Source organism: Mustela lutreola, chromosome 17, assembly GCF_030435805.1.
Source record: "Mustela lutreola isolate mMusLut2 chromosome 17, mMusLut2.pri, whole genome shotgun sequence".
NCBI classification, from domain to species: Eukaryota; Metazoa; Chordata; class Mammalia; order Carnivora; family Mustelidae; genus Mustela; species Mustela lutreola.
The window spans coordinates 44,061,364-44,199,275 of NC_081306.1; the positions used below are offsets into that span (position 1 = coordinate 44,061,364).

A 137,912-nucleotide genomic window follows, 5' to 3' on the forward strand; every position below is an offset into this window, starting at 1 on the left:
CCATCTGTTCCCCGATCCCCTCGAGCCTTACCTCCAAGGAGCAAGAAGCCAGGAGAAGTGGAATCAGAATCACGGAGAAGGAAATGATGCACTCGGGAGGTCAGGGACCCAGGGCGGGGTCCCAACCCCAGGGGGACATGGGGGCTGAGTCCCTGTGGGCAGCTCTCCCTGCTGGCCGGTGTGCTGGTTGGAGACAGTGGAACACACGCACTGGACCAGGAGGGAGAGACCAGCTCCTGCCAGGGAGTCTCTGGATGGATGGGGATACAGGATGCCCCAGGGCATACTTACTTCCACAAATCCCTGGCATTCTTGATCCCCATCTGTGAAATGGGGATTGGCAGACCACCTGCCCGGAGGGTCCTCGGGAAGACGGCAGGCATGGAAGAGGCTTTGTGATGGAGGGAGTCCTCTGGCTTCCAGGTTGATAAGGGGAGGCGGTGAGCAGAGGCTGTTTCCAGCTCTGTGCAACATGCGGGTTGCAGTCAGGCCTCAGGGAGGGTGCGGGAAGAGGGAAGGCCTGTGCAAACGTGCTTTTTTTTTTTTTTATGATCTCATTTATTTATTTGAGAGAGAGACAGAAAGAGCACACAAGTGGAGGTGCAGAGGGAGAGGGGGAAGCAGACTCCCGGCTGAGCAGGGAGCCTGACTCAGGGCTCGATCCCAGGACCCCAGGATCACGACCTGAGCCGAAAGCAGACGCTTGACCGACTGAGTCACCCAGGCACCTGCAAATGGTAGAAGCCCCAGCAGGTAGGGAGCAGCCGCCAGCCAGGACTCCTCCTCCAAACTCCCCCCCCAGCTGAGGGAGCTTCTGCTGCCCTTCCCAGGGGAAGGAATTGAACTTGACGACAACGGAATGCCCATGACCTTGTGCTTAGAATTCTCACCTCCTCAGGAGGGTCAGTTCCAGCAAAGACGGTGACTGGGACTGTGCCCCTAGATGAAGCCGACAGGTTAAGAAATTGAGCACTACCCTTCGTCGCCAGGCACTACACCAAGCATTTCTCCGGTGCCACAGGTCCTTCGGCCCCCACAGCCATCCTACAGAGAAAGGACTCTCTTGTCTCCCTATTATGGATGAGGAAGCTCAGGCCCAGAGAGGTCAGTCCACTGGCCGGGAAGATACCGTGAAGGCCAAACTCGGGTGTCTTAGCTTCGTCCCACATAGTGGGGCGGGGCCTAGGCACGCCGGGCCAATCCCTTCTACTGCACCACACTGTCCCCAGTCTGCCTGGGCGAGGTGGGGTTCAGGCTGGCTGTTCTGGACTAGAAGAGCATCCCAGAGGCTGGAAGGGAGCTCCGACCCCCAGCACTCTTCTCGCTTTATGGCTGCTCTGGATTCTGCCTGCAGAGGGCAGTACTGAGCACACAAAGGTGCTCCCACCCTGCCAGGGCTCAGATCCAGGGGGAAGGGGGTGGTGGCCCTGGGCTGCTGAGGCTTTGGGTTCTCTGCCCCAGGACTTGGGGTCTGGAAAGCATTCTCCCTAGAAACCAACAGCCCAACGAGCTGGCCCTTCCGGGGACCAGCGTGCCCCAGCTGGGCCTACAGAGGCCACGCCTTACCTCCCCAGATGGGCGGCGGCCCGTGGGATGGAGGGAGGCGCAGTAGGCCAGTGGGATGAACCAGGGCTACGGAGGCAGGGCCAGCCATGTCATGCCCATGATGTATGTCCCTAAGCAAGTCAATTCCTTTCATCGTCTAAGGCCAGTGCAAGACACCCCCACAGGCTCAGTGAAGTCATCCACTGAGGGGCCACGCTGTGGTTTACTGAGAGGCTGCAAAAAAAAGCGGGAAACAGAGGTGCAGGGAGGTGAAGTACCTCGCCCAAGGACACATGGCGCCAAGAAGAGCCAGGATTTGAACCCACAGTCTCTAGGTCCTAGCTCCTCCCCCTCGGTGATGCTGCCGCACCGCACCAAGGCCAGGAGAGGGCAGGTGGGGGTGTGGGTCTCAGGCCGGCTGCACAGCGCTCGGTCAAGGCGTCCGCAGGCCTCCTTGGTGATGGTGGGGTGGGGGAGGCACGCCCAAGAGGGCAAAGGATGGTGTGGGGTAGGGGTTGGGGGATCTTGGCCTCACTCCCAGTCCCCACTGCTCTGGCCAGTGCTGTGGGCAAGGCATTCGGGGGCCACCCGAGCCCCTCTGGGCTTGGCTTCGGGCTGTGCACTGTGGACCTGCCCTGCCCGGAAGGAGCTCGGTCTGATGGGCTTGTGGGCTAGACCTGGTCCCCTTCACCCAGTGCCCGCTGTGTGCCCAGCAGGGTCGCAGGAGGCTGGGCAAGGACCTCGTGGGCTTTGCTGGGACCTGGAAGATGCTCAGTCTCTGTTCGGCTCTCTCCATCTAGGCCAGGAGCTCCCTGGGGTTGGGGCCTGCCTGGCTTCTGTCCCTCCCAGGAGTGCCCAGCATGGCAGGGGCCCAGCGCAGGACTCCTTGTGCCGAGTTCAGATGCCTGGCTCCGGAGAGGATGGGGAATGCGCTCCCGGATTCCAGAGGACTGGCCGGTATGGTAGGGAGGCGGGTGGCAGAAGCCTGAGTCCCGCGATCAGCAGGAGGGCTGCCCAGCCGAGATGGGCCTGGGAGCCTCCGGCCGGGTCTGCGGCGACCTTGGGCATGCCCCTGCCTTCCGTCCCATCTCCGGGGACAAAGGCTGGGAGAGGTGCGTGGACCAGCCACCGGAAGCCAACCTGGGCAAGGTGGGAGTGACCAGCCCCCCGCCTTCAGTCCTCCAGCCGCCGCCGTCGCCGCGCCGGGCGCCGGCCTCCGCTGCGGGGTGTGGGGGGGGCCCTCCCCGCGCCCTGCCGGGTGACCTTGACCCCGCGCCCGGGGGTGGGGGGGCCACTCCCGCGCCCCGGCTTCCTAATCCGGCCCCCCGAAGGGCGCTGGGGAGACCGAGGGGCGTCGCCCGGCAGCCAGGGGGCGCCGAGGCCGCGGGCGCCCCTCCCGCAGGCCCCCCTGGCGGCGGGCGCTGGGGCGGCGGCGCGCGCTCGGGGCGCCGGGGGCGGGGCGGGGGGCGCGGCGCTCCCCCCGCGGTGCCCAGGCCGGGGCGCGGGGCGGGCCGGGCGGGCTAATCCCGTATGTAAATGGCAGCCAATGGAGGGTGGTGTTGCGCGGGGCTGGGATTAGGGCCGGGGCGAATGGCTGGCAATCTTACTGGGATTACAGAACAAAGAGCCTCCCTGCGCTCCCGCTCGCGGCTCCGCTCCCCGCGCCGCGCCCCGCCCTCCGCCGCAGCCCGCGCCGGGGGTGGGGGCCGCCGAGCGCCAGCCCCCCGGCCGGCCCGAGAGCCCCCGCCGCGGCCCCTCCCCGGCCGGCGCCCCGCGCCCCGCGCCCCCCCGCCGCGCCGCCCGCCCGCCCGCCAGCCCTCCGCCGCGCCTTCCCCCATTCTCCCGGATTAATTAAGGCGGCAGCGGCAGGAGGCTGAGTCCTGGCCGCGGGCCGGGGGCCGGGGCGCCGCTGGCAGGAGCGCTTGGGGATCCTCCAAGGTAGGAGAAACTTTTGCGGGGGGCGGGCGCCCGGGCCCTTCTCCCCTTCCCCTCCCACCCCCAGCCCCCGTGGCCCCCGCCCCTCCCCCTCAAGGTGCTCCAGAATCCGGGTCCGGCTTTTGGGTGCCCGGGGAGGCACGTGACTGGGATTATAATTCGGGCCGGGGAGGTCGGGGGTGGGGGGTGGTGGGGGTGGGGGTGGGAGGGAAGGGCCGGCCGCCCCCACCTGCCGGGAGGGGGTGGGAGCCGGGAGCTGTCACCCCCCCCCCCACGAACTCCCGGCCCTCCGGGAGGTGGGGGGCGCCCCGGGGCGGGCGGCGGGCGCCCGCAGGCTGCTGCAGTTGGCGAATGAGGTCAGTCGTGCTGCCCGCGGCGGCGGGTGCCAGTGTGGGAGCGGAGGGGGGCTGGGAAGGCCGCGGGTCCCCGCCCCCCCAACCTCTGCCTCCCTCGGGCTGGGCCTTCCCCTGGCCGGCGCCCCCCCCCCCCCCGTCCCCCCACCCCCCGCAAGCAGGCTGAGTCCAACACTGCGCGGACTGCCCCGGCACGGTGGTTTCTGGCGGGGGTCTCCTGGGAGGGGGCCGGCCTGAGTGGGGGGCCGCTGAACCTCTGGAGGAGGGTGTTGAGGAGTCTCAGGGGGCGGCCGTGGGGGGCCCCCCCGAAGCTTCCAGGAGAGCAAGTTGGGGGTGCCCCGCATGTGGGTGGTCTCTGAGTTCCTGCACTTGGGCAGGGAGGCCTGTGGAGCGCCCCAGGGTGCTTGATGCCCACCCACCCCCACCCCCATCCTGAGTCCCTGGAAAGGATGGGCTTGATGCCTGTCCTGGGCTCCAGCCCCGGCCTGCCGCCAGCCAGAGGAACGATGCCCTGGCCTGGGCCCAGGGCAGAGGGGGGACCTTGCAGCCCAGAGTTCTGCCCTCCTGGCAGTGCTGGAGCCCTGGACATCTGGCCGTGTGACCCAACCTCCCAGGACACCAGGCCTGGAGTGGGAGGCTCCTGTGTCCCCACCACAGCCCGAGTGAGGGGGTCTTGGTGCAGGCCCGCGCGGGAAGCGTCTGCCTCGGATGGAGCGTGGTCCTGGGGGTGTGGGGTGTGGGACTGCCCTGGGATTGCCCCGGCCTGGGAGCAGCGGGGAGGGGCAGGCATGGACATCTAGAGGAGTGGGTGTTTGTGCGCAGGAGGAGGAAGGGGCGGCCAGACGCTGCTCCGACTTCCTCCTGTGGGATTTAGTTGCCCCGTGGCTGGGACTGTGTGCTTCTTGGCACTGCCCCGGTCCTCGGGGCTTGGGAGGTGCCTTTCCAAGCAGCCATTTATTTCAGCAGCGTCATTCCCAAAGGGAAAGGGCATGGTCATCGATTATTTATTCGGAGCAGGAGGTGGCAGCGACTAGGATGCTGGTGGCTGCTGCTGGCGGCTGGCGGGGAAGGTCTGGGTACAGAGGTGGCAGCGACGGGGGTGGTCCGGTGCCCATCCCGAGCCCCCCATGACGGGAAGGGGTTCAGGAGGCTGCGAGGTAGTCGCTGACCTCTTCTGAACAGGGACTGCTGGACCAAGGGACAGACAGGGCTCCGAGGTGACAGGATGTCGGAATCCCTGGCCTGCTTTTGGGATATGAGAGGCGTCAGACCACACCCCATTCCCTCGCCTGCTCTGCCAGTGACCTAGAAAGTTGAGGCTCTGACTCAGAGGGTCCCAGAGGACCCCTGCAGAGGAACCAAGCAAAGGTGGGAACTCTGTGGCCACTCGCTGCCCCGCGCATTGAAAATGCGGGAGACCTGGGGCGGGAGGTCCGGCGGCGGGGTCTCGGAAGACGGCGTTGTAGGGGCCGGCTTAACCCACTTCCTTAGGGCACTGTTCTCTAGGTGCTGGAGGAGGGGTCATTTCCCGTGCAGCAGCGCGTTAATGGCAAATACTTCTTATCTGTTCTGTGAAGGCAGGCTCCGGGAGCCGGGCTAGCGGCCCACACGGCGGCGGTCGTTAGCATTGGATGCTTGGAAGTAGTCGGGAAGGCAGGCATAGTGATAGGGGTCTCGGAGGCAGCTGTTCTAGAAGCCTGTCTCCAGCAGCCGGGGCCTGCACAGTTTGGTGGCAGTCGGATGGTTGGAAGCCCCAGGTGAGGACCTCACGGCCCTGGGGTGGGTGACGACACCCTGGAGCGTTTGTATCCCAAGGGTGACCTTGGAGGCACAGAACGCATCTCCCCGGGCCGTCCCCGTCCTGGGTTGGGGGGTTCCTCGTCTCCAGCTCTCCCCGCTCCTCGACTGGCGCCTTGAATCCCGCAGTTTTCCTGAATGGCCTTTGCACGGGGAAGGCTTCTCTGGCTGTCGTGTCCTCGGGCTGGAATCCCGGGGCCGGCCACGGTGCTACCTCTGTGTCCCCCCCCCCCCGCCATGATGTCCTGTCCTTCCTCTGTCCCAATGGGGATCTCGCTCAAAAGTTCCACATCTGTCCCCCAAGTGCACTAGGGCCAGGGCAGAGATCAAGGCTTGCTTTGGATTCTGTGGTGTCCTGGGGCTGGTCCCCAAGTACTTGTTGAGTGGCTGCTTGAGGGAATGAATGGAATCTGACTTCGGGGCCTTGGCCCACACGGCTGAGCAGTTCCTCCCGTGATCCTCAATCCCTGTCTCCGGGGAAGGCCCCCCCCCCCCATGCAGTGAGGAGAACGCCGGGGTCTTCCCCTGAGCTTCCGGCTCCCCACCCTCCCGGGGCCCCCTCTCCCCATGACCCCAGCCTGTGTCTTCCGTTCACACCACGAGCCTGAGGCTCTGCTCCCTTGATGTCCTCTGTCCTGCGGCTCTCGGCCCTCCGTCCCTACGCTGTCTGTGGGCACCTCTGTGTTGCCTCGACGCCAGGTTCTATGAGACAAGCAGGAGGCCCAGCTCCCCTCAAGGGGCCCCCCGGGAAAGAGACCTGCAGGGTTCATTCACAAACACTGGCAAGCAGGGCAGGACTCGGGGCCAGGGGCTCACGGAACCTTCCGGAAGCGTGTGGGGTCCGGGAGACGTGGACCCTTGGGGCAGCTGCAAGGGCATTCCCAGCAGGAAGAGATGAAGATGGTTGAAGGCAGTGAGATGCCCCCCGTTCTGCGGCGACTTCTGTGTGTGGGTGGTGGGGGTGTCCAGGCGGGGGCCCCAGGGGCCAGGGGGCCGGCTCCCCCTCTCAGCTCCCTGTTGGCAGGCGTGTCTAGCTGGGACTCTGTGATTCTGGTGCTCAGCAGGGAGCTTGCTCTGTCATTTCACACCCAGTGTGGTCCTGGTTGGTGATGGGCAAGGGGCGCAGAGCCCCTGGGGAGAGGGTTGGGGCGGGGTGGGGGCTGACCCCTCCTTCACCGTGACTTGCTACGTGAGCTGTGAGCTGAGTGAGGTTGTACTTCGTCCCTTCCCGGGCTGGGGAGGACGGGTCGGGGTGGGGTGTGTGTCTCAGGCAGAGCTCTTGCTCCTGACCCCCTTCCTCTGGGTCCAGAGCTGGGCCCAGGCCAACCCAGAGCTATGCGTGCCCCCACCTGTCTCCCTCCCTCAGGACCACCTGCTTCTGGTCGCCAGATCTGGCTAATAAAAATAGGGATGCCCGGTTAAATTTGGATTTCGGGTAAGCCACGGATAATGCGGGATTGAGGATGTAACTTACACTGAAGACTGACTTGTTTGTTTCTCTGAAGCTGAACCGGGGTCTGGTATTTTATCTGGCAACCCTACAGCCGTGACCTGCGGGGCCATGGGACCCTTGCGGGCTGCGGAGAGGCTCAGGGCGGGGTTGGGCCTAGAGCTGGGGGGGTCAGGGCTCGACCTAAAGCTTCAGGGATGATCTGGGTGAGTTCGAATCAGGTAGCGCCGCATCTAGTTTCCTTGGCCGGGCTTTCTCTAGTCCGGATCCCCGGTTAGGCTTGGGTGCTGTGGGGGGGATTCAGAGATTCCCCAGTCTGGGAAGTGCTGGTTTTCAGAGATTTCTCTGCCACTGTGGCAGGAGGAGGAGGCAGGGAAGTTGTGGAGTACACTGCATCAGACACCCAAGTTAGGATTTGCAATCCAGATATGCCGAGCCGGCCCTGAGCACCGGGAGGCCGTTGGTGTGATGTCCCCGCTGCAAGGCTTGGAGATCCTGCCTCGGGCGGTAGGGGGGCTGGCGGGGGAGGGTCTCTGCTGGGTTGCATCACAGGCAAGCGGGCCTATCCCCTTGGGGGGGTTGCCTCATTGGTGTGACATCAGCCTCCGGACCATGCTGAGGCCCCGGGAGTGTGGACTGACTGTGGCCAGGAAGTAAGGGGCAGGGTCTTGTGGGCCATGTCCCCTGCCCCCAAGTCCAGGATATGTGCTCACACGTAAAATGAGGAGGATATCCCCATCATCCTGTCTGAGCCTCAGGGGTTATGATTGGGGAGGGGCCTCCAGAACGTGGAAATGTGGGTCACCCCAGTGCAGGGGTGCAGAGATGGTGCGGGAAGCCAGAGAGGTGAGTGGTCCTGGCTCAGGGGCTTAGGGTCCTGGGCAGCCCCTGCAGGTGCCCAGCAGGGCTGTGTAGTTGGAGATGGAGGGCCTGAGCTCATCGCTGGAGGCCAGAACTGGAGATAGTCCTCAGGTGGCCTCTTTCCTGGACCGGGCCAGGCCTGTTTGCCGATTAGGGTCTAAGGCGAGGGCAGGGTGGGGAGTGGTTCAAGGTATATTTTCTGGCTTCTGACAGAAGCAGTATAGAGGGGAGTCCCTCTCTGTCCATCTGTCTGTCTGTCACTCCACTAGCCAGTGGGAAACTTACAGATGCCCCCCTGCCCTCCAGCTCTGCGGGGTCTCAGGTCCTGGCATCTGGCCTGCACGTAGGAGGGGCTCACCCCGCACATTGTTCTGTGTTTCGTCGAGGGATGAGGGAGAGCCAGGGAAAAACCCAAGTTTTAATCCGTGTGCTTTCCAAGGGGTTTGACCATTGTCCACATTCAGGCAGCTCGGCCCCGTCAGGACATGGAACATTCCATCACTCCTGAAAGTTCCCTCGAGCTCCTCTGCAGCCAGCCTCCTACCCTTCCCCAGCCCCTGGCAACCACTGTGTGTTTTCTATTTTCTTTTTCTCTCTCTCTTTTTTTTTTTTTTTTTGCGATTTATTTATTTATTTGAAACAGAGAGAGTACCAGCAGCGGGAGAGGCAGAGGGATAGGGAGAAGCCGGCTCCCCACTGAGCCGGGAGCCCAAGGCGGGGCTCGATCCCAGGGCCCTGGGATCGTGACCTGAGCCGAAGACCGCGGCTTTAACCCACGGAGCCACCCAGGCGCTCGTCTTTCTCTCTTCTTTTTAAGCCACTGTGCATATCTGTCCCTGCAGTGTTTGCTGTTTCCAGAATGTCACCTAAATGCAGTCACACAGAACGTAGCCTGCGTCTGGCTTCATCAACCTTTCGGTGGCTGAGTAAGGTGCCACCGTTGGGTCGTGCCTCATAGCTCTGCCCGCCCTGCGGTGGCAGCGGTGGCGGGGGTCGGGGATACCCGGTTGGCAAAACCCCACCGGGGACCAACCGAGAGGCAGGGGTACCTTTGGCTCATTCATGTTCGCAAAGGCACGGCCTGTGCCCCGTCCCCACCCCCACTGAGTGCTAACCCGGAGCCAGGAGAGGTGCACCCCTCCGTCCGCCGAGCTAGAATTTCATCCTCCGGGTCTGGTGACGCAGCCGGCCCGCGAGCCCCCGATGAAATTACAGCCTGCCCGCGGCCGCGCTCCCATCCACGCAGCCCTCCGCCGTGCAGGTGGGCTCCCGGGACATTGATGCCCTGAGGCCGGGGACAGCTGGGGGGCGGGCGGGGGCAGCCGTCTGGGCCCGGGTGGTGTCTCCCCCATCTCCGGGCGTCCGGGTTTCCTGGCCGTGTGTCCCTGATCTCCACTCCTGCGTTCTTTTAGCTCGGGGTCGAACGTCTCTGTTTGTCTAAAACAAGGCCAGGGCATGTTCGGGGAGGGGGGGTGGGCAGGAGGGGCCACTGAGGCCGGCGTCCCGGTCAGGAGCGTGATTAGGGCCCCCTAGGAGGGGGCTGTGTGACATCGGGCAAGTGACGTCTGATCTCTGTGCTTGGGTTTGGTCATCTGCAGACGGGACAGTGGGGCCAGCGAGGGGCTCAGCTGTGGTCACACAGGCCGGTGGGCCTCCACGGAGCCTGCAGGGTATGGGGGGGGGGCTGCTGACTGGGAGGGGGTGGGGACAGGCAGGCCTCCACTTGAGTAGGGCCACTTGTAGCCACTTTACCTGTTAGGGTTCTAAGGAAAGACATTTGCCGCCCACCTTTGCCCGTGGTCCGCGCGGCATGGACAGCGGCCGTTCTGAACACTTCCGCGGGCATCACTGAGATTTCGGTTCGTCACAGAAGCTTCTAGTCCAGCCGATTCCCGCTCTGCGGCGTGCCCACTGTCCACCGTGTGAGGTGGACGGCTGCCGAGTCGGCTGAGCCTCGGTTTGACCATCTGAGAAGGGGGAAGACAGCAGTACCTTGCGGGGTCGTGGCTAGGTGGCCTGAACGGCGGCGTCTCCCACCAGGAGGTTGGCGGCCCCCCAGGGCACGTGCACCCCGCAGGAGAGGGAGCCCCTGGGGTGCGAACGTGGCCCGCGTGGCTGTCTGGAGAGACGGGAGGGGTATTAACTTTGTTTTTGGTAAATGAGTCATTTGTTTTTCCTGGGGAGCTCGACAGCCCCCAGGAACCCCTCCCCTGGCCTGGTCTAGAGGCCTGCACCCCTCAGTCCGACCCTTGGGCTGTCCTTGGTGGGAGCCTGGAGCAGGCGAGGCCCAGATGTGGGTGCTCCTGGGTGGCTCTCTGGCGCTGCCCGCCCACCCACCCAGCTCCAAGGTGGTCCCAGCGGGCTCCAGGGGAGTCTTATGACTGGGCCGGTCTGGTGTCTCTCTCGTGTTTATCCAGGAGCTGGTTTTTCAGGTGTGCCGGCTTTTGGCAGAGGCCCAGGTGGGGGGAACTAGGGCCTTTGGGAAGGGGGGTGTGTGCGCCTGGCTTCCGGCTAGGGGTTCAGGCCTCTGGGCTGGGGAGTGACCACCTCCTCTATCTGGTCTGGTCCATGGTCCTGCACATCCCAGGGACGGATGCCCTTCCTCGCCCCGGGTCAGAGGCCAGTGCCCCGCCTTGGGGCTCCTTTACCTGCCTCAAGGCTTCTCCACTTGCCACCAGGGACGCCAGGGAACTGGCAGGGCCTTTGAAACCAGACAGACATGGGTTCAAGTCCCAGTCTGATTGCCTTCGTGCTGTGTGATCTCAGGCAAGTGACTTGACCTCTCTGAGCCTCACCAGAACAAACGAGGGGGCTTCTCCCTGCGTTGCGGTGCTCCGGGGGAAGCTGGGTGCCCTTCCGTTCAGGCGTGTTTCCTCACCTAGTCTCAGGATGACCCCAGGGTCTCGCTGTCTGGGGGCCCCGGCCCTGCCCGGAGACCAGCCGGATGCTGTCCTTCCGTGCCGTGCTCTTCCCTCCTCTGCCCGTGGAGCCTGGAGCATGCCGTGCCTCGGTTTCTGTTTTTGCGAGCTGGGAAAACCCCAGGGTGGACCTGGTTCGATCCCTGGGGCTGGGGCTCTGCAGGGTCAGGGGCCCTGTGGCGGGTTTGTGGAGATCCCTCTTCCCTTTGGGATATGCCTGAGGGCAGCCTGTGAGAGGTGACTTTTCACTGGCCCCTGGAGGATGGGTCGGGGTTTGGACCCAAGAGTAGTCTGGGACGAGCATCGCAAGTGCAGGTGTGGAGGGGGCGGAAGCGGGGAGTTTGGGGGGCGCAGCAGCGTACGGGTCTCGAGGCAGGAGGGTCAGGGATGGCGCTGTGGCCCGGTGCCCGTTTCCCGGCGGGGCCCCGCTCGGGGCATTGTGTGGGGTCCCGGCAAAGACCTTCCTCTGGCTACCCCACTCCAAGACTGGGCACGGCCAGGCCCTGGCCTGTTTCCGTGCCAGCCCAGTGAGCTTCCCTGGGTGTCTAGAACATACGGCGCTTCCGTCTGGCCTGCCTGTGTGCTGGTGCTCCTCCCGGGAACGGACGTGGTGCTCCCTGTGCGTTTCACCAGGCTGCGTGTTACTTGCGGGTCTCGGCCCGGGTGGCCCTTTTCTCTGGGAGCCTTCCCTGTGCTCCCTTCCAGGGCTGTGCCAGGCGCCCCTCCTCTGGGTTCCTGCAGTCCCCGAATGTCCCCCAGCATGGCCCTGTGTTCCGGCCGTTCTTGGACTTTCCTGTCACCCTCCGTTGGGTCCGTGCCTTGATGCCTTGTCCGTCCACCTCCCTGGCAGGGGGGGGGGGGGACGACACTGTGTCTCCCGGGGCCTGGGTGCAGCCCAGTCTTGCGGGGGGAGGGTCCCTTCTGCAAAGGGCAGCTGGTGTGTGCGTGTGTGTGTGTGGAGGGAGCACAAGTGTGTAGCGTCAGGACAGTTAATCCCCTGGGCTATTTAGACACACACGCTTGTGTGCGTGCACGTGGGTGTGTATGTGCCTGTGCACGTGGGTGTGGCATTCCAGGGGCCGCCGGGGGTGACCGGCTGGAATAACCTGGCGTTTCGCTGAGTCCCGACCCCCAGCCTGGCACCGGTGCTGCCCGTGTGCAAAGCCCCTCGAGTCCCGGCAGGTGGCACTGGGGAACGAGGCTGCTGGTTAGGGGCACGCTTGGCTCCAGGGGATCCAAAACCTCACCCGACCAGCTTTGATGGGGGCTCAGAAATGAGCCTCTAGCTTGTCGGATTGTCAAAGCGCCTTTAAAAATTATTTTCTAGGAAGCATGCGCTGAAGTGCACTTTCCAAGTCGTATGCTCTCCATCGCTCATTTCAGGGCATTTCATCACCCGGGAAAGAAATCCCGACCCGCGGAGGAGTCGGCCCTCCACTCCCCTCGCCCCCCCCAGCCCCTGGCAACCACCGACTCACGTTCTGTCCCTGCAGACTTGCCTCTTCTGGATGTTTCACGTCCATGGAATACCATGACCCGTGGCTTCCGTGCCCGGCTCCTTTCCCTCTGCATCGCGTTTTTGAGGTTCATCCGTGCTGTGGCCGGTGTCAGAGGTCTATTCCTTTTTTTGGCTGAATAATATTCCCTTGTGAGACTGGACCACCTCTTGCTTCTCCATTCATTGGTTGAGGGACATCGGGGTTGTTTCCCTTTCTGGCTGTTGTGAATAGCGCCGCTGCCAGCGGTTGTGTACGAGCTTTTGTGTGAACTGTCCTCTCTGTTCCCCTGGCTAATCTCCTGTGAGTGGGCTCGCTGGGTTATGATGGCAGTGTCGTGTTCAGCATACCGAGGAACTGCGTGGCTGCTTTCTGACGTGGCTGCACCGTTTTTCATTCCCACTGGCAGTGAATGCGAATGCGGGTTCCAGTTCCTCTGCCTCTTTATCACAGAATGGCTGCATCCCTTCCAGCGGTCACACCCATGGTCCAGATGGAGAGAAGGAGTGAGGGCAGAGTGCTTCTCTCAAAGCTTTGCCTTCACGCATGCTCTCCTCGGGAGCGTCTCCAGTTTCGCACAGGTCAGACTCTGGTCCTGCGGTGCCGCCTAACTACAAGGGAACTGGGAAGATAGAGACGTGCCTATTGGGGAGGAAGGGGATTGGGAATGCCGGTGGGCAGGCATTGCTCCTCTTTGCCCCTCATGGCCCAGACCGATGTGGACATCTGCATTTCTCCAGGAACGTGAAGAGGGATATGGAGCACCCTCTGCCCCCAACAATCAGGGCAGGGACTTAGATCATGGGCACTTGGCTCTTACGCGGCCCAGAGTTACCACAGCCCATCTGGGGGCTTGTGGGGATCCCACTTTGTGGAGGGCGGTGGGTGCCCTCACCCCAGAGACCTCCTTTCTGCTTAGCCCAGGAGGCCTGTAGCCCAGGGCTCACGCGAATCTGCCTCAGGGCCTTTGCTCCTCCCCTCTGTGCATCCAGCTATGGAACGTCTGGCCTGGACTAGACCCCAGACACGGCTGGTGGGAGTAAGGTGGCATGGCCATTTTTGGAAAACGGTCTATTTATTATTTGCGTGGACATATAATCACATCGTGAAATTCACCGTCTTAAAGTATTCTGCCCAGTGGCTTTTCGTGCAGTCACAAGTTGTACGACCGTCACCGCTGTCTCATTCCAGAAGAACTTTTATCACCCCCGAAAGAAACCCCCGACCCATTAGCAGTTCCTCCCCACTTTCCCCCACACTCCCAGCCCCTTAGCAACCGCTGCTCGTGTCTCTGTGGATTTGGGGGCACCTATTGGTGAAATTAAAACATACGACTCGCCACGGGACCCGGCAGTTCTGGTCCTTGGGATTTACCCAAGGGAAACGAAAACTAAGGTTTACATAAGAACCTGAAGAAGAGAAATGTATCGGAAGCGCCTTTCTTCATCATTGCCTCACGTGGGGGACAATCTCAGTGTCCGGCCGGGGCGGGGGTGTGTGTGGCTAAGCAAACCCCGACGTCAGCCTGTGGGGTACGAGTCAGCGTTAAAAAGCAACACACAGCACGGGTGCTGGCAGGTAGCAGACCCAGAAAGCCAGGCCCCGTGGTGTTTGCGTGACAGCTGGGAAGATGCAAAACGAAGGGACCCGGAGTTGCATGGGGGGGGGGGGTTGACGGGGGGCGTGGAGGAACTTGAGGCGCTGATGGGGCTGCCCTGTGTCTTGATTGTGGTGGCCGTTATAAGAGGTAGCATCCTTAAAAACTCACCCAGCTCTGCCAGAGTGTGAATTTCCACGGGTGCATGTTGCCCCTCAGTTTCAGAAAGCCAGCCTGAACCTGCTCTGGCCTTTCCCCGTTAACCGCTGTGCAGGGTGAGCCCGTCCATCTACGTTAGCGGGTGCCGGTCCTCCGTAGACACAGGACTGTTGGGTCTGGGGCTTTCAGATTGGCTCATGGAACGCATGTCAGCGCCCCCTCCCGCCGCTGTCCTCGGGCCCCCTTCTACCTCTGCTGCTTGCGAGCCCCCTGGATGGCCTCTGCCGTGCCCTGTGCCTTAGATCCACGAACCATTAGAACTGGAAGGGACCTCAGAATAGGTGAACGACCTTTCCTTTTCGGGTGGCGGAGCGGAGGCCAGGGCTGGGAAGGCATTGGGCCGATTCCAGGATTACGAGAGTCAGGATCCAAAACCACATCTCATGACTCCTGGGCTGGGACTCCTTGCCTTCCTGGGGCGCGCGCCTGGAGCCTCCCTTGTCTGCCGGTTCCTGGAGACTGGGCGGGCACATCGAGGCCAGACGGCTGGCGGGAGGCTTTGGGGCAGCGCGTGGCTGAAGGCAGGGCTTGGGGGGTGGGTCAGGGCCTCTAAGACACCCCAGATGAGGAGAGAAGGGAGTGTCGCGCAGGGTGGCTGGAGGTGGAACATGACGCGTAGGACTGGCCGGTGGCCCCCAGGGACAGGCAACAGACAGGGGTGCTGGCTTCTGCCCTGGAAACCTGTGGCATCGGGGTAACCCCGAAGCCCCATTATGGGTCCAGGTAAATCCAGCAGCCCTGGTCCCAGGGGCTGGCAGGGTGAGGCTGACAGTGGAGAGAGCCCAGGAGACCTGACCGGGAGCAGGTGGGGTGTCGTGGGTGGTGGCCCTCCTCCGAGGGGTGGGTCTGGTCTCAGAGAGGCAGGCCCCGGGTTTCTCCTGGTGTTGATGTAGAGTCACTGCTGTGTGGGCTGTGTCCCCCCCTCGACGCACGGCTGAGAGGTCTGGAGGCTATTGGGAGGGTGGGCCCGGGGGAGGGGACAGGCAGGTCGGTCTGCCGCACGGAGCTGGAGCTGGCTCCCAGCCAGGTTCGTGTCAGCCGCCTCAGAGAGCCAGCTCAGAGCTGTGTCCGCCCCACGAGGTGGGTTCTCACGCTGCAGTCCTTGGAAAGCCAGCGGCTGCCTTGGAGGGGGACATGAGGATGCCAGGAGTAAGGCCCCAGACCCCTCCCCACCCAGCTGCACCTCTGCGGGGGCCACAGCTTTGGAAGAGGACTGGCTCTCTGATCCCAGGCTTCGATGGGGGTCCTTTCGGGGCAGGAAACCAGGGACCCCCTGCTCCCAGGCGTGGGGGCTCTGTGCTGCTGTAGATGGGTGGCGGGTGACCTGAGGGTCTGGGGTCTGTTGCGGGCAGGCAGTTCCTGGAATCCTGCCCTCCTTGGTCTGTAACTACCCCCACCGTCTTGGCCCATGATCTTGGCAGCACAGGACCCTTTCCTGGGGCCTCAGCCCTGTTTGTGGCTCGGAAAATGAGGTCTCCATACTTTGGGGTCCCTTCTGGTTTAGGACTCCCAGGGCCTCCCGGAAGGCCTCTACCCCCAGACAGGAAGCCTGGCCCCTTTCCTGAAGCTCCTCACCCTCTGGGGGAGGCAGAAAAGGAGTTTGTGTTAAGTAGGCCTTCTGAGAGTATCTGCGTGCTGTTGTGGGGCAGCGAGGGGGGTCTGGGGGTGCTGCTTTGCGGGTGTTGTCTTGGGTTGGGTGCGATGTTGCTTCTCTAGCAGACTTGGCTTTGACTCTACTGGCTGTGTGACCTTGGGCAAGTTACTCAGCCTCTCTGAGCATCCCCATTCTCACCTGTCAAACGGCAAGAAAGCCACTGGGCTCTAGGTTTGCTGCGGAGGCCTGAAAGGGTGCCCACAGCACAGCCCTGGCCAGGCGTGTGGCTGCCAGTGGTGATGAGAGCCTAACGTGCCGTGGCGCCTCAGCTTCGCCCGAGGCCAAGGTAGGACTTGGATAGAAAGTCTCTGCTGGGCCTTGCCTTCACCTCCTACTGCTGCTCTGTGAGGGAGGAAGCCGCAGGGAGCTGTGGATGTCCGTCCTTGTTGGAGGCAGAGACTGAGGCCCAGGGAGGGGAGGCAGGTTGCCCAGCATCACACAGCCCCTGGGTCGGCTGAGCCTTGACTGGACCCACATCTCACAAGGACTGGCCTGCACCCTTGGGCTTTGGTGAGGGGCTGCTGTGTCCTGGGTCTCCGGGTCCTAGGGAGGAGATGGCGCGGCCTGGGCTGGGCTCCTCCAGATTTTCCCGTCCCCGGGAGGGCTCTGCAGAATCCCACCACCTGGCCAGAGCTCCAGGCGGGCCTGGCTTGCCGCCGTGGCTCAGATCGAGGTGGTCAGGCTCTCCTCGCCCGCGTGAGGGAGTGGTGAGCACAGAGCAGGGCCGTCGTGAGTGTTGACACATGAGCACGTAGGCTTTGGGGTCGCAGGCCGGGGAGACGGCGTGAACATGGCCACGGCGCCTGCTCCCCCACTGGGGTTCTTGTATAATCACGGGAAGGTCACCGCACCTCCAACGTCCAGCGCAGGAGGGATGGTCCCTGCCCCCGTCCTGCCTCTCTCCTGGGGGTCCTAGGGCCACCGATGCGATGGAGTGTCAAAGCTGTGATGGAAGCCGGGGGTGCCCTTGCGTGTCTTTGTCTGTGTCCGAGACCCTCCAGCCACAACATAAAGTGTGTCATCCCCCAGGGACCAGGTCATTACCGGGAGCCAGCCCCCGACCCAGCAGGTGGCGGCAGGGACTTAAGTAGGATGCCCTGGGACAGTCCCGGGTGGATGCTGAAGTATTTGTGGAAGGGGAGGGGCGGGGCGCAGGTGGGCAGGAGCTCTGACGCATGCGCACACCCGCCCGCGGGCCTGGAGGGCGTCCAGGCAGCAGGTACATCTGACAAATACCTCCAAACGGGGACAGCCTCCTCGCTCCAAGGCCCCCACCACTTACAACTTCCAGACTCTGGGAGCTCCAGGGCCGGGATCCGGCCTGGGGCATACAGGTGCCCGATGGGGCCCCTGTGATGAGTGGGTGCCCTCGCGGCCGAGAGATGGGTATGCCGCCCTCGCCCCCGGGGACGCATGGGCCCCGGACTGGCACCGGCAGGGGAGCTCCTGGAATGGGGAGCGTGGGGGGAAGGGGTCCTGCAGGCTCTGGTGCTGGGATTTAAAGGAGCCAGCAGCAAGAGGTGTGGGGTCGGAGGGCATGGGGGCTGGGAGCATTGGAGGTGGGGGCAGGGCGGCTGTGATGACTGCCGTGGGCTGCCCAGGTGTGGGGGCCAGATGCCCGGGGAGGGGGCGGGGTGGTCCCTTCACCTGCGGTGGAGGATAAGAAGGTCCTCGGAGAAATTGCCAAAGGGCCAGTTGAGCCCTGTTTTGGGGTGGTGTCTGGAGTTAGAAGCTGCCCCCCTGCCAGCCTTCCCTGGGACCCCTGGGAACCCGCACCCCCAGCCGCCTGGGCTGAGGGGCTGGCCAGCCGCAGGAGGGGGGAGGGAGCTAGCTGGCTGGGGTGGGAACCTGGGAGCCAGAGCCCTGGGATTAGATCACCCACCGTGATTAGCTTTTTCCCGTCCAGCCTTTTCCCGACAAGAAAGGGCCTGATGCTCCGCATCCCCATTGCTCATCCTTCTCAGAAGGCCTGTTTACGTCTGGCAAAGGGGGCTCTGGGGAGACGCGATCGCCCCAGGGGCTGGCACCACCCCAGTGCTGGCTCCTTCCCACCGTCTCCTGACGCCCAGCCCCCAAGCGCTCGGGGCGCTTAAGAACCCAAACACACTTTCACTGTGTGCACGGCCAAGGGTCAGCCCAAATGGAGCAGGGCGGGGGTGGGGGGGACAGGTGCCGGGGTCCCCTGATTCCCAGCCGGCTGCCGGGCCTGCGTTCCCCGCCCCCGGGGCCCTCTCACGCCCGGGAACAGACGCACCCCTGTGCTGCCTGAGCTCACCCAGAGTGCACGGGACCCAGTGATGTCAGGGCCGGACAGCAGCGCCGCCGCCGCGCCTTTAATGAGCGCCTGTGGTCTCCGGGCTCCATGCCAGACGCTCCTCTCGCTTCAGCGCGCCGTCCTCGAAATGCTGAGGGCAGCAGAGTTGGTGGCACAGGTTCGCTCACAAGGAAACTGAGGCATGACGCGTCGGCCTCCCTTGACGACACAAGCCGCTGGTCAGCCTGGGGCAGACGGGGCGGCAGGGGGACCCCACGTAGCGGGGCTGGAAGTGCCTGGGGAGGGCCGTGGAGGCCCAGGATGGTCTGGTTCGGCGCGGCTTCATTTTGCGGTCCCCACACTGACCTCCTCTGAGCCCCTTGTTCGCCTCCCGAGCAAGGGTGTGTGGCGGGTGCTGTGGTCCTGGAGCCCAGCCCGTGTGGGCATGTCCTGCGGGTGAGACCACCCCCTCCCTCGGCTGGCTTGTGGTTTCCCTCTCCTGTCCTGTGCACACCTCCCTGTCCAGGGGAAGGAAGCCACCGTGGGGCGGGGACCCTCCATCGTCCTAGACCACCAGAGGGCCTGGGCGGAGAGGCCCAGATCTTTGACCTTCCCATGTCCTCGCTTGCCCTCTGACTTCTCCGCTGCGCTGCGTTGTTCCGGGGCCTCTGCTGCTCCTGCATCTCTCAGATTTCAAGCCTTGAGCCCGGAGCCCCCCACCTCGCCCCCAGCCCCGATCAGGTTACAGGTGGCCCTCCTGACCGAGACGCTGCCTCTTGGGGCCCCCCCCCCCGCCTTTTTGTCCCCTGCTGAGCCAGGGGCACCGTCACCCACCCCATCATCAGAACCAGAAACGTCATTTCAGGTGGCCCCTCCTGGGAGCTCCCCTGTCCACGCTGACACAAACCTCTGCCCTTTCCTGGGTCGCAGACCCGCTCTCCTCCGTCCTCCTGCTGCCCTCGGCCTCAGACCTGCCCATCTCTGGCCCGGACCACTGCAGAAGCTTCAGAACTACCCGCTCCCCGGGTGTGGAGCCCTGTCTGCCCAGTCCTGCCGGGACCCCCCCCCCCCCAAAAAAAAACCTGACCACATCTTGCCCTTGCTCCAAACTCCGCAGTGATTCCCGCCCCCTCGGTGACAACCTTTTGAAGTCCCTGACCTGGCGTCCATGGCAGAGGCCGGCTCTCTGCCCACCACTTCCTGCTCCTTCCCGGCCCTTCCAGCCACATGGGGCCAGCCCCCCCCCCAGCCCCCCACCCCCGGTCTGGCCTAGCCGAGACACAACGTGGGTGGCTGGGCTGCTGCTTGGGCTTCCCGGGCAGCCGGTAATTTGGCAGCCTTCAGACGGGTCTCGCCGTGTTTGCTCAGCATCTCTTGGCTGGGCGGGGGCGCCAGGGTGCGGGGCGGGCAGCGTGGTCATCCTCCCTGGGCCCGGCTCCCCTGTGGCGTGACGTCCTGCTCGGCTCAGGTGTCACCTCTTCCAAGGAGCCTCCCCTGACTTCCTCACCTGCTAGCCTGGGCTTCTTGCAAGTTCCTTATTTTTACCTTTAACTGACGCGTAACTTACCGTAAAACGTGGACATTGCAAGTGTCTAGCGTGACGAGTTTCTACCTGCGTCGGCATCCCCCAACCGCCATTTCAATTAAGATGTATCACAGTGTTTTAATCTTTTTTTCTTAATAGCCTATTTTATTGTCATTGTCCAAGCCCCCCCCCTTCCCCCACCTGGGACTCTCAGGGGCAGGAGCGCCTGCCGTGGGTGTCGTGGGGTGTCCAACGAAGTGTGTGGTGGCCACATCCCATGTGTGTGGCCACGAGGGGGCTTGTGGCCGGGGCTGTGGGCCTGTAAGGTCAGACACCCCGTCCTCTGCTGGGACAGGCTTGGTCCCCTCCTTCCCAGCCAAGGGCCTCTGCAGGGAGCTGGGGCCCCACCCGGGGAGGCCCCTGCGGCCTGGCAGCCTGGAGATTAGTCTCCAAGGCCACCACGGCAGTTGCCATAGGCGCACGGCCCCAGTCAGGATCGCGATTTCTCATCCTAGTCACGCAGGCGGCGGCTGCCCCTGCCCGCCCGCCAGGAGCCAGGAGCCGGGCTTTAAATAACAGGGCAGAAACCTGACCCCAGAGAGCCATCTGTCCGTTGGAGCCCGGGCTCCCCTCCTGGCAAGGCAGGCACAGGGCCACCGGCCACCCCGTCTCCCCCCGCCGCACCCCGTCTTCTGCAGGGGCGCAGACACACGGCTGACGCACAGGGGCTCCCCTTGTCTTGTGCCCAGAACGCAGGCCTGGCCCCAGCCTGGCCCTGGGGAGCCCCGTCCGGGAGGCGTCCGCTTCCCGAACCGCTCTCTACCCCGGAGACATGAAGCGGTACCTTCTGGAACCCTTGGACTGAGAGGAGGTGGCTTCCCACGGCCCCGGCCACTGAGCTGCCCCTTCCCCCAGCTCCCCCTCCGCAGAGAAGGCCGGAGGTCTCCCTCCTTTTCCAGGAAAGCGGCAGGAGGCATGTGCTTCCCTGGGCCTGCCCTTTGCCCAGCCCCTGGGCCTGCTTTCCTGCCCCGGGGGTGGGGAGGCCGTTAAGGAGGGAGTTTTCTGTTCTTTCTTTCCCAGTTGCAACGGGGCAAAGGACCAAAAAGCAGCGGGAAGGTGGGTCACTCATGGAGGTCCCCCTCCACCTCCCCCCAGCGAGGTGAAGGACCTGGGCGGAGTCCGTTGCTGGCTTTGTCCATGTGGCCCCGGGGGCTGGTCTGTGACTCCCACCACGTGGCTTCCAGCCCCTGGGGGGCTCTTGGATGGTCTCCTGCTTCCCTTTGGTGTGTTGGGCGCTGTGTGTTCTTGTGGATGTGTGACACGCTTTGGCGAGATGCCTTTGCCCATAAATCACCGTGTTGCGGAGAATTTTCTCAGGTTTATAAAGTGATGGGACTGAAAGGGCTGGTCCCAGGGTGGGACCCTGGTTCCCCCCTCCGGAGGTCTGTTGCGGCCAGCTCTGCTGGTGTCTGCTGCCTGCCCCGGGGCATCTGAGGTCTTTTTAAAACTTTTTTATTGAGGTGGGCGGGGGAGGGAAAGCTAGTCATTGTAAGTCAGCAGCTCGGTAAGTTTTCAGAAAGCGAATTACCCAAGTTGCAACCCAGATGGAGAACAGAACGTTCGCAGCCCCCAGAAGCCCCACGCACGCCCTTCCAGCCGGAGGACCAGCATCCTGACTTCGAACGTCGGAGTTCAGATGTGTTTGAGCCTCACATCAATGGAATCCTATGGTGTGACCTTGGGCTTCTGGGTGCTTTCATCACGCTGGAGAGACTCGGCCGCGTTGCTCTGTGTATTGTGGTGTGTTCGTGTCTGATGTCTTTTTCAATGGACCAGGGGCCGGGGAGAAGGCCCAGGAAGCCAAGTGCATGTGGGCACGATGCTAAAACCAGGATGCCTGCCGTTGCAACGGTTGCCCAGGTACAGAGAACTCAAATTTGTTTCTGGAAGGCCCGTGCTAGTGAATCGGAGAGAATTTACAGTGGCATAGCAGTTACGCACAGTTGTGGGGGGTGGCATTGTGTCGCATTATGGCATGAACGTGCACCGGGTGTCTGGAGATCTGGGGCGCGGGCCGGCCTCTCTGGGCCTCAGTTTCCCCACATGCATAGGGAAGTGGTTGGGCAAGCGGCCCGTCCGGCTCTGCACACCCTGACCTTGTATCTTTAGAAGCAGCCAGAGCTTATTATCTGAAGTGGTTGGGGCTTCCTCTTGCTGTGTCCTCTTCTTGTCTGGCCTCAGTTTCTACCCGAAGCAAAGGTGAGCTGTCCTGGACCTCCGTCCCCGTGACTCCCTGCCAGGTGACTTGTGGAAGTCTCTGCTTCAAGAAACGTGCACACTCCTTCTTCAAAAGGTCTTGATAAATGGGCAGTTTCCCCTTGCAGACCTCCAGGGACGGGCAGCTCAGTGCCCACATGGCCGTCTGTTCTGCCCTCCCCGGGGACAGCCCTCCCCGCTGGGAAGTGTTTCCTTGGGTCGAACCAAAGCCCGTATCCCTGTGACTCCTGTCCTGTGACGCCAGTGAGCCTGGGGCTAGTGTGGGACTTCAGAGCCTGTTGCGGGCTCCAGTCTTGGGGAGGCCATGCACATCACCAGACCTAGTGTTGGGGGGTCCCAGGATAACAGTCAGTGGCTGTTATTACTTAGTTGGGGTAAAACACCCATACCATCGGACTGACCATCACAACAGCCCTTACGTGCCCAGGAGCATTAGATACATTGACGTTGCAATGCAACCCATTTCCAGAACTTTCTCACTGCCTGCACTGAGACTCTCTCCCCAGAAAGCGCAAAGTCCTCCTTGCCCAACCCCGGAGCCCCCGGCTCCCACCATGCTCCTTCCTGTCCGTGTGCCTACGGCTGCTCTAGGGACCTCCTGTAAGTGGAAGTACACGCTAGCTGCCTTTTTGCCGTCGGCTCATCTTACTCAGCATGGTGTCCTTAAGGTTCACCCATGTTGTAGAATATTCCAGAATTCTCTTCCTGCTTAAAAGTGATACTGTTCTTGGGGGGCGTCTCAGGGGTTCCGTCGGTTGAGCATCTGACTCTTGATTTCGGCTCAGGTCCTGATCTCAGGGCCGTGGGATCGAGCCCCGTGTTGGGTTCCACACTCAGCGTGGTATCTGCTTGTTCCTCTCTCTGCTCCTCACCCTCCCTGGAATAAATAAATAAAATAAATATTCTGAATAATATTCTGTTGTATGTCTAGACCACATCTTCTTTTTCTTTTTTTTTTTAAGATTTTATCTATTTATTTGACAGACAGACATCACAAGTAGGCAGAGAGGCAGGCAGAGAGAGGAGGAAGCAGGCTCCCCGCTGAGCAGAGAGCCCGATGCGGGGCTCGATCCCAGGACCCTGAGATCACGACCTGAGCCGAAGGTGGAGGCTTAACCCCCTGAGGCACCCAGGCATCCCAAGGCCACATCTTCTGTATCCGTTCCTCCATCAGCGGACGCTGGGTGATCTCCCACCTTCTGGCTATTGCAAACGACGCTGCCGTGAAGGTTGGATATAGAAATCTCTCTTTGAGACTATTATTTTATTACCACCGACACTGCTATAAGATCTCCAGCTGGTGGGGGGGGGCGCCTGAGTGGCTCAGTGGGTTAAAGCCTCTGCCTTCTGCTCAGGTCATGATTCCAGGGTCCTGGGATGGAGCCCCGCATCGGGCTCTCTGCTCCGCGGAGAGCCTGCTTCCCTCTCTCTCTCTCTGCCTGCCTCTCTGCCTACTTGTGATCTCTGTCTGTCAAATAAATAAATAAATAAATAAATAATCTTAAAAAAAAAAAAAACTTATTAAAAAAGAAAAAAAAGATCTCCCACTGGGAACGCTTCCAATAGGTCACCTCTTCTAGTCCTTACCTAGGGCCTGAGTCTGTTCATTCGGCCGCCAGCTGAGACTTCTGGCCTCGAACAGTCTGTTTCAACTAATGTTATTCACTCCCCCCTACTGCACTGTGGTAGGTCTGTACTGTTGCCCCATTTTATAGATGACAAGAGCAGGGTTCAGGGAAATTTAATAACAAGATATCTGGATGTGGGTGGCCCCGCTCTGGGCACCTGCTGAGCCCTTCAGAGGGACCGACACCTGTCCTCTGGAGCCTTGTCCTTGGTGGTGACTTTGGTCCCTTCGGCCTAAAGGGACAGCGGGCACTTGCTCCATGGGCAGGGGAGAAGAGGGTCACATGGGGGTCTGCTACAGACGCCTAGATCTTGCCGTGGGAACCAAACAGGACCTGCGCTCTCTACCCATCAACTGGAAAGGGAATCCTTTTTTTTTTTTTAAGTTATCACTTATTTGTCAGGGAGAGAGCATGAGCAGGGGGAGTGGCAGGCAGAGGGAGAGGGAGAAGCCAACTCCCCGCTAAGCAGAGAGCCCGATGCGGGGCTCCATCCCAGGACCCTGCGATCATGACCTGAGCTGAAGGCAGACGCTTAATGGAACCACGCAGGTGCCCCTGGAAAGGGAATCCTGGTCTGTTATAAAATAGACCAGGCCACAAAAGCAAAATAGGTGACTTTATAACCAGTAAATGCTGACTTCCTGGGATGCTTCGTTTTTAACCTTTAAAAAAGTGCAGTGTCCGATGTGGTGAGTTTCCATCTGTGTGGACAGCCACCGGGAAAAGAAACCTCCGTTAAATGTCGCTTAAGTGGGCCTGTCGCTTAAGTGGGCCTGGCTCCGTCGGTGGAACAAACGGCTCTTGATCTCGGGTTGTGAGTTCGAGCCCCACGTTGGGTTCAGAGATTACTTACAATCTTAAAAGAAAAAGAAGTAAAAAAGGCGGCTTAAGCAATGTGGACATTGACTATCTGACCCGAAGCCCAGAGGTGGGCTTGGAAGCCCAGATTCCAAGCCACGAAGGGCCAGGTTCCTCCACGGGGTGTCCTCCACGTCACCTCCTGGGTGGGCTCCCCTTGTGGTCCCCACGTGGCTGCTATGGTTGCGGGAGCCCATGTATAAGAAGGAGGACATCCCTGGTTTCAGTCACATTTGAAGACCAAGGAGAACTTCCCTAGGAGCCCCTCGAGTCGGAGTAGCCAGGATTGGGTCATATGGTTCTCTTGAAAGCAGCCCCAGATAAGGGACCAGGATTGCCTGGATCTAAGCAGTAGAGAATCACCAAGATTCGCTGCCCCAGGCACCTGCCGTGAGATGCCAGGACACAGAGAGGGCTCTGTTAGCAGGGAGAAGGGACCAGGGCTGGGGATGGCACTCAGGGTCCAGACTGTGGCTAGTGTAAGGACCCCCCTGCCCAGCTACCCTGCCTGGATCCTTCCCAGGCAGACAGAAGTGGAACTCAGGGCTTCGGGCTGGTGTCTTCTCTGCCTGCCGCCGTGATGGTGAACAGTGGGAGGGGGCAGGAATTCAGGGCCCCGGGTGTCTCCATCCCCACTGGGGAGTCCCCGGGAGAGAAGAGAAAGTATCCAGTGGGGGGAGGGACTGCTGGGGAGGAGAAAATTCTCCCACGGGGGAGAATTTTGTTTGTTCTCTCAAGCTTCTTTTTCCAGAAACACAAGCATATGGCGGCGGATGGTGCGGGGGCCGTGTTTGGGTGGTGTGTGCTTTTGCCTTTGCCTTTTGCGTGGTTGAGTGCATTTTTTTTTTTTTTTAAAAAAACGAGCTCTTGAGCCCAGCTGGTTCTTAGGGCACGGAGACTTGAATCAGAGGCGTTCCCCCTGGCATCCGGAGAAACCCAGCCATTTCCAGGGATGGTTCTGGGGTTTCCGATGAGGAGGGGGTCGGAGAACATCCCGGCAGACCCAGGCCTGAGCTCTTGCGAGGTCTGAGCTGAGGAATGTGGGTCCAGGAGATTGAGGACGTGGACCGCGACTCGGGAGTGGGGGTGTGAGGCGCGACGGTGTCCAGGATTCATTTTCTGTAACAAATTGCAGAAACGTGGTGCTTTAAAGCCACCGAAACTTATTCCCTCCGGTTCTGGAGGCTGGAACCCAGATCAGGGCCACCAGCTCGAAATCCAGGAGTCAGCAGAGCCGGCCGCCCTCCAGGGGCTGCCGGGGAGAATCCGTCTCCTCTTGCCTCTTCCGGCTCCTGTGGCTGCCGGCATCCTTTGGCTTGCGGCCGCGCCGCTCTGCTCCCCAAGGCCGGCAGATTCTCTGTGCTCTGCTTCACGCCACCTTCTCCCTCCGGCGTGTCAAACCTGTCTCCTTACGAGGATCCGTGTGATGGCATTCAGGGCCCCCTTGATAGTCCAGGATAATCTCTCCGTCTCATGGTCATTCATTCAGTCACCGCCTCTGTGAAAGGGATTCTTTCCCATATAAGGTGACGTTTACAGGCTGCAGCGGTTAGGGCAGGAGTGTCTTCCGGGGGCCACTTGGGGGCCTCCCACGAGTCTCTAAGGGCAATTAGAGCAGTTGTTCTCAAACACGGGCTCGTATAGTATGTGCCGTCTAGGAAGAGGCAGACGCATGGGGGTTCCGCTCTTCTGCCCGACCCAGTTATGTCTGTGCTGGGGGACCCTCGAGTGCATGGATGGGACACCCCAAACATCTTTCCAGGCTCTAGCCCCCCTCCCAAACAGCTGCCCATTGGAGGTGCACCTGCTCTGCACGATCTGCCCCGGGGGTGTATCGGTCACCGATCGCTGTGTAACAAGTAGCCCCAGACTCAGAACTATGCAACAGCAGTCATTTCCTGCTTTAATCTCTCAGTTTGGGGCTTGGCTGGCCTCGGCCTGATGGTTCTTGCTCAGGATCTCCTGCATGGGCAGTCAGAAGATGGCTGGGGTTGGGGCTGTCTCAGAGACTTCTTCCTTGCTGGCTGCTGGCCCGGGAAAGAGCTGGGGCTCCCCAGGCATCCATAGATTCCTGCCCCCTGCCCCGTCTATCACTGCGGCTTGCGGATAGCCGGACCGCTGACGTGTCTGCTCAGAGCTCCCATGCCGAGTGTCTCGGGGAGGGAATGAGAGGCTGGGAGGAGCCCAGTGCCTTTTGGGGACCAGGCCTCGGAGGTCATGTGGTGGCGATGCCAGCGCCATGTGTGGGTTTGAAGTGGGTTATGAAGGCCCGTGTTCAAGAGGAGGGCAACTGGAAGCCTCCACTTGTGGGGAGATGTGTCCAATAATTTGTTGTCATACTGAGAGCCACAGGGGAGGGCACACCAGAGAAGGGGACCCTGGGGGCCCAGAATGGGGATTTCTTTGCCCGTGGACCCCAGGGCCCTGAGCACCCAGGAGGTATTCTGGGGGCAGATTCATGCTCTGAGTGGAATGTGTCCTCGTGGGCCTGCAAACTCCTGCCCCTTGGAGGGGGGCTGGAGTGGGGGCCCCCTGAAGTGAGGCCCAGGCTCCAGGGCTGAGGGTGGGGTGGAGCACGGACGGTCTCAGAATCTGACCTCGGTCTCTGTTGTCAGGGCTCAGGGATCTGCCCCAGCTCCCCTTCTAGCCTCTACAAGGACCCCATACCGCTGGTGCCTCAGGGCCTTTGCTAGTGCTGCTCCCTGTCCAGAATACCCCCTCCACCTCCCCCACCTCCTTTCTTCTTGCCTCCCGATTCCTTCAAACCTGCATAAGCGGCCCCTCTCCACTGAACACCTTTGCTGGCCCGGCTCTGTGTACCAGACTGGTTCTTGGCAGGTCTGGGGGCACACAAGAGCTGGTACTTTCATGGGGGCCCAGATCCCTCTGCGTCCTGGCAGAGGGAGAGTCGCAGAGCAGGAGGAAGGAGCTGTGGGTGTCTAGCCAGGGGGCAGCGGGCTGGCCAGGGGGGTCAGGATCAGAGGCACCAACGTGCCTGGCAGGTTGACTCCAAGAGCAAGCCTGGGAAGGGGGAGGGTGTCTCTTACAATGGACATGGAGGTGCCGGCTTCCAGAAGCCAGAGGACAGGTATGTCCAGAGCCCTGCAGGCTGGCGTGGGGGGCCCTGGAGGGAACCAGCAGCGGAGGCAGGTCGTCTGGACAGGACTGTGGCATGTTTCCTGTTCATCTGTGTGCCAACAGGTTGTCCTGTCTGGGCTTGGGCTGGCATCTTCTCTGTGAGAAGTCTCTGTGAGGGTCCCCCCACACTCACGAGTGACCGTGCCTGGGGTCTGGCCTCGGGAAGACTTCACTGACCACAGTTGTGTATACACCTGTGCATGTGTGTGAACGTGTAAGCATGTTTGCGTTCTAATGCTCACATTCCTCTCTGGGTCAGAGATAGGGCTTGTCAGGTACTCCCCTCCCCCACCTCTGTCCCTTGCTTCATTCCGCAGAGGCCACCAAGCATCCATTCTAACTCTAGGACTGACACTCCAGGGTGAACACTGGGCGAGTACCACCAAGCGCTTCCCTTTGCTTACAGAGGGAAGGTTGTGTATCCGCAAGCCAAGCGTCTCCGCTGTCCCCCAGAAGCCACCTTTCCATGTGTGCCCCCCAGAGAACTCCTCTTCACCCTTCAAAGCCCATCTCCATATCCGTCAGCTCCGGGAAACCTGGTTTGGAGACCCCTGCTCCCCCAGAGCTAAAGAAACAGAAGATGCGAGGAACCCCTTTCCCTGGTGTCCGGCTCTGTCACTTGGGCACACTTCCCCGCTTAGCCTGATTTCACTTTCCGATCATTCTGTGGACCGGCGGGGTCATCCGAGTCCTTTCAAGTCTGCCTGGCCCGGGACAGGCTCCCCAGGAGGATTGGATACACAGATTGGGGTGAAGGGAGCCCCGGGAAGCCTCCTGCCTGAGACCTGAGAGGTACCCCGGCCTCCGCTTCTGTGGAGCTCCCGGCCTGGGGACCGGGACCTGGCCGACGGCCAGGTGGAGGTCTGCTGTCTCCCAGCGCAGCCCAGCTGGGTGGCCGATGAACACCCAGTGTAGCCCTCGGGGATCAACAAGTGTGTGGAAGGAAGCACGGAGTGGGGGGTGTCCCCGCCCCTGCTACGGAGGGGGCGGAGCAGACCTAGCTCGTGGGTGGCCCCCAGCTCGCCCTTCCCTAGCATGCTGGTCCTCGGAGAGCTGGCAACCTTGGGTTCATGGTTCAGTCCCAAAGCCACGGGGACAGGGGACCCTTCCCAGCCTGGTGGCCCAGGCCACGCACTGTCATTGTGGCGGGGGAGGGGCTGCTCTTATTCTTTGTGGGTCGTGCACACACTCTCCTGTTCCTTACCATCCCATGCCTTCTGCCACGGCGCTTGCCGTCTCAGACGCACGTACGGTCCCATCTGCACACTCAGTGGACACACGCACAGATGCCCTGACACGCCCCCCTCCTTAAGCACGTACGTGTCAGGCTTTAGTAGGCGTGCAGGGAACAGGAGGGGCGGGCCCTGGATTCCCAGGGAGGCCCCTGGCCAGGAAAGGCACCTGCCAGCAGTGGCCCCAGGCTCGGGGGACAGGCCCACTGCCTGCAGGGCCTCCTGGGGTCTCCTTACCTGCACCCGCCTGGGCCCCATGGGCGAGGAAGCCGAGTGCTGGGTGGGCTCCCCTTTCCCTGCCGGCCAGGCCAGGCCTGCCCATCGGTTGGCATCCCAGAGGGACGTAGTTGAAGGCCGCATCAGGAGGGACCCCGGTTCCGTCGGGGTGATCTGGGCCAAGATCCCACCTCTTCCTCAGGCTGGTTCTAGCATTTACGGTTAAGGTGCTCGAGGCTCGAAGTCCTGCTCTGGAAAATGAGGGTGGTTGGGGGAATTCGCCAGACATCGGGGTTCACCAGGCCTGGGTCCTTGGGAAACGGCCATGTCGCTCCCTGCTTCACTCCCCTCCGCTGAGCCCCTGGCAGGGAGAGGGGCAACCAGGTCCCTGGACGGCTGCCTGAGCCCACCTCCTTGGCACTTGCTGTTTGAGGCCTGGGCCCTTTAGGGTGTCCGCGTCACCCTGAGGCCCGGGGCCCACGGTGTGGAGGACTGGCTCCTGGACTCCTGCCATCAAATGTCCAAGCTCTGCCTCAGTCTCTCTGCTGGCCTCCGGGGGTGTCCCCACGCCCGGCCTTCGGCCATGAGCCCCGGGCCTTAGAATGAGGAGTCTTGCCCCAAGTGGGAGCAGAAAGGCCTGGTTGTATCAGATGTCCCACAGGTCATCCTGCCTTTGTCACTCCCTTTGAGCAGGAAGGTCCTGTGGGTCTTGGTTTCTTCACCCTTGAAATGGACGAAGCCCCCTCCATCCTGCCCGCTCCCTGGACAGAGGTCCCAGACGTCAGGGTGCTTGTGAATGGGACAGTAGTGTCCAAGGGGACCCCGGTGGACAGCCATAGTTGGTGGCCCGCTCTTCAGCCTGGGAGAGGAGGAAGGAGCCGCCCGTAGAAGCAGGGCAAGGAGGGGAGGAGAGGAGGTTGAACCCTTGGATGACGGACCAAGATGCTGGGGGGAAGGGGAGTCTGAGACGGTCTGGGCCGAGAGGTTCCTCTGCAGCTCCGACGTTTTTGCTTGCACACCTGTCTCCCACCTCTGATCCCATCAGCTCCGTTCCCGTGTCCTGCTGCACCACACGTCACTGGTAGGGATCAAGGACCCGCCAGGGCCAGCACCTGTCTGCCCAGGCATGCAGCCCACGGGCGGCAGAGAGGACAGGAATGGGGACACCCCCCGCTGAGCCTCCCAGCTGGCCTGGAGTGCCCGGTGTACGGCGTTTGGGATTCGAGACCCCTGCTGAGGTGCTGTCTGCTGGTGGGCTGGCCGCAGGGCCGCTGGAGAGTGGGCTTTCTGGGCCTGGCCCCCATGGGTGCCTTCCCACTGGGGACAGGTCCGCCCTGGGTCGGGGCCCTGGTGGCTCAGACGGGCACACAAGCCCTTGACTAATCTTTGGCTCAGATACCGGGCTGGCCTCCAACTCTCGGCGGCCAGCGAGGCTGCCGCTGTCTGGGCAAGGAGTCCCCAGCCGGGTCGGGGGAGATGGGCCGCGCGGGCAGAGCTGCTCGGAAACGGGAGTCGGGATGCTGGGGCTGGACCCGTGCCCAGAGATCCTCCGGCTGTGTCTGGCTGTGTGTCAGGCTCCCCCTGGGAACTTAGAGATACAGTGTCCTGGATCCTGCTGCGACTTGTCCCCTCCGGGCTTCTAGGGGGCAGGACCCAGGAGGCCGGGAGTTGGCGGCCAGCAGCGGTACCTGCCTTCTTGCTCCCAGGTACAGAGGGGCGGGGCCGTCACACAGGAGGGCTCCCGCAGACTGGGGACCGGCGTCTCCACCCACCCCAGCTCTGCCTTTCAGTGCTTCATGAAACCAGACCCTGGCCCACGTCTGGTCTCCAGACAGGTCAAGAGAGCGGCGTCCCCCCTTCCTTGAGATCTCTGTGGCGAAGGAAGTCCTGTGCCCTCCCCCGGGAGCCAACTGGCCCCATCTCACACGCTGGTGACCCACCCCAGACAGGTGTCCGCGGGCTCTGGTGCGGGGGTCCTGGGCCGTACACAGGGGCGCCCGTCCAGGACCCCTGACCCAGCAGCCTCCGTCGCTTTCAGTTCCTGGACTCTTCCTCCGTGATCCAAAAGCAGCCACACTTGCCGTGTCGCACACTGCCTCTCTTTTTTAAAACATTTTTATTTTTTGAGAGCCTTCCAAGCCCAAACCTGGCGCTCTGCATATAGCTTGTGGCCCTCCTGGTTCCTGCCCCACATCGCACTGGCGGGTTCCCCGAATATTCGTCGTCGCGCACCCGTGAAAACCCAAGCAGGCGTTCAAGGCAGCGGGTGTCCCGTGACCCTGGCAGGCAGCCCAGCCCCGGCCCCGGCCTCCCCAGGGCTCCCATTCCTGCTGGGGAAGTCGGGTGAGAAGCCCACGAACAGGTCCCTTTCGAATGGCAGCAGGTTCTGTGCGGAAGAGATGGGAAGCCGGCATGCGGGTGGCCCTGCCCCGCGGACAGGGGTGGGGTGATGGGGGCCGGGAGGGCGGCAGGAGGGGCAGGCCTGGGAGAGCCTGCTGCATGGGGGCCCAGAGAGGGGAGTCCGGGTGGCACGTGAGGGACAAGAGGGGGATGGAGCCAGAGCCCGGCGCACGGGGGAGAAGGCCGGTGGGCCCGGCTCGCACAGCACCTATGCTCGGGGAGAGCTGTTGTCTGGACTCTTGCAGGTAAGGGGCGTGAGGCTGATGAGGCTGCTCTCGGCAGGAGAGAGGGCAGGGAGGCCCGGCCGTGGCGTGAGCGAGCACGGATGGTGGCCTGGCCGGGGAGGTGGCCCTGGCGGTGACGAGCGGTGGGCAGATCCGGCTGCTTTCTGGAGCCGCACGAGCTGCGTTCTCCCCACGGCGTTCTCGAAGCAAGGGAGGAGGGAGCCGGGTCGAGGCGCCGGTTGGAGCCCGAGCACCCAAGTGGCTGGCCGGGGAGGAGCCGGCCTGAGCGGGAAATAGGGGGGCCTGCCCTGGTCGAGTGGCCTCTTAGACGTTGAAGACGAGGAGGGGGTGGTGGTCAAGGACGGGGGGGGGGGGGGAGAGACCTAGAGTCGTCAGCCTCCTGGTGACGTGAAGCCAAGAACTGCACGGGGAAGAGGAGGGGCCGGGATGGAACCGCAGCCAGCCGGCGGTCGGGTTGGCGGTCAGTGCCAGTGGTGGGGCGATCAGTGCCGGCGGTTGGATGAGAGGTCGGTATTGGCGGTCAGTGCCGGCGGTTGGGTTGGCGGTCAATGCCAGAGGTTGGGTTAGCGGTCAGTGTTGGCGGTCGTGTTGGCGGTCAGTGCCGGCGGTGGGGTTAGCGGTCAGTGGCGGCGGTTGGATGAGAGGTCGGTGTCGGCGGTCAGATTGGCGGTCAGTGCCGGCAGTTGGGTTGGCGGTCAATGCCAGAGGTTGCGTTAGCGGTCAGCGCTGGCGGTGGGGTTGGCGGTCAGTGCCAGCAGGGCGAGTGGCCGGGAGGTGGGAGGTAAAGCAGGTGGGCGGCCCCCTGGCAGCCTCAGGAGAAGCATCTGTCGGGGAGGAGAGGTCGCGTGCTTCTTGCTTCGCTACCCTTGCAGGCCTGTCCACCTAGAAGCCCGAGGGCAGCTGGCAGTCCCTCCCCACCTGTCCCCTGCTTCAGGAGCCAGCTGCCTGTCCCCTGACGGGACGCTTCTGGTGTCCTCCCCTGGGGGCCCCAGAGCAGGGCTTGGGTGCCCCCGGCCTTGCCCAGCCCTGGCCTCTGGGCTGCGGTGCACGGGGGCTCCAGCCGTGGCTCCTGTCCTCACCGCCCTCCCCCTGCACACACCTCCCCTCCACGCTGGCCCCCGGGACGCTGTCCTGTTAGTGCTGTCCCCTCGCCTCCTGATTTACTGCTTTTGTCTTCCCGTTCTCTATGCTGAATCGTTTGTTGGCTTTATCGGGGGGTTTTCTCCCCGGGCCCCGTGCTCTCGTGCCTCCGGCCACATGAGGCCGGCGCCTCTCCCAGAGGCCCAGGGCATTCGCAGGAGGGTCTGCTCCCTCCCGACCCCCAGAGCGCACCCACCTTCCCTCCCTCCGTCCGTCCCTGCCCGCGTCACTCGTTCCTTCCTAAGTGGATTAGGACTCTGCAGGAAGGAGCCACCAGCTGTCTGGGGTGACCCGGAGGCCAGGGCTGTCTGGTGCCTGCAGCTTTGCCCTGATTCAATTTGGGCTGGGAGGCTGGTGGGCTGAGGTCTTTCTGGGAATGGCTCGAGGCGGGAGGAGCCTTCCCGCGCCCCGGGCGGGCCAACGTCGCAGCGGGTCGCACGGCGGACCCTCCAGTGGGCTTCGAACCGCACAAGGCCTCAGGCTCTGGCCAGCGGCTGCCCGCGGCTCTCATGAGGGTGTCCCCGACGGGGCCTGTCATGCCCTCCGCGTCCCCTAATACCGTGGACGTCAGACATGATAAAGTCGCAGCCCGGTTGAAGAAATACATTTTGTAACATTTCGGAGTGAACCCAATTCCCACGCTGGCCGACTGCTGACCGACCAGCTGTTAAAATCGATATTTACTCACAGCCAAATAGCAGACGCGGGCCAGACGAGAGGTGGGAGCCAGGCCCGACCGCGCTCCTGATGCCTCCGCAGGTGCCCACAGCTGTAGCTGGGACACGCCTTACCTTGTCGTGTGTGATGCTCTGTGACACACACTCCGGACGGCCGGTTTCGTGACTCACGGGTGGTCATGCGCGGCGGGCCCTGAGCGGGACCCAGGGGTGTGGCAGTGACAGGCAAGCTGGTCTCTGCCCTCAGAGAGCTTATGGTGCAGGCCGGGGGGTGCGGGCAGCTGCAGGGCAGAAGATGCTCCGGCTTGGGCGCTGTCAGCCTGCCCGGTGACCCCGTCTACAGGAAGCCGGGAGGCCAGGACCCCCAGGCTCCCTCTGAGGCCTGCAGCCCTGCTCCCTGCTTGTGCCTCTGACCTGGCCTGGGGTCCATACACAGAGCATTAGGGAAACCAAACCCCGAGAGGAAAACTGAGGGTCCCTGCCTCCACCTTCTGCCTTCTCCTTTGCTTGGGATTGGCAAGGGGAAAGCTCTGGCCCTGGTGCAGCCCCTGGGACCTGACTCCTGGGGTTCTGCTGGGGAGGGGCAGGACGGGACTGGACGCGGGGGAGGTGACCTTTGTGTCTCATCTCCTGGGTGCGTGGCCTGGGCCAGGGGGTGCACGGGCAGTAAGTAGGCCTGTCCCCTGCCTGGGGGAGCCCTGACGTTGGGCCCCAGTCTGCGGGCATTCCAGCAAGGGGAGGGCGCACCTCTGTCCTCCAGGAGCCTCGTGACAAGGGGACAAAGTCCTGTCTTGGGGAAACCCTGTCCTGAGATGAAGTGGCCTCCATTGTCTTTCTGAACCTCTGAGACGGGCTCCCGGGCCTCAGGGCAGTGGCCTTGCCCAGCGTAGCCTGTTTGAAAGCTGTGACCGGGGAGGCCTGACGACAGGTGGGAAACCAGCCAGGACCCTTGGCCCAGGCAGGGCGGGAAAGGGGCAGGAAGAGGTGGGGCCGTTGAGGGCACCCTCCTAGCAGAGGCGAGTGGGCGGTCGGCACACCACAGAGGGGCCAGCAGGCCACTCGGGTCAGGGAGGGTGGAACCCGCCACAGCTGGGGAGCCGTGAAGGACATGGGGGACCCGGAGTGTGGGCCGCGACGGGGTGTGGGCCGCGACGGGGTGTGGGCCGCGACGGGGGAGTTAGACGAGGGGCAGGAGTCCAGAGCTCACCTGGGGAGTAGGGAGCCACGGAGGGTGTGTGAGCAGGGGCGGAGGGAGAGCCGTGGCCAGAGCGACGCGCAGGGGGAGTTGGCAGTCGAGGTAGGCCAGGCAGACTGGCCGTGGAACTGGGCTCAGCCCTGGAGTTGCAGATCTGGGGGGACACGCCATGGACCACATTCCCCGCTGCCTGGCCGCGTGCGCCCGTGCTTGTCTGCAGCTGTGTGCAGGCTTCTCCCGGTCTAGGCCTGCGGGGGGTCTAACGCCTGCGTGCACGTGACCCCTCGGGGAAAGGGGGGGCCAGCCCCCGCTTCGTCCCACCTGGGAAGTAGAGGCGGCCCTAGGGCTCTGGCGGGGTTGGGGGGAGCACCCGCCCACCTCCGCGTTCCCCTCCCATCCAGGTGACCATGGCCTTGTTGGGGAAGCGCTGCGACATTCCCGCCAACGGCTGCGGGCCCGACCGCTGGAGCTCGGCCTTCACCCACAAGGACGAGATCATCACCAGCCTCGTGTCTGCGCTAGATTCCATGGTGAGTGCCCCGGTCCGCCCCGGACGGGGAGCGGGGAGCACCAACCTTTGCCAGCAGGTGCAGGAGCTCGAGTCCCACCTCCGCCACCCTGGGGGGGCCTTCACTGTCCCCATCTGCCAACATCGGGGGCGGGGTAGGGGAGCGAGAGGCTTGGGTGCGGCCAAGGATGTGAAAATGTAGCCCTGGAGTCAGCGCTGGCCCTGGTCCCCTGGTCCCCTGACCCCTGGTCCCCTGGTCCCCTGACCCCTGGTCCCCTGGTTCCCTGGTCCCCTAGTCCCCTGGTCCCCTGGTCCCCTGACTCCTGGTCCCCTGGTCCCCTGGTCTCCTGGTCCCCTGACTCCTGGTCCCCTGGTCCCCTGGTCTCCTGGTCCCCTGACCCCTGGTCCCCTGGTCCCCTGGTCCCCTAGTCCCCTGACTCCTGGTCCCCTAGTCCCCTGGTCCCCTGGTCCCCTGACTCCTGGTCCCCTGGTCCCCTGGTCCCCTGACTCCTGGTCCCCTGGTCCCCTGGTCTCCTGGTCCCCTGACCCCTGGTCCCCTGGTCCCCTGACCCCTGGTCCTCATTTCATCACCTTTGGCCATTCCGGTCTCGTCGCTGGGAAGGTCCCAGGTCTCCGACCCCCAGCAGGGCCCCCCGAGGACAGGATCTGTGTGGTCAGTGACTCCTGAGGAAGCTGTCACCCCCGATGTGACAACATCTCAGGGCCAGGAGAGAGGAATGGGGCCTCGTAATCCCTTTGGCACCATTGCCTACGTGCTGACGCTGGTAGTGGTTTCTCCCGGATCAGGAAACGATAATGTCATTTCTACTGGAGCCTTTCCCTGGGGGGAGGTTCTGGGACAGTGGGTAGGCGGGTGTTGGAAGCTGTCTGGCGTCCGTTAGCTGCACCCCTGCCCGATAGGATGGTGAAGTTGAATTCAGAGAGGGCAGCACCTTGCCTGGAGTCACACAGCAGGACCAGTTTTTTGTTTTGTTTTGTTTTTTAAGAGAAAAAGAAGGAGAGACAGAGGGCACGAGCAGGGGGGAGGGGCAGAGGGAGAAGCAGGCCCCCCATCTAGGGGGAAGCCCTCCAGCTCTGATGGGCCCTCCTGTGTGGTTAGCGAGTGACTCTGTCTCCTTTGCTTGTGACGATCTGTGGGGCACTGCCACGGGGGAAGCGAGCGGCAGGTTTTTATTTTAATCTTAGCGGGAAATCACACACCCCCTCACTGTAGGAGATCCCAGGGGACAGGCCGGTCGGCTCTACGATGTCCCCGGCTTCTTCGGCACAGGGGCTCTGGGCTGGAGCCAGGGAGCATGATTATGGCCCAGAGAGGTTGAGGAACCTGTTCTAGGTCACACAGCAGCGGAACTAGGGTGAGAAACCAGACTTCGTGCCTGCCAGTTGAACGCTACCAGACTCACACAAAACCCATCATTTATGGGGCGCTGAGTGCAGGCTGGGAGCCTGGCAGGCAGAGAGCTTCCGCCGACAGGTCTGGAGGGCTGAAATGCTGGTGGGCTTGGTTGCAAGGCCCCCGTGTTCAGGCTTCCCGTGCCGCAGGCCTGCCAACCCCTCACCTCAGGCTGCCGGAATGACCTCTCTGTGGGCCCACATGTGATACCCCGGGTTAAAGATCCTTCCTGCCTGCCGGGCCTCGCTGAATCCCCACAACCAAGCCCACTGAAAGGGAGCTGCACTGCTGGTCCCCGTTCTGCAGATCGGGCCCAGAGGGGGACAGACCTGCGTCAGTCCCATAGCAAGAAGCGGCTGATGGGGGATTGAAACCTGTATCTGCCCGAGCCTTGGTTCTCCTGCCCTCCCCCATCTCTTCTCATTTAGGACTTTATAAAAACCGAAGACAGGATTGTGCCTGGGGCTGGATCCCAATCCCAAGCAGGAAGCCCCATTTAGAGCTAGGAGGACCAGGAGGACGGAGGGAAAAGCAGAGGCTCCGTGTCTTTGTTCTTCTCGGGGCTCCCTGACGTGGCTTCTCCCTTGACCGTGGCCAAGCTTTGGGGGGTGGGGGGCATTCAGTCCTTCCTCCGCAGGCTCCAACTGAGAACCGTGGCAGGGGGACCTCCCCCAAGCTCACACACCCTGCTCCTTCCCCCAGTGCTCAGCACTGTCCAAGCTGAACGCAGAGGTGGCCTGTGTCGCCGTGCACGATGAGAGCGCCTTCGTGGTGGGCACCGAGAAGGGGAGAATGTTCCTGAACGCACGGAAGGAGCTACAGTCCGATTTCCTCAGGTTCTGCCGTGAGTACCCCGGGGCTCCCGTGGGTGGGGCCTACGGTCCCCGAGGGCGGGAGCTCCGGTGTGTCTCTGGGTCTCCAGAGCAATGCCAGGGCGCCCTGTGTCCGCGGCCGTGCAGGCTTCCCAACGGGGCATCATCGGGGCGTGACTCTTCCCGCAGCCCCTCGGTCCCCAGAGACCGGGTGACTCCACCACAGGGCGGGCCAGACCCAGACACGTCCATCTGCTCGTTGACAGAAGGGGACCCCGAGGCCCAGTGTTGCCCAGTTCCCGTGCGCCTCTGACGCAGCGCCCAGGTGGCCTTGTTCAACCGACACTGGTTGAGCCCGGACTGTGTGCGGCCCGTGGTGGCTCTTGGGGACGAAGGGACTGAGGACACCGGCAGCACGAGCCGTTAGTGGTGATCAGTAGTGCTTTGGGCGAGGCCGCGTGCTCTGTTCGCTTCCCCAGCAGGTTCCGGAAGCCGCACTAGTGTACGAGGGAGAAACTGAGGCACGGTGAGCATAAGCCGCGTGCCCAGGGAGACAGAGCCCCCAGGTGACGGAGGCCAGGCTTCTGTTCTGAAACCCGTGCTCCTCCTGCCGCACTCCTTCAGAATTGGGGGGGCGGGGGGGGCGGGTGCTGCAGGATCCTTCCTGCCCCCCCCACCTGCCGGGAGCCCTGCCGGGGATGGGCTGTTTGGGGGGGTCCTGGTCACTTGAAGAGGAGAGCAGCTCTCAGAGTGCTGGGAGCCCCGAAGCCGGGGGGTCGTTCCGAAGCCCCCAACTCCATAGCACTCTGCCGGGGCCTATAGACCCCCGAAACCCAGCCCCTCCGTCTGCGTCACCCCTCCGGCACCCCTCCCCCTGACCGCAGGCGGCACCGGGCTGAGCGCCAGCTCCCGGGCTCTCTACACGTCCTCCCCTCGGCCTCTGTGCCCGCTGTCCCCCTCCCTCCTTTCCTCGGCCGCAGACGGCTCCCCAGCCTCCGTGTCCACATTCCTCCTGCCTGGGGCCCTATCTGCACCCCCCCCACCCCTAGACGCCAACCCTCTCCCCGCACCGCCCCAGCGCAGCCCCTGTGGTTACTCCCCACACTGTGCAGCTTCACGTTTTCCGTGGGTTAGGTCCTCTAGGGTTCGGGGCTGTCCCCCGGGCTCTGTCCTGGCTCTGCCACCTGCCGGCTACTGGGCCTCAACCTCCTTGTCAGTGAAAGGGGAGGGCCCCCTGGGGTCCGGAGCCTAGATCAGGCATTTCGGGGAAGGCTGGCCCCCCGGCGCCGGGCAGGTCATCCCTGGGGCCCAGAGGCTTCCCCAGCCGCCCCAGCCCCACCCCCACTCAGCTCTCAGAGCTCTCCACGGTTGGGTGGGGACTGGCCCAGGGTAGAACAGACAGTGGCAGGGTTCTGTGGCCCCCAGTTTGCCAGGCAGGGGCCGGGGACGGTGCACCTGCCTTCCCAAGCCCGGCAGAGCTACTATTTTTAGCCCCGGGAGCTCGGCTGGTTTATTTCAGGCTCCGCAGATCCCGGGAGGGAATCAGGCTCCCCGGCTGTGAGGGGGCCTCCAGGCCCCCGTCTTGTCCCCTTTCCCATGAAGTTTCCAGCATCTCCCTATCCGGGGGTCCACGGACGCTCCCTGGCCCAGCCTGGCACGAACCTGCCTCTTTGTAGCCCCCTTGGCCTCCTGGTGGGGTCCCCATCATCTCCTCACGGGGCAGAGCAGCAGACCAGGGCCTCCACTAAGACAGCGTCAGTGTCCGAGGACAGAGAGGGGTGCGTGGAACTGGCAGTGGTTGAACCCCAGTTCTGAGCCGGCCCAGCTGGTCTGCGAGAGCTGATACCCCGAGGCCCAGAGAGGGGAGGGACTTGCCCAAGGTCACACAGCGAGTTGGAGGTGACCAGGCTGAGACCCAAGCCCCGTGTCAGGCTCCGGGAACTCCCAGAGGAGCAGCCTGGGCCGTGGGCAGGGGGTTGGGGCCGGGCCGGGCCCGCTCACTCGTCCGTCCTTCCTTCCCTCAGTTCCACTCCCTGTTGCGTGTCCGCCACAGGGTTCCGCGCGGGGCACGGACACCTCAGCTTGCCGGGCGGGGGGGAAGAACAGGTGCTCATCCTGGCCCGGCTGCTCTGTGTCCCACAGGCGGGGCCCCCTGGAAGGAGCCGGAGGCAGAGCAGCCCAAGAAGGTGTCGCGGGGCGACGGTGGCGGCCGGAGCGTCCCTCGGGCTTCCCTGGAGCATGGCTCGGACGTGTACCTTCTGCGCAAGATGGTAGAGGAGGTGTTTGATGTTCTTTATAGTAAGATCCTTCCTCATTCCATTTGGGGCCCCCAGGCGGGTGGGAGCCCCCGTCCCCATCCTGCGGAGCAGGCCCCCCCGGCCCCCTGCCGTCCACACCTCCGAGGGCCCACCTGCGCCTGCTCTCGCCAGCTCCCTGCTGTGCCCACCTGTCCTGTGACCTGTGACCAAGGGCATCTTATGACCATGGCCTCGGGGGCTCCCCGTCACCCTCCCTGCCGCCGCTGGAATCTGCCCCACCCCCCCAGCCCAGCTGCCCTGTCACCCTGCCTCGGAAGCCACTTCCCCTTCCCCAGTCCACTCCCGCGCCATCTCACACCTCGCCTCCGCGCCGCTGTGCCTCCCGGGACTGCCTTCCCCTTGGTCCGGCGGACCCCGCCTTGTTCCCTAAGGCTCAGCTCTGGGAAGCTGCTGCTGCTGGCTTCGCGCCCCCTTTGGGGACCCACTGTGTTCTGACCCCTCACCAGCCCAGTGCCCTCTGGGGCCGGGGTCTGTGCCTGCCCCCTCCGCAGCTCCGGCGACACGGGCTGAGGCCCGCGGGGGTGTTTGTTGAATGACTGAGTGAGCGCTAACTTAACCAGTTAGCCAAGTCCTCCCTCTGGGGCTTGGGGGAGGTGGGCAGGCCTGGCCTCCCTCTGGCCCAGTGGTAGCCGTCACGGCCTCCCGGTGACCTTGGGCAGGTCCCAGCTCTGTGTGGAGCACAGGTCTGAGCGATCGCGTGCTGTCAGGAGGAAGGGGAGACCCAGGTGGGGTGGGAGGCCCCGAGGCGCTGGGCGGGCACGCCGGCCACCCCAGCATGGGAGGACTTGGCACCCGGGGTTGGCTTTGCCAGCTACAGGGTTCGTGCCCTCAACCCTCGCCCTCCCCACGCCCCAGCCCGCTCTGCCCTGCCCCTGCCCCCCAGTTGCCCACCTCGGGCAGGCATCTGAGGTGAACGGCCTCTTTCTGGCTCCGGGAGGGCTGCAGTGTGGGAGTGACAGCGGGTGTTTCTGAGCCCAGCCCCTGGGCTGTCCCGCCCCCTCTGTCCCAGGGAGTCCCCCCTCCCCTCGGCCCTTCCTCAGCCCCTCCACCTTCTGTCCGCGCCCCCTTTCTCCGGTTTTCTCTCCTCTCTCTCCTCCCTCCTCCCCGTGGCTTTCTCCCCTGCGGTCTCTCTCTGCCGGGTCTGCTCCTGCCGGGTCTGCTCCTGCGCGCCCGCCTGCGGCTCTGAGCCCCGCTCTCCCCCGCCCCGGGTGCCCAGAGAGGACAGCATGGCGACAGAAGCCGGGAACCCGGGCCATGGCAGGGGTGGGGAGGAGCCCCGGGCCTCAGGGCACACAGAGGGGCCCGTCCCCAGCACCCGCCTGCCCTACTTGCTGTGCAGAGCCTTCCTTGCTCTGTGTGAGGTCCACAGGGAGGGACCCAGCTCCAGGGCACGCCTGGCCCCCGCACCAGCCTGGCTGCCCTCTCATACTAGACCTTCTCCTCGACCCCCTCCCCCACAGGCGAGGCCCTGGGAAGGGCCAGCGTGGTGCCCCTGCCCTATGAGAGGCTGCTCAGGGAGCCGGGGCTGCTGGCCGTGCAGGGGCTGCCCGAGGGCCTGGCCTTCCGGAGGCCCGCCGACTACGACCCCAAGGCCCTCATGGCCATCCTGGAGCACAGCCACCGGATCCGCTTCAAGCTCAAGAGGTGAGTGAGCGGTCAGCCCGGGAGTGGGCCCAGAGCCAGGTTGCTGGACCGTGAGGGCCGGGCCAGGGCGGGCCGGCGTGGGCGGTGGGGTGGGGGTGGTGACCTGTTTCCGTGCTGGCTTAACCACCTGAGTGAGGCCACTTACCCCGTCATGGGAGGGAACTTCAGACACCCATGAGGGACCCTGCTTGGCAAACTCCCAGGCTGGCGATGGAGGTGAGGCCTATGCCCCGGGTGGGGGATGGGGGAAGGTAGGGGCCGAGGGGCAGGGCCCAGCGCCTCCTGTGGCCCGGCCTTGTGCCCCTGGCCACATCACATCCCTGCCCCGGGTCTGCACCCCGCCTGTAGGATGGGGACCGGCTCCCCCCGGTGTACCTCGCAGGCCGTCCTGTTGCTCAGAGGGCCAGGCGTGGGAAGCTGACCCGTGTCCTCTCCATCCCCCAGGCCGCTCGAGGATGGCGGACGGGACTCGAAGGCCCTCGTGGAGCTGAACGGTGTCTCCCTGATAGCCAAGGGCTCTCGGGACTGCGGCCTGCATGGCCAAGCCCCCAAGGGGCCACCCCAGGACCTTCCCCCCACCGCCACCTCCTCCGTGGCCAGCTTCCTGTACAGCCCCGCACTCCCTAACCACACCCCCAGAGAGCTCAAGCAGGAGGCGCCCGCCTGCCCACTTGTCCCCAGCGACCTGGGCCTTGGCCGGCCTGGGCCTGACCCCAAGGCCTCTGGGGCCCAGGACTTCCCTGACTGCTGTGGTAAGCTGCTGCTGGGACCCTGAGTCTGGGAGGTGGGACAGAGGTCACTCCTGCGGGGGGCGGCGGGGAGACACTCTCCCTGGGCAGATGGGGGTGCTCAGGCCCACCCCAGGAGGAAGGAGGCATGTCGGGACAAGCAAATCTCTACCTCCCTGAGCCTCTGTTTCCTTGGCATTCAAGTCGAGTCGCCAGCAGGACCCCTCCCAAGGTTATTATCGTGGTCAAATGACAGGGCAAGTGCGAAATGCACATTCCCAGGCCCTGCCGGCGTCCTGCTAGATCTGAAGCTTTGGGGGTCGCTGGGGGCCTAAGCGTCTGTGTATTTAAATCTGCCGAGTGGCTCCAACGGGTGCTCGGGCTTGATGGCTGCTGTGTTAAGGCACAGCCCAGTGCTTGGTACACAGTAGGTGCTTATAGGTTGCACTTACTATTAGGAGAAGGAGAAAAAAGGACTCCCCTTCCCTCCTCCCCACCCCCGGCCAAACGGTGGGTTGAGCAGCGGGATGGACTCACACGCCTAAACTGGGGTCCCCACCCGTCGTCGGGCATCCTGACTCTGGCCTCCCTGATCTGCCGTCCAGACCGCAAACTCTGCTGAAGAATGTCTCAGGCCTCCGGGCAGGGAACTTGCCCTGAGCTTGCGACCCTAGGTCAGAGCTCTGAGTTCCCCTTGATAGATGAGACTGTTACCCCGGAGCCGGCATCTTTGCATCCAGGCCAGATCGGGGTGGGCGGCGGGGGGGGGCCTCGAACGTGCGCCTTTCCTCTCCCTTGTCCAGGACAGAAGCCCCCCGGGCCCGGCGGTCCCCTCATCCAGAACGTCCATGCCTCGAAGCGTATCCTCTTCTCCATCGTCCACGACAAGTCAGGTAGGGCGGTACCCACAGTGGCGCCGTGACCCCAGTCGGGGTCCGGGGCTGAGGGCGCTGCTTCCCGAAATGGAGGTGTGTCCGCTGGGCCTTTGGGAGAGCAGGGAGGGACGGCTCTGCGCCAGGGGCGTGGGAGTGAAACGCGGTGTAACAGTTAGGTGTTGCTGTGTAACAAACTGCCCCAGGACTTAGCTTAAACCAGCAAGCGTTTACACGTTGTAGTTCGGGCAGGTCTGGAATTTGGAAAACAGCTTAGCCGGGTGCTTCTGGCTCAGGATTTCTGTGTCACGAGGTTGGACTTGGGGTGCCGGCAGTGGCTGCTGAAGGCCGTCTGAACTCCACCTCCTGAAGACGGGAGGACCACAGAACTACGTGGATGGGTTTTATAAGTACCATGCGGTTATTTGGGATTCGTGGCTGGGGGTGAAGCGAGATTGCCTGGCAGTGACACACGGTGGGGGTCTCGGCCTCACCTTCCGTGAGAGGCTCTTTGAGAAGACGTCACCCCCTGAGATCAGAATGCAGACCCCCACGGCCCCGCACGGGGTCCATCCCTGGTACGGTAGCATCACAGGAGGCCGTGGTGGGCAAGGGGGAACCAGCCGCGTGCTGGGTGCTTGCTGGGTGATCTCCGGCAAAACTCTCAGCCTCTCTGAGCCTAGTTTTCCAGCCTCAGAAGTGGGAATATCGTCTGTGCTTCAGAGCTGCCATGAGGGACGAACTGAGATGTAATATATAAAATATTCAACACAGATAAGCCCTTCATAAATTAAAGATGGGGGACGCCTGGGTGGCTCGGTCAGTGAAACATCTGCCTTCAGCTCAGGTCATGATCCCAGGGTCCTGGGGTCGAGCCCCGCATCGGGCTCCCTGCTCAGCGGGGAGCCTGCTTCCCCCCCTCTGCCTGCCTCTCCCCTTGTTAGTGCTCGCTCTCTGACCGATAAACAAAATCTCTTAAAAAGCAAAAATAACAAATAAATGAAAGGCGGCATTTATAATGGTGTTACCGTGATCCAAATGGTGGCTCTAGTTATTAATAGTAAGTGGAGGCAGAGGCTTTGTTTCCGGGGAAGAGACCAGCAGAGCCGAGGGTTGAGGGAGGCCACGGGGCCAAGGCCGGGGAAGACCCGGGATGTGCAAAGCCTCAGGGTTAGTGCCTCCGAGGGCAGGACTCGGCGACTCCTCTCAGGGAGCGCCCCCGCAGACCCCCTGCCTGTGTGGGGCAGGAGACACACGGGAGGGACAGGCTGAGCCCGCATTGTGCACACCGACCCCGGGGGCCGACAGAGGCAAGAGAAGAGCCGGGGAGTGTGGGGGAGGCCCTCCGAGCACCCTGGATCTGGGCAGGGTCGCCTGCCGGAGGAGGCGGCGTGTCCGAGGCGGCAGTGAACAGAGAGCTCAGCCCCTCTGTGGGACTCTGGGGGCCTGTAGTGTGGCCGTCTCGGGGGCCCAGGCCCCCACGGGGGGGAGGGTCGCATGGGGGAGGTGAAGGGGGAGCCGCGGGGCCGTGGCGTCCCTGCCCGGACCCACGCTCCCTCGTCCCTCCGGTGTTTTGATAGAGAAGTGGGACACCTTCATAAAGGAAACCGAGGACATCAACACGCTGCGGGAGTGCGTGCAGATCCTGTTCAACAGCAGATATGGTGAGTGGGCGGCGCGGCCCGCCGCGTGGCCCCCGGCAGCGTGTGGAGCATCTCATTACGTGGCAATCACTCGTGTTCCCTAACATGACAGCGGGAGCCATATGCTGGTACCGGCGTCTGGGGAGGGGGCGGTTGTGTCAATATTTCCCTTCCAGACTTTTCCAGGGGGCGGGACCGTTGGCAGAGCCCCAAGCTGGACTCCCCTGCAGGGTCGCGGGCCGGGGGGTTGGGGGAGGATGACACCCCCCGCAGGGGAGACCCAGGAGAGTGGCCGTGGCCTCACGCTCGCAGGTCCCCCGCAGACTGCGCCGTTCCCTAACCCCCTTACTTTTGTGCCGGGCCCCCCTTGCCTGGCGTGCCCTTGGGGTGTTTGGGGAACAGACTGCCACTGGTTCCTCGAGGCTCAGCCCGGGCCATGGGGCTCCCAGAGTCCCGATGGGCCCTTCCCTGTACGCGTCCCGCGTTTGACGTGCCTTGTCTGTGTCTGCGCCGGCCCCTCCGAATGTCCCCAGCACCCAGGACAGCGCCAGGCTCAGAGCGCACGTCAGCGCCCTCTGCCCCGTGGGGCGAAGGGAGGGCAGGGACGGATGCCACCCAGGCCTGCCAACGGAGAGGAGGGGCAGGGACCCTGGGAGCCTCCTGAACACGCATGGTCTGGGAGGAGCACTGTGCTGGGAGTCCACAGCCGCTTGCCCCCGGGGACCAAGAGAGGAGTCGGCTGCCTGCCTCTCTCGCCTTGGCCTTCTCACCTTAAGCAGAAAGGACAGGGTGGGGCTTTTGCCTCTTTCTCTCCTCTCTTCCTCTTCCTCCCTCCCCTCCTGCCTTGCTAAAGGAAAACCCTCCCTCTGACGCTTCTGACACCCAAAGGGGGTTTTCCACGGCAAGCAGTGCTCTGTCTGGGTGGCCTCTACAGTTCAGTCACGACACGGACCTCCCGGAGTGACGCAGAGCCTGCAGGTGAAGGACTCAGTCCCATAAGGTGGCCCCAGGACATTTGCACTGCTGTCCCATTTGGCTCCACATCCATGGTTCCCGCGACAGCCCCCCTCCCCCACCCAGGTTCGGACGGTCTGCTGGAACAGCAGCTAGAACCCGGACACGCTTTATCTGTCTTTAGCGGTTTATTATAAAGGATACAGATGAGCAGGGAGATGACGGGACACCTAGGGTGAGGTCCAGAAGGGTCTTGAGCACCGGAGCTTCTGTCCTGGGGGGTTTTGGGGTGCACCCCCCTGGCACAGGGGCCGACCAACCCAGAAGCTCTCTGAAGCCTCTCGTTTAGGGTTTTTACAGAGGTCCCATGAAATAGGCAGCGTTGATTAAAATACCACCCCCTCCATGATTAGCTCAGTCTTCGCCCCTCCCAGGAGGTAGGGGATGAGGCGGGTAGTGCCCACCCTCTCATCAGGTGGTTGGTTGCCCCGGCAACTGTCCCCATCCTGAGGGCGCTGGGGGCCCGCCCCTCCTTATCATAAATTCTGATGGGCTGAAGGGGGCTTATTGGGAAAAACAAAGACTCTCTCCTCAGCCCTGTCACTCAAGGAAATAACTGGGGGTTTGGGAACACTGAAGACCAGGCGACTTCTTAGGTCACCCGTCACCCTTCTTAGGTCACCTGTCACCCTCGCCCCTCCTCTCTTTTCTCTTCTCACGCATCTACTGGTTCACTCACTTACGGGTCACGAATTTTAAGCGCCCCACTCCCTACCTCGTGCCAGGCCCGGAGGCCGCCGCGGATCTCAAGGTGCTTGGCAGGTGTCGGGAGAGGTGTCTACGGGTGTGTGCAACCGCGTGCAGTAGGACGGAGTAGTGTATGGTAATACGCAGGGGTGGGGGCCCTCAGAAAGACAGGGCAGCTCAGAAGAAAGCGAGGTCTCCCCAGGCTTGAGGAGTCAGGGATGGCTTCCTGGAGGAGGTGCCCTTTGATCCGCCGTGAGGCTTTGGCAAGCTGCGCCTTCTGGGTTGGGGTGGGGCTGAGCAGGAGGTAGGCTCCGGAGGCCTAGTGAGGAGTCTGGGATGGGCTGAGCACCTTTGATGACCTTTGATGTGGTCTCTCCGGGGACCCACTCCTCCTAACCCCTCCTCTTATCAAGGCACGTGCGAGCTGGATGGCAATCTGGGGAGGGCTGCCTTGGGAGCGTTCTGCCCCAGCCAGATTGGCCCAGCAGCTGCCCGTCTTCCTGCCTATTGTGTACTCTGGAGGCGTCCAGAACGCTGAGCCTTCCGCCATGCCAGCCCAGCTCTGGCCTCGCCCCGTCCAAAGCCAGGGAGGAGCACTGGACTCGGAGTGGCTGAGGCCTTGCCCCTTCTCAGGCCAGAGCTTCCCCTGCAGCTGCGCTGGGGAGAAGGAAGTTCCCCGGAGGCCTGGGGACGTCCCCGGGGGTGAGGATCTCGAGTGGCAGCCTGTGGCATCCCGCACACCCTAGACTAACGGATCCTGCTCCCGGGTCTGCCCTTCTGGTCACCAGCTCTGGGCGAAGGGGCCAGCCGTGGGGCTGGGGGTGCAGCGGCGGGGCTGGGGATCGAACAGGGAAGCAACGAAGGATCCGCCGCCTCCGGGAGGCTTCCGGGACCCTGTCACCTGGGAGGAGGTTGAGACTACGAGGGACAGAGGCTCCCGCCTGGCGGCTGCGACTTCACCTTCCCAGGGAGCAGAGGCTGGCGGCCAGGCGGGGTCACCTTCTGTCCACCGGGCGTCCTCGCGGCCGAAGAGACCGGCCCAGCAAGTGACATGAACCCGAGTGGAGATGGGTGCACGCAGACTCACCGGAGCCGGCGCTCGCCGGCTGGGGCTGGGGCTGGGGCTGGGGCTGGGGGTGGGGGGAGGAGATGTGGTTTGACAGCTGTTGAGATTTCGAGGGTTTAATTTGACAACGAGCTAAGTGTGGCTTCACAGTAGGATCTGGCTGCCAAAGCCGCCGACGCAGACCTGGCTGCATCAACAGGAAAACAGTCTTGACGGCGCGCCAGGGAGGGCCCTGGGCAGCTCTGCCCCGTCCCGGCCAGTTGTGTGGCCGCGGGGGAGGCCAGCTCGGGGCTGGCACTTGCCGGGACACAGGCAAAGTGCCGTGTGGACAGAGGAGCGAGGCCAGGATGGGGAGGGGCCCGAGGAAGGGCCCCGGGGACGCAGGACCCTCGCGGGAATCAGGAGGGACGGGGCAGGGGGGAACCTGGCCAGGTCTGGAAGGAAGAAAGGAACGAGTCACCACTTCCTAAGCCCGGATTCTGTCTACACTGCCGTTGGCAAAGTTGTCAGTGTCTCGTTTCTGTCCGTGATGAGTGAGAGGAAAGCCAGACGCCCCCCTGGAGGAAAGAGCATATCTGGGGGGCTGGAGGGGTCCTGCTGAGAAGCTTGCTTTAGCCTTTTTTCCACTCATGGGGTGCAGGGAGCAGCTAGCCTGTGTCCCATCCTGTCTGGATCCCAGGCGTGGAGCAGCGACTGCCCCCTGCTCCCGTGGAGCTGACCTTCCGGACAGTGGACGAGCACACAGATGAATATGCTTATGGTGTCGGGTCACAGTAAAAGGGGGGTAGAAAACAGAGCAGGGTGTGCCAGAGAGATGGAAGGGGCTGTTGTCGGCCGATGAGGGGACACTGGAGGAGACGCTTGAGTGGGGAAAGGGAGGAAGAGAAGTGAATGGTGATCTGGGAGGAGAGCGTCTCAGTAGCCGGAAAAGCATGTGCAAAGGCCCTGGGACAGGTGTGTGTCTGGCCTGTTAGGGAAGCAACAAGGAGGCTGGAGAGACCAGGGTGAGCTGAGGGGTGAAAGGAGGGGCCTCATATCAGCGGTGATGGCGTCCCGGTCACATGGGGCCTCATAAGCCCAGCGACTCTGGCTGTCGCTGAGGGGGATGGGAGCCTGTGGGCAGTTTCCAAGAGGAAGCGACATGCTGCTGCATGGCCGGCTCGGCGCAGGGGAGGAGGCGGGGGAAGGTCCCGGCGCCCGCGGCCCTGGGGCCCCGCATGTCCCGCCGCTCCCGTCCGTGCTCAGCCTTGCCGTTGTCTTCCAGCGGAAGCCCTGGGCCTGGACCACATGGTCCCCGTCCCCTACAGGAAGATTGCTTGCGACCCGGAGGCTGTGGAGATCGTGGGCATCCCGGACAAGATCCCTTTTAAGCGCCCCTGCACCTACGGGGTCCCCAAGCTGAAGCGGATCCTGGAGGAGCGACACAGCATCCACTTCGTCATTAAGAGGTACGGGGTGGGGGGCGGGGCCCGAGCTTGGGGTGCCGGGGTGTCTGGGCGGGGGGAACAACGGGGTGAGGAGGGGGCGGGGGCCCCCAGGAGGCGATGACGGCACAGGGCTGGAGTGAAGGGGTTCGGACGCAGCCAACAGAACAGGCAGGTGTCTGGGAGGGGGTGTCCGGCTCCTTAACCTGGCAGCTGTGCGGGGGCCCCCCACTGCCTGGCCCCTTCTGAGGCCTGAACGGGAAACAGAGGCACAGAGCCCGGCCCAAGCCTGGCCCGATCGGTTCTTTGTAAGAGGTGTTTTCCTCCCACTAATGAAGACCTGAGGCCTTTGAACTTACTGCCTTGGGAAAGGAGCTCACCTGAGCTCAGGTGGGACGGGCGGTCTCTCCCCTTCACACCCACATGGGGCTGCCCTACCTGCTGGGGGCTGGACGCCCTCCCCGCCCTCCCAGGCAGCCGGCTCCTCTGGTGCGGGGGTGGGTGGGTGAGCAGACAGGATGCTCTCCGGAGCAGCAGCCCCCCCAGGGTAGCTGAGTTTGGTTGCGGGGGGCGGGGGGGGGGGAGTGTGGGGGAGGGAGACCGCTACCGCCCATCCCCCAGCCTCTGCTCCCGACTCCAGGGGAGTTTGCTGGTTGGACCCACCTCCCAGGAAGCATCAGGGTCTCCAGGGAATGCCCAGACTGCCCGGGACACTTCCTCCTAATTGCTTAGAGACGGAGGGGTGGCCAGCCCCCTGCCTCCGGGCAGCACCGTGCGTCCGGAGCTCTGTGAGGGCTCGCTTCTGGCGTGTGCCTGTGCTCACGCGTGTGCCCGTTAGACTGACGCCGGGACCGAGGGCAAGGATTGTGTTGGTCTCATCGCTGAATCCCCAGTGCCCAGAGCGGCCCCCCGGGACACGGCAGCTGCCCAGGGTGTGCGTGCGGGGCGAACGCGGGGAGGCCGGGCGGGGGCTGGGGGTCTGCTCCGAGAGCACAGCGCTGTTCTCCAGCCGTGGGAAGGACCTCTGCGGGGTTGCTGGAGGCCAGAGCGGGGTTGCGGAGGTTGGGGGGTGAGCAGCAAGCCGCAGGGGTGGGGAGACTCAGGAGGAGGCCTGGTGTGGTGGGCGGAGGGAACGAGGGGCTGCTTTTGGGCTAGAATCGTGCCGGCTGGATGTGGGGGCACGGAGGGGAGCGCGGAGGCCGGGATCACCCCGTGTGTCTGAGCGTACGATCGGGGGAAGCAGGGGTGCGGTGGGAAGTCCACGCGGGATGTGCTGACTTGGAGATGCTCCGGAGACGGGATCTGAGCGTTGTCAGCCTGGGCCGGGGAGGGCTCGCCAGGGCTCCCACGGCGGTGGGAAAGGGGGTCCCCTCTGATAGGAGGAGGAGCGTCTCGCCTGCTCCCTTGTGGCGGCGGGGCCGCCTCTGCGCCGTCTCCTGTGCCCTCACGACCCTGACTGTGGGGTCCCACTTGACAGATCATTCTGGAGTGTGTTGGAGTCAGTAGTCAGGCAGTGCCCACTGGCGTCTAGTGTAACTCTCTCCTGCTGCTGCCCAAGTGTTGACTCTTGCGAGGGGGACGGGGCCTAGGTGAGAAGAAGGTTGCGGGGACGCCTCGGTGTCCCCGTATGTGCCGGACCCTGGTATTTGGGTCCTCACCGTGGCTGACCTTGACCGCCCTCAGTCTAAACCGTACCGTATTCGATTCTTCGCTAGTATTTGCCGCGTGGCTCCTATAGGCCCCGCTCTTCACTGGGCTCCCCTGAGGACCTCACACACAGCGGGCAGAGTCCCCACCGGTCCCCAGAGGCCACTACCAGTCATTGGTTGGGGGTGGGGGGAAGCGAGGGTTTCCCTCCTGTGATGAGTCCAGGGCATGAGAGGACAGCAGATTTCCGGTTGTCGAGTCAGTGGGCATCTGAGCAGCAAGCCTGTGGGGCTTCCTGGAGGAGGCGGCCTTGGCATCAAGCAGATTGGGCCTAAAGTCACTCGCAGCGTGATAACCTTGAATAGCGCCTCTCTTCTGAGCCTGTGCCCTTTTTTGTAAAAATAAGGACAATGATGTATTCACACCCGCGGCTGCCCCTCCCCCACCCCCCAGTTTTTCTCGACATAAAATGAGGCAGACAACACGCCTGATGCTCAGGAAACCTGAGTCCTTTCCCTTGATTTCCTCCTCTCGTGGATAAAAGACGGGTAAAGTGCTGACAGCCCAGGTTCGATTCCTGGCCCTCCCTTTCCCAGCTGTGTGTCCTCGGGCAAGTTACTTAACTGCTCTGTGCCTCCCTTTCCGCCTCCGTGAAACGGGGCTCGTGGTTGTCCACGCCTCACACCGCTGACGGGAGACCCGAGGACTGGACGTGACTGACGCGCACGGAACAGCGGCTGCTCCGTCCCGGGCCCTCCAGACGTTTTGGGCTGTTACTCGGCCCGGCCGGTCAGCCGAGCCTGTGAGGTGGTCCAGGCAGAAATGAGTCGGGAGAAGGGCTTAGGAGCTGCCAGCGGGTGGAGTCTCTGCCCCGACCCATGTGTCTGGGGGGTGGCGGGAGGTCAAGGGGAGAAGATACTCGATGAGGCCTGAGGGTATCAGCGGTGGCCGGCGAGCTGCCCGGACCCCAAAACCCCAGTTTCTGCCAGGACACCAGCCCCCGGCGAGAGGATCCAAGTTTCCACCTGAGGAGTGGACACGCAGCTTCTAGCTAAAGCAGGACTTAAGGGGGACAAGTGTCCGGAAGGGATTCTAGAAGCCTGGGGCGGGTTTGGGAGAGGGACAGCAGACCCCCGTCTGCGCCCGTCAAATGGGCCTTCCGGGCCGGGCAGCCCGTAAGGGCGTCTGCCTGGAGCCACATCAGACCTCCGTGTCCCCCAGGAACCCGGGCAGACCATGCACTCTCTCGAGCCCCTGGCCCTCGGGCTCGGCGATACGTAGGTGACTTGATCATAAAACCAGAGTTGAGGCCTGCAGTTCCTCGTCCCCCGCAGGGGAAGTGGGCCTCAGAGAGAAAGTCGGTTTTGCCCAGAGTTGGTCCTGTGACTGCTGTTCAGCCTCAGGGGCCCCCAGGAGCAGCAGGGGACCCCGCCTCTGCCTCCCACGCTGACTCTTTGGCTCCTGTTTACATTTCCTGCTGGACCTGCCTTGGGCGCCATTTGGTTCTTGAGTCCAGGCCGGTCCAGGGGCCTGTCGCAGAGCCGTTCCCAGAGGTGGGGGTGTGGGTGACCCCAGCTTCCTCGCCAACCTTCCCTCTGCCGCCATTACTGGCCCAGACTTGCAGGCATCTTGGCAGGGCGATGCAGGGGTCCCGAATGGCCACAGGCCCCCACCCGTCCCTCCAGTGCACGGTCTGCGCGCCGACGGCATGGCCCTGTTGTGCACGGTCTGCGCGCTGATGGCATGGCCCTGTTGTGCACGGTCTGCGCGCAGACGGCATGGCCCTGTTGTGCACTTGCCCGACGGCCTCCCTGCCTGGGCTCCGTTGGCTTCCAAGACATGTGTAAGGGGTCCCGTGCATTAGCCCCCAGTGGCTGTGATCTGGTGACAGGCCTGGCTTGCACAGAACACAGAGAGCTTCTTGGGAGGGAGGTCGGCCCCCGGGCCATCTTCCAGCGGTGGCCTTAGAGAGCTCAGGGTGGGAGGAAGCCCCTGGGGCGCCACGATGAACAGGTTGGAGCCTCCAGAACCAGGTGGGGACTGCAGAGAAGGGGTTTGGGGTGCCTGGCTATTCTGGAACATGCCGTCTCCTGCCCCCACGTGTGACCAGCCTGGGACCCAGCTCTGTAGCGGTAGTCGTGTGTGTGGGACTCAAGTGAGCGTCTCAGAGGGGCATGGGGGCCTGTTCCCGAGCCTGGGGGGGCGCCCAGGCCTGCATTGCCCTCACGATGTCTCTCCTTTCTCCCCAGGATGTTTGATGAGCGAATTTTCACAGGTACGTGGGGAGCAGCCAGCCCTTTCTGAAGTGGCCGAGTAAGTCGTACTGTCAGACCGGGAGCCTGGGGTGGGGCGGGCGCCTGAGCCTCCCCGATGCAGACAGCCCCTCGGGAATAACGAAGCTAACATGTGCTATACCATGAAGTGGGTTCTGCTTTTTGCCCTGAAGCTCAGCTAGTTGGGGGTGAGCCTGGCCGCACACGCAGGGCTCGGGGGCCCCCACCATGGGCAGCACATCCCCGGCCAGGAGGAAGTGTCGGGCTCTGCCTGGTGCAGCAAAGGGAGCCCAGGTCTTGGGGTGGGACGTGCCTGGGTCGCGGTTCCGGCCCTCCATGCCCCCAGCTTTGTGACCTCGGCCAGGGTCCCCCGGGCCTCAGTTTCCGCATCTGTGAAGTGGGGATGGTAATAAGACGCGTCTCCCTCCGAGTTCCTGGGGTAGAGGGCGGCTTTGCAGTTCGGCCTCAGGGGGCAACTTGGCCTCTTTTCCGAGGGAGCCCTCAGCGTTCTAGTGAACGTGAGGTCAGGACAGTCATTTCTGGCTGCTGCTTTGTCCTGCAGTCCTCCGAGATCCCTGGCCTTCTCTGGCACTGGGGCCTGCATTCCTCCTCTGCCCAGGACCCATTCCTGGCTTGGCAGAGCCCAGACCAGACCCCAAGAGCCTCCCACAGGCCCCTGTCCGGGTGCCCTGCAGGCGGATGGAGGCTGGAGGCCCTTGGCCCTGACCTTCCCCTCCCCCACATCTCTACCCAGGGAACAAGTTTACCAAAGACCCCACGAAGCTGGAGCCAGCCAGCCCCCCGGAGGATACCTCTGCCGAGATCTCGCGCGCTGCTGTCCTCGAGCTGCCCGGGACTGCTCGGTGAGGCCCCCCACCGCCCCAGCCCCTGGCCTACAGCCTCCGCCACTCGGGGCTGGTGGTGTGACCCCTGCGGGGAGGAGCAAGGCCTGGGGCTGGCGAGAGGATGCCGTGCCTAGAGGCTGCGGACACCCACTCGCCGTGTGTAAGCACAGGGTCATTCCGCACAGACACCCCCGCCCCCGACATACACACCCTTGTGTCCTCCCCGGCTGCGGGCCGAGGAGAACCCGAAGGGACAGGAGAACAGAGTCTCTGCCGACTTTTTTTCCACCTGGAGAGCTCTGTCCCTGCTCAGGATCTCGCCAGATGTTGCCTCGTGTCTCGGAGGCCTTCCCTGGCCCCCGGACTAGGTCGGGCGTCTGCCCTGCGAGTGGACAAGGCTTTTGCACTCCGCTCATGGCCTGGTCACCACTGTCCGCCAGTGTCCCCCCACCCAGGCTCTGGGCTCCTGGGGGCTGGGCACGGCCCATTTATTCCAGAAGCCCCAAGCCCAGCCCGGGGCTCCCCAGCAGTGCTCTGTGAATTCACTGGATCATCCGTCCGGGGCCCTGCCTCCTTTGCTACCTACCCCTCCTCCCAGGCTTCGGTAGCGCCTCCAGGCTGTACCCCCTCCGCTCTCAATCCGCCCCCTGCAAGCACCGATCGACCCGCACTGTGCTCAGCTGTGGGGCTCCCGCTCTGGCCCAAGCCGGGCCGCAGGCGCTCCCAGCTGGTGGGGAAGGTGGACACCCAGACCGTGTACCCCAGGATACGGAGCATCTCGGCTGGGGCAGCGGGTGACTGCTGGCCTGGGAGACCCCCACCCTGGGCATCTTTCCTGTAGGGAGGACTGTCTTGTGGACCCCAGGGGGGTGAATATGGTCCAGGGCGGGGGCTGTGGAGCTGGCAGCCCCCGTGGGCTCCCGGCTGCCTGGAGGAGGGGGCTGGGGCTGATGCACGGTCTCCTTCCTTCCCACAGGTCAGACAAGAACGGTGTCTCTGAAGACTGTGGGCCAGGTGAGGAGGAGCAGGACCCCGCTCTGTGTGTCCTGCGGTGAGAGGGCATCCTCCAGCACCCGCTGTCTCCCCTCCCCACAGCCTTGGGGAGGAGGGAGCCAAGCTCAGACCATGCGCCCGCAGTACCGATGAGTTACACTGTCCGTCCCTGCCCCCCGCGCCCCAGGCCTCTGAGCATCCTGGGAGCTCACTGCGGGGCTGGAGGGCCAGGCAGGGTGTGGGTGGCATTGTGGGGGAGTCGGGGCACCTGGATTCCGGTGTCACCCCTGTTTGCCAGTGGGTCTCAGAGCTTGCCTGATGACCCTCCACTCCTGGGCTGGGCAGGAACTCGGGGCCAGCATGACTTCCTGGGGCGTTATGAATAAGTTGTGGATGGAAGAATGTTCTAGAATGGTTTGCTTTGCCCAGCCAAGCGTATGCCTGCACCTAACTGGATCCCTCATTCCCGCCTCGCAGGAACTTCTGGGGAGCTGAGTGGGCTGAGGCCCATTAAAATTGAGCCAGAGGATCTAGATATTATTCAGGTCACCGTCCCAGGTAAGGGACCGGTGTCTGAAGGGTGCCCTGCGTGGACCTCCAGGAACCAAGCACCTCCCGCCCCCGGGCTGACCGGAACCACCATGTCCCCTCCTGGGCTATCACCTCTGTCTCCCCGGGGCCAAGAAGGGGTCTCTAGTCAGTCCCGAGAGCGGTGGGGTCCGGCATACCCTCTTTGCAGCTGTGTCTCCCCTCTGTGCTGACGGTCCCGTCTGTTGGCTCCAGCCTTCTTAAAGGTGCCCCCTACACGCACAGCCTGCCCTCTCAGGCCTGGCTCCCCTGGGATTTAGAAGGCAGGGGGAGGAGAAGAGGTATGGGAATAGGAGGGTCAGACTTGAAGGCCCGGGAGCCTCGGTGTCCACGTCTGTGAAAAACAGGGTGGACGTGGTCCCCGGAGGCTCAGTGTGGGGTCCCACACCCCCTCGGGCCCCCGCCAGGCCTCTGACACAGCTGGTCACTAAAGCTGCCCTCCCAGAGTTCCAGGGGCACGGCTTCCTGAAGGGTCCCCCTCCGCGGGCACGTGGGGCTGGGGGTCCCCAAGGGACCATGACGGGGTGGGACAGGCAGAAGATGCTGGGGTCATTTTTGTCTCCAGACCCTTCGCCCACCTCTGAGGAGATGACAGACTCAATGCCTGGGCATCTGCCCTCAGAAGATTCTGGTTACGGGATGGAGATGCTGACTGGTAAGAAATGGGCTGGGGGCCCACCTCCCGGGGGTATCACAGGGAGACGGGGTGGGCCAGGACACCCCCAGGGAAAACCCAGTGTGTGCCTGACTCCCCGCGCAGGCTGGGTTCCTCTCTGGAAACTTGCAGTCGGCTTGGTTTATATAAAGTCTGGCTTCTGCATCTTGCCCAGGAATCCCCATGTGAATTAACTTGTTCTATTATTCAGTGACTGTTTACTGAGCACCTACTGTGTTCCAGGAGGTCCTGTCTGAGGTGCCGGGGCCAGAGCAGTATACCAGACAACCAAGGTCCATGTGCTTCTAGTGCAGGGAGACAGAGTAAGCAAATCAAGAGGTGAAAGAGAAAAGTCAGGGTGGTAAGTGCAGTGGGGGGCACAAAGCCAGAAGGGGGAGGCGTGAGGGCCGGGGGTACAGTTGTTATTATAGGACTTAGGGAGTCAGAGAGGACCTCACTGAGAAAGTGACTTTGGAGCAAAGACCTGAAGGTGGTGGGAGCCATTGGATGTCAGGAAAGAGCTTTGCAGGCGGCAGGAATAGCGTGTGCAAAGGCCCTGTGGTCAGTTGTGCCCGGCATGTCCGAAGAGAAGCAAGGTGGCCGGGGTGGCTAGCGCAGAGTGAGGTGGGGAAAGCGAGGTCGGGGAGGCAGGTGGGTGATGGTGTGGGTTATGCAGGGCAAGCATGTCAAAGGAAAGAATGGGAGCATGACTCCGTGGAGACAGAAGCCTCCTCACGGGGTGGATGGTGGTTGGAGCTAATGAGTGACATTTTAACCATGTTTACTCCGATCATGGGGTTCAGGATAAACCGCAGGGGACAGAGGACAAAGACAGGAACAGACTATTGCAGTATCCTAGCCAAGAGGACTGGCCCAGCAGGTAGATAGCGGCAGGGGAGGTGTGGGCTTCTCTAGGTCTTGTGTTTTTAAATTCATTTTGGAAATGTTCAAAAACACGTAGAATTGAAACCAGTAGCTTTCAGGTGCCCAGCTCCCATCTCCAGCCATTGTCAACAGATGTTCTGTATTTATCATGGATAATAAAAGAATTATAGGTAAAGGTCTTTTTTTTTTTTTAAGATTATTTCTTTGAGCAGCACCTGGGTGGCTCCGTCAGGATCCTGGGATTGAGCCCGATGTCGGGCTCCCTGCTCAGCGAGAATTCTGCTTCTCCTTCTCCCACTCCCTCTGCTTGTGTTCCCTCTCTCTCTTTCAAACAAATAAGTAAAATCTTAAAAAAAAAAAAATAGATTATTTGAGAGAGAGTGTGAACCACCATGTAGGGAGGGGCAGAGGGAGAAAGAGAATCTCGAGCAGACGCCATGCTGAGCGCAGAGCCCGACGTGGGGCTCGATCCTGAGATCCTGATCTGAACCGAAAATCAAAAAGTTGGACACACAATTGATCGAGCCGCTCGGTCAATATCACTAGGTGATATTTCTTAGAAGTTGGTTATCCTGAAGACGGATGCTATGTTACGTATGGGACATAAGGTTCACAGAGAGGCTAGAAAATGACGTTAGTATTCAAATAATTAAAACTTGTAAAGCTTTGTAAATACAGGATGCCAGCAGGGCCAGGCCACGAAACTCAAAGATGGGGACTGGACTGGCTTCTGTTTGTTTCCCGTGTGCGCGATATTCGACGTGGGCTCGATTGGGAGCAGAAAACGGGGGTGCCCGGGGATAGCATTCAGAAGCATACAGCAGGCGGCGTTTAAATGACCAGCGCAGGGGCGCCTGGCTGGCTCAGTTCATGGAGCGTGGGACTCCTGATCTCGGGGCCATGCGTTCGAGCCCCACGTGGGCGAAGAGATTATTCTGAAAACAGTAAAATTAAACAAACAGGGCCAAGAGGTCTCAGAAACAGGAGGCAGGAATGACAGCATTGATGGAAGTTTGGAAACATCAAAACAGTATTGTTGCATGTTTCATTAAAAAATCAGGTGCCAAAAAAAAAAAAAAATCAGATGCAGAAATGACCAGACGCTAATAACACACTCCTTCCGGCCGGTGGGCTCCTGGGTGTTTATTATGATAGTCTTCTGCGTGCTTTGCTGCACTTGAGAAATCCATACCCCCCCACACACACACCAAAAATAGACTCACGACTGGAAAAATGGAAGGTTTTCCACCGGCCCAGCCCAGTGGCGCCGTGTTTGCTGGTGGCGGAGTGAAAGCAGAACGTCTCTGCTCCTCGTCTGCTCCCGTCTAGTGGGGAAATGTTCCGGAAACAAGAGCAGGAAGAGGACCCGGGAGTCCCGCCCAGTGAGGTGATGTGTGGGGGTCCGCGGGCTGTGGTCCCCCACCTACAGCACCGGAGAGGTCGCAGGGGACAGAGTCTGAGCCGACGCCCGTGGAAAACTGACTTCCGGAGGAGGGTCTGTCCAATCTGCAGACGGCCAGAGCCCGTGCCCGTTCCGGGTTTGGTTCTGGATTCAGTGTCCACACGGACGGCCAAACCGTGAGAAGAGACTCATTCATCGTCGGCTCATGGGACCCCAGGATCTGGGGCCGATCACAGGCCAGCTGGAGAAGCGGGGACCACGGGGACCCCAGCCTCCTCTGGGGAGCTTTGCAACGGTGTCCCAGGAGGGGACTCGGTCCTTCCTGTTTTATGGATCAGTCAGTCGGGGAAAGGTAGTTCAGGCGGCAAGATTCTGCCCTGGCAGGTGCCTCACGAGAGGACAGGCGGTGCACCCAAGAATAACGTTACCGTGGCCTTCAGAGACCAGAACGCTGGCCTGGAACCCGCAGGAAAAATTCACAGCCCGAGGACACATGTCGTATAGGTAGAGCTCCCCAGGGAACAGGCTCGGAGCTGGCGTTTAACAGGTGGGGGGGTTCCCAGGGGCTGCCCTTAAGCTCAGCATCTACGTAATAGAGGATGGGTGCGTGGGGAGCTGAGAGGGAGGCGGAGGCATGTCCCGGCCCCACCGACAGCCTCTGCCGACCCCGTGGGAAGCTCCGCGGCCAGATCGGGCCCTTGGCGTTGTTCGGAGTTGACCTGGGATATCCTCGATCTGTTGTGGGACAGGAGTCGCCCCAGAAGGGGACCCGAGTGGGGTAACCCGGGGTCCGTGGCAACACGGATGGACAGTCTCGCGCAGAAGAGACCGCCGGGCCTCGTGACGACGCACAGCCTCGGGAACAGGAAGGGGACACCTCTTCTGAACCCCTGAATGGGGAGGGACCTCTGCTGTGCGTGTTGGGAAAGGGATGCCCTCCTGGTGCTGGTGAGGAGGCAGTGCGCCCAGTTGCTTTTTCCAGAAATGGGTCAACGTGACAAGGGGTCAGAACGAGCACCCCTGGGAGTCCCCGGGGTCTGGTCCTTGGAAATGACCTGAAACCTGGACAGCGTCTTCTGCACGGAGGACTTTGCGACCACGTCACTGGTAACAAGGGACGGGGACCTGTTGGTGGCATCCCCCTGACGGACTGCCGGCAGCCCCCCAAAATCGGCAGCGAGTGGGGAGCCGGTGAAGGCGCTGGGCTGCTCTGTTGGCAGCTGTGGAAAGCACAGGAAGACGGAAGAAAGTGCTGGAACCGTCGCTCTGGGAGGTGAAGGGGCGTGTCTCTTCGTCTGCTCCGTGGGTCAGGATGGGCTTCTGATACCGTGGTCGTGAAGAAAGACTGTTCTCGTTGGGCTGGACGGGACCGGACTTGATGACAGTCTGTGGAGCGGTGGGGTGACCCGAGGCTCGGGATGAGCTGACAGAGGGGCCTGGCCGCCCAGGTCGCAGTGCCCCTTAGAGAGGATCACGTGTGTCCGTCTCCGTCCGGATCGCAGGGGGCTGGGCGGCCACAGACCAGCAGACCTACGGGAATGGCTTCTCCTCTTTGGCGGGACAGAGAGTGGGAACCTGAGGTCCCGTCTGGCCCGTCCACCTCCCCAGTGGCACCCAGCCTTGGGCTGGAGCTCGGGTTTGCTGACGGCCCGACTGAGGTGCCTTTCCCAGCACCGCACTCGAAACCGACGGAGTAGGAAGATGCTGAACCACCGTGGATTAGAACGGGGGGTGTGTGTGCATGTGCTGACACGTGTGCATTATAAAATAAATGATGCAGGGCCCGGCGACCCAGCCAGGAGGCGCTCCCCGCCCCCTCCTGGAGCCGCTGCCCGGTTCGCGTCCTTTGGCCTTCCAGTGTCCTTTTTCTGCACGTGTGCGGATGCATGTGGCTACGGTCGGGCACACATTGTCCCTCCTTCCCTTCCCAGAGGCCGTGGGCATCTCTAGAGCACAGGGGTCCTTGGCGTGCCCTCGGTCGTGTCTGGAGGGTGTCGCCACTTACGCAACAGTGGAAAATGGGGGGCGTGGCGAGCCGGTGAATAGCCCAGCCCCCCGCGTCTGGGTGGAGAATCTGGCAGGTTCCCCACGTTTGGAATTTGGGACCCCAAAGCACATGGGGCACAGCCCCCCACTCAGCAGTGGTCCCAGCCCTACAGAAGCCCCTCCTTTGTGGGGCGGAGGATACCTGGATTTGGAGGGAATGGAGGGGACGGGTCCTCTCCTGCCCTCCAGAACCTTCCAGCGCCTTCTACGTTGTGCCCCAAGCCTCAGGCTTGTCTGGGGATCCCAGGTACAGGCTCATTTTTCCCTCCGTCCTGAGTGATTGTGGACTCCCGGCAGCTCACCCGGGATCAGCGCCTTTCCTTCCGGCTCACCATCCCGCCTGGGACAGGGGACCGTGCCTCGTCTCCCTTGTCCCCACGTGCGCCCTCCAGGAGGTGGCAGGAGAGCACATGGGCGCGGGCCGGCGGCCGGGAGTCTGGCAGACCTGGGCTCTGCCTGACCTGCTGCCCTCTAGCTCGGCTGCCCGTCCTGGGCTGAAACAGGCCCTCGGAGGCGCTTAGACACAGTGGCAGCGAGCTTCCCCGGTTAGAGCCCCTCCCGGTGGTTTCAAGTGCTGACCAGCCCTCGAGGCCTTCCTGGGCCCAGCCCTGGCCATAAAGGGCTGCTGCGGAGGGAGGCTGTGTAGCGTGGCTGTTGCCACGGCCCCCCCACGTTACGCCTCCCTCCCTGCCTGAGTCCCTCTCCCCCACTGCTTTTCTAGACCCTCATCTCCAGCCCAGGTGCTCACCTCCTCCAGGAAGCCTTCCCTCCTCTCCCTCAACAACAGGCTAGCACAGGTCCCCACCCCCATATAACTTCAGTACTCCCCTTCCTTGTGGACGTGCCATGTCCTAGCTGTCTGCGGACAAGGATGGGTCTGTTGCTCGGAGCTCAGGCGAAAGTCCGTGCCATCGCATCAGAGAGCCCCGCGGACGCCCTGACCTGGGGTAGCTCCGTGCGCCTGCGCCCAATTGCTCTCCCCTTACCGAACCGTCTTTGTTCGCGGCATCCCTGCTGACCGGCCGTCCGGGACCGATCTGGTGTCACAGCAGGAGGAGAGGGCTTTGCCTTGTCTCCCTGCATGTCCTCGTGTCGAGGGCAGAGCCTTGCACGCGGCAAGAAGCCCCGACCGACACGGGTCTGGTCTCCAGAGGGTATGAACCCAACGTGCTTGGACACGTGGCTCTGAACTTGGCCTCTCTGTGTGAAGACAGGGGTGGGGGTGCCCGTACAGCATCAAGGTCCCTGACCCCATCCGGGGGGGCCCGCTGTGCTCTGCCCCAGAGTCAGCCTGCCGCACCCCACGGTTCGGCCTGACCTTTGCGGCACAGGGCCCGGAGACCATGCCCGTGGCTTCCTGGCATCCTCTGTTCTCTTTCAGAGAAAGGCCCCAGCGAGGACCCGCGGCCCGAGGAGCGGCCTGTGGAGGGTGAGGCGCCGTCCATTTCCTTCCATCCTATCACCCCATCTGTCCTCCCCCCCAAACTCTTCCTCTCCCCGGTGTTTCTGGTTCTGTCCACGCCATCACTCCCCAGCCCCCCGTTTGCAGGTGGGCGTCCTGTGGGCTGCCCAGAGTGGGAGGAAGCTGACAGACCCGTGTTCTAGAACGAGGAGACGCCTGACAGACCCGTGTTCTAGAACGAGGAGACGCCTGACAGACCCGTGTTCTAGAACGAGGAGACGCCTGACAGACCCGTGTTCTAGAACGAGGAGACGCCTGACAGACCCGTGTTCTAGAACGAGGAGACGCCTGACAGACCCGTGTTCTAGAACGAGGAGACGCCTGGTCAGAGGCACACGCAGCTCGTTCTGGTTAAGGGAAATCCAGGGCATTTCCCATCTTTATTTTTAGACACGCACCCGCTGCACAAAGGTTTTAAGTCTGGAGTCCGAGCAAGTTGCATTGAGGCCGGGAAGCGCAAAATTAGCTTTGTGTCCAACAGCCCTGCTCCTTCTCAGGAACAGCGCTCCTTCCCTTCCCGCTGAGCGAGAGTTGTGCAGGAGGAGAGATCAAAGCGGGGATGGGTCTCTTTCCTCTTGGGAGTACCTGCCCCTGGGACGGAATGGGAGTGGGTGTGCAAGGAGAGAAGGTCCTTTCCCTAAACCCCGGCCCCACCTCCGTGTGGGGGAGGTTGAAACGTCCCACCGCCACCTGGGGGCAGCGTACTCTGTGCCGGCGTGCTGTTCGCCCACTAGCCGAGTCACTCCCTGAGCCGGTCTAGAATGACTTACGCGCTTCGAAAGATGTGTGGTTCTGCTTAGGCAGCAGAATCTTCCACATCTTTACACCATAGACCTGGCTTTAGAAGCAGACAGTTGAGTTCAGAAATTGTGGACCCGTCCGGGGGTGCCGTTTCTGAGGAAGTAGCTTTCCTGCTATCACCACGGCCCCGGCCTTCCCGCATTCCAAGGTCCCAATGCAGGGTCATTCTTGGTGCCGGCAGAGCTGGGACATGAGCTGCGAAGCGGGGTCCCGCTGCCCCCGGGGAGGCCCAGCAGGCTGCCTTTTGCCTTCCAGACAGCCACGGAGACGTGATCCGGCCCTTACGGAAGCAGGTGGAACTGCTTTTCAACACGCGATACGGTGAGCCAGGAGCCGGCCGGGGCCCCGGGCAGCGCACCCTCCCTGCAGCGGCCCCGTGTGCCGAGGGACTTTGGGTCCCTCCTGTTCCCTGCCCTCGAGGCAGGGAGGAGACGGAGGGGCCAGGGCGCACCGGGAAGGGGATGGGGACTCCCGGGGAAACCATTCCTCCTGCCACGCGGCCCCTGGCCTTTGCCACCTGTGCGCTCCCAATCGGCCTTGGCCTCGGGTTGCAGAACCTGTTCTGTCCACTGCCGTAGCTGCCCCTCCGTCCTCACGGACACTCTCCTTCGGGGTCCTCAGGAGGACACCTACCCAGCAAGACCTTTCCCACTCGAGAGTCCGGGAACGAGGGTGGGGGTGGGGCAGGCAGGGGAGGCTGTTCTTTTATTAGGCCCCAGTGGTTTGCTGGGCACTGGCCGGAGGCTTCACGCCCGTTCTCCCGTCTCGCGAAACCCCTGCGTCCTCGTGTCCCATGCCCTCTGAACTCCCGGTCTCTTGCCCGCAGGCTGGGGTCACGGTACCCACCTCTCAGGGTTTGGGGGGTGGTCAACTCAGCACTGACTCTCGAGGGAGCCCTGCCACCTGCTTCCCCACCCCCACCCCCACCCCCGCCGACGCGGGAGGCTGGAGCCGGGGCTCGTGGCCCCCGTGGTCCCAGATGGCCCTACAGCAGCCGTGTCTCCGCAGCCAAGGCCATTGGCATCTCGGAGCCCGTCAAGGTGCCCTACTCCAAGTTCCTGATGTACCCAGAGGAGCTGTTTGTGGTGGGGCTGCCTGAAGGCATCTCCCTCCGCAGGCCCAACTGCTTTGGGATCGCCAAGCTCCGGAAGATCCTGGAGGCGAGCAACAGCATCCAGTTTGTCATCAAGAGGTGAGGCCTGGCTGTGTCCGCGGTGGGGGACAGGTCCAGTGCCGGGGGTGGGGAGAGCGCCAGAGCTCCATCTTGGTCTTCACATCGGGGCAGGCTCTTACGGTGTTTCGGAACAGTGGGGTGTTAGGGAGGGTTTGGCCCCAGTTGGGCCAGCGGGAGGTTGCCCGGACCCTGCCTGGGCCTGCCAGACCCAAAGCAACCTGCCCGTGTGTCTCCACGTGGAATTGGTATCTGCCAGCCAGCTACCTCTCCTGGACCGTTCTGCACGTTCTCTGGGCGTGTGTGGGTATCCAGGGCGGGGGGCACCGGGGTGCTGCTGACGGCGATGGCCCCCAAATTGGGAGATTTGTGGCATACCTTCATGGCGGGTGATGGGGCGTGGGGCAGAGTGCTGTCCCCCGAGGCCCTGGTTTGCACCAGGAGGAACAAGAATGAGGGTGCTCCAGAAGACTCAAATAATGCACGTCTTGAGTTGGCCCGTTTTGTGGGCTAAGACTACCATATAATGTCAGGGAGAGAGAAATGCTAGAACCTGGGGTCTGGGGGCAGAGAGGGGCAGGAGGAACCTATCTAAGGTTGCAAGGCATGCCGATATCTGGTGAGAGAGCATTTAGGCAGCGGGAAGAGCAGGTGCAAAGGCCCTGGGGCAGGGGACATGGTTGCGTGTTTGAAGGCCCGTGATACACTGGTATGGCTGTGCCCAGTGAGTGAGGGCAGGGCGGTAAAGCCCAGGAGGGAGCAGGGTTGCGATCACGGAGGGTCTCGGCCTGGCTGAAAGACTTTGGATTTTATTTTCCATTTAATGAGAACTCACTGAAAGATTCCAAAGAGACTATGACATGATCTGGTCTCTTTTTTTTTTTTCCTCTTGCTGTGAGATAGAAGGGGACCTTGGGGTTGTGGGCAGGGCGGAAGCAAGGACCAAGGAGGAGGCTTTGCGCTGGCCCCAGGGATAGGCCGGCGGCTCGGTGAGAAGTCACTTTCAGGCCGTGTTCTGAAGATGGGCTGTCAGGATGCGCTGATGCATCGGACATGGGGTGTGCAAGAATGGGGGGTCCGAATGGCTCGGGGTCGAGGCTGAGCACCCGGGGCGGCAGTGATGCCATTCTCTGAGATGGGGGTTGCAGGAGAAGGCCGCGATCCCGAGTGGGGTCAGATGTCTGTTGTGCCCGCGGCGCTCGGGGCCTTCCGGGGGTGGCAGGAGATAGCAGGTGGATAATGGGACTCACCTCCTCACCCCCCGCTCAGGGGAGAGGCTGGGGCGGGGACAGGACGTTGGGAGCGGAATGTCCTGAACATCCAGATTCAGGGGGGACATGCCACATGGGGGCCGCCTGCCTCATCTGTCCTCCAGACCAAGAATCAGGAGCTCTCGGGCGGCTTGGCGGCAGGAGCCAAGCTCACGCATAGCCTCATGGGCTGACCTTTCTCTCATCAGTCAGTGAAGACGCAGCTTCCCTCTCCTGTGCTCACGAGCATTTTTCACACCGCTTTATACTAAGAAAGGGAGGAGGGTCAGCCCGGTGACTCTCTGGTGGACTCGAGAGGCCACCTCCTGGGTCCGAGTCCGGACCTCCCGCTCTTCCCCGTGACCTTGGGCAGCTTGCTCTCAGGGGCTGTTAACTGGGGAGCACCGTAGCACGTCCCGGATTGACAGTGGGGTCACGGCTCAGCGAAGGGCCTGGCACGCTCAAAGTACCCCATCAAGATAGCTTTTTTTTTTTCCCCTAACATCGGGTTTATTTAATAACATTCAGTAAAACTCCCCAGTTTTAGGTGTACACATACCTGTTTAAACATTGGCGAGCTCATGCGTCCTATAACCGCCACCGCCCTGAAGATACGAGCTGGTCTCATGATGTACCGTACGGTGACTAACATAACATGATCAAAAATAAATCAATAAAAATCTAATTTAATTTAAAAAAGAAGAAAAGAGACAGGACAGCCCTGTCCCCCCAAAACCTTGCCTTGTGTCCCTTGGCGACCGCCGATCTCTCTTCTGCCGTCGCTTTGCCTTTTCCAGAATGTTCTACAGGTGCCATGATTCGGCTGCTGCCCTTTGAGTTGGCTTCTCTCACTTAGCTTTTGAGATTCGTTCGTGTGGTTACCTGGATGAGGAGCTCATGTCTTTAAAAATAGATCCGTCTTGAGGAGTAAGTTTCACCGACTCCAGCCTCCGGGAAAGCCAGGCAAGGACAAGAGCTCACATAGGAGAACGCGATGAGCTTTTGCTGGGCGCGGTGTTTGGTGGGGGAAGGGGGTGGCCTCGCTGGGTGATTCTGAGAGAGTTGGGTCCTTCGTGTATTTTGTTATTTCTCATTTTAAAGTCCAGCAGAAAAATGAAATTGAATTAAAAAAATAAAAACCATGCGGCACCTGGGTGGCTCAGTGGGTTAAGCCTCTGCCTTCGGCTCAGGTCATGATCTCAGGGTCCTGGGATCGAGCCCCGCATCGGGCTCTCTGCTCAGCAGGGAGGCTGCTTCCTCCTCTCTCTCTGCCTGCCTCTCTGCCTACTTGTGATCTCTGTCTGTCAAATAAATAAATAAAATCTTTAAAAATTTTTAATTAAAAGATAAGATAAAAACCAGCAGAAAATACCGTTAAATGGATATTTGGCACCAAAAAGCTTCTCGTCACTGATCCTACTGTAGAGAACGGCGCCTTTGGGCGGGGGTGACGTCAGTGTTCTGGGATCAGGTAGAAGCACAGCTGTGTCCGCGACTGCCTGAGTGTACAGAAAACCAGGGATGGGCGTACTTTGAGACTGAATGTTGTGGCACGTGAGTTCCATTTCAGTAGGGATATGCCTCGATCACCTGGATACGCATGTACACGCGCATACTGGCCTGATGGGGCTTCTGTAACGAGGCGTCACGGACGGGAGTGGCTCACACGACGGAAACGTATTTCTTACCGTTCTGGGGGCTGGAAATGCAAGGTCAAGGTGCTGGCAGGTTTGGCCTCTCCTGACACCAGTCCCCTTTGCTGTGCCTCTCAAGTGGCCTTTTCTCCGTGTGCACACATCCCTGGTGTCTCTTTCCGTGGGACCTAATCTCCTCTTCTTAGAAGGGCACCCGGCCCGGAATGAGGGCACCTCTGTTGGCCTCGTTGAATTTTAACCACCTGTTTAAAGACCCCATCTCCAGATACAGGCACATTCCGAGGTCCTGGGAGGTCAGGGCTTTGACGTACGAAATTTGGAGGAGACACAGTTCAGCCTGTAAAAGTATAGAATTGACCCGGGGTGCCTGGGTGGTTCAGTCGTTAAGCATCGGGCCTTCGGCTCAGGTCATGATCCCAGCGTCCTGGGATTGAGCCCCGCATCAGGCTCTCTGCTCAGCAGGAAGCCGGCTTCTCCCTCTCCCTCTCCCCCTGCCTGTGTTCCCTCTCTTGCTGTGTCTCTCTCTATCAAACAAATAAATTAAAATCTACCCTAGAACCATATGGGGGTTAAGAGTGCTGACCGCCCCCCGCACCCCTTTGTAGTTGAAAATTCACATATAACTTCTGACTCCCCACAAACCTCGCCACTTAGACCTGAAACGAACATAACATTGTGTGTCCACTGTAAGCAGACTAGGGGCGCCTGGGGGGGCTCAGTGGGTTGAGCATCTGCCTTCGGCTCAGGTCGTGATCTCGGGGTCCTGGGATCGAGCCCCACGTCGGGCTACACACTTGACGGTGGGTCTGCTTGAGATTGCTTCTCTCCCTCTGCCCCTTCCCTTCTCTCTAAAATAAATAAATCAATCTTCAAAGAAGGAAAAAAACCTCTTAACTCCTGATAACCTACTGTTGCCCCAAAGCCTTACCGATAACACAGTCGATTGACGTGTCTTTTATATGTTATGTATGTAACGTACCGTATTATTACAATAAAGGAAACTAGGAAAAAGGAAACGTGAAAAGAACCTATAAAGAAAAGAAAAGGCATTTACAGTCCTGTTTCGAGGAAACCATACCTGTATGTTGGCCCGCGCAGTTCCGACCCGTGTTGAACGGTCGGCTGCTTGTTCCTGTGTGTGAGTAACACCTACGGGAGACATCACTCCCTGATAGTCACTCTTTCTTTCTTTTTTTGTTTTTTATTTTTTTAGTATTTTCTTTATTTGTTAGACAGAGAGAGATCACAAGCAGGCAGAGAGGCAGGCAGAGAGAGAGGAGGAAGCAGGCTCCCTGCTGAGCAGAGAGCCCGATGCGGGGCTCGATCCCAGGACCCTGAGATCATGACCTGAGCCGAAGGCAGAGGCTTAACCCACTGAGCCACCCAGGCGCCCCTAATGGTCACTCTTTCTGAGTTCCTTGTCCTTCTAAACAATATCCCAGACAACCACGACCAGTTACGGGTGGCACAAAGTCAATTTAAACCTTCTTAACCTCCAGTCGAAAAGTGTTCTTTACCCCAGTCCTTGAACCTGTGTGCCAAGTTCACATCTCCTGTGCCTCCTGGGGAGAGGGGCCCTTGCTTTCATTCAGTTCTCCGAAGTTAAGAAACCCTTTGGAAGTTGAAAATCACGCGTGGATTCACACCGATAGGGATGGCTACCCAGGGAAGTCGTGGTGGAAGGTTCTGGCTCGTGCGGTGCTGCCGTGCGTTCCTGTAACGACCACCGGGAACTGCTGCCAGTTCACGGTTCCCTGGGCCGCCCACGCTTCTGAGCAGCGGTCTCAGAATCCGTCCCGGGGCTCAGTAATCAGCTAAAACACTTCACAGAACTCAGGAAAGCGCTGTATTACCGTTACAGTTTTATGTCAAGGGTTCTGTAATCAAGACAGCCAGACAGAGACGTGAAAGTCAAGGTCCCCATGGTATCAGGGCATGTCACCCTCGAGCACTGAGCTTCTGTGCCCACGGTCTTTATTGGGATTCGCGCTTGCCTGGGTCGTTGGCTGTGTGACTGAGCTCCGTCTGCGGCCCCCTCCCCACCCCAGAAATCAGGAGGGTGGGCGGACATCAGGTGACCTAAAGCCCCCGTCCTCTGACCGCTGGGTCTGGGTTCCAGAATCCCGAGTCACCTCGTTAGCATAAACTTAGCTGTGATCTCAGGGTCCCACCAGGAATAAGAACTCGGATATTCCTGCCCCTCGAGAAATACCAAAGGGGAGAGGTTATGTCCCAGGACACAGGGACAAGGACCAAACTCTTCATTACATAGTACTATATGGTACTGACTCTAAGTGCCCTGTTTTCCCTGCAGACTTGTCGAGCTAGGGTAGGCCTGTCCGCTCTAAGAGAGGGAGGCACGGTCTGGAATCTGTGGCAGGCTGAGGGCATTGGGGAGGCCACGCAGGCCAGGGGAAGGCGGACAGGGGACAGTGCGGTGGGACAGGTCGCGGAACCACTCCTTCAGATCTCCCGAAGGGTGTCGCGGGATAGACGTGCTGGACTAGGGTCTGTGGGTGAGGCTGTTGGACAGGTAATGAGCTCCCCATCATGGGGATAGCCAAGCAGTGGCACAGAGGAGACCAGGCCTAGAAAGGAGGCCAAAGACCGGACTCTGAGGGCATTACGCCCCCGCCCCCTCCTGGCAGCAGGCACCTGGCACCTGGGTATCTGCCCAGAGCCGGGCTCACAGGGCCCGAGGGAGGAGGGAGGAGGCACAGCCCCGGCCTGGAGCACGGCCTCAGGAGCTGGAAAAGGCCTCAGCTGCGTGTAGAACCCTCCACACACACACACTCCTCCCCCTTCTCCTTGTGGGGAAACTGAGGCCCGGAAAGTGGAGACTGGCACCCCCACCATCCCCCGCGCGAGTCAGGAGCAGAGCAGGCCTTGAGGGAGCCCTGCCCCTCCCTGCTGCGTGGCCTTGGGCACTCGCTCACCTCCTCAACGCCTGTGTCCTCACCCGGTACATGCGGCGATGGGAACGGTTCACGTCTCCAGCATGTCAAGAGGGCACCAGACATCTGGGAAGGGCCTTGTGCGGTCTCGAGATACAGATGTGAGCGGAAAGCCGGGGCTGGTCCCCAAGGCCCCGGCTCCCGAGTGACACAGCAGCTCTGAGGTGTCCCCCAGAAACCCCGGACCTTGCCTGCCCCTCCGAGGTCTCGCCCCATGCTCAGCCCCGGCTGCTTCTCTGCTTCACACCGTGGGCAGCGTCCCCGGGGTCTGGGTCGGGCCACCGTCCCTCTGGGCACGATCCTCAGAGCCCCGCAGTCTCAGGCGTGGGTCTGCAGGACAGGTGTGGGGGCTCAGGTGGAGGGGGGAAGCCATGGGGGGGACCCCAGAGCTGGGAGGGCCTGTACAGGGAGGCCCGGAGGGATCTGAGCGATTGTCCCTTCGTGGTGTTTTCCAGGCCCGAGCTGCTCACCGAGGGAGTCAAAGAGCCCATCACGGACAGCCAAGGTACCCCGGGCAGGGTCACGGGCCGAGGCGCCAGCCGGCTGTGGGCGGGGTCCCAGCTCTGCCCCATCCCTCATCCTCTAGCCTAGTCCCGTCCCCCGGCGCCCCCCGCCGCCGCCCTCCCTGTCAGGTTTCCCCACCCACAGACACCACCTCCATCCGGGGGGGCCCAGGAGCTGGCTGCTCACCCTGGCTTCTCTCCCCCTCCCCCCGCCCCCCAGAGAGGGATTCCGGGGACCCTCTTGTGGACGAGAGCCTGAAGAGACAGGGTTTTCAAGGTAAGGTTGCAGCTCAGGATGGGGTCAGCTGCCCCAGCGCCGTGACCTCGACCTGGCTTGGGTTTGGAGGGCCAGACTGGGGGTCGGGGGAGGGGCTGGCCCCCGATGCGGGGGCCTGGGGGACTGAGAGAGGCCGGCTGGCAGGTGGGGCAGGAGGAAGAGGCTCCAGGAGGGTGTGGGGGGGGGCAGCAGGGCGCAGGACTTGGCCCACTGTCCGTCCGGCCCGCTCTGTGTCGGGCCGTCAGCATCTCCTGGATGCCCGAAGCCAAAGACGGGCGAGGGCCCCGAGGGGCAGCGGCTCTGTGGAGGAACATCGCGGGCCAAGAAGGGCCGAGAGGCAGGGAGAAGGTGGAAGTAGGAGAAGCTTGCGGCAGTGCGTGCGCGTGGGCAGGCAGGAGACACAGAAGCAGGAGGTCCTGTTGGGGGGGGCAGCTCCAGGGGGTGGCCACGCATCCCCGAGGCCATGTCGTTCCCCAGTGGCCTCCGGCTGGTCCCTGGGGCTCTGAGGAGGGGGAGAGAGGTCAGCGGGACCAGCGACAGGAAGGGCCAGCCCAGAGAGCGGGGGTACCAGATCCCCCGGAGGGTGGCTGGGTACCCCAGAGATGGTACCCAGATCCCGGAGGGGTGGCTGCTCCCTGCCCTGTCGCTCTCTCTGTTGTCTCCCGGGCGGCTGGACGTGGCTGCCATGAGGGACCCCCTGGCTTCCAGCCCACCAGCGGCTCCTCATAGCCTCACAGCAGACCAGGGGTCCTCACCGCACCCGCCCACCCTAGCCGCCTTGGGGACCCTCCCTTCTTCCTTCCCCTTTCTGTGTCCCCAGGCAGTGCCGGGCTGCAGCCTCTCGAGGTCAGGGGCCCTTCTGGGGCCCCCATGGCATGGCTGGCACGTGGGCTCCTTAGACAACGCCCCCCCGGCTGGGGGAGTGGCCTGGGGTGGCCCTCCGGACCGGCCCCGCCGAGCCCCAGAACCTGCGCCCCACTCGTGGGGCCTCTGATCTCCCAGGCTTATTTACTGCTTTGGTCTTTTCAAAGGCCGACAATTAATTTCATTTCCCCACTCACGGCTGTTGGCACAACTGTGTGCGTCCTTCTGGAAAAACACGTCTCCGTCTAGACGGTCCTTCTGAGGGACTCTGAGGGGCCCACTCCGAGGGTCTGATAATTGCCCGAGAGGGACCTCCCCACCCTTAGAAAATCACATTCCTTAGAAGTCCCCAAGTGCCTTTGAATTTAACAGCCCCGGCCCATAACCGGTTCTCCCTTTGCAGAGAATTATGACGCTCGACTCTCACGCATCGACATCGCCAACACGCTGAGGGAGCAAGTCCAAGATCTGTTCAATAAGAAATACGGTGAGCCCCGGGGTGCCCGGGCAGGGGGGGAGGGCAGCCCACCCGCCTACTGTGGGAGGAGAGGCGGGAACTTCCTGCTCGGGGCCGTGGTCACTTCTGGGAAAACCAGGGACTCACGCACGGACGTTTCTTGTGCACCTACTATATACTGGGAAACAGCAGTGAAGGAAACAGAGGCCCTGCCCTCTTGGGCCCTATAGGCCAGGGAGGTGAGACAACCCTTCAGTCACCACACACAGAATCTGATAATGACAAGGGTCTGTTCCACGATTTCACAGGAAAAGAGCAGAGCTGCTCAGGAGAGACTAACTTGGATTAGGGAGGGAGCCAGGGAGGCCTCTTTAAAGAAAGAACTGAAGGGTGGGTAAGGAGTTCATCTCGTGGAGAAGAGAGGGCAGGCCAGCTAAGGTAATAGCACGTGCAAAGGCCCTGGGGCTTATCCTAGGAAGGGACCAGAGGCTGAAGTGGGGACGTGGGGCTGGAGGGGCGGGGCCCTGTCTACAGGGTTACCAGGACACAGACCCCGTCGCCTAGGCCCTTCGAAGGAACCATGGTCTTGCTTTTGTGTTTCGTTGGGAGGACTCAAGCGACGGAAGGCACTCTAGTTGTAAAGTGTCTTCCTGGCTGCCCATGTGAACGGGAAGGTGAACGGGAGCAAGAGGGCAGGGCTGGGCGACCGGCTCGGAGTCGGAGTGACGACAGGCTGGCCGGGCCCCGGCAGGGGTGCCGGAGGACGGTGGATGGAGCGGAGCAAGCTACAGAGGTCGACTTGGAGGTGCCCAGCTGGTGGGGAGCAGGACGGCGAAGGGGGCCGAGGCCTCCCGTTAGGTCTGATTTGAAGAAAACAGGCTCGTGTGGTTCAGGTGCTTTAAGGCCTCAAGTAACAAAAACAAACACTCCGGCTGCCCCAGCCAAGGGTGTTGGTGGGCTGCCGGCTCAGCTCGTAGGACCACAGCCCAGACCAGGCCAAACTGAGCCACCTAAAGAACAGTGGCCATTATTATTCCTCGTGGTGTCCGTGAGTCAGGAGTCTGGGAGCGGTTCGGGGTGGCTGTCCTTTGGAGTCTGTCCTGGGGTCATAGTCGGAAGGTGGCTGAAGCTGGGGTCACCTTGACAGCTCCTCGCTCACGTGGGACCGCTGGGCCGGGGAAAGAGCTGGCACGGGAAGAGCTGGGCTGCTCGGGCCTCTGTCCCTGTTCCCATGCTGTCTCCCCACGTGGACTCCCCAGCCCCAGCCCAGCGACTCCAAGGTGGCTGGATTTGCCAGCCAGGTGGGAGCCGTCACCTTTGAGAGCCTCCACGGTCCTCTGTTGGTGGAGGTGATTACGAAGTCCTGCCCGGGGTCAAGAGGAGGGGACATAGGTCCAGTTCTCCATGGGGGAGTGTTGGCGACGCTGAAGGAGCCTGTGGGTTGGGAGGAATGTTGGTGCAGCTGTCTCTGGGCAGTATCATCAGCCAGAGCGCACAGCCTGGAAATTCCAGCAATAGATCCGCCTTCAGGATCAGCTGGATCCAGCAGTTCCGAGATATCCTTAGTGTCTTTCCACCAGGTGGACTTCAGTCTCAGGCTGGCTTCCCTCTTGGTGGCAAAATGGCCACAGTGGGTTGCGCTATCCCACCTACCCCCTGAGGAAGGAAGGAGGGGGCTGGCTGTCTCACAGGCTTTCTCCAGAGAGCAGGGTATTTTTCCTTGAGCCCCTCCCTTGTTTCTCATTGGCCCCCACTGAGTCACATGTCCATTCCTCATCCAATCCCTGTGGCAGGGAAACCCCACATGCTCACCGGGTTATCGCGACCTATCACCCTGACGAGCGAGAGAGACAGGGATGGAGCATCGGCCTGACAGGTGGACACCCAAACGGTCAGCTGGAGAGAAGGGGCAGCGCCCTCACCAAGGAGGGGAAGCTTGACGGGGAGAGGATGAGTGCCGTCTTGCATGTCTTGCAAAGACTCATAGGCAAGTGGGGATCCAGTCTACTGTTTAGGCCAAGGGGGCAGAGGAGCCGAAAAGAGGACCCAGACCAAGGCCAAGGAGCCCTGGTGTCTAGAGGTCAGGTCCAGGCAGGAGCAGAGTGACCAGAAAGAGTGGAAATCTGGAAAGTACAGGGTCATAGACACCAAGGAGAGGGCTTCAGGGCGGGGAGCGTGGCCATCTGTGCCGAACTATGTCGAGAGAAGGGCGGGTGTCTACTGGATTTGGCCACACGGAGGCCATCCGTCATTGTAGCAAGGGCCAGCGGAGAGGGTAGAAGTGGAGACAGCGGTGCTCCCGTTGATGGATCACGGGTATAAAATTTCCTGCATGTCCAATTATTTTTTCATCTCAAAAAGGATCTCTTAGCCATCGCCTGTGACCTCGTCAGCAGCACAGTCAGGATAAAGAATTAAAAACGGGCTGCAGATCCATCAGGACAGAGCAGGAGCAGTCGCCAGGGCTCGGGGAGAGACGGGGAGAGACCGCTGATGGCTGCAGGGTTTCTCCCCGGAGTGATGAATGTGTCCTGGAACTAGCTAGTGGTGAGACTTGAACAACCTCGTGTGTGCTCTGGAAACCCCTGGATCATACACATTCAAATGGTTCAGCTTTATGGTATGGAAATTATATCTCAATGAAAAAAAAAAAAAAAAGAAAAAAACAGGCTGGAATGATGGCCAGAAGTCAGGGGTCCTAGGAAACCACCGAGATTCTGTAAGTGGTGGATACAGATGACAGATGAGGCTCTGAGTTTCCTGGGAGCCAGAGCAAAAAGGGAAATGAGTCTGGTATTACCAGTCCCAGTGTCCTTGAGATAAAAACCAGTTTCTTGCCCAGAGAAGGATCAGCGCCTCACGCTGAGACAGGAGGAGATTTCTGCATCGTGTCATAATGAAGACATGTCATCCCCCCTGCCAACGCGGGGGATGGCGCTCTCAGTGAGCCCTTTGGACGGACGGCAGGGACCCCGAACGCAGTCTGTCCTCAGGCGGGGCGGGTCCCGGGGGTGCTGACGGAGGGTCGGGCGTTGTAGGGAAGGGCCAGCCACGCCCACGGGTCCCATCCTCCGGGAGGAGAGACCAAGGAACCTGAGCCACTGTCCTCCCCGTGGCCGAAGCATCATGTGCCTGCCTGTTCCTCAGCCCTGCGTGGACACACTCGGCACCCCTGCACGACCCGCCCCCAGCTCCCGGCCCCGCACTGATCGTCCCTTCCCACGGGGCTACACGCCAGCCCACTTACCCCCCAACCCCACACGCACGCCTTCCCATCGCGTTTGCACCCCCGCGTCCACACGCCAGCCCTGCTCTGTCTCCTGACGACACACGCTCTGTCCCTCTTCCACAGGAGAAGCCCTGGGCATCAAGTACCCCGTCCAGGTCCCCTACAAGCGGATCAAGAGTAACCCCGGCTCGGTGATCATCGAGGGGCTCCCCCCGGGAATCCCGTTTCGAAAGCCCTGCACCTTTGGCTCCCAGAACCTGGAGAGGATCCTCGCCGTGGCGGACAAGATCAAGTTCACGGTCACCAGGTACTCAGGGGAAGGATGAGGAGGCCAGACCCATAGGAGCGGGACCCCGAGCCTTTCATGTGATCTGGTCCTGCTTTGTTCCACTCTCCGGTGCCCTCCTGGGTCCCGCGTTGGGGCAGGGGGTGCAGAAGGGTGACTGCAGGCCAGCCAGGGTGCAGAGAACCGTACGTCAGCCCCCACAGCAGAGTGGTGGCCTTCCTGTCACCTCCTTCCAGACCTGCCTGCAGCTCCCACTCCCTGCCCTCCCGGGCCCCGGGAGAGGCAGTCAGCCCACTCCAGAGGGGAGGACGAGGAGACGGGATTTGCCTGGGGTCCCGGAGCCAGCAGGAGGCCCCGGGCCCCCTCCCGCACAGCACACTACCGCACTGTCACTGTATCCGGCCGAGCAACGAGTCCCCGGGCAGCTGGTTAAGACGCCATCCTGAGGCAGCCTGTGTGGGGTGGGCCCCAGACCTTTCTGCAGAGCCCCCAGGCTCCCCCCTGATGCTCCCCTCTCCGTTTCTCTTCCAGGCCTTTTCAAGGACTCATCCCAAAGCCTGGTAAGAGGCACTGGCTGGGGGGGGGCCGCTTGGCGTGGGAGGCAGGCCGGCCACCGTGCTGGGGGCCAGAGGCCGGAGCCCCGGCTTACTGTGGGACGCCAGGCCCCGTCCTTCTCTTCTGCCACCTCCTCTGGGCAGCGGCCCCAGGTGGGGGGAGGAGGGCCACCGCGGAACGTCGGGCCGAGAACAGGGGGACGGCGGGGCACGGGGACTCGCGTGTTCACCCGGCCAGGGCTCGGGAGGGAGGGGCTGGGCCAGGTCCGTGCCCTCTGCTCCTGATGCGGGGGCCGGGTTGACCTCCGTGTGTGGGTGAGCTTGGTGGCGGGTGGTTCGTCATTGCAGAGGGAGGGGTTTCTGCCTAAGGACCCCCGGACTTGGGCAAGGGCTTCCTCAGCCTCAGGTGGCAACTGTCTCTCCTGACCGCCTTCCAAAGCCTCTGCTGCCTCCATTTCCTCCGCGGGCTGTGTCCTGGCCCTCCTAAGGCCTGAAGGAGAGGGGCGCCTGGCCGGCTCCGTCGGTAGAGCACGTGACCCTTGATCTTGGGGTTGTGAGTTCAAACCCCGTATCGGACATGGAGATTACAAAAAAAAAAAAAAAAAAAAAAAAAAAAAAAAGACCAGAAAACCCTGAAGGAGCAGAGACTGTCCCTGTCCCTGCGGGGACAACATGACTGCCTCGGGAGCCCTCTGGGCTGCCCCGGAGTCTCCAGGGCTGACGCTGCCTCTGCTGAGTTCTTGACCCCAGAGCCTGTGCATGGAGAGACGGGAAGCCTTGTGGCCTGGCCCAGGCAGAAACGCAGAAACGCAGAGAGCATCTGTGTGCTCCCAGCCCCTCCTTCCAGAAGGCAGGGTCCTTGTAGGGGCCTGAGTGTGTTGCTGCCCTGGGGCAGAGGGCAGACACAATCGTTAATGAACTTGCGGAGCAGGAAAGGAATTCAGTTCTGACACCTGACCTGGGCTACGAGGCTTTGCCCTGTGACCTTTATACGGTGGAGGAAATGGAGGCCCAGGGAACATCAGTGACTCGCCCAGATGCCCACCTCTGGTGAAGGGACCGTTGGGTCCCAAGCCTGGCTCCAGGCAGGCAGGCCCCATGATGCGGGTGGTCCATAACCCAGCAGCCGCCGAGTAGAGGAAAGTCAAGCTTTGCAGAGGAACACAGGGGGGCAGAGGGTTCGCCGGCAACCTTCCCGCAGACCACAGGGCTGGGCCATCCCGCTGACAAGCCCCCCCCAGCCCAGGGAGCCTGGTGGCCCACTGGCAGTTAGAGGAGCTTCCTGACACAGGCCAGCTCCTGGGGTCCCCAGGTGAACCAGAGAGGGAGCTCGGGTCTGGGGTCTGGGGGAGGTGGGACATCGGCAGGTGCCGTAGTCTGGAGGCAGGTGGGCTGCACCGGACACGGGTGCCCAGGGCATGTGGACGGCGGACATGGGCTGTGGGCCGGTGGCAGCACGTGGACCGTGTAGACTGTAGGGAAGCCCAGCCTGGTGCTCAGACCTGGGTTCAAATCCCTGCCCCACCCCCCCCTTACTACCCATGTGACTCTGGGCGCCTTATTTTCCATCCGCAAGCGTCTGCTTGCTCCTCTCTGTGATGGGGAAAGGCGTACCTGCCTCCTTAGGTGATCACAATTGGGTAAATGGTGGGCAGTGACCGGCGGGCTGTGGAGGACTGTTTTCCCGCTGCTGTCCTGGGGGCTTCATCCTGACGCTTGAGTGAGACGTTGGCGCATCATTCAGCCCGGGCTGGCAGTGACGTTGAGGTGCTCAGCCACGGGGACGGTGGCAGCGGTTGTTCCTGGGGTTTAGGAAGGCTTCCTGGAGGAGGTGGCATTGAGCCGGGCCTCGGGGACGAGGAGAACAGTGTGTGGTACAGACGCAGGGCCCAGCGCAAGCGAAGGCACACAGGGGAGACACCGGGGGCCGTGGCTGGGGCGGGGGCAGGGTTGAAACCAGCGTGGCCAGGAGGGTGTGGCGTGTCATGGCCAAGACACTTTCCTGTTCCTTCCGTGCTCTTCCAGAAATACGGAACGGAAACTCAGAAGCGCAAGACATGTAGAATTAAACCAGATTCTACGAAAGGCCGCATGGCATGGTGGAGAGTCTGAGTTCATTTCCCTCCCCTTTGCCCTGGGCTCGTGTCCAGGTTTCAGAAGGCGTCACAGGGCCAAGGAGTTAGGGTCACGGGGCCACCAAGTCTTGACTCTCATGTGTCCACGTTGGTGCCTACAAGACGACATGGACAATTGTCCATGCCGAAGGTTGGAGAGATGCCCCTTGCTCCTCCCTGTTGAGGTCCCCCAGGGCCTGGAACCTTCTAAGAAGCCCACCCGTGTAGCAGCTTCCTACTACAGAGAGTTTGAGTGCAAGCCGACCAGTGACTGGGGAAGGGTCTGGTCCACGGGTGGGACAGGGTGGGAGGGGCCAGATCAGGGGTGCCGTGGGGAGGTGCGGGGCTTGGGAAGGGGAGGCTTTCCTGGAGGGGGAGGCCTGTTAAGGTTAGCTCTGAGATTTTCTAGGGGATTTAGCAAAGGCTCCCACAGAAGCCTTTCCTAACAAGAACCTTCCGAGACAAGTGAATTCTAAAGAAGATGACGCTGTTCATGATGCTTCCTAGAGTCGTGGGCTGGGCCAGAGTGAGGCGAGGGTGTGGACGTTTCAGAGCCAGCTTTGTTCTGGGGCAAAAGAGACGATACCAGAGGCCTTTAGTGTTATCCCAACTGGGTACATCACTTCTGCCTTCCGGGCCTCAGTTTCCCCCCCAGTGTCTGTTAGTCCTTCTCCAGAGTATTGGCCAGGCGCCTGGGTAATGACGGACTTGGACTGAGTCTCAGAGGACAGTGGGTGTGATTTCGGGCCTCTGGTGGTGGGGGGAGCCGAGGGCCAGCCGCTTGACAGATCCCTAATGGGGTCGGCATGCTGGCTGGAGGGGCCTGGTGGAGAGACCTGGGGCTGCAGAGGGTGGGGGGGCCGGGCCCTCTGCTCGTACCAGCGTGAACTCCAGTCCTGCCTTTCAGTGGGCCCGGGTGACCCAGGCGTGAGCTCAGGAGCCGTCGCGAGTGAGAACAGGAGAGCTCCACACTGTTGGAGCTGCTGGCTGCCTCAGTGGGCTTGAACTGCGTTAAAGCAGGGAGGCCGGGCCGGTGGGGCTGGGAGGCAGGTGCCTGGGGACAGCACTAGGAGTCGCTCAGAGTCCCTCAAAGCCCCCGGCATCGAGCTCTCGGGCACAGATGTGCACCAGGAGCCACAGGCCACCGTTCCCCACAGAGCACAGAGGACGTGTTTGCTGTGGAAGGGATCTGGGTGACCCTGGAGCCAGACCCAGAGGGGCCCCTGGCCGTGGACACCAGCACAGCAGCAGAGGCTCTTTGGGGTAATGCTGGGAAGCAGCATCGGTGACCCAGGAAGGAGAGGCCCTCCGCCCGGGGGGCTGGTGTAGGAACAACCACAGAACATTCTAGGAGGTCATAAAAACTGAAGGGAAATGCAGAGTATGTGTCCATGGTGGAAGTTTGGAACACACAGAAATCTAAGTGCCTAGACGGCTGTTCGTTTTTAGGATGATCCGTTTCTTCCGGATTTTCCCCAAGCTTATTAACTTCACAGCTCGCTGTTGTTCTTTCTGTACATTTACGTACACACACGCTGGAAACATAACCACTTTCTGATGTTTTTTAAACCGCCCGATGACATTCCCTGGTCAGGCTGCGTCATAGTTACTGTCCCGTCCCCCAGCCGGGGCCATCGGACAGCTCCTCGTACCGTGGACACCTGACCTCTACATCGTGCGCGTGATCCGGCCAGTCACAAAGCCTTCCCGTAGCAGCACACGGGGTCTCCCCCAGTAACCAGTCTTACAGGAAGAACACAAGTTTCAGAGAGGTTAAGGAACTCGCTAAAGGTCACACAGCTTGTGCCGGCGCCTCCCTGGGCTTTCAGCCGCGCTGGGTGGCTCTTTGCTGCCCCCTTCTGGCTGCCAGCTTCCATAACAGGGGCCCTGCCTCTGCCCCTTCAGGTTCACAGTTAATCCTTAGGGTTTATGTTTATGTACAACAAAAATATATTGTCGGAAGAGCGTGCGGCCCTTGGTCTCGGGGTTGTGAGTTCGAGCCCCACGTCGGGTGTAGATATTACTTGAAAAATATTATATGTAAGGGCGCACGTCTGCCTTCTTTTCGGGTCATGATCTTGGGGTCCGCGGCAAGCTCCCTGCTCGGCAGGGAGTCTGCTTCTCCCTCTCTCGTCCCCTGCTTGTGTGCACTCTGTCTCTCAAACTTTAAATATATATCTAAAAATACATATTTGTGTATATATATAAAATATGTATGTATATTAAATACACGTATATATGGCCTGCTTTGTGGCAGGCAGAATCTAGGAATACAAAATAGACCAAAAAAAAAGTCTCTACCTTCGTGGAGCTTATTTTTTAAAGGGGAAGATAGATAAGGACAAAGAGCACCGAATTTGATAGTGACGACTGCCGCGGGGACATGCAACACAGGTAGGATTGTCAAAAGGACAGGTTTAGAGAGGCCAGCAGGAGTTAAGACCTGAGGGAAATGAGAGTCGGAGCCATGTCGAAATCCCAGTGGAAGCGTCTAGGGAGGGAGTCCGTGCAAAGGCCCTGAGGCCCTGGACATACTTTGGAAGTAAGGCTAGCAGGATTGCTGATGCAGTTAAGCGTGGGGTGTGCGCCAAAGATTTTGTCCTGAGCAGCTGGAGGGCGAGAGGGGTCAGGGTCTGTCAGGCACACACCAAGGGGCCGGGTTGGACAGGCAGATCTGTAAGTCAGAGAGAGCATCCTGCTGGAGCCATGCGGGTGGGGACGATTCCGCCGGCAGCGTGTTTTGGTCGTGAAACTGGATCACTATGGGGATGAGTGTGGACGGCTTGGAGGGGCCCAAGGGTGAGCCCTGGGCCCTCCCACGCTCAGGTGTTGGAGAGACAGGCGGCCAGAAGCCAAGCGTCTGGGCCAGATGCTGCGGGCGAGGTCACGTATGGGAGACCAGAGACCGGCCCGTGGGGTTGAGCAACCCCCAGAGGTCGTGGGCAGCGGGGTTAGCAGCCGTTCCAGGGAGGGGACCTGGGTGCTGCGGCCGGCTCAGGAGGGATGGAGAGCGGAGAAATGGATCGCTCCAGGGGCAGGAGAGAGATGGGGCAGGGCTGCCGGCTGCAGTGGGAGAGGAGTAGGGTTTTAGAGGTAAGAAGAGCCGCAGCGTGATTCTAGAAAAATGAGTGATGGGGGTGGGGAGGGGCAAAAGGAGGGACCCCGCCGCCCCCCAGCCCCCCGGGAAACGGGGATGGAAGGGGGAGCTGAGAGCTGGTGCCGGAGCCCCTGCTGACTCCTCCTAGGGAGACGGGAAAGGGACGGGGCGGCGCTGTGGGCCCCAGCGCCGATGCGAGACCGCTGGAGTCCGGTCCTCGAGGCAACGGCTAGAAAGATGGGAGGGACAGTCCCGTCCATCCTGACGTGGGCTACCAGGGAGAGGCCGCCCCTGTGGGTGACCAAGAGGTTCAGACGTGGCCGTCGAGGCACGGAGGGCCGGGGGCTTGGAAGGTGCGTCTGCCTATGCGTTGCTCCCCAGGAAATGTGATGGGAGCCAGGTGGGTGTCCCCGAGCCCCCGGTCATGAGCTCGGTGCCACCTGCGGCAAAGACCAGCCCTTCTCCCCGCTGGAGACCTAGCTTCCTGCCAGGAGGCCGGGGAAGGCCTCTCACACGGCCGCTAGGAGCCCTTCTCAAGCCTGTTGGGTCGATGCTGTGATCACGCCCATTTCACAGCTGAGCACACTGAGTGAGGCTGCAGGCGGCAGCCGGGGTTAGCCCGGGGCCCAAGTTGTACCCAGGTCTGGGCTCTTGCGGTGCGGAGGCACAGGGGTTGGGGGAGCAAAGAGTGAGGCCAGAATTAGAAAAGGCCTGGACCAGAAACTTCACCGGTGATTCAGGCTCTCTCTGGTGGCACTGGAGGCTTGCTTTCTGAGTCGACGAAATGACAGGATCCGCCTCATATTGTCTTACGGTTACCATGGTAACCAGGCTGCCGCCCACCAGGGGTGGATTGGAAAAGCAAAACTGGGGTGGTGAAGCCAGGGGAGGGCTGAGGAGGCTGACCCCAGGCAGGAGGCAGCAGGCCTCGGAGGTGGGTGGTGCTAGGATCTAGAGGTGGCCGAAGAGTGGCAGGGGAGGCCGGGCGGAACGTTCTGGAAGAGCGATGGTGGTACCCAGGCCCGAGGCTGGGTCGGGGCCTGTCGCACTTGGTGGGACCCGATCGGTGTTTGCACGCGAGGCGGCGACGGGGCTGGGCACGGTCCGCGCGGAGGTGGCAGTTGCCGCCAGCACTCAGGCCAGTGGGTCGCCCTCGGAGATGGGCCAGGGGACACACTGACCACTGGGAGACCTTGCAGGAGGAGAGCCTGTGAAGGAACGGGGTGGGGTGGGGGGAGGAAGTGGAAGAATTTGCTGGTAAGAAAAGCTGAGAGCCGGGCCCTTCTGGGAGGCACAAGAGGGATCAAGAAAATGACATTCTAGAACTATTCTCGAATGGCAGTGGCAGAAAAAGGGGGGCGGTGGCGCCTTGTTGGGTAGTGAACTCCCCGTCACTGGGGGCATTTGAGTGGAGATCGGAGCCCCCACGTCCCAGCGGGAGCCGCCTTTAAAGCTTCACTGTCCCCTGCCTGGTGAGAGGGAGCTCTGGAAAGGCTCAGAGGCAAGGTGGTCACCCGCCCCATCGCTTCCCGGGGCCTCCCAGCTCCCCAGCTTCCGCAGGGCCCCGCCCTGGTGTTTGGGAACCACGAGCGAGGGACAGGCCCAGCCACCCAACCCCAGCGCCCGCTGGGCAAATGCAGGGTCCTGGGGACCCAGGCCCATGTCCTCTGCTCCGGTCCCTGGCCCCCCCCAGCGGCGCGGCCCCCCCTGCCGGCTCCGGGGACCCTCAGCCAGAAACCAAGCAGCAGCCCCCCTCCTCCACATCCCCCCCCACCCCCAGAACAGGGGCTCCGGGTCGCGGAGACAGAGCAGAGCTGCCGACTTCCTGTGTGACTCCAGGAAGTCAGGTTCGCCTGCCTGGGCCTCGGTTTCCCTCCTTGTGAAGCGGGAAGGTCCCACGCGGACGGCCGGGCAGGGTGGGGAGGCGCGGGGGGCCGGGGGGGGGGGTGGCCGGGGGCGCGCGGGAGGCGGCGCGAGGCGGCGAGGCCGGCCAGGCGGAGCGTGGAGGGCCTGGAAGGCCTGGCTTTGCAGCGTGGACTAGACCCTGCAGACCCGGCCTTGGCAGGCTCTTCCGCTGACGTCCCCCGCGGCCGGAGCCCAGCACCCCTGCAGGGCAGGGCTGAAGTTTCCAAGGGCTGGGGGTGGGGGGGTCCTCGCTCTCCCTACACCGTCTGCTCCCTAAACTCTGCCCTTAGAAGAGCAGCGGTGTTCGGTCGCGTTCCGCTGAGAGGCAGGAGTCAGCCGCCTTGACCCACGACACGCTCCCAGCTCGGCCCCGAGAAGCGCGGCGGCGGGGTGGGCCGAGGGCCTCTCACGCAGAGGGCTGGGGTCCTGTGCCCGGTGGGGAAGGGGGGCTTCCTGCCACTCAGCAGCCGCTATGCCGCGTGGGCTTCCTGGAGAAGGGGGCCAGCATGGGGCTGCTCTCAGCCCAGGATGGAGGGGGTCGGGGACAAAGCGGGGGGCAGTGCGGAGTCCCCTCCGGCCCCTCAGGAACCGGTGCCACCACTTCTGAGCTGCGTGACGGTGGATAAGTGACCCCCGGTCTCTAGACCCCTCCGCGGTCCCCTGCCCCCTCCCTTTAGCCTCCCAAGGGTCCTTTCCTCCTCGGGGTGGACACACACGCACACGCACAGGCACACGCGCACGCACACACACGTGCACACGCACACACCTGCTCCTCTGGCTCCACCGCCCCTTCCCTGGGGCCCCCGCGCCCCCTCTCCCCCCTCCCGACGCTGTCCCCCTCTTGAGAGCTCAAAATAAAGCCGTCCTTTCTCGCGTTTCTAAAGATATCCCGGTTCCAGCGCCAGCCACATGTTTCTCCACTTAATTATCTCTGCTTTTCTTTGTTAATTAGGCTCCAGGAACAGCTTCCCCGCTGCCTTCCCGGGGAGAGCTGGCATCTGCAGGGCGGGGCCCGGAGGCCTTTGTGGGCAGACGCCCGGCGGGGCTGCCAGGCCCCCGCGCTCTTGGCCCGCTGCCTCCTTTCTTCCAGGCCCTGCGGCGCAGGGGAGGGCGGAATGCCGTCGGGTCGGGAGGCCCCTACCCTTTCCTGGCCCGTGAGGACCCCACTGGGTCCCCGCAGCCCCACCCCGCCCCCGACTGGGCTAGTGGTCCCCAGGTCCTGTCCTCCCGGAGCCCTGCCCGTTGGGAAGGGGGACCCCGTGGTTCCTAGAGCGCCTTAGGCTGTGGGCTCCCCAGAAGGCAGGGGGGTGGGGGGGAGGCTTCAGACTCTTCTGCAGCATTCCAGAAAACCACCCTGAAACTGGTTCCCAAGCTGGGACCACCCAAGCTCCCAGGAACAACCAGTGCCTTTATTGGGGCTGGACTGAGATGGGCTCCGAGGGTCCTGGGGCCCCGGCGTGCAGATCAGAAGTTCTTGCTGGCCGATAAACGCGTCTCTGGGCCACAGGCGTGGGGGGACTCAGCGCACGTGGTTGACCGGGGGGACTCTGTCTGCCCGGCCTGCTAAGGACAGCTCTGGGGACAAAAGAGGCGCTGCAGTAGGAGGTAGGAGTAGGGGACAGGCAGCCCTATCCTGAAGCCTGCTGCAGGCACAGGGAGCAGGACCTTCCCCTTTGGGAGCTCAGCTGCTGGGCACTCCGCTGGGCTGGGTGCAGGGCTTTTGCTCAACACAAGTTTTAAAAAAAAAAAAAAGAAAAGAAAATCCTGCCTCACAGAGACGCCGTTCTGGTGTGGCTGCGGAAAATCACGCACCAAGTGTTAAAGTGTGTCAGATGTGCGCTCGGGAGGCGGGGAAGCGGATGGGGGGAGGTTGCGGTTATTTTTAGGTGGGGGTTGCAACATGAACTAGGTGGTGGGCCCTCCGGGAGGGCGTCTGGGGAGTACTCAAGGGGGGGGTTGGGAGCCCGGGGGTGGCCAGAGAAGGGCAGTGCAGGCAGAGAGAAGGGCAGTGTAGGCAAAGGCCCTGGGGTCACCTGCCAGGGTGTGGGAAGAAGCAGGTGGGGGAAGTGGTAGATGAGGTGGAAGTGGGGAGAGAGGCAGACTGCGGGAGGCTGGATGAGAACCTGGACTTTTGGGGCGCCCTGGGCAGGCGCAGTCAGTTAAGCATCCGACTCTTGATTTTGGCTCAGGTCATGATCTCGGGGTCCTGGGATCAAGCCGTGGTGGCTCCTCAGCAGGACCCAGCCCCTCCCCCCCCCCCGCAGGATTACAGATGCCACTCAAGGTGGGGGAGGAGATGAAGGTCCCCCTCCACGCCCTGTGACGTAGGGGAGCCCCGAGTTCCCAGTGTGCCGTCTCTGGGGTGGGAAACAGGAAGAGTAGCCCCAGCAGAGGAGCTCGGTTGCCAGGGGAGGGAGGAGGGGTTTGCCCCATGAACAGCAACACCAGAGTCCCCAGCGGGCTTCAAGCAAAGGAAGGACGGGGTCTCCTAGCCTCCTGAGAGCGATCGATGCGACTTGCAGAGCCGAGGATGGTCTTGGGGAGGCCAAGCGGGAAGTTCTCCCGCCGTGAGAGGAGCAGTTCTGAGGCCTAACTCGCCATGGGCTGGGCTTGCCAGAGGTTTCTCTGGGAAAGTGGCCCATCGTGGTGACCGCCTGCATTGGTGGATGATGGGGACACGTGGGGTTGGCACGGGTTTCCTCTGGCTGCTGGGCCAGATCACCCCGACATGGTGCCTTGAAGCAACACGAGTATTTTTCCCCATGAGTTGCAGAGGTAGGGAACCCGAGATGAGGGGACGGGCAGGTCCCTCGGGAGGCTCTGGTCTTTCTCACTTTCCAGAAACCCCCTCCTCCAGCTCTGAAGCTCTCACGTTGACCTCTGCTTCTGTTGGCTCAACTCCTCCTGCCTTTGACCTTCTTGCCTCCTTGGAAGGACTCTAATGATCACTGTTAGGGCCCCCTTGGGTAATTGAGCATGACCTCCGCATCTCGAGACCTTTACCTAAACCAGCCAGTGTCTTCTGTCGTGTAAAGAGCCGTAGTCCCAGGCTTCCCGGGACTGGGACGGGAACAGCTTGGGGGAAGCCGTGACTCTGCCTGCTCCGGGGTTGGAGGCAGCCGAGGTGTCTCTCCTGGGCGACCAGGAGGGGGACCCCAGGGAAGGAAGCCCAGAGAAGAGGGACAGGTTTGAGGGAGCCATGGAGAGGCCGCTCGGGGACATGCAGAATCAAAGGCGTTCCGAGAGGCAGTGGGACATGTGGGTTGGGGGTTGGGGGTGCAGAGACGAGACGGATGCTCTTTCTTCCTTCCCCCACGCGTGGAAGCAAGGTCCTGATCAGCAGTCAGCACGGCCACAAGCCTGGGTTTGGGACACTCTGTCTTCCTGCCAGCTGGTTGCAAGTCGGGGGGCAGTCCCGACCTCCGCTCACTCGCTGTGTCACCGGCCCAGGTAGCGCGTCTCTCCCTACCTCAGTTTCCCTGTCTGTAAAGCGGAGGTAGTCCCAGGGCCAGCCACAGAGGGTTGTTGGAAGGATTAAGGGGATGGATCCACGCGGAGCTGTGAGAACAGTGCCCGGCCGCGCGCGAGACCTTGACTTCTCTATCAGTCGCTTGGCGTTGGGCGTCGTCGCGGGCGCTAGGGCTTTCCTCTCTTGGACACATGGGTGAGAGCCGACACGTTTCCGCGCACGTGCCACAGGGAGCGACCGTTCTGCTGTGTTTGGCGGCAGCCTGAGCTGCTGTTGTACAGACACCGGTCGCATCCTGGGAATCAGGCCCCGCACCCCTGGTGATGCCGCAGAAATGCGTTCCCTGTGTCCTGGCTCCTGCAGCCCAGGGGCCAGATCTGTCCGACTCTCCCAGGAGGGGCGCTGTTGTCCTGCTTCTGGTGTTCAGGGCGCAGTGTGCCTGGCTTGTCCCGGCCCCAGGTCAGCCCAGGGCCTGCCCGGCCTTGGGTCAGTGACATCAGTGATGTCTGGCGCACATTGCCGGGACCTGGGAGGAAGGAACGGGACAGGACGGAGAAGATTTCCCCTGGGAAGGGCCGTGTGCGTGGCTGGCGCCAGGATCCCAGATGAACCCCCACAAGGAGACCTGGTGTTTGCCAAGCCTGGACAGCAAGTTCAGGTTGGTACAAAGGCCCTCGAGAAGGTGCTGGGCCACTCTCCGAGGGGAAAGCAGTACCCACGGGTCAGAGAGACTGGGTTTTAGTGTTAGTGCTGCCGATCACAGACCTTGCGGCCTTCGTGATGTTGGGTGAGCACCTTGACTCCTCTGAGCCTCCGTGTCCTTATCTGTAGAATGGGACCATGTGCTGGAGGTCAGGCTTGTCGTGAGGCGTTAAGGGCAAATCTCCAACCCTAGCAGGGGAGGCTCCAGCCAGAGAGCCCTCTGTTCTAGACCTTCGGTACAGCTAGAGGTCACAAAGCTGGGCTCCAGGGAGGGGCGGGGAGCACCCGACCAGGGAAGGGAGAGGGATGCATGTGACGCAGAGCCCTGTCCGAGGAGACTCTGGGGAGGAAGGCAAGCCTCCTTCCCTCCCTTGTCCCCCTCCCCACTGGACCTCGAGCACTGGCCAGATCAGTCCTGATCCCGGGTCCAGGACCGGCTCTGCCGTCGGTCATCCCTGCGTCTGACGATGGTTCGCTTAAGCTTTTTATTTTGAGATCATTTTTAATCGCCAAAGAGTTGCCAAGATAGCCTGGACTCCCCAGATAGACCCTTTGACCCATACGGCGTCGGCAGAACCGCGTACCTTTGTCAACACTAAGAATTCAACCTTGATCGGTAGCATATGCTTAACTAAACCGCAGGCTTTCTGTTCAGATGTCTTGAGTTCCTCCACTAGTGATTTTTACATACCAGAGTGCAGGTAGCACACATTCTTTTTTTTTTTTAATTCTTTCTGTTCCTGTTCCTGCTCCTGTGTCTGCTTGGTCAGCGATACGGCAGTGAACCCCGTGAGCCCGCTGCCATCCGAGAATTAAAACAGGGCCGGTAGGGGCGCCTGGGTGGCTCGGTGGGTTAAAGCCTCTGCCTTTGGCTCAGGTCATGATCTCAGGGTCCTGGGATCGAGTCCCACATCGGGCTCTCTGCTCAGCGGAGAGCCCTGCTTCCCCCTCTCTCTCTGCCTGCCTCTCTGCCTACTGGTGATCTCCGACTGTCAAATAAATAAATAATCTTAAAACAAACAAACAAAACAGGGCAGATAACTTGCCCCCACCCCCATGCACGCCCTCATCCTGCCCTCCTCTCTCCCCGGAACAAATACGGCCGCTCCCCTAATTTGCGGATTCGTTTTGTGCCGTTCGGCCGCCCGCGATCAGCTGCGGTCCAGAGGCCGGCCACTGTTCTCCAGGGACAGTAGCCCAACGGCACGTCCGGCCTCTGCATCCCTGATCCCCCTCGCTGCTCCTCCCCCGGTGGGCATCTTATCCTCTTACGTCATCACAAGAAGGGGAACCACAGTGTGATGTTCACAGAGAGAAATAGACCACATTCTCGTGACTTTGTTACAATATCCTACGTACGTTGTTACAATTCGGTTTTACCATCATCAGTTGCTCATCTCTTTACTGTACCCGGTTTCTAAATTAAACTCTACTGTCGTCGGTGTATATGTGTAAGAAAAACGTCCAGCGTATCTAAGGTCCGCGCACGGCTCACAGGCTGACCTCGGAAGGGGCTCTGTGATGTGTCATGTTTGCCGAAACTGAAATTGTTCCTTTTGCATGCTTTTTACCTTTTTTGAAGATGTATTTATTTATTTCAGAGAGGGGCCGGGAGGGGACGGAAGGAGGGGGCGAGGGAGGGGGAATGTCAAGCAGATGCCACACTGAGCGCCGAGCCCGACGCGGGGCTCGATCTCACGACCCTGAGATCACGAGCTGAGCCGAAACCGAGAGTCAGCCGCTTAACTGACTGAGCCCCCCTGGGCACCCCGCTTTTTACTTATATCAGCGAGGTGTGCCCTCGTGTGTCAAGTCTGGACTCGCTTTCCTCGCTCAGCCTTACGTAAGGCGACACTGACGTGTGACACGGCCCCGGCTCACGTCTGCTGCTCCGTGCGGTTCCAGGGCGACCCTGCACCTCTGCGGTCCTCGGCCGCTCCGGGCGCTTTGTGGTTTTCCTGTGACTACGGGTGCCGTTAGACCTCTGGACCCTGTTTCCTTTGGCACGTGTAAGAAGTTTCTCGGGGGTCTGGGAGAGCAGGCACGGGGGCGAGGGCCCCTCCCCACTGCCGTGCACTCGTGGCCTCTCGGAGCCACCGATGGAATTCCTGCTGCACCTGCACGCCGGGCTGAGAGGGGCGAACAGGTGAAGCTGAGCGTGTCTTCCTGCTCTGGTGAAGGTCCGGAGCCAGGAAAGGGAGGTGTGCAAGTTGCAGGGCCCGGGCAGGAGGCATGCGGGGGCAGCTGTCCCGTCAACAGGGGGACCCCCGTGGATATCCCCCCCCCCTCTGTTCTCTTGAGGGTCTACGTGACGCCTGCATGGCCCAGCCCAGGCCTCGCAGAGAGGTCCCACGGAAGCACTGGGAGAGGGGAGGGGGGCGTCGTGTCCCTCTGAGCAGCTTGTCCCTTGTGACGGGCTCCTCCTGGCCCCGCACGATCCTGACAGTCCGTGTACAGACATCAGTCCGAGCCGCGGACCTCCAGCCGGTGCGGGGTGGCCCCCCCCCCCCCGTGTTCGGGGTTCTCATACTTTGCTCCCGGGCAGAGGACTGTGGGGCCCCTGCAGTCGGCACCCGGAGCCTGCTGGTCTCTGATTGTGGACCCAGCTTGGCGGTGATTTAATAAGCCTGGTTGCGTTCTTCCCCCAGGCAAAATTCAGTTAATCCTCAGGCTAACAGACAGCAGATTAGAAACAGCCAGATGAGGGACGCCTGGGTGGCTCAGTTGGTTAAGCAGCTGCCTTCGGCTCAGGTCATGATCCCAGCGTCCTGGGATCGAGTCCCGCATCAGGCTCCTTGCTCCGCAGGGAGCCTGCTTCTCCCTCTGACTCTGCCTGCCACTCTGCCTGTGCTTGCTCTTGCTCTCTCTCTCTCTCTCTCTGACAAATAAATAAATAAAATCTTAAAAAAAAAAAAAAAAAAAAAAAAAAAAAAAAAAAAGAAACAGCCAGATGAGAGCTACTGGGGCCCATGGAGTGACGGAGACCAATAAGCTGGCAGGAGCAGGGGTGGGGGAGGCGGCAGAAACGCTGACAGGGCGGGCCTGTCCTCGAAGGGGGTCCCTGCGGGGGGAGAGGGGTGGAGGGGGTCCAGGTCTCTGCGGGGGCAGGTGCAGCACTTTCTGGCCCGGGAGATCCCGAGGGGGACCTCTCTACCCCACGAGGTACTACCTAAGAAAGGGGCACTCGATGCATTTTAGTAAGTGGCCCTCCCAGAATGGGTACGACAAACCCGGGGGACTGGAGAGAAGAAGCATCCGTTACCCGGAGGTCCCCTGCGTGACGTTTAATTCCCTGATACCCCAGGATAACGGAAGCATTGATCTAAATAGCATCAGCGACAACCTGATTCTGGTGACGGGGCCTTCGACTTTTTATACGTGACGTCAGGGGATCCCGAAGGTTCCCCGGCTGAGGGATGTAGGAACAGGCCCAGAGAGGTCGAGTGACTTTCCAAACATCACACAGCATTAGGGGTAGAACCAAGATTGCCTTGCAGTCTGCTCAGCCAGGGACCCCCCCCCGCCCCGGTCACAGGCCCTTGGGGACCCCCTTCCTCCCCAATCATGCAGACATTCAGACAGGTGCCTTGGGGGCACCCACACTCCATGTGGGTCCCTAAGTGTGACGTCTCCAAGTGGAGAACGTTCTGAAATGTCTCCAGACACTGGCATCCTTTATAGCCAGTCTGGGTTCAGGGGAGCTCAGACTGTTCCCCCCAGAACAGGTTTGGTGCCAGACCTTTCCAAACGAGGAAATCCAACAGTTTGGAGAATCGCTCAAGGTCACAAGCTTGTAACAGAGGATTTGAACCCCAGCGGTCCGATAGCGGAGTAAACACTCTTACCTCCGGGCCGCAGGGCTTGCCCTTCAGACTGGGTTTATGGCCGAGGCCCCACACGGCCCCACAGTGGCTGTGCTCCCTGCCCTACCCTGTGTTCTCGGGGACAGTTTCCTGGGTTTGTGTTGCCCACATGCAGACCAGACTCAGAGGAGATGGTTCCCGGGGGCCTGTCCTGCCCCAGCCCAGGCTAGCGAGAGCATCAGCTCCCCCCACAGTCCTGGGGACAGTCCCTGGGGACCAGCAGGCCTGGCCACAGCCTCTCCCGATGGTGAGTGTGCGACCTGTGCAGCCGTGGTGGCAGGAACCCGGCTCTGTCACAAAGGGGGCTCGTGACCTGCCCACGGCCGACCCAGAGGGTTACCTGGCTGGGCCACCCAGGCACCAGCAGGGAGCCTGGCTCTCCCCGTCGGGGCCGGTGCAGGGACACAGCGGGAACTTCCTTCCTCCAAATTAAATAAAAACCAAAAAAAATTTTTTTAATTAAAAAATGAACAAAAACAAAGAGCAAGGAGGAGCCAAGAGGCGCCCTTTCTGAGGCCTGGCGCTGTGCACACAGGAGGTGCTGAACACCCGGCAGCAGCACCTCCTCTGGGAAGCCCTCCCTGATTCTCAGCTGGGTTAGGAACCCCCCACCGCATGCCCTGCACTGGTAGTCAACTGGTCACCCAGTGTCCCTCCCCATCCCCCGCTTTAGACCAGGCCATCCCTCCGTGCCCCATGGGTGCCGCCGGGTCTGGGCGGAATCCTGGCCCCCCGGGGAATGCCGGGGGTGGGGGCGAGGGAAATGGACAGCATCTGCCCACTCCCGCACAGGCTCTGGGGGGCCCTTGGGCCCAGGAGTCTGTCAGGTTGTCCCCTCAGGACCTGGAGAAGGGTCACGTTGACTCTTGCCACCGTGAGGTCCTGAAGACTGTCTAGAAAGGCCGTGTTGGGGGAATGTGGGGAGGAGGGGGCTCTCAGGGGGGCTGAGTTCAGTGCCTTGGCCCGACTGATGGGACTGTGATTCCCAGGGAGGGGGACACAGGAAAGGGGTGTTGTTATCTGGGATGCCAGACATCTGCCGGGTCTCAGGGGCACCCAGGTGGCTGGAAGGTCATGGTTGAAGAGACACATGCAGAAACTCGGAGATACGGCAGACCTCGGTCCAGAGTCTGGAGCGTGGACATGACCGGGACCGCACAGGGCACAGGGTGGTGGGGGAGGGAGGGGCATCGGGAGGCCGGGGCAGGCAGACCGGGGAGGGAAGCCCGGCCCGCCAGGCGCAGTGCCTGCCTTGGCCTCTGAACTTGAACTAAGTTCTGTGAGATTTTCCGGATTAAAACAGGAATTGTTTTTCTCCACAAACCCATTCTGTCTGCTCTGCCCCGCATCTCCCGGGCCCTGGCTCCCCGCCCGCTTCCGCTCCACCCTCTGCCCCCACCCCTGTCTGCTGGAGGCCCTGCCTGCTCAGGGCACCCCTCCTGGATCTCCAGCCCAGGACACGAGCCTGCAGGCCCCTCTGTCCCAGGACCCTTGCGTCCCCTCCACATCCTGAACATCCCCCAGCCCGGCCGGCCCCCTGGGCCCCGACTCAGGAGTTTCCCAGCTGCTCCTTTAGACCCAGAACAGGGCTGAGGGGGGCCGAGGGTCCAACAGCAGGTGCCCATGGAGGTCTGCCCTGGGCCCTGGGTGGGGAGCGTGTGCAGACCCCCTGCTCCGGCAGCGCACCTGTCTCCCTGCTCAGGAGCCTCTGGCTCAGGATCCCCCAGCAATCGGGGCAAGTTTCCGACAGCCCAGCTCAGTCTAGCCCCCATGCTCCAGCCACATCCAGCAGACCGGCCTGGGCCAGTACTTCCCACCCCACCTCAGCCCATCCATCCCAAGACCCCTGCCTGCCTTCCGAGAGAAGATTCCAACAGCCCGCTCCTCCAGGGAGCCCGCCTGGATTTGCAGATGGGGGTGGGCACCCTGCCTCCTGCTTCGGCTCTCCCGTCACACTTGGAGGCGCTTTGAGTGTGCACCACCCACACGAGGCCGGGAGTTCCTTCCTCCAAGCAGGTCCCCTGCCTCCCTGGCCTCAGAGTGCTCTGGGCCGGACACGGCGGGGGGGCCGCGCCGGGGAAGCTTTTCCGGGCAGGGGGGCTGATGGATTGGAGAACAGACCACCGAAGCCAGAAACAAGGCTGCCTGATACTAAGCTCTGTGGGCGGGCGGGGGGGGGGGGTTGCCGCACGGGAGCCCGTCCAGGGGCTGGCCCGGGCTGACCTTCACAGCCGCCTTGTCTTCCTCTCCTAGATGAAGATGACGCCAACAGACTCGGGGAGAAGGTTATCCTGCGCGAGCAGGTGAAGGAGCTCTTCAACGAGAAATACGGTCAGTGCATGAGGAGTGGGGTCTGTGGGCCGGGTCTGCTGGGCCGGGTCTGCTGGGCCGGCCTCCCTGGGCAGCCCCTCCTCCCTCTACAGCCAGCCCTGCCGCCTCCAGTCCCGCCCACCCCCGCCCCTGCCAGCTGCCCTGCCCATGACTGGTGGGAGCTGACCCCCCCACGTCCCCCGTCGGAGGAGGGGGAAAGAGCCCATCTGGGGCACCCAGGGCGGTGGTGGCGGTCAGCCATTCCGCTGCTCTAGGGCTGGGTCACGTAGCAGAGGCTATGGCCACAGCCAAGAGCTGGTGAGCTCACCTGTCCCGCACACGTTTAGCTGTGAGGACTCCATGGCAAGGGGTCTGATCCCTGCCATCCTGGGGCTCTGAATGTGTGCAGGGAGGTGGTCACGGAGTGGGTTAGGGCCGTGCCATGCCAGGGGAAGGCGTCCAGGGTGCCACGGCAGAGCCCAGATGGGACAGTTCATAATACGGTTACTGGGCGTCCAGCTGGCTCGGTGCGTGGGGGGAGTGTGCGATTCTCGGTCCAGGGTGACAGGTTCGAGCCCCGCGTTGGGTGTAGAGAATACGTAAAAAGTAAATTCTTAAAAATAAAATAAATTCTCGGGGCGCCTGGGTGGCTCAATGGGATAAGCCTCTGCCTTCAGCTCAGGTCATGATACCAGAGTCCTGGGATCGAGCCCCGCATCGGGCTCTCTGCTCCGCAGGGAGCCTGCTTCCTCCCCTCTCTTTGCCTGCCTCTCTGCCTACTTGTGATCTCTGTCAAATAAATAAATAAATAAAATCTTTTAATAAATAAATAAAATTCTTAATAATAATAATAATAATAATAACGATAGTATGGTTACAGTCGAGATTTTTAGGTCACTGAGTGCCGAGCTGTGCCAGATGCTTTACTTGTGATGAATTCAGTATCATTTCCATTTTGCACCGTAGCAGGGAAACAGTAATAAAAAATATTTTTAAGTAGAGTTTCGGAGAGTGAGAACGGAGAAGCAGGAGCAGGATAAAGGGTCGCGGGCCTGGGGGATGGGGCAGGAAAGCCCCTGGGAGAATGGGACACATTAGCTGACGCTCAAATGTCAGGAGAGGACACACGTGCCAGGAAAAGCTTGCGGGGCGTTGGGGACAGCTGGGCGACTGAGGACCAGCAAGGAGGCCAGAGGACCTGGAGCAAGCAGCTGGGGGAGGCCCCGAGGCGCGGGGAAGGGCAGGCAGGCCGACCAAGGAGTTGGGGTTTCGTCCTGAAAGTGACACGCGACTCTTGTTGGGGGTTGGCCGTTGTTGGGGTCGTCTGTCACTTGTCATGGTGACATCAAAATTCAAACGGGGATGAAGGCGGGGAGAACGGCACTGGTGACCCAGAGCCAGTCACCGGTGGCCTGGTCACCCAGAGCCAGCCCGTGGGATCACCAGCCGTTGGCCAACCTGACTTGCTCTGCGTCCTCGAACGCGCTTCAGAATCTTGGAAAACACACCCAAGGGGCGCCTGGGTGGCTCAGTGGGTTAAAGCCTCTGCCTTCGGCTCAGGTCATGATCTCAGGGTCCTGGGATCGAGTCCCGCATCGGGCTCTCTGCTCAGCGGGGAGCCTGCTTCCTCCTCTCTCTCTGCCTGCCTCTCTGCCTGCTTGTGATCTCTGTCTATCAAATAAATAAAGAAAATCTTTAAAAAAAAAAAAAAACACACCCAAGACACCCCGTCCTATCATTCATAAGTAATTAATAATAGATTAATGTAAGTATAAATAATAAGGAAGGACTTTGTATTTATTCTACCGTGGGAACACACATCTGTTTTACCAGGTGGACGCGCTCAAGTGCCGGTTTCATTCTCAGCGCTGGGTATTAGATTTATGGTTTTGCTAAGCGGATTTTTTAAAAAGGCGTGTATTGATTTTTTAAACTCTGTAGTGCGGTGGCCACGGAGCTGGACCACGCCGGGATCCAGCCCTGTCCTCGGCGGGCGTGGCCTCCCACGGGGGACATCTTCCCCCGGCGCTGACCCACCGTGTCTTGCAGGCGAGGCCCTGGGCCTGAACCGGCCTGTGCTGGTCCCTTACAAACTGATCCGGGACAGCCCGGACGCCGTGGAGGTCACGGGCCTGCCCGACGACATCCCGTTCCGGAACCCCAACACGTACGACATCCACCGGCTGGAGAAGATCTTGAAGGCCCGCGAGCACGTGCGAATGGTCATCATCAATCAGCTCCAGTGAGTGCCCTCCCCCCACCCCCCCACCCCCACCTCCCCACCCTGTCATCCAGAGTGGGGTGGGGGAGGGCAGAGAGGGCAGGGACCGTGGCAGCTGTCGCAGCTGCAGTCGGGGGACAAGAGAGGCAGAGACAGACACACAGAATCCGGGAGACAGGTAGCTTAACACTCTCCTCTTCAATGAAAGGAAACCGCTACCCAGAGCAAGGGAAGGGTGGGGGTCAGTCCTGGTGGGTCAGCCTGGAGGCAGACCAGGCTCTCCCACTCCGTCCCGCTCACTGGAACTCAGTACAACACACGTTCTCACGGTTCCGCGGGGCTGGGACGTCCGAGATCAAGGTGGTGGCCTGTTCAGGGTCTGATGAGGACCCGCTTCCTAGTTTCCGAATGACCCATCTTCTCGGGGTGCCTGGGGTGGGGGCTCAGTCGCTTCAGCATCCAACTCTTGGTTATGGCTCAGGTCATGATCTCAGGGTCCTGGGATCGAAGTCCCTGCTCAGCGGGGAGCCTGCTTCCCCCTCTCTCTGCCTGCCTCTCTGCCTACTTGTAATCTCTCTCTCTGAAATAAATAAAATCTTAAAAAAAAAAAAAAAGTTATTTTTTAAAAAAATTAAAAATCAGAAAAAGTCAAGACTACAAATAAATTACCACACAGTCACTGTATGGCTATAGTTAAAAATAGTTGATTGCACATTTGGAAATTGCTAAGAGAGTAGATCTTAAAAGTCCTCGTCACAAGAAAGAAAGATTTTGTGGGGCACCTGGCTGGCTCCTTCGGTAGAGCGTGTGACTCTTGATCTCGGGGTCCTGAGACCCGGAGCATCTCCTCTCATGAGAGGTGTCGCCTCTTTTCGGGGGGCAAGTGGGAAGGAAGAGGGGAAACCCCATTTTTCTCACCGCCACCTCATTTCTTTCTCTTTCAGACCTTTTGCAGAAATCTGTAATGACGCCAAGGTGCCAGGTACGGAAGGCAGTGGCTGGAAAGGCCACCTCTCTGCCTCTTGGGGACCAGGGTCTGTGGGCAGATGGGGTGCAGGTGCCTGCCAGGGCCGGGGGTGGGGCAGCCACAGCCCGGCTGAGCATGTCCTATGAGCCGGAGATAATGATGGGCAGGTTGGAGCCGGGGGGTAGGGTGGGAAAGGAGTGCTGGTGGGATCATGGCACCCCCCCCCACACCGAGGAGGAGACAGACACAGGGGAGGTGGCCACGTGGCTGAGACTGGCTGCGGGGTGGGGGTGGGGGGCACCCCACCATCCTTCCTGCATTTGCAGAACACACACCTGCACCAGAAACTCCCCTAGAACCCTTGAGCACGCAGGAAGCTGGGAGACCGTCCGGCAGGCCATGGTTCCGCCCGAGAAGATGCACTAGGGGAACGGGGCTGTGTTCCCGGGGGTGACTGGGAGGCACGCCTCTGGCCACAGTGTGCTGCTGGAAAGCTGAGGCCCAGAGAGGGGAAGGAGCTTGGCGGGCCCATGTAGGGGGCTTGGTGGCCCCCTCGAGCCGTCCCTCCAAACTGCAGGTCCAGCAGGTGCCCAGTGATGGGCCCCCCATCCTGGTCTGCGACCCGAGGCCCCATCTCCAGCTGAGTCCAGGTCCCCCTGGAACGCCACAGCCTAGGGTGGCACAGCCCAGCCAGGAGCCAGCCGCCCTCTGGCCTGCGCTGATCACAGGGGGCCGAGCGGGGCACCAGACTCTCGGGTGGGGAGATGACGGGTTTGGGGAGCTGCTCCCAGGTCGAAGGCAGAGATGCAGAAGGCCCCACGGAGGAGAGCCGGGGCCACGTGGTCCCAGGGCAGATGCCATGACTCGCATCCACCACTTCCCCTACCCCACCATGGCCATCTTTAGGGTTTTCCAGGCACCCCGGTTGGCTGTGACCCTGGGCCAGCACCTCTGCCTTCCTGTTCACGTGGGGCCCTCTACCAAAACCCCTTTCCTCCGGCCCATTCCCTGAGCTCCTTCCGCCTCCAGTATCTTCGGTTTCCCAGGATGTCTGTCTACACCCTCGTCACAAACGCCCAGCCTCTGAGTTGTCTTCACCAGCTGCACAAACAGCCACCTCCTCGGCCCAGCCAGCCCTCATGCTGTTACTAGGGCCCTGCTGGTTTCTACTCAGGGAACTGGCCGCTCAGTCTAGCACCAAACCCTCCTTGTGTGACACGCGGTTGCAAATCTATTTTCTACGTCTCACATATTCCTCCCAATTTCATTCTGCCGCAGCAGAGCCCCAGCTGAGTCCTGCCCCGTGCTGGGCTGGATGCCGGGCTCTTTGATACATAGTAATCTCCTTAGAGTCTCACATCACACGGTTTTCCCCGTTTGGCTCAGAGAGGTTAATCGATCTGCCCAGGGTCACACAGCTAGTGCTGGCAGTAATGAGAATTGGAATCTGGGACGTCTGACTGGAAACCAATGTCTCTTTCCCCTGGGGGCCCTGCCTGCTGTGAACGGCCACCCGTCCCAGCAGTCTGAGGTCGGAGTCATCACACGTCCACAGTTAACAGAGGGAATGAAGGCACAGGGCCAAGTGACTTGAAGTGACTTTCTCCAGGGCCCGAGGCCAAGCCCTTCATTGCGGCATGCTGGGCCCTGGGAGTTCTGGGGAGGCCAGCCCCTCCCCCTGCCAAGGCTGGATGCTCCTGGGATAGTACAAGGGGGACCTGGGCCTGAACTGAGCCCACTCGAGGAGGCATACCCGGGGGGTGAGGCTCGTGTTAGCAAAGGCAGGGGACCCAAGGGGCAGTGGGGCCTGGTTAAGGTCGGAGGTTGGAGAGATGCGCCTCAGGAGCCTGGGGGTTCTGGAGCCTTGAATGCCGAGGCTTGAAACCTGAAAACAAAAGCCTTCTCCAGAGGGCTTCAGCGCCGAGACCCAGCGTCCCCTTTTCTCCCACCAGCCAAAGACAGCAGCATTCCCAAGCGCAAGAGGAAGCGGGTCTCAGAGGGGAGCTCCTTCTCCTCGTCCTCCTCATCTTCCTCCTCCTCGTCTTCTAACCCGGAGTCCGTGGCGTCCACCAACCAGATCTCACTCGTGGTAAGGTGGCACCGATCCGGACCTCCCCACCACACGCAGGCATGGCTCTCTCCTCTGGGGCGTGCGTTTGGGGTGCAGGGAGACGCTGGGCCCTGAGTGGGGCTGATCTGCTCAAGACATAGCCCCAACCCTGTCACCGGCGGCTCACGCCCCCGCCCCAGGCAGGAAGTCACACCCCCGTGGGGCAGGGGGGCGGTGGGAGCCCCCAGAGAGGGTAGGGGACTCCCCTGGCCATGCCAGAGCAGGACCCCGAGCAGACTCTCGGTTCCCAGGCTGTCAGAGGCTGAGTTCATCTCTGCGCTCCCCTCTGCCTCGCCACAGCCCTGTGAGGTGCAGGTGTTACCCGCAGGGTGTGGAGGAGGCAGTCGGGGGTCAGCGCTGGTTGACTGTGGCCTCGCTGTGGTCAGCGGCGGGTGGAGGACCCCACACGCAGCCGCCGCCTCCTCCCGCCCCGCCGGGAGCTTGGCTTGGGTTGTGTCCCCTCCAAGAGGAAAACCTCGCGAGGGGCACACACGCTCGGGAGTTCTTTCTGGCTTTAAAATACCGGCTTTGAAGTCCTGAGTCTGGTGGGGAGGATAATGAGACGCCTTAGAAAGTGATGTGGGGATTTATCGTTTGACCGGGCCTCCCTTTAACCCCTTCCTAGGGAACCCCCCCCCAAATTCAGGCTATCCCTTTCTCCCCACCTAGGGGTGCCTATACAGGGTCCCTAGCTCTTCCCACTTCCCAGATCCTTACGTGGAAGGTCTTGGGGGCCAAGCAGAGGCGGCCTGGGGAGAGGGACAGACTCTTCGGGGTATAAGGCCTGGAGGGCTGACTGCTGTTCTGAGCCACGCCTCAGTTTTGTCCGGTCCACAGAAGCAGCCCCTGGGACACAGGTGGGAACACGTCGGAAGGCCACAGCCCGGGCTCCCTGGCCCCTGGTGAACTGTGTGACCTTGGACAGGTCACGTCCCCTCTCTGGACGTTCAGCTGCCTCCGGACGAATACCATCTGACAGGGCCCTTCGGAAAGCATCGCTAAGTGGTCTGGCGGTCTTTCCGCGTCACCCGGAGTCCTAACGCAGACCCTTTGTCCCCCTGTCTCTAGCAGTGGCCAATGTACATGGTGGACTACGCCGGCCTAAACGTGCAGCTCCCGGGACCTCTGAATTACTAGACCTCAGTGCTGAATCAGGACCTCACTCAGAAAGACTAAAGGAAATGTAATTTATGTACAAAGTGTATATTCGGATATGTATCAATGCCTTTTAGTTTTTCCAATGATTTTTACACTATATTCCTGCCACCAAGGCCTTTTTAAATAAGTAAAAAAAAGAAAAAAAAAAAAAAAGCATGGCCCTTGCTCATAACTTTATTGCATGTTCTCGTTTGGAATTAACAAGTACAGCTGTCACTGGGACAAGGTCAGGAAACCCGGCTCAGACAGCCTGCCAAGGTCCCCCTTCCTTGCCAGAGCTGGGGCCCGCCAGAGCGGAGGCGGTATCCCTGACCACTGGGCCCTGGTGTCTGGGGACAGACATCTCTCATTTCTTTGCTGCTGGGGCCCTGTGGCCTCCAGATGAGCTGCCACGGGAGGCCAGGTGACAGACTCACCCCTGGCCTCAAGGAGTGCACAGGGTGGCAGGGGGCTGTCTTGGTGACAGAGAGGTGACAGCTCAAGTGTTCAGTATGACCAGTAAGCCTGGCATCTCCATGGCTGGGGAGAAGGCACCTTGGCAGAGGGGCCTCTGGGTTGGACCCAGAGGGGTGGGGCACATTTTTGATCGAGCTCAAGGGCATCTGAGCAGAGTGACGGGTCACAGCTGTGTCTCAGCAAGGCCACCTTGGTGGCAAGGTGAGAAGGAGGAGGAAGGAAGGGGTAAGACTGAAAGCAGGACAGGTCAAAAAGGGCCTGACAGGGGCGCCTGGGTGGCTCAGTGGGTTAAGCCGCTGCTCAGTCATGATCTCAGGGTCCCGCATCAGGCTCTCTGCTCAGCGGGGAGCCTGCTTCCTCCCCTCTCTCTGCCTGCCTCTCTGCCTACTTGTGATCTCTCTCTGTCAAATAAATAAATAAATAATCTTTAAAAAAAAGGGGGGGGGCCTAACAGTGGGCAGCGCCCCCATTCACTCAGGGTAGGGAAGGCAGGGTGTGCCCTGGGAAGACAGGGCAGTGCCCAACCTAGAACCATCTCTGAAGCAGAAACTCTGAGACCAGCTGGGGTTGGCAGGGCAAAGCGGGACGGGGAGGACAGGACCGTGATCTAGGAGAGCCGCGTGTGCCGAGGCTGGGAGGCTGCCCGAGACCTTGGGCGTTCAAGGAACAGGGAGTGGCTGCCGGTGGGATGAGGGCTGTGCCGGCACAGGGAGCCCCGCTGGCCGGGTGAGTGAGGCAGAAATGTCGCCTGGGTCCTTCAGGCTGAGCTGGACACCCTGGGGACAGCCTGCGTCGCTTTTTCCCCCCGGCATGTGGAAGTGTGGAAGGCCTTGTGGGCCTGCCAGGGGCGGCCTGGAGGGAGGGGGGAGTCCCCACCGGATTCTAGAAGGACCCGGCCTCCTGCGGGCGGGAAGGAGAAGCTGGGAGACCCCGGGGGGGGGGGGGGGGGCTCCTCGGCTTATTCCGGGAAGAGCTGGCCCGGCGTCCAGCCAGGTGGAGAATGACAAGGAGGTCAGCCAACAGGACTTGGAAGTCCATTGGACAGGAGCGCAGGGGCACGGAGGGGTCACGGTGACCACAGGGTCTAGCCAAGGGCCAGAAGCCGGCCTAGGATTCCAACGAGCCTGAGTCCTGATTCAGCTAATTACACGATCCAAACCGGCCGGGAGCTTCTGCCAACCCGTGGGGTCAGCCAGGTGCCCAGACCTGGGAGGGTCCAGCCTTCCGGACTCGGTTTCCTCCTGGAAAGATGCAAGAAGCCAGAAGCCGCAGGCTTGGCACGCCGAGCCCACACTGTTCCTCTCCCTGCTGCGGCCACCACCTCCCTGTCCCATCCCGGTGGCCCCGGGGGTCACCAGGGCCGGCCACCCCACCCGCAGAGCCCTGCCCCTTTCTCTCCAGATCAGGGCTGGGGTGCCCCCGCCCCCCGCGCCCTGGAGGCAGAAACTCTGAAACCCAAGACAATCGGGCAGCTGCCACCTGGCCCTCAGCCCCCGCTCCTGGAGGCCGGGCGCCCCCGTCTAATCCCGCCTCCCCGGATTAGACGCCTCGGGCGCTCTTCCTGCCCCCGCCCCGCCCGGGCTCGGCGTGCAGACGCCCACCGGCGCTCGCGGCCCTTCCCCTCCGTCCCCTCCCCTGCCTCGCCTCCCCCCCCCCCCCGCCCGCCCGCCCGCCCCCTTCCTTGCTCCACCGCCGCCACCACCGAGCGGGAGCGGGGGCCGCCGGGGCGCACCCCCCCCCCCCGCCTCCCCGGGCGCCCCCGCTGCCCACCGCGGGCAGGCTGGCGCCTGTCGGTCGCCTAGAGACCAGCCTCCGCCCCCGCCCAGCCCCGCGGCCGCGGCCGGAAGTGGCTCCTGCCCGGCGGGCGGCTGCGCGGGAGGCGGGGCGCCCGGGGAGGGCGCGGGGACGCGCGCGCCGCGGCCTGCGGAGCCTGCGCCGTCGGTCGGCCTGCGCTCGCGCCCCCGCGGGCGGCTCAGCGGGCGGTGCGGCGGGGCCCCGCGCCCTGGGGCCTGTCCCCACGGCACGACAGCAGAAGGGGGGACCCCCACACCCCTCCAAGGCAGAGCCCTTGACCCAGGAGGTGGCCTGTGTCCGTTCCAGCCCGTTTGGGGAGCTTTTACGCGCCGGACGGTGCGTCCGGACCGAGGGCACGTTTGGGGGCCGCCCCCCCACACACACACGCGTGCCCCGCTTTGCCCGCGGTGCCCGCCCAGCCCGATCCGACGGACGGGGCCGCCTCCCGGCTCCCGCAGGCAGCGCGCGTCCTGCGGCGGAGCCCAGATGCTGTTGATGCGGCCTCTCCAGTCTCCGCGCACTGTACTTTTTCAAGTGATTTGATTCAAAGCACTCATTCTTTAATTAAAGTTCATTTAGCTGCCATCTGTCTGGGTTCAAAACGGCTTCGTGTTTTGCAACTCTAAATGAGGATTGTTATTGGATTTGTAAACACATCCACCGAGAAAAAAAAAATTAGAAAAAAAAATCAACAAAAACATTTTCAAAAGTAATAAATGAGGAATGTGCCGAAGGAGTGTTAGGAGCTGCATCTTAAACACTGTAATTGCCGGGGAATGTATTCTGGTGGGTACATAATCATTTTATATACAAATCTTTGTGCAAAAATCTGGTATCAGTGAAAAGATCAAGATTATAGAAAATGCCGGAATTATATCTGACTGAAAACAGTAATAAAGCAATCATCAGCGCAGGGACAAAGCTAGGGTGAGGCGGGAGGGGAGGGGAGGGAGGGGCGGCTCTCAGGCACCTGCTCCCCGCCGCCATCCTCACTCACCGCCCAGGTGCACCCCTTCCGCTGAAAAAAAAAAAAAAAACAGGGTGAGCCTGAGCTCTGGGGACAGGGTCTTCTTTTAAGGAGTCCACACTTCATAGGGCGCCTGGCTGGCTCGGTCCCTAGAGCGTCTGACTCTCAACCTTAGGGTTGTGAGTTTAAGTCCCATGCTGGGCATAGCGATTACATAAAAGTAGATTTCTGTGGGTTTTCAAGATTTATTTATTTTAGAGAGACAGAGAGAGCAGGCGTGGGAGGGTAGCAGGAGAGGGAGGAAGCATCTCGCCCTGAGATCAGGACTGGAACCGAAACCAAGAATCAGGCGCTTAACCCGCTGCACCACCCAGGCGTTCCCCACCACCACCACCAAAATAAATGTTAAAAAGTGATTGAGGGTTCTTCCCTGAACCCCATGATGCAGAGTCTTCTCCTGCCACCTAGCCCAGCCAGAGAAGAGGAGAAAACATGGAGAGGAAAGTAGACAATTGTTTTTTGTTTTTTCTTTTTGGTAATGCTTCATGCAGTGGCCCAGTGGAAGGGGAATGGTCTTTGGGGAAATAGTCATGATTTTTCAATGGGGAAACTGAGGCCCAAGTTCGGTGGGGGAGCAGGGCTAGAGGCGGGTGCGTCTCCGGACGCACCGCTCTGGTCCGCAATGTCCTGGGTGATGTCTGAGGATACCGAGCGGGGATGTGGGAAGCAGCTGAGGTGTGGATTAAAACAGGACCCAATGACCCTAAGACTTTCTGCATGATTTGGCCTCTGCCCCATGCTCCTCAGAGGTCATCCTCGGGGCCGTCTGCATATGGGGTTGGGGGTCCTTCCATTTCTTCAAAAGGGCTTCCCTTCCTTCCCAACTCACAGTGGTGCCTCTTTCCTGTTTTACAGCTCTCTCTCTCTCTCTCTTTTTAAGATTTTATTTATTTATTTGACAGAGATCGCAAGTAGGCAGAGAGGCAGACGGGGGAGCTGGGCAGGGAGCACCATATGAGACTCGATCCCCAGACCCTGAGATCATGACCCAAGGCAAAAGCAGAGGCTAAACCCACTGAGCCACGCAGGCACCCCCTTGTTTTACCTTTCAATGAAACGTCTCCTCCTGCAAACTACAGAAGACTAGACCCCGATAGATCATGATTTTTAACGGAACAGAAGAATGTAAAAACAAAGCCACTGTCACGCCAGGAGATAGTCTTATCATATCGGGGACAATAAATCCGTGGTAAAGCTCGCAGTGCTGACTCGAAAGTAAAGAATGACCTGACACACATTCTCGACTCCTCTCAAACGGAGGAAAGTCAAATGGAGGCATGGAACGGGCGATGCCAGCTCTCGCTGGCCCTCCTGCCTTCCCCCGGGACAGACAGACCACCTTACGATGACTTTTGCCCTAATTCCATGCTGAACCCCCTACGGAGCAAGCCCCTGTGTGAATCTGTACGAGTCCTTTGCTTAAAACTTCCCAGTTCTTCTGTGGCCCGAGGAGGAGATGCCACTCTGGGAAATGGCCCCAGGATCCTCTACTAGCTGCAGGCAAAATCCTTCCTTTCCCTATTCTTTGGCTCAGTTGTGTCTTTTGGGTTCGACACCCACCAAGAGGCAAACCTAGTTATGGGTCAACACCAGGATGGCTGTTATTAAAAAACAAAAAAAGAATAAAATAAAATAAAACAAAACAGGATAACATGGGCTGGCGAGCATGTGGGGGAAGCTTCATCCGTTGCTGGTGGAAATGTAAAATGATGGTGCAGCTCTTATGGGAAAGAGGCAGAATTGTCATATGACCCCATGTCATCCTGTCGTCTAATAAAAAATGTGTATTTCACCTGCATGCCTGATACCAGCACCTAAAACCCTTGGAATCTTCTGATAAGCACAACTGTCTTTTGTTATTCATAATAATCTTCATAACAATCTTCAACCACACCCAACTTTATGTTACTGAAGAGGCCTTTGGAAAGCCCCTAACAAAGGGCCCCATCCTGACTCCCAGAGAGGTGAGGGGGCTAGAGATTGAATTAATTACCGACGTCTGTGGTTTAATCATTCATGCCTCGGCCTGGTTTTGGAAAAACCCCACCTATCTGGTGACCCGAAGTGTAGACCGGAAGTATAGTTGTAGTGGAGAAGAGCAGAGTGGACCCTTGTCACCCAGCAATTCGGGTCTAGGTGTGGACGCTACGGACCTGGAAGCAGGGACTCAAACAGCCGATCCCTGTACCCCCACGATCATTTGCAGTATCATGTACGGTAGCCAGACAGCAGAACCAACCCAAGTGTCCACCCGCGGACGATGGGTAAGATAAACGCGGTCTAGGGGCGTCTGGGTGGCTCAGTGGGTTGGGCCACTGCCTTCGGCTCAGGTTGTGATCTCGGGGTCCTGGGATCGAGTCCTGCATCGGGCTCTCTGCTCAGCAGGGAGTCTGCTTCCCTCTCTCTCTCTCTGCCTGCCTCTCTGTCTACTTGTGATTTCTCTCTGTCAAATAAATAAAATCTTTAATTAAAAAAAAATATATATAAACGCGGTCTAGCCACACAGTGGGATATGGTTCAGCCATTCACTCTGAATATGGTTCAGAGTGTCCCAAGGAAGGACACACTGACACTTGCGACAGCACGGGAGCTCTCTGAAAACAGGCTACATGCAAGCAGGCAGACACAGAAGGACCCACGGGGTATGGTTCCACATGACGATGACATGCTGAGAACAGGCAAATTCACGGAGACAGGAAGTAGACTGCAGGTTACCAGGGGCTGGGAAGGGGAGGAGGAAAAGAGGAGAATGACTGTTCACTGGGTACAGAGTTTCTGCTTGGGATGATGAAAAAGGTCTAGAAATACTGGTGATAGTTACACAACATCGGGAACGTAAGGAATGCCACGGAGCTGTACGCTGAAATGGTAAACGGTATGTTATGTGTTTTTTAAAGATTTTATTTATCTATCTATTTATTTAGAGATTTTATTTATTTATTTGAGAGAGAGCAAGAGAAGGGAGAGGGTCAGAGGGAGAAGCAGACTCCCCGCTGAGCAGGGAGCCCGATGCAGGACTCGATCCAGGGACTCTGGGGTCATGACTTGAGCTGAAGACAGTTGCTTAAGCCACCCAGGCACCCTATTTTAATTTATTTTATTTTATTTTATGATTGATTGATTGATTGATTGATTTGAGAGAGAGAGAGAACAGGGGCAGGGCCAGAGGGAGAGGGAGACTCCACAAGAAGACTCCCCGCCCAAGCATGGGGCCTGATGCAGGGCTGGATCCCAGAACCCTGAGATCATGACCTGAGCCAAAACCAAGAGTTGGCCGCTTAACAGACTGAGCCACCCGGGTAATTCAATCAAATTCCTTCTTCCATTTTTCCCCACCACGCACACATGCTGGAAAAAAGCGGACTGCCACCTTGTGTCATCCTGAAGCCACCAGGTGATGTGAAGCCCCTGAGCACGCAGGTGGGCATCTGCGAGACCCAGGCTTGCCTGGATCCAACCCAACCCACTGGTCCAGAGGAAGCAAGTCCCCCAGAACACTGCACAACCCATAGCTCTGCCCCCTCCCCCACACACCACTCTGGGGGCTGCCAGAGGATGCATGGCCTTGTGGAGGGCTTCCTGTTGAGGACAGCTGGGTCTATAAGAAGTGTGATGACAGCCGAGGCCACCGGTAGGCAGCTCCCGCAGATCCCGGAGCAGCCACTGGCACCAGGGTGAGGAAGAAGGCAGGGGCGCCAGGGTGGCTCAGTGGTTAAGCATCTGCCTCTGGCTCAGGTCATGATCCTGGGGTCCTGGGATCGAGCCCTGCGTCAGGCTCTCTGCTTGGTGGAAAGCCTGCTTCTCCCTCTCCCACTCCCCCTGCTTGTGTTCCCTCTCTCGCTGTGTCTCTCTCTGCCAAATCAACTAACCCATCTTTTAAAAAAAAAAAAAAAAGGAAAAGAAATATGCTTTGGACAAATAGGGCTGGTCCCTGCTTGGCAGGAAGCCTGCTTCTCCCTCTCCCTGTCCCCTGGTTCGTGTTCCGTCTCTCTCGGTTTCTGTCAAATGAATGAATAAAATCTTCAACAAAAAAAAAAGGGGGGGGGGAGGAGAAGGCAGGTGCAGAGCCCAGTGGGGACGGAGTACCCCTCCCTTTGAAGTGGAGATTCTATCCACTTCTATTCCCAAGAGGGAAGTGGAGATTCTCTCTTCCGGATCATGGGGCTCTATTTTCCTGTCTCTATCCTCCACGAGCCACCTGCCAGCCAGCTGCTCACGGGCCCAGGAGTCCGGCTCCCCCCCGAGACCTGGGTCTGGCCCACGGAGGGGGCACGCTGGGGACAACCGTGATGGACCAGTGAGCGCTGGAGGCCACAGACTCCAGCCTGGGAGCCCAGAGAGGTCCAGCCCCGGCCCCGGGGGACCCACAGGAAGTTGGTAGCTGAGCCAGGACTGGCACGAGTGCCCCTTCCAGCTCTGCCCTCTCTCCCGGGGCCCCCGTGTCCGGCCCGCAGTGGGGAGGAGCCGCTGGTGAGTCACACCCAGGCTCTTTCCATGGGGAATTTCTTATTTTCTCTCCTCCCTCTCTCTCTCCCTTCCCTTTCTGGAAAAATACGATTAGAACTTTGAAGGCTGAGCCGCTTCGGGTCGGGCAGCCAGATTTAGCAAATAAAAATACAGGATGTTCCGTGAAGTGGAAATTGTCGATAAGCAACAGAGAGTTCTCAAGCCTCAACATGCTCCGTGTGTTATCTGGGTCGTAACCCAGAAATGGCAGCTTCTCTCCTCTGCCTCCTCCAGAACCTGGCCGGGCCTGGCCTGGCTGAGCAGCTGTCCCTTTCCGTGGCACACGTTGGTGTGAGCCCAGAGGCTCATCGGCTCCGTCCCTGGTGGCCGGAGTTTCCGAGAGCGGGAGCCATCCAGACACCTGCTGCACCATGTCGGTGTCGCAAGGGGAAATGAGGAAGCTGCCCAGACAGCCAGAGAGAACAGGAAACCCCTGGCGGCCGCAAGAGAGGAAATTGTGCAGGGAGGCAGTTGGGAGTGGGTGGGCAGGCGGATCCCAGACAGCAGTCCTGCTGCCCCAACCCCCAGCCCCTGGGCAGCTCAGGGGCCCAGCACAGAGCGGCACTAGGAAGCAAAGAGCCACCGAGTAGGAAGACGTATGTCATGTTCCCCAGCCAGCTGCAGGACACGGTGATTTGTTCCAACCCGGGGCTCCCATGTGCCGCAGCCCTGCTCAGCGCCTGTAGGGTGGGATCTGGCCACAACCCCAGGTGCCCCAGAGCAGGGACTGGAGCAGACACCTGCTCTTCAAAGCAAGGGGGAGCCCGGGACCTGCGCTGCGGGGGCCGCAGCCGTGCCCCCACCCCACCCCGTCTTGCATCTCCCGGCCCCGGATGCTCGAGCCCTGCTTCCTCTGGCTGCTTCCCTTCTCAGCCAGGCTGCATCTGGCCTTCTGGGCCTCCCGGGTCCCGGTGGGGTCCCAATGACCTCCTGGATAGCTGGGCCTCCACACCAAGGCCTATGGAACAAATCTGGAGCTGGTAGTGCTCGATCCCGCAGCAGAGCCCGATCTTCCCATCTCCTCAGCCTGTCCGCTCCCGAACCCCCGCACGAGGCTCCGTACCCGCCCGGTCACTGAGGACCCGCTTGCCTTGAGCCGGAGCGATGACCGGTAATTCTGGAACGCTGTGCCATTGTGCTCTTGGCCTTTCTTCCTCTCCTATATGGATATTAGCGTATTTGATTCTTTCTCTCTTTTTATAAGGTTGTGGACCCTATTATAGTGCATCAGAAGATTAACAAATGTTTGCCATCACGACATAAACGGGGCAAAAATAAAAGCTTCGTAACCTCTGCAGTGTTGACAGTCGGATACGCATCCTTCAACGTCGTTACGCTCACACAAGTAAACACACACACACACACACACACACACACACACACCGTGACTTTCCTCCCTTTCTTCTTTTAAATAAAAACAGATGGGGGCACCTGGAGGGCTCGGTTTGTTAAGCATCTGCCTTCAGCTCAGGTCATGATCTCAGGGTCCTGGGATCGAGCCCCGCATCGGGATCCACACTCAGCGCGGCATCTGCTTGGGATTCTCTCCCTCTGCCCCTCCCCCACTCACACGCCCCCCCCCCTCTCTCAAATAAATTAAAAAAAAAAATTTTTTTTTAAATGTATACATGTGGGACTCCTGGGTGGCTCAGTTGGTTAAGCAGCTGCCTTCGGCTCAGGTCATGATCCCAGCCAGCATCCTGGGATCGAGTCCCACATCGGGCTCCTTGCTTGGCAGGGAACCTGCTTCTCCCTCTGCCTCTGCCTGCCACTCTGCCTGCCAGTGCTCCATCACTCTCCCTCTCTCTGATGAATAAATAAAAATCTTTAAAAAAAATGTATACATGTTACTAAAAACTGGTAACTTTCCTTCCTGGGGATTCCGCTTCTATCTCATTAGCCAGAAATACGCTCCTGTGGTTGTGCCAGGGGCTGCAAGGGAAGCTGAGAAGTTGCGGTTTGGGAACCGCAAGGGAAGCTGGGACCATGGCCTGCGGATGAGGAGGAAGGGGAGGAGAGGTGCTGGGGAGCCACCTCCAGCAGCGCCTCCCACACACGCCGTACGTGGGACTCTGCAACCGTTCTGCTCCCCACTCGGTGGGCCATGAACCTTTCCAGATTCACGCATACAGGTCGACCTTAGGGACGTACCCAGAATGGCACAATAGTCCCACAGAATGGCATCACCCTCCTTCCTAATTGTACCCAGTATTTTCCTAAAGCAAAGGCAGAAGCAATAAGGCCCCTTGTAGATACATCGACTCATGCTGGGGTTTCTGGTCCTCAAGCTCAGATTTTCGCAGAGTGGCTCACTGAGCGAAAAGAAAGGCATCTCTGTGACTCTCGATCGCCATGGAACCATGACCCTGAAAATTAATAGCTTAGAATAATAAACTCACGGGGGCCCGGGCTCCTGGCTGGCTCAGTTGGTAGGACATACTGCTCTTTTTTTTTTTTTTTTTTTTTTAAGATTTTATTTATTTATTTGACAGACAGAGATCAAAGTAGGCAGAGAGGCAGGCAGAGAGAGAGAGGAGGAAGCAGGCTCCCCGCTGAGCAAAGAGCCTGATGTGGGGCTCGATCCCAGGACCCTGGGATCATGACCTGAGCTGAAGGCAGAGGCTTAACCCACTGAGCCACCCAGGCACCCCAGGACATACTGCTCTTGATCTCGGGGTCACGAGTGCAAGCCTGACACTGGCATAGAGATTCTTTTTCTTTTTTTAAAAGATTGTATTTATTTGACGGAGAGAGACACAGTGAGAGAGGGAACACAAGCAGGGGAAGTGGGAGAGGGAGAAGCAGGCTTCCTGCCAAGCGGGGAGCTCAATGCGAGGCTCCATCCCAGGACCCCGGGATCATGACCTGAGCCGAAGGCAGACGCTGAACGACTGAGATTATTTTTCAAAAAATAAAATAAATAGGGCGTCTGGGTGGCTCAGTGGGTTAAGCCGCTGCCTTCGGCTCAGGTCATGATCTCAGGGTCCTAGGATCGAGTCCCGCATAGGGCTCTCTGCTCAGCAGGGAGCCTGCTTCCCTCTCTCTCTCTCTGTCTGCCTCTCTGCCTACTTGTGATCTCTGTTTGTCAAATAAATAAATAAAATCTTAAAAAAATAATTAAAAAAAATAAATAAAATAAATATATAAATCAATGAACTTACTGTCTAATATTGATTCTGAGGGTCAAGAATCAGGGAGCCGCTGGATGGATGCTTCTGGATCGGAGCGCCCCAGGAGGCTGTCCTCAGGCTGTGGTTGGGCAGCCTTCATCTGCTGGATGGGGCGGGAGAATCAGCTTCCAAGCTCACCCCTGCAGCCAGCGGCTACAGGCTTCACTTTCCCGGCACCTGGGCCTCACCAAGGAGCCACTTAAAACATGGCAGCAAGCTTTCCCCCGCAAAAGCGTGATTTAAGAAACAAAATGAGGGGGGTAGGGGCGCCTGGGTGGCTCAGTGGTTTGGGCTGCTGCCTTCGGCTCGGGTCAGGATCTCAGGGTCCTGGGATCGAGCCCCGCATCGGGCTCTCTGCTCCGCAGGAAGCCTGCTCCCCCCCCCCTCTCTCTGCCTGCCTCTCTGCGTACTTGTGATCTCTGTCTGTCAAATAAATAAATAAAATCTTTAAAAAAAAAAAATGAGGGGGGCACCTGGGCAGCTCAATTTGTTAAGCATCTGACTCTTGATTTCAGCTCAAGTCATGATCTCAGGGTTCTGAGATGGAGACCCACATCGGGTTCCCCTGCTTTTCTCCCTCTCCTGCTACACTTCCGCCTGCTACACTACCGCTTAGAGAGAGAGAGTAAGCACCCAAGACAGAAGACAGTCTTTTTGTTTAAATTTTTACTTTTTTATTTTGTATTGAAACATTTTATTCATTTATTTATTTCTTTGGGAGACAGAGACAGAGAGAGAGAGTACAAGCAGGGGTTAGGGGTAGAGGGAGTTGCTCTACCTGCTCAGGGTGGGGCTCTATCCTGGGACCCCGGGATCACTATCTGAGCCGAAGGTAGATGCTTAGCCAACTGAGCCACCCGGGTGCCCCTGCCTGTTCCTTTTATTTTTTTAAAGATTTTATTTATTTATTTGACAGAGAGAGAGATCACAAGTAGGCAGGGGGGGGGGGAAGCAGGCTCCCCACCAACCAGGGAGCCCGACGCGGGGCTCAGTTCCAGGACCCCAAGATCATGACCTGAGCTGAAGGTAGACGCTTAGCCAACTGAGCCACCCGGGTGCCCCTGCCTTTTCCTTTTTAAAGATGTAATGGGCTTATCTGATTGAAAGTGTAATACAAAAAAAAAAAAAAAAAGAAGAAGAAGAAGAAGAAGAAGAAGAAAAAAGAAAAAAGCGTAATCCATACTAATTTTAGAAAAACTTGAAAACACAGAAGAATATACAAAAGAAATCTCAAGGCCTCATAACCCCACCAGCAAAAGCTAACGGCGGCCTCCATTTTTATACATTTCCTTCCATCCTTTCTTCTATGCACATTGTGTTAGGATGCTTTTCTCAGAAAACAGAAACCACCCTGGCTCAAACAAGCTAAAATAGAAGGAAAGCTATTCGGGACCCCAGGGAACAGGAAACCTTGAGGCGGCCAGATGTTAGGGTTGGTGGAGAACAATGAGTTTCTGTAAAGGACCCAGATGACGTCTCCAGGGCCACCCAAACCCTGACTTCATCCCAAAGGTCCTTCTCTGGTAAGGGGAGCATCTCATTGACCCAAGGAGATGACTGGGGGGGGCTGAAAGTCTTCCTTGTAGTCTGATTGGGCCAACTTGCTTCAACCCCCGCTCCCGAACCAGACGCCATTGCTGGGAATGGAATGCCATAGGTTAACGGACCCGGACCCGCATAGACCTGGTTAAGAGGTAGGATTCATGCCATTGACTTAGAGCAATCACTCGCAGAGCTGGGACAGCGTCCCCTGAGTCACATGGTCATTTAGGTTAGAAGAAGAGGAAAAGGAAGGTAGGCAGGTACCAATAGTGTCTCCTTTACAAATATACTCAGTTGACATGATATAATTTCTTATTCTTACTATTTCCAGAATGTCATATTATGAATATATTCTTCTTTTAAAGATTCTATTTTTTTTTTTAAGACTCTATTTTTAAGTAATCTCCATACCCAGCACGGGGCTCAAACTTCCAACCTCAATATCAAGAGTCTCATGCTCTACTCACTGAGCCAGCCAGGTGCCCTGGCATATTCTTTACGGTTTAAATTTTTATAGATAAATGGCCACATGATTGTCTAACAAGTTACATACTATAATTTACTTTTTTTTTTTTTTAAGATTCCATTTATTTATTGGACACAGAAAGACAGCAAGAGAGGGAACACAAGCAGGGGGAGTGGGAGAGGGAGAATCAGGCTTCCCGCTCAGCAGGGAGCCCGATTCGGGGCTCGATCCCAGGACCCTGGGATCATGACCCGAGCTGAAGGCAGACGTTGAATGATTGAGCCACCCAGGTGCCCCCATAATTTAGTTTTTACAACAGCTTATTGAGATACAATTCACCCATTTAAAACATACGATTCAATGGTTTTTAGTATATTCCCAGAGTTGTGCCACGATCAGTTTTTCAACATTGTCATCACCTCAGAAAGAAACCTGGGACCCACCAGCAGCACAGTTTGGCCCCCAGAGTCCCAGACAACCACTAGTGAACTTCCTGTCTTTACCGATTTGCTCATTGTGCGTGTTTTGCCTAAACGTTCTCATATAATACGTGGTCCTTTGTGACTGGCTTCTTTCAGTTAGCATAATGTTCTCAAGGTTCATGCCTGTTCTAGCATGTTCCAGTATTTTATTTATTTATTTATTTATGGAATAATAGTCCATAGAATCCTATGGATAGACTACATTGAAAAAAAAAGAAATCTCTGGGCGCCTGGGTGGCTCAGTCAGTTAGGCGTCTGCAACGGGCTCAGGTCATGATCTCAGGGTCCTGGGATGGAGCCCCGTGTCAGGCTCCTTGCTCAGTGGAGAATATGTTTGTCATTCTCCCTCTGTCCCTCCTCCCTGCTCGTGCTCGTGCTCTGTCTCTCAAATCAATCAATCAATCAATCAATCAATAAAACCTTTTTAAAAACATCTATTTATCAGATGGGCATTGGGGGTGTTTCCACTTTGGGGTTACTATAAATACTGTCTTAGTTCATTTAGGCTGCTATTTAGAAAAGCAAAAACAAAAACATAAACGAGGTAGAACATAAACAACTGAAATCGATTTTTCACGGTTCTGGAGGCTGAGAAGCCCCAAAATCAAGGCTCTGGCAGGTTCAGATTTGGTGAGAGCCTGCTTCCTCATTGAGGCCAGCTTCTTGCTGTTAGTCTCATGCAGCGGAGGCCGGGAGGGAGCTCTCTGGGATCTCTTGTAAAGGGGCATTTGTGGAAAAGATCATTTGTTTCCCACTGAATGGTCCCTCACCCTCGTTGAAAAATCAGCTGATCATAAAAGTGAGAGTTTGGATCTGGCCTCTCGGTTCTTAATTAATTAATTTTATTTTTTAAGATTTTATTTATTTATTGGACAGACAGAGATCACAAGTAGGCAGAGAGGCAGGCAGAGAGAGAAGAGGAAACAGACTCCCTGCAGAGCCCAGAGCCTGATGTGGGACTCGATCCCAGGACGCAGTGATCATGACCTGAGCTGAAGGCAGAGGTCTTAACCCACTGAGCCACCCAGGTGCCCCTAATTAATTAATTTTAAATAGGCCGCACACCCAACGTGGAGTTTGAACTCACAACCCTGAGAGCAGGAGTCACATCCTCTGCTGACTGAGCTAGCCAGGGGCCCCACGGTGCTCAGTTCTCTTCCACTGATCTGTAGCTCTACCCTCATGCCTGCACTGCACTCTACTGATTACTACATCATTGTAGTAATTTTGAAGTCAGGAAGGAGTGAGTCCTCCCACTTTGCGCTCTTCTTACAAGATTGTTTTAGCTATCCTGGATCCCTTATATTTCCATATGAATCCTAGGATTGGCTTTTCAATTTCTGAGGATTAAAAAAAAAAAGCACAACTAATTAGGATTTTGACAGAGAACACTTTGAATCTAGAAATCAGTTTGGGAGGACTGCCATCCCAATCCATGAACATGGGATGTCTTTATTGACATCTTCCTTAATTTCTTTAATGATGTTTTACAGTTTTCAGTGTACAAACCTTACACTTAAAAAATATTTATTCTTAAATATTTTATTCTTTTTGTTGCTACTAGAAGTAGAATTGCTTTCTTCATTTCATTTTTTGGAATGAAATTTATTTATTTATTTAAAGATTATTTGTTTGTTTGAGAGCGAGACAGCACAAGCAGGGGGAGGGGCAGAGGTAGAGAGAGAAGCAGACTCCCTGCTGAGCAGGGAGCCCCAAAGCAGGGCTCCGTCCCAGGTCTCTGAGATCACAACCTGAGCCCGAGGCGGATGCCCAACCTCCTGGACCACCGGGGCGCCCTGTTGAGATCTTTACTGTGACGATACTAGTGTGTCTCCCTTATGTATGCCTGCATTCACCAACCACGACTGAGCAATGCTTGACACCCTTTGTAAGGACAGGGGATTTCAGAGATGAATTGGACCATCCTTCTCTGCAGAAGCCAGTCTGGTGGTACAGACAGACCTATGTGAGGGCAATTACTTGAGGAGCAGAGCACTGGGAGGTCACACTTCAATTGTGCTCCCTCCTCAGCGCCCAGCCCAGCCCTAAGCTTACCCTGAAGAAGATGAACTCATTTAAAGCTCATTATTAACATCCCTTAAAGGTGATACTTTTTTCTCCCTTTTGCGGCAGAGAAAACTCACGCAAGGTGACAGAGCCAGTCAGGAGCCGAGGCAGGATCTCAACCTGGAGCTGAAGCTCTGAGCTCTCCTGCGGTTCGCTCCCTCTTCAAAAGCGTCACAACAGAAGAAGCAAAGTGCCACAGCAGTAAATACGGTAACAAGAAATACGGTAATGATAAGTAGGACCCTGGAGGTGGCCATGGAGTCCTGCAGACCCCGAGAGGGCAACAGTCCACTCTACCTGGAGGCGTAGAAGGACGTTTCCACGGAGCCTTGAGAAAAGAATTCACCAGAACCCACCAGTGGGGAGGTTGTTTGGAGTCTGTGGGAAGTTGGCATCCGACTGCTTGTTACAGAAGTGCTCTCCTTAAAAGAACAAGGAGAAGAACTACAGAGAACAATTTTCTTAATCACGATGTCCTCCCTCTCTGCTCGTTTCAATTACAACCAAAATAACATTTTTTATTGAAAACAGAAATATTGGGGCGCCTGGGTGGCTCAGTGGGTTAAGCCTCTTCCTTCGGCTCAGGTCATGATCCCGGGGTCCTGGGATCGAGCCCCACATCGGGCTCTCTGCTCAGCAGGAAGCCTGCTCCCCCCCCCCCCCGCCTACTTGTGATCTCTGTCAAATAAATAAATAAAATCTTCAGAAAAGAAAACAGAAATATTTTAAAAATTTAAGTTTAGATTCTTTTTTTTTTTGAAGATTTTATTTATTTACTTGACAAACAGGAAGATCACAAGTAGGCAGAGAGGAAGGCAGAGAGAGAAGAGGAAGCAGGCTCCCCGCTGAGCAGAGAGCCCAATGCAGGGCTCGATCCCAGGACCCTGGGATCATGACCTGAGCTGAAGGCAGAGGCTTAACCCACTGAGCCACCCAGGCACCCCCCCAAAAAAAATTGTTTTTTTTTTTTTAAGATTTTATTTATTTATTTGACAGAGAGAGATCACAAATAGGCAGAGGGGCAGGCAGAGAGAGAGAGGGGGAATCAGGTTCTCTGCTGAGCAGAGCCTGATGTGGGGCTCGATCCCAGGATTCTGAGATCATGACCTGAGCGGAAGGCAGAGGCTTAACCCACTGAGCCACCCAGGCGCCCCCCAAAATATTTTTAAGTTTAAATGTAAAAAACATCACACTTAACATATATTTTTTAAAAAATTTATTTAAGTGGGGTGCCTGGGTGGCTCAGTCAGTTAAAGCGTCTGCCTTCGGCTCAGGGCATGATCCCAGGGTCCCGAGTTCAAGCCCGGCATCCAGCGCCTTGCTCAGCAGGAAGCCTGCTTCTCCCTGTCCCACTCCCTTTGCTCGTGTTCCTTTTCTCACTGTCAAATAAATAAATAAAATATTTTTTAAAAATTTATTGAAGAAATCTATACACCCAACTCCGGGCTCAAACTCCCGATCCCCCTCCCCCACCGCAGATCAAGAATCCCTAAAATACTTTTAAGAGAAGTATTATTTACTGATTTCTAATCACATGTGTCTATGATATTCTAACCACTTTGAAATGGACCCAGAACGGTGTAAAAATTGCAGTTTGCAGGCCAAAGGCTGCCAGGGGTGTTTTGGTGTGAGAGCAAATCACACCGCGGCCGGCAGCAGAAGGTCCCCTAAGACAGCAAACATGGATTCCTGCCTCAGCTGGGAGTTTATAAAAATTTTCCATGAGGTGGCAGTAGCTCTTCAAGGAGTCATGGAAACCGATCTCAGCTGAAAATTCAAGTTTTTTGGTGTTGGTGGGTTTGTTTTTGGTTTTGGGTTTTTTTTTTTTTTTTTGCCATTAAAGTGATATCTCTTTCATGCACGTGAACTTTGCCTCCCTTAGACTAAAAGCCATGATTTAATAATTCCCCGATTTACAGAGCAAAACTGGTTTCAGGTGTTGCTCTTTTCTGGAACTTTCTCCATCCTATTCTCTACCAGCTCAAGCGGGAGGCGGACAGAGGCTTCCTTCTACCTATCAAGGTCATTTCCGAGCCAGCAGTCTTAATGAATGATGCAAAAGGCGATTCGCACCACAGTGACCAGAAAGCCGTGTTCAAGGTCAGCCCCGCCAAGCAATGGGAAGCGAGAGGTAAGTGATTCTGGCGTCTGGCGGGTTTTCGTGCCCTCCCCACGCCCCCGTGAGTGTGTCTCTTACTTTCTCTGCTCTCGAGCTGACTGCCCTGTTCATTTCTATTTTCTCAGAAATCCGCACCGATCCCAATTTACGCTGTGAGTAGGAGACAAGGGTAAGAGAGGAGCCCAGTTAGCTCAAGTGCAGCAGAGAACAAAAACTAGAAAGCATGGGCCATCACAGAAGAGAATTGTTTCTGTCCCCGGAAGGAACAAAGGGGCAGATGGATAAGGCCAGGCGGAGCCCAGGCTCTGCCTCTTAGCAGCTGGGCCCTCACCTGATCTCTGAGCCGGTGTTTTTCAACCTTAGAAAGAAGGACAATACCTATTCGCGGGATCCGAGAGTGCAAAGGTGACAATGTCCAAATTAGTGGGAGTTAGCCAAGTATTTCACCAGGCCATCCAAATATGTTTCCCTGCCGGCGCTTTTTTTTTTTTTTTTTTTTTCATTTGTCTAGCCCGAGCCAACGGCCCCAGTCCCTGTAGGTGGGGTGGGAACTCGAAGCTGCCACTTCGTAAACCCTCTGAATGCCCTTGAAGGGATTCTGCCTTACCCGGAGCCGTCACGTGGTTTCCTTGCAAAGGCCGCTGCCGGCCAAGAAACCCAAGATTTCTCTTAAGTGGATCTGGGAAGCCGCTGCTTCAAGTTCAACCTCGCAGATTCCGTGGGATCTCACTGAGATCAGTGGACGTACTTGCCTTCTGGTCGTAGAGCAGCATTTCACGAGCGTCTTTACACACTAATTCAACAGGGAAAGTGGAGATCCGTGACCTGTAATTTGCAAGATCTTTAATTTACTCTAATTATAAGGACACTTCTGAAATTAATGTCCAGATAACCAAAGGCACTAGATGACTATGCAGTGCCTCCCCGCAGGGCCTTCCTCCTTCCCTCTTCTCTGTCCCTTCCCAAAACAGTGCTTCAGTTCAGGTGGGTTTGGGTTTTAGGGGTTTTCTTGTTTTTTTTTATTTTAATTTTTATTTTTTTACTACTTTAAGTACTTTATTTGCTGTGACCTAGTTCTAAATCCCCTCATGAAAGTATCAGCAGATTTTGGTTAAATCAGTTTGTTTTGTTTTTTATATTTTGCAGATCTCTTGAGGATTTTTTTTTCCTTCAAAAAAATTAAAAAAAAAATATTTCGGGGGGCACTGGGGTAGCTTAGTCGGTTAAGTGCCTGACTCTCGGTTTCGACTCATGTGGTGTCTCAGGATCATGAGAGCAAGCCCCAGAGTCTGTTTCAGAATCTCTCCCTCCCATTCCTGCTCCTTCTCACGCCTCCCCAAAATAACTAAATAAACCTTTTTTTTTTTTTAAAGATTTTATTTATTTATTTGGCAGACAGAGATCACAAGTAGGCAGAGAGGCAGAGAGAGAGAGAGGGGGAAGCAGGCTCCCTGCTGAGCAGAGAGCCCGATGTGGGGCTCCATCCCAGGACCCTGAGATCATGACCTGAGCCGAAGGCAGAGGCTTAACCCTCTGCCTGCCTCTCTGCCTACCTATGATCTCTATCAAATAAATAAATAAAATCTTAAAAAAAAAAAAAAAGAGTCTCTTAGGATTTGTTTCTCTCTCTCTCTCTCTCTTCTTTGCCCCTTGGTTAAATCAGTTTTGAGTCAAAGCCATTCATTAAATAGGAATCTTCAAATGCAACTATTCCAAAAATTTTCTCCGTGCTGCCTGATCAAGACTAATTTACTGTAATATTACCTTTTTCTGGAAGGTATCTGCATATATTTAAACTGAACTCAACATTTTTTAAAATATGTTCTAAATCTAAAAAAAAAAAAAAATTATTCTGTATTAAAACCAAAACAATTTTCATGCCACTTCCCTTTCCAGGCTTTTTTGTAAAGTGTGGTCCTGATATGTCTTGGTAAAAAAACAATAAATGTGCGCCAAACTTCCCCTCTTCGAAACAGATTCTCTCTTCCTACAGCCTTGGAAACCAGAGAGCAGCAGCCCACAGTAACAGCTTCTGGCCAAGAGCAAAACTCAGGCTGCTGGGGACCGGGTGTTCCTCTACTGGGGGCCACATATCCTCTGGGATGACTACACTGCATGCCTGGAACTCCTCTGTACACCGTCCTAACCACATCGATAGCCCATTCTGTTTTTTAAAAAAGATTTTATTTATTCATGTGTCAGAGCAGAAGCAGGCGGAGCAGCACACAGAGAGGGAGAAGCAGGCTCCCCACCGGGCAAGGAGCCTGACTTGATCCTAGGACCCTTTTTTCTGGGTCCTGACCTGACCCAGAAGCAGGTGCTTAACCGACAGAGCCACCCAGGTGCCTGTGAATCTCCATATTTATTAAATAACTCCTCATTCCATCTCCCTTAGCTCCTGGCAACGGCCATTCTGCCTTCTGTCTGCAGGAACAGGACTGCTCTAAGGATTGCAAAAAAGTGGAATCATACAGCATTTGTCTTTTTGCGGAAGCAAAACATTTTCTTTTCTTTTAAGATTTTATTTATTTATTTGACAGAGAGAGATTACAAGTAGGCAGAGAGGCAGGCAGAGAGAGAGAGAGGGAAGCAGGCTCCCTGCTGAGCAGAGAGCCCGATGCGGGGCTCGATCCCAGGACCCTGAGATCATGACCTGAGCCGAAGGCAGCGGCTTCACCCACTGAGCCACCCAGGCGCCCCAGCAAAACATTTTCAAGTTTATTTCTTGACGTCATCTCTATACCCTACGTGGGGCTCGAACTCCTGACCCTGGAGATCAAGCGTCACATGCTCCCGTGACAGAGCCGGCCCCGTGCCCCTGGGAGCACGGTGTTTTCAACCACACCTTCGTCCCACCGAAGGCATAGCCAGTGAACGCAAGATCTGAAAGTTTGAACTTCACCATGACGTATGCAAAACACACTCACACACACACACACACACACACACACACACACGCACATGCTGTATAGAGCTGGGCTGCGTGGAACAAAGTCCATCTGTGCGGGCCTGTTCCGCGGAACTGCCGCCGACCCACGTTTTTCACCTGGATGAGCAGAAGAGAAAAGTGTGCTTTTGGCAACTGACGAGGGTCAAGGTCTTTCGAGTTATACAAGACCAGGCCTGCCGGGAGGCTTCTCAGGACGGATCCTGGAACTGAAACCCGACAGGAAAACCGGTTGCAGAGGGAAGAGGGGGCCCCTCCGGGATCAAGCCCAGGCCAGGTGTGGGCAGAGGGGCCTTGTGGGGTCAGAGCTCAGGCCTGGGAATTTCACAAAAGGCTGGTCTGGTTCTGCAGGTTTGGCTTTGAGGATCTGATCCTGGGCCTCCCCATGTTATCTGCACTTCCCATGCCAACCTGGCCCAGGGTCAAGGTAGGCTAGGTCCTGGAGGAGCCGGGGAGCAGGTGCCCTGAGGACTTCGGCAGGAAGCCCGTCAGCAACCGCTCCTTACTGTCTCCGTGCGGAAAAAGTGTTTATTACTTGACGAAATGTTCTGGAAAGTGCTCTGCGGTGGAAGGCCTTGCTGGTCGCCCCGGTGGTGGCAAGGCCAGATGGGGGCCCAGCGCAGGCTGGGGCAGCTGCGGTGACCCCCACTGCCAGGGGACACGGGTGGCCCGACCTGTGGCTTCGCGCATGTTCCTAAGATGCGGAACGCAGGCGGGGAAGGCCCTCCCTGAGGCGTCAAGCACTGTTCTTCCCCTCTCTTTTGTTGCTGTGCAATTGGTCTCAAGAGCGCGACCTTTTCTTTCTTTCTTTTTTAAAGATTTATTTTATTCATTTATTTTAGGGGGGTGGGGCAGAGGGAGAAAGCAGACTCCCCACTGAGCGCAGAGCCTGGCGGGGCTTGATCTCAGGACCCTGGGATCATGACCTAAGCTGAAACCAAGAGCCAGAAGCGTCACTGACTGAGCCATCCAGGCGCCCCTCTACCCTTTCTTTTTAGACCATACGGGCTTACAAGGGACCGGCCTCCAGTGCCTCCAGGTGTGACCGTGGGCCACTTCTGGGGCCTGGCGGGCGGGCTCATGGGTCAGGGGCTCCTGGGGCCATCAGATCTCCTATAACTCACTGCTTGTCCACACAGCCCCTTGCCCATCCCCTAAGGGCTCATTGCAGCAGCCCAGACCGTCTCCCCCGCCAACCTGCAGGGGCGTCAGCCTTCCAGGGCCTCGTGGCACCCATCCCATATTCACGGAGGGTCCTCAGGTCTGCTGTGATATCCCGCACACCGGGTAAGACTTTCTCAGGGTGCCAGGGAGGCCATGGTGGCCCAGAGATATGGGTGCGGGGCTGAGCGATACCTGCCATGTCCCCCTTTTCCCCCATAAGCCCCCACCAGCCCAGGGCAGCGGGCTGTCGGCTGAGAGCCTCTCTCCGTCTCTCTCTCTCCCTCTTTCTTTCTCCCCTCCCTTTCCTCCTCTTCTTTCACAGTCTGTGGTTTCCTAAAAGTGAAACAAGCATCCACCCTAAGAACCCACAATCCCATTCTTTAAAAAATACTTTATTTATTTATTTGATAGAGAAATCACAAGGAGGCAGAGAAGCAGGCAGAGAGAGAGAGAGGGGGAAGCAGGCTCCCCGCTGAGCAGAGAGCCCGATGCGGGGTTCGATCCCAGGACCCTGGGATCATGACCTGAGCTGAAGGCAGAGGCTTTAACCCACTGAGCCACCCAGGCGCCCCTACACAATCCCATTTCTAACGATTTACCCCAGAGAAGTGAAAACACGTCCACACACAGACTGGTATTACGACCAGAGCCACCTTATCCATGATAACCCCACTGGGGAGACAATCCCGAAGTTCATCGAGGCTGGAGAAATCGTGCCGCGTCCATGCAATGGAATGCGACTCAGCAGTAGGAAGGAATGAGATACTCACAATTCTGTGACTCCAACCCCAAAGCATTAGAGGGGACCAGGGAAATAAGCCCTGCATAGAAAGTAGGGACTGGACAAGTCTGACGGCAAACAGATCAAAGATCACAGGGGCCGGGCGGGGGTAGGGAGAGGCTTAACCAAAGCTAGGGGGCACAAGGGCACTTTGTCGGTGGTGGAAATGTTCTGGATCTTGGTTATGGCGGGGGTTCCGTGGGTAAACACATTGGTCAAAAATGCATTGAACGAAACCCGGAAAAAGGAATCATTTTCTTCTGTGTAAATAAAGTACTTGAATAATGGGGGTTTTTTGTGTGTGTGTTTGTGTATTTTTTTTTTTTTTTTAAAGCAGCTTAGCCCAGCTTGCCCGAGTGGGTGGCTCCGTTTGGCCTGGAAAGGGAAGCTGGAATGACAGGCATCCTGACCAACGCCTCCAGCACCAACGACTTAGGTGGCACAGAAGACCCATTGTGAGCGGACCCGAGTCTCTCTCTCCAGCCTGTTCCGCACCTGGTCCTCAGCCCGGCCAGCACGAACTGGTTCACGTTCCCTCTGTGAGCCCTGTACCTTGACACCTCCCTGTCTTTGACCTGCTCCTCTCCGTGCTTTCAATACCCCCCACGTTTTTGGTGGGGAGTTTCCATGCATCCTCGAGAGCACCACTCGGGTGTCTCCTTCCCCGTGGCCTCGGGGCTAGCCTCACTGTATTATAACCTGTTACTCTCCAGTCCCCCCACACACAGTCTGTACCACCTTGAGGTCAGGCATGGTGCCCGATTTCCCTCTGCACCCCCCAAGGCAGCTAGCACCTTCCCTGAATGTCCATTATGCAACACGCCCCGCCTACGTAAGTCCGCCCAATACATTCCAACAACCTAGTACCACGGATGTGATTCCCCCCAACTTGCAAATGAGGAAATTACGGCTCCAAGACTTCAGGTGATGATGCTGGAGACCTCAAAGGCAGGAGGCGGCACCAGTAGGACAGAGCGCCTTCCGTGAGCTCATAGAGGGGAGCAGCTCACAGAGAGTGGGAAGCGTCCACCGAATGGAAACATGAGGGAATGAATGAAGGGGTTCGGGCGGCCATTCCCCCACTTTGCCGTCTGCAGCAGCACGAGCTCACAAGTAAAGCAGCAGCTCCTAGTTGTTGTTGTTTTCAACGATTTTATTTATTTGAGGGGAGGGTAGAGGGAGAAGCAGGCTCCCCACTGAGCAGGGAGCCCCACATGGGGCTCGATCCCAGGACCCTGAGATCACGATCTAAGCTGAAGGCAGATGCTTAACCCACTGAGCCACCTGGACGGCCCAGATTCACAGCTTTCTCATTGGGCTTATAGCCACAGCTATGTTTTGTATTCTGCTATAAAAATCTTTTGATTTTATTAACAAAGTTTATGCCGTCGCGGCTTGCCTTTTGCCTTGTAACGGCTCTGGAGATGTGCCTAGAACGAGGCCCGGAATGCAGTCAATGTTCCTCCAGTATTTGTTGGAAGTTCTGTCCGTGCACTTTTATGAAGCTTGATTTTGAGAAACTCAGCTTTCCTAGTCAGATTAAAAAAAAAAAAAAATCTTTAATTTCCTATGTCTGTCTGCAACATGTGAGGAAATTGCTTGCAGATAATTTCACTTGACTAAAAAACAAAGCATAACCTTTGATTCGGGGCCAAGTGTGCTTGGTTTTCTCCTCCTTTCCAGTTTATTGGTACGACAGATAGAATTGCGCTTACTCTGCGGTACCACACCAAGCAGGGTAATTGGGAAACCAGTACCTATGCTGTGCTTTATGCTTTTATAAGAATTACACCTATCATCAAAGTATGATGCAACCAAATTATTGCTACTTATAACAACATGGGGGAAATCTCATAAACAGAATACGAAGGGAAGGAAAGGACACAGAAGAGTGTATACCCATCATAATTCCGTGTACGTAAACTTCAAAAAGAGCGGGGGTGCCTGGCTGGACCGCGTGACTCTTGATCTCGGGGTTGTGAGTTCGAGCGCAAGGTCGGGTGCAGAGATTACTTAAAAATAAAATCTTTTTAAAAAAGATTTTATTTATTTATTTGACAGACAGAGAGACCACAAGGAGGCCGAGAGGCAGAGAGAGAGGACGAAGCAGGCTCCCTGCTGAGCAGAAAGGCTGATACGAGGCTCGATCCACGGACTCTGAGATCATGACCTGAACCAAAGGCAGAGGCTTAACCCACTGAGCCACCCCGGCGCCCCAAAAATAGAATCTTAAAAAAGAAAGTTCAGAAAGAGACACAATGTATCTGTGGTCATGGAAATCAGGGCAGTGGTTATTATGGTGGGGGTTGTGGGGGGACTTCTGGGACACTGTCACTGTCCTATGTCTTGGTCTGAGTTCTGAGCACACAGGGGTGCCCCCTGTTAAAAGTTCTTAAAGCTATTGACTAGTCTGTGCTCTTGTCTGCTTGCCTGGGATATACGAATAAAGAAGTTAATGGGACAAAGCCAAATTTCAGCCCCTTTTCTAGCATAAAGGAGGGTCTTTTCATCATTTGCCCTTTAGCTTCTGTAAGCCCGCAAAGACTTACAATGAGATAAAATGTGGTTTGGGAGGGAGATGGAGGGAGGATGGGCCAACCGGGTGAAAGGGAGTGGGAGGTACAAGATTCCAGTTATAAAATAACCAAGTCCGCGGGGACGAAAGGCACAGCATAGGCAATATAATCAATGGTATTGTAATCGTGTCGTACGGGGACAGATGGGAGCCACGCTTGTGGGGGGCCCAGCATGACACACAGAGTCCCAGAGTCCCCGGGCTGTGCTCTTTGAACTCTTAACACTGATGTAACAGTGTTTCATTTCAGTTAGTCAACATCTGGGACCTGTTTGTTCTTCTGCGGTAATCTATAAGATTACCTGTATCTATTTTTTTTTTAAAGATTTTATTTATTTATTTGGCAGACAGAGATCACAAGTAGGCAGAGAGGCAGGCAGAGAGAGAGAGGAGGAAGCAGGCTCCCCGCTGAGCAGAGAGCCCGATGCGGGGCTTGATCCCAGCACCCTGGGATCATGACCCGAGCCAAAGGCAGAGGCTTTAACCCACGGAGCCACCCAGGCGCCCCTACCTGTATCTATTTTATGTTGTTATGACTTTTTCATTTCATTGAGCATTAGTTTCAGGAGTAGAACACTGTGATTCTAGGAGCGCCTGGGTGGCTCCGTGAGTTAAAGCCTCTGCCTTCGGCTCAGGTCATGATCCCAGTGTCCTGGGATCGAGCCCTGCATCAGGCTCTCTGCTCCGCAGGGAGCCTGCTTCCTCCTCTCTCTGCCTGCCTCTCTGCCTACTTGTGATCTCTGTCTGTCAAATAAATAAATAAAATCTTAAAAAAAAAAAAAGAAAGAACACAGTGATTCTACAACTCTGCACCCTGGTCTAGGTTCAACGGCAAGTCCAGTTCCCGCCTGTCTTCCAACAACACGATTACGGCACTGTCACCATATTCTCTACGCTGTACCTTTCAACCCTGGGACCTATCCCTTCCACCCCTGGAAGCCCGGACCTCACACCCCTCAGTCCCTTTTGTCCATCTTTCCACGCCCTCTGCCCTCTGCCCACCACCAGTTTGTTCTCTCTTTGTAATGGTCTGTTTCTGCCTTGATTTGTTTGCTCATCCATTTTCTTTTCTCAATTCCACATATAAATCAAATCATAGGGTGTCTGTCTTTCTCTGACTTCTTTCACTTAGCTTAATGCCCTCTGGGCTCACGGATATGGTCACAAACAGCGAGATTTCATTCTTTCTTATGGCTGAGTGCTATTACTCGGAGCTATTTTTATTGATGGACTTCTTAGGATTTTGCCCAATGTGACTGTTTCAATTTGTTCTTATAAATTTGTTTAGAAAGCAAATACCTTTTAAAAATGAGGGGCTCCTGGGGTGGCTCAGTGGGTTAAAGCCTCTGCCATCAGCTCGGGTCATGATCCCGGGTCCTGGGATCGAACCCCACATCGGGCTCTCTGCTCGCCAGGGAGCCTGCTTCCTCCTCTCTCTCTGCCTGCCTCTCTGCCTACTTGTGATCTCCGTCTGTCAAATAAATAAATAAAATCTTAAAAAAAAAAAATGAACACCTCCATGGTATGTGGAAACAAAAATGTTCCTACAGTTCATTTCTAAGTTAGCTGGTTACTGTTTTGTTTGCTCAGTAAATGATGTTTAGCTGTTAAATGTGAGTACGCGAACACACCCAAGAATGCCACTTTGGTAAATAAGGCCATCTTCAGGGTCATTGTCAGATCCCAGAAAATCCCAGATCCCAGGAAACCAGCCCATTCTGTACGCTAAAGGACTAGCCTCGTTCTGGTATCAGTAATGCTTATTGGTAAATGTCCTTCTCTTTTCTTTCTTTTTCCTTTCACTTTGAACTCTATTTTGTGATTGAAAATCAGGAGGGTTCTACCAAAATCCAAATTTTTGACTTCTCTTAATCCAGAAAATCTGGTGACAAGGGACCTGTGTTTCTGATTGGGAACAAATGGCTGACTCATATTTTATCAGGCCTTGTCATGTGACAGGCACTTACCCTGGGCCAGGACTTCGGGTCAAGGAACGAAAAGAGATGAGATCTCTGCTCTCAAGAAATTAGAATCATGGGGCGCCTGGCTGGCTCAGTGGGTTAACTGTCTGCCTTTGGCTCAGGTCATGATCCCAGGGTCCTGGGATTGAGCCCCACATCGGCCTCCCTGTTCAGCCGGGAACCTGCTTCTCTCTCTCCCTCTGCCTGCTGCTCCCCCTTCTTGTGCTCTCTTTTAGATAAATATATAAAACTTTTTAAAAAATTCCAGAATCCTGGAACGCCTGGGTGGCTTAGTTGGTTAAGCAGCTGCCTTCAGCTCAGGTCATGATCCCAGCGTCCTGGGATCGAGTCCCACATCGGGCTCCTTGCTCGGCAGGGAGCCTGCTTCTCCCTCTGCCTCTACCTGCCATTCTGTCCACCTGTGCTCGCTCGCTCTCCCTCTCTGTCTCTGACAAATAAATAAAATCTTAAAAAAAAAAATTTAAAAAAATTAAAATTCCAGAATCCTGATTTCTTTAAACAATTCTATGTATTTGTTTGTTTGAGAGAGAGACAGCAAGCGAGTGAGGGCAGAGTGGGGGGCAGAGGGAAGCAGAGAGAGAATCTCAAGCAAACTTGGAGTTGAGCACAGAGCTCAATGTGGACCCTGCTCCCACTCCCATGAGATCAGTAACTGAGCTGAAACCAAGAGCCCGATGCTTAACCAGCTGTGTCACCTAGGCCCCCCAAGACTGATTTTTTAAAAGATTTTACTTATTTATGGGACAGAGATCACAAGAAGACAGAGAGGCAGGGAGAGAGAGAGAGGGGGAAGCAGGCTCCCTGCCGAGCAGAGAGCCTGATGTGGGGCTCGACCCCAGGACCCTGGAATCATGACCCGAGCCAAAGACAGAGGCTTTAACCCACTGAGCCACCCAGGCACCCCTCAAAGAACTATACTCTTCGGGATTTTTTTGTTTTTTTGTTTTTTTTTTTAAAGATTTTATTTATTTATTTGACAGACAGAGAGCACAAGTAGGCAGAGAGGGAGGCAGAGAGAGGAGGAAACAGGTTCCCCGCTGAGCAGAGAGCCCGATGCGGAGCCTGATCCCAGGAACCTGGGATCATGACCCGAGCCAAAGGCAGAGGCTTTAACCCACTGAGCCACCCAGGCACCCCAAAGTACTATACTCTTAAAATGGGTGTATTCAGGGGTGCCTGGGTGGCTCAGTGGGTTAAAGCCTCTGCCTTTGGCTCGGGTCATGATCCCAGGTTCCTGGGATCAGGCTCCGCATCGGGCTCTCTGCTCAGCGGGGAACCTGTTTCCTCCTCTCTCTGCCTCCCTCTCTGCCTACTTGTGCTCTCTCTCTGTCAAATAAATAAATAAAATCTTTTTAAAAAATGGGTGTATTTACGTTAATTTTACAAATCCATTTTGTTCTCATTACGCATACACACACAAAGGTAACCACCTGAAGTGGTCGATGTGTTAATGGATTTATTACAATAACCATTTCACCTTATCATGATAATTTGATGATTTCATAAAAACCATCAGGTTGTATGCCTTAAACTTACACAATGGTACATCAATTATATTTCAATAAAAATGGAAAGAAATAAAAAAATAAATTCCTATGATGAAAAAAAGAATCCATTCTGGTGTCACACAAAATGGTTGAGCGGGCAGCTCTGGGGGTCAGTCCCTCCTCCCCTGAAGCAAACATTGAGTTGAAAAGAATGACTGTAATCAACGATTTCAGAACTCTGGGGCCTGATCAAGCCCTTGTAACAACCAGAAGAGTGCTTGACGAGGGAGAGGCTGCTGTTTCATAACCAGCGTGCACAAAGTAGCCGCTATTGCCTGGTCCTCGGTCCCCACCATGACTGTGGGTAGAGCAGCCTGTGTTTCTGGAGAGGCTGGATGGGTGCCAGGGTGGGCAGTGGGGAATATGGTCCTTCAAAACTTTGGGGTTGGGGACGCCTGGGTGGCTCAGTTGGTTAAGCAGCTGCCTTCGGCTCAGGTCATGATCCCAGCGTCCTGGGATCGAGTCCCACATCGGGCTCCTTGCTCAGCAGGGAGTCTGCTTCTCCCTCTGCCTCTGCCTGCCATTCTGTCTGCCTGTGCTCTCTCTCTCCGCCCCCCCTCTCTGATAAATAAATAAAATATTTAAACAAAACAAAACAAACCCAAAAAACTTTGGGGTTGTGCACTTTGGTTTGTCTGGTGGTTACCGGAGCGGACTAGTGTAGACAGGCACCTGCTTTTCCCTCTGGGGATCCCTTGTGCTTGTGTTCCCTCTCTTGCTATCTCTCTGACATAAATAAACAAAGTCTTAAAAAAAAATTAATGTTAATCCATCTCAAACTCTTCAAAATGATCGAGGAGAAAACACCTTCTTACTCACTCTATGAGACCAGCCTTACCACGACAGCAAAGCCAGACAAAGACACTAAAAGAGAAGAAAACCATAGGGGCTCCTGGGTGGCTCAGTGGGTTAAGTGTCTGAGTCTTGATTTCAGCTGGGATCATGGCCTCGGGGTCATGAGACTGAGTGACAACAGTTTCTGTGCTGGGTGTGGAATCTGCTTAAGATTCTCTCTCCCTCTCCCTCTGCACCAGGCCCCCCCCCCCCCCGAGCTCACTCGTGCTCTCTCTCTAAAAAAAGGAAAGAAAGACGGAAGGAAAAGAGGGAGGAGAGAAGAAGAAAACTAGGTCAACATCCTTTTATGAATACAGATGCAAAAATCTTCAACAAAATACTAGCAAACTGAATTCGGCAGCACATTAAGGGGATTATGTGCTATAACCAAGTGGCGTTTCACTCTGAAATATGAAAATCAATCAATGTAATACATTTCATTAACAGAAGGAAGGAGAAACAGCTACAGGATCATCTCAATTGAGCAGAAAAATAATCTAACAAAATCTTTTTTTTTTAAGATTTTGTTTATTTGACAGAGAAACAGACAGCGAGAGAGGGAACACAAGCAGGGGGAGTGGGAGAGGGAGAAGCAGACTCCCTGCTGAGCAGGGAGCCCGACGCGGGACTCGATCCCAGGATACTGGGATCTCGACCTGAGCAGAAGGCAGAGGCTTAATGACTGAGCCACCACCCAGGTGCCCCAATCTCACAAAATCTAACACTGCTTCATGGTAATGTCATAGTGAGCAGTGACAGACTGAAAGCATCTCCCCTAAGACTGGAAACAAAACAAGGATATTGGGGCACCTGGCTGGCTCAGTCCGTGGACCGTGTGACTCTTGATCTTGGGCTTGTGAGCTTGAGCCCATGTTGGGTGTAGAGAATACTTAAAGATTAAAAAAAAAAAAAAACCCTTAAAAAATAAACAAAACAAGGATGTCTGCTTTCCCCATTTAATTCCCCATGTATTTTCCACATAGAAGCCCTAGTCTGAGTAGTTAGGCAAGGAAAAAAAAAAAAGGCATCAAAATTGAATAGGAAGAAATAAAATTATTCCCGTTCACAGACAGTATGATGTTATATGTAGGATGTCCTAAAGAACCAGGCAGAGGGAGAAGCAGGTTTCCTACTGAGCAAGGAGCCCGATGGGGGAGTGGATCCCAGGACTCTGGGATCCTGACCTGGGCTGAAGGCAGATGCTTAACTGACTGAGCCACCCAGGTGTTCCTAATCACTCATGTTTCTATAAACTAAGTGATGAACAAGTTGAAAAAGAAATGAAGAAAACAGGGGTGCCTAGGTAACTCAGTGGGTTGAGCATCTGCCCTGGGCTCAGGTTGTGATCTCAGGGTCCTGGGATCGAGTGGGGTGTCAGGCTCCCTGCTCTGCGGGGAGTCTGCTGGCCTCTCTTCCTCTGCCCCTCCCCCTGCTTGTGCGCACTCTCTTTCTCTAATATGAATAAATAAAATATTTTCAAAAAAGGAAATTAAGAAAACAACTCCATTTCCAAGAGCATGAAAAAGAATATAATACTTAGGAATACTTAGGAATAAATCAACTTAACTAAGGAGACCAAAGTTTTACATACCGAAAGCTTCAAAACACTGCTGAAAGAAACCAAAGACCTAAACGGAGTGGCAGGATAATTTACAATCGTGGAGTACAACAGTCACTATTGTCACAATGACGACACTACCTGAAGTGAAAAACTACTATTCTGTGCAAGGCACTCTAACAGCTGTAGATTGGAAGTGAATACAGATTCAACAGAATCCCTATCAAAATCCAAATGGCGGGGGGCCTGGGTGGCTCAGTCGTTAAACGTCTGCCTTCAGCTCAAGTCATGATCCCAGGGACCTGGGATCGAGCCCTGCATCGGGCTCTCTGCTTCTCCCTCTTCCAGTCCCCCTGCTTGTGTTCACTCTCTCACTGTGTCTTCCTCTGACAAATAAATAAATAAAATCTTAAAAAAAAAAAAAAAAAGTTTGGTGGCGCCTCCAAAAGTTCAACATGAATTTACTGTATGACCCAGCAATTTCCCTTCTAGGACTATATCCCAAAGGAAAACGGGGGTGCCTGGCTGGCTCAGACAGGGGAGCGTGCTGCTCTCAGTCTCTGGGCTGCGTGAGTTCGAGCCCCACATGGGGCGTAGAGATGACTAAAAATCTTAAAAAAAAAAAAAAAAAAAAAGCCAAGAAAAAGCAGTCAAAACAGAAACTCAAACAGATACTCAAAAAGACAGTTCGTGGGCGCCTGGGTGGCTCAGTGGGTTAAGGCGCTGCCTTTGGCTCAGGTCATGATCTCAGGGTCTTGGGATAGAGTCCCGCATTGGGCTCTCTGCTCAGCAGGGAGCCTGCTTCCTCCTCTCTCTCTCTCTCTGCCTACTCGTGATCTGTCTGTCAAATAAATAAATAAAATCTTTAAAAAAAAAAAAAAGACAGTTCGTGAATGTTCCTAGTAGGATTATCCACAACAGACAAAAGGTGGACATGCCTCCCGTCGGATGAATGGACATGCAAAATAAATACATATAGAAAGGAAAAGTGGCCATAAAAAGAAATTTCTGTTGCATATGCTTCAGCAAATAGCACTGAAAACTTGCTGGACGAAAGCAGCCAGTTACTGTGCCATCCTCTTTTTAAGAGGTATCGAGAAAAGGCAGAAAGTACAATAGAAGTTATGGGGCCCCGAACGGAGAAGAAAATGGGGAGTTACCGCCTGATGGTAGAATTTGGGTTTGGGTCCTGCCAAAGTCCTGGAATCCACTCACTGTGACGGCTGCAGCACACTGTGGAGGTCCTTGATGTCACGGACGGTCCTCCTAGAAATTGTTCCAACAGGGAGTTTTATGCTATATATATTGACAAGCGAACCAAAATGCATACCAAGGTGAGCATTTCTCCCGAACTAGCTGGATGGTCAAGACCGTGGGAAAGGGGAACCTTTCCAGCGTTGTGGGTCGATGACGCTGTCTGGGGCGCGGGACCGGGGCGAGGTCGGGGGACGCGAGAGCGGGGGCCTGCGCTAGGACACCAGAGCAGGGGGCTCCTGGGCACAGTTTCTAAGGACGGACGGGCGTGTCCCGAGCTGTCCCTGTCCTCCTGCAAACTGTCCTCCTGCAAACTGTATGGCCACGGAAAGTCCTAACCCGCCCTGGGATTGCTCTGCTTTGGCTGGCGGCGCCCCCCCCCGAGGATGCAGCTGCTTTGCGGGGGTGGGGGGTGGGGGTGGGGGGCGGACAACTCCCACCTCCCACCCCCACGCAGGTGCCCTACCAGCTCTCCTGCGGCCACGTGCTGCTGGCATTTCCAAGAATGCCCAGGACAGGCCTGCTCCCGGGCTCGGAGGAGGCCCCTTGGCCCGCGATGGGAGCCTGCCGGGAGGGCAGAGTCCAGGTGCCCGCGGGCCAGGACTTCCGCCCCGCCTGGACGACCTTGCCCCCACCCCCACCTCCCCGGGGGGCTGCAGGGGAAGTGACGAGCCCGCAGGTCCTGCGGGAGGGATGTCCCGCGGCCCACCCAGCGGGCGGGCGGGCAGAGCCGGGAAATGGGACTGGGACCCGCACCCTGTGGGCGGGACTGCCTTGCAGGCAGGGTGCAATGGAGAGCCCGGACCGCTGAAGCTCAGGTGGAAATGCAGAAACCTTGCTTGGGGAGAACGTGTGCAGGTGCCTGTGTACATATGCACGCCTGTGTCTGCACGTCCACGTGCATTTATCTGTGTCTGTAGACATGGCGGTGTGGGGGAGGCTCTTCTCACCACTGATTTTTTTTTTAACACGGAACACATAAAGCAGAAAATGGATACATTCCACTGTATCAACCATAAAACTTAAGCACAACGCATCATAAAAAAAAAAAAAAAGAAAAAAAAGTCAGGGTCTAATGACAAGCTGAGAAACTATTGTAACCCACCTAAAGAGAGAAAGGCCAATTTCTTTCATTGTAGATAGCACTGGCACAGGAGAGTAAGATGGGGGCGGGGGAAGCAAAGGACTTAACGCAGAAAATGCAAGCAGGAATGTCCTTTGCAGAAACATGCAGGAGAACGGCAAATAAAAAGATGAAAAGACACCCAACTTGGTTCAAAATCAAGGTGCACAGCAGCACTGGGGGGTGGGGTGGGAAGGAATGCTCCTTTTCCCTGGAATTGGGCAGGTGTGGAGGAAGTGGACGTTTGCACACCCTGTCCCATCCAGTGGCCCAATCTTTCTGAAGCGCGAACTGGCAGTGTGTATTGACCTTTTAGGTCACAGGTCCTTCGATGGGATCATTTTGCTGTTAGGCATTAGAAGGCTAATCCTCAGGTTATTTTATTTTTAAGAATTCCATCCACCTTTATTATTCATTGCAAATGCGACCTCCTCCGTGTAAAATTTCCTGTCTCCGTCTCTAACCTTCTGGTGTCATCTCCTGGGGGCATCAACCTGACTATACCTTCTATTTGATTCACTTATCTGATCTGCCTGGATGAGCTGCCAGGAGCCTACAGATAGGAAACAGTAAAGAAGTCAGGCTTGGATACAGTCCGATTTAGATCCGAGCCTGGATTTTGCCATCTGTGTATCCTTGGCTAAGTACCTTAACCTTTCTGAGCCTTTTTAGCAAATGGGGAGTTGTTTTGTTTTTTTTTTGTTTTTTTTTTTTAATGTTTTTAAATTCTGTGGGTTGGTTGTTTGTTTTTAAGATTTATATATTTGAAAGAGAATGAGAGAGAGAAAATGAGAGTGGGGAGGGTCAGAGGGAGAAGCAGGCTCCTGGCTGGGAGCCCCAGGCCGGACTGGATCTCAGGACAAAGGCTCCCACCCAGGAGCTCCACCCACGGAGCCACCCAAGGCTTCCTAAATGGGGAGGTTTTAAGCACCTACCACAGTGGGGGTTTTGTCAGCACGCCTTGAGATAATTAAGAGCGGAGCACCGGGTAGGGCTTCAAAGAAAGGAAGTCTGGGTCTTAGCTAGACCGCGGGGACAGGCTCACAAGCTTTCCCGAATTTCATACATTCTCAGATTCTTTCCAGTTCTTTACGTGTCCCTCACTCAGGGCCAATCTGAATTCATTTGGGATGGGAACACACAGTTTGCAGGAGTAAATCATGTTCGTCTAAGACCCCAGGTACAACCCAGGGCCTGGCCAGGCTGCTCCCCCGGTGCAGGAGGAAGTAAGAGGATGACTGAACACCTTCCCACAGTTGGGAAGACAAAAAGTACTTGATACACCCATGCCATGGTGGCAAATTTCATCTTTGAGCCGTTTCCTTATCACTGGCTTTTTTTCCCCCTCTCTGATCTGTTGTTCAAAAATTCACTTTATTCTTGGTTGAAAATTTCTCCAAGAGCATCTCTACTTTAATTATCATTATAAACATGAGGTCATGAAAGGGAGATTTAAAAAGGGTGGTTAGAGAGTCACCAGAGAACGAGAGAAGGCTTGTGAAAGGCACAGATTAAAAACTCAAGAATCTGGACCACTGACGTTAAACTGACACTGGAAACATATAGAGAAAAAGGAAGGGATGGGGAGATTTGTTTTCAGCATGTAAACGAGACTTTCCTTCTCTTGGTGTTATGAAAGTCAGGCTTCCGTTATGCATTTTGTTTGGAAATAGCTTTCCTTGAGACAACTGTATGCTCAGGTTTCTGAGTCCTCTATAATATTTTTGACAGAGATATATATTCTGGAAGGACATGCTACTTATATTACTCATTTTTTAATTATTTCTATCATCTGATCAGTCAGGCCCAAATTCATCCCGTGGTAAGAGTCAGTTTTGTAAGTGTAGTTTCTCAGATATTAGAATATAAAGCATTTTTTAAAAAGATTTTATTTATTGGGGCGCCTGGGTGGCTCACTGGGTTAAAGCCTCTGCCTTCAGCTCAGGTCATGATCCCGGGGTCCTGGGATGGGAGCCCTGAATCCAGCTCTCTGCTCAGCAGGGAGCCCACTTGTGATCTCTGCCTGTCAAATAAATAAAATCTTAAAAAAAAAAAAAAAGATTTTATTTATTTATTTGACAGACAGAGATCACAAGTAGGCAGAGAGGCAGGCAGAGAGAGAGGGGGAAGCAGGCTCCCCGCTGAACAGAGAGCCCGGTGTGGGGCTCTATCCCAAGACCCCTCAATCATGACATGAGCTGAAGGCAGAGGCTTAACCCACTGAGCCACCCAGGTGCCCCTAAATTGATAAAATCGTTTTTAAAAAATGAGCAATAGATTTCTTCAGTCAGAAAAGAAACATGCACATGTTGTTCACATTTAAAAATAATGTTTGGGGGGTGCCTGGGTGGCTCAGTGGGTTAAGCTGCTGCCTTTGGCTCAGGTCATGATCTCAGGGTCTTGGGATCGAGTCCCGCATCGGGCTCTCTGCTCAGCAGGGAGCCTGCTTCCTCCTCTCTCTCTGCCTGTCTCTCTGCCTGCTTGTGATCTCTGTCTGTCAAATAAATAAATAAAATCTTAAAAAAAAAAAAAAAAAAAAAAAATAATAATAATGTTTGGAAGGCTAAATTATACCATGTAATATTTATAGAACACTTAACTTAGAATTTCTAAAGTATTTTCGTTTACATATCATCTGATTCCCCCAAATCCCAGAGGGAGGCAGAGAAAATATTATAGAGATTTTACTTGTTAAAAATTAAGTTACATGATTACATCCATCTGAGCATAATGCTAAACAGAAAACCATATTCCTCTAAATCCTGTTAACCAGCCCCCTCCAAGAAACCCTGTTTGTTTCAACGCGTTTTTCGTGAACATTAGGTGTACTGCATAGGGCAGATGCTAGCCTGAAAGGCACAGCAAGAGCTGGCAGGTTGGTTTATATCACATCTACATTATTAATTATTATGAATAAATTATAACTGGGATTTAGGCCCTCCCCCCACTTTTGGAAGGTTCTGGAAAAGGTCACTGATCCAACCTTCTAAATGTTCAAATTATCCAAATGGAAAACTGTGCAAAAACAGTGTTTTATAATCGGTTAAAAAGGCATCCTTGTAATAACAAAGGATTTATCCGCTAGAGCGCAGATACCCATCCAAAAGCCTACAATGTCACTGTGGCCCAACCCCCGTGATCTGGACTAACTTGGACAGATCCTAACAGTGAGCGCTGCCGTGAGAGCACAAACTGCTGCCTTACAAATGATAAGTATTTTATGGCTCATTTTCTCGAAAGACAGAAAACCAAGACTGGACCCAGAAGATACTGGGCTTCTATCAAGTGCCATTATGGGGGAAGAAAAAAAAAAAGCAAAGACCTCTGTTTAGTTTCCATCAAAAGCCTGTATGTGCTCCTGAAACTAATGTAAATTGTGTGTCAGGCATGGTTCAGTAGAGCAGGGGACTTCTGATCTCACAACTGGAAGTTCAGTCCCCACATTGGGTGTAGAGAGTACTTAAAAATGAAGATCAAAAAAAAGGAAGACCGGATGTGTCGTGAAAATCAGTATGTCAAGGGCATCTCAACTTTTGCTCAGAATCATGGTTTGGGGCAATTTTAATATACATGACAGAGTCACAGACAGATTAAATTATTCAGTGCGGATTCAAAAGAGCATCGTTAAAAAAGAGCACTAAATGATCTCTCAACAATAGTAACCTTGACCAAGTGATGGGAGCAGGATTTTGTCGGCATGGGGACTCAGGGTTTCCTGACCAGGGTGGGTCCATGCTAAATGGTCCTATGATAGGGGAGAAGGCAGACTCCTGATAGCACATATTAAAAATCTCAGGAGAACATGATTAACTTTCAAGACTGTTGAAGACATTCCAATATTACCACCTCACTTGGTATTTAAAGCAATCTACAGGGGTGTCTGGGTGGCTCAGTGGGTTAAAGCCTCTGCCTTTGGCTCAGGTCATGATCTCAGGGTCCTGGGATCAAGCCCCATGTTGGGCTCCCTGCTGGGTGGGGAGCCTGCTTCCCCCTCTCTCTCTCTGCCTGCCTGCCCGCCTACCTGTGATCTCTGTCTGTCAAATAAATAAATACAATCTTGACAAACAAAACATTATAAAGAGAAATATTTGGGGACGCCTGGATGGCACAGTTGGTTCAGCATCTGACTCTTGGTTTTGGCTCAAGTCACGATTTCAGGGTACTGGGATCAAGCCCCCATTGGGCTCTGTGCTCAGCTCGAATTTGCTTGATACTTCTCCCTCTCCTTCTGCCCCTCCTGCTTGTGCTCTCTCTCTTTCAAACAAATAAATAAAAAGAAATATTTGAAATAATTCAAAATAAATTAACATGCAAGATTCTGCCACCTGTTGGCCTCCATGCACTTGGGTCTTAAGTGAGCAGGATCCAAGAGCTGTAAATCAGTCTTCCCATAGGCCTCTCCTTAGAACATGATTCTGACCACAGCAAGCTGTGCGCGATGTAACAAAGGATTCCACCCCTAAACACCAATCATTTGTCGCCCACCCCCCCCAAACAGCAATTTGATCCTACCCTGGAAAAACAACTCTGCCCTGCTGAGACGGTATTCAAAGTGGCTCATCTGTACAGTCACAATGAACACAGCACCTATCAGTGAGGTGAGGCACCCGTCCCTTGGCCAAAAACAGTATGTAAGTTACCACCAATAACTGACAAGGCGGTGAGCCAGGGCTTAAGAGACATAAAAGCGTATTTGTGACTCTAAGACATGAATGTGAGGGGTACAGTCCCCAACGGCAGTAGGCAGAAGAAATGAGTGGGAACCACACACCATTGCATACACCGGTCCTTGTCTCGAAAGGGCCAATTCAAAGCCAGCTGAGGCTTGAGGAACTGCTTTAGGACTCCATGGTTTTAGGAATTGCTTCAACCCCAAAGAACTTGGGAGTGTTTCATGAAGCAGCAGCAACCTTCCTCACTGGAGCGTGAAACTCATAGACGCCGGGGGCAAACACGCTTTTAATCATGACAAGTGTAATCTGGACTACATGAACTTCTGCCTCTCCGGCTCACTTTCTGACACTCTCCAGATGCGACTCCATGACAGCAGGACACCCAGTGCGTC

The 137,912-nt window shown here is 58.3% G+C and overlaps 1 protein-coding gene and 3 long non-coding RNA genes across 8 annotated transcripts; 2 read left to right on the forward strand and 2 right to left on the reverse strand.

Moving 5' to 3' along the window:
• Positions 1 to 3,348: 3,348 nt before the first annotated feature.
• GTF2IRD1 (GTF2I repeat domain containing 1) lies at positions 3,349 to 99,591 on the forward strand. Of its 4 annotated transcripts, none has more exons than XM_059154642.1 (27): positions 3,349 to 3,483; positions 35,012 to 35,140; positions 37,235 to 37,376; positions 39,487 to 39,642; positions 41,123 to 41,306; positions 41,751 to 42,058; positions 42,838 to 42,927; positions 44,487 to 44,570; positions 48,581 to 48,764; positions 52,637 to 52,662; positions 53,415 to 53,523; positions 54,482 to 54,519; positions 54,976 to 55,056; positions 55,652 to 55,741; positions 61,456 to 61,503; positions 62,593 to 62,658; positions 63,346 to 63,529; positions 69,823 to 69,872; positions 70,091 to 70,147; positions 71,415 to 71,498; positions 74,821 to 75,004; positions 75,515 to 75,543; positions 92,941 to 93,018; positions 95,047 to 95,239; positions 96,163 to 96,200; positions 98,138 to 98,274; positions 99,364 to 99,590. In XM_059154642.1, exons 2-27 carry the CDS (start codon positions 35,018 to 35,020, stop codon positions 99,430 to 99,432), a joined length of 2,832 nt encoding a protein of 943 aa, XP_059010625.1. In that variant the 5' UTR covers positions 3,349 to 3,483; positions 35,012 to 35,017; the 3' UTR covers positions 99,433 to 99,590. The 4 variants fall into 4 exon arrangements, with proteins under 4 accessions (XP_059010625.1, XP_059010628.1, XP_059010627.1 ...); XM_059154644.1 differs by lacking the exon at positions 3,349 to 3,483 and adding an exon at positions 31,517 to 31,598 and having other exon boundaries at positions 99,364 to 99,591; XM_059154643.1 differs by lacking the exon at positions 3,349 to 3,483 and adding an exon at positions 34,232 to 34,343 and having other exon boundaries at positions 99,364 to 99,591.
• Positions 99,592 to 105,459: 5,868 nt separating this feature from the next.
• LOC131819495 (uncharacterized) lies at positions 105,460 to 117,342 on the forward strand. 2 transcript variants are annotated; one of them, XR_009349206.1, is made up of 4 exons: positions 105,460 to 105,605; positions 115,030 to 115,173; positions 116,944 to 117,094; positions 117,208 to 117,342. It is a non-coding gene; the product is annotated as an uncharacterized LOC131819495 (long non-coding RNA). The 2 variants fall into 2 exon arrangements; XR_009349205.1 differs by lacking the exon at positions 115,030 to 115,173 and having other exon boundaries at positions 105,462 to 105,605.
• LOC131819496 (uncharacterized) lies at positions 116,165 to 117,232 on the reverse strand. Its single transcript, XR_009349207.1, has 2 exons — positions 117,161 to 117,232; positions 116,165 to 116,342 (listed from the first exon to the last, which is right to left on the reverse strand). It is a non-coding gene; the product is annotated as an uncharacterized LOC131819496 (long non-coding RNA).
• A 4,954-nt stretch (positions 117,343 to 122,296) lies between the features above and the next one.
• On the reverse strand, positions 122,297 to 132,372 carry LOC131819493 (uncharacterized). The gene is made up of 3 exons (XR_009349204.1): positions 132,191 to 132,372; positions 131,631 to 131,736; positions 122,297 to 123,504 (listed from the first exon to the last, which is right to left on the reverse strand). It is a non-coding gene; the product is annotated as an uncharacterized LOC131819493 (long non-coding RNA).
• Positions 132,373 to 137,912: the final 5,540 nt, after the last annotated feature.

What these genes read in the sequence shown, in the direction of transcription:
- GTF2IRD1 (XM_059154642.1), top strand. Translation starts at nt 35,018, where the DNA reads ATGGCCTTGTTGGGGAAGCGCTGCGACATTCCCGCCAACGGCTGCGGG. An exon ending in GGACTTCCCTGACTGCTGTG is followed by an intron (nt 42,059 to 42,837) that starts GTAAGCTGCTGC and finishes TCCCTTGTCCAG; the next exon opens with GACAGAAGCCCCCCGGGCCC. An exon ending in ATCCACTTCGTCATTAAGAG is followed by an intron (nt 48,765 to 52,636) that starts GTACGGGGTGGG and finishes CTTTCTCCCCAG; the next exon opens with GATGTTTGATGAGCGAATTT.